The 144179-nt window shown below is 45.5% G+C and overlaps 1 protein-coding gene across 2 annotated transcripts; it reads left to right on the forward strand.

The window, feature by feature from the left end:
- Positions 1–6428: 6428 nt before the first annotated feature.
- On the forward strand, positions 6429–120682 carry KDM1B (lysine demethylase 1B). Of its 2 annotated transcripts, XM_069730845.1 has the most exons (20): positions 6429–7120; positions 7210–7334; positions 17490–17579; positions 17669–17780; positions 25972–26088; positions 33683–33721; positions 40084–40279; positions 40363–40541; positions 41384–41560; positions 41650–41724; positions 62673–62810; positions 71807–71978; positions 94965–95092; positions 96701–96832; positions 98306–98380; positions 108368–108484; positions 115111–115236; positions 116226–116348; positions 118414–118566; positions 119770–120682. In XM_069730845.1, exons 1-20 carry the CDS (start codon positions 7013–7015, stop codon positions 119851–119853), a joined length of 2466 nt encoding a protein of 821 aa, XP_069586946.1. In that variant the 5' UTR covers positions 6429–7012; the 3' UTR covers positions 119854–120682. The 2 variants fall into 2 exon arrangements, with proteins under 2 accessions (XP_069586946.1, XP_069586947.1); XM_069730846.1 differs by lacking the exon at positions 25972–26088 and having other exon boundaries at positions 6944–7120.
- Positions 120683–144179: the final 23497 nt, after the last annotated feature.

The following is a 144179-nucleotide window of genomic DNA, read 5'->3' on the forward strand; positions in this document are numbered from 1 at the left end:
GCGACGCCGGCTCTCAGCCAGTATGATGTCTGCAGCGACGCCGGCTGCCAGTCAGTATGATGTGTGCAGTGACGCCGGCTGTCAGTATGATGTCTGCAGTGATGCCGGCTGTCAGTATGATGTGTGCAGCGACACCGGCTGTCAGTATGATGTGTGCAGTGACGCCGGCTGTCAGTCAGTATGATGTGTGCAGTGATGCCGGCTGTCAGTCAGTATGATGTCTGCAGCGACGCCGGCTGCCAGTCAGTATGATGTGTGCAGTGACGCCGGCTGTCAATCAGTATGATGTGTGCAGTGATGCCGGCTGTCAGCCAGTATGATGTCTGCAGCGACGCCGGCTGCCAGTCAGTATGATGTGTGCAGTGACGCCGGCTGTCAGTATGATGTCTGCAGTAATGCCGGCTGTCAGTATGATGTGTGCAGCGACACCGGCTGTCAGTATGATGTGTGCAGTGACGCCGGCTGTCAGTCAGTATGATGTGTGCAGTGACGCCGGCTGTCAGTCAGTATGATGTGTGCAGTGATGCCGGCTGTCAGTCAGTATGATGTCTGCAGCGACGCCGGCTGTCAGTCAGTATAATGTGTGCAGCGATGCCGGCTGTCAGTCAGCATGATGTGCGCAGTGACGCCGGCTGTCAGTCAGTATGATGTGTGCAGCGACGCCGGCTGTCAGTCAGTATGATGTGTGCAGTGACACCGGCTGTCAGTCAGTATGTGTGCAGCGACGCCGGCTGTCAGTCAGTATGATGTGTGCAGCGACGCCGGCTGTCAGTCAGTATGATGTGTGCAGTGACGCCGGCTGTCAGTCAGTATGTGTGCAGCGACGCCGGCTGTCAGTCAGTATGATGTCTGCAGTTACGCCGGCTGTCAGTCAGTATGATGTGTGCAGTGATGCCGGCTGTCAGTCAGTATGATGTGTGCAGCGACACCGGCTGTCAGTATGATGTGTGCAGCGACACCGGCTGTCAGTCACTATGATGTGTGCAGCGACACCGGCTGTCAGTCAGTATGATGTGTGCAGCGACGCCGGCTGTCAGCCAGTATGATGTGTGCAGTGACGCCGGCTGCCAGTCAGTATGATGTGTGCAGTGACGCCGGCTGTCAGTCAGTATGATGTCTGCAGTGATGCCGGCTGTCAGTATGATGTGTGCAGCGACACCGGCTGTCAGTATGATGTGTGCAGTGACGCCGGCTGTCAGTCAGTATGATGTGTGCAGTGATGCCGGCTGTCAGTCAGTATGATGTGTGCAGCGACGCCGGCTCTCAGCCAGTATGATGTCTGCAGCGACGCCGGCTGCCAGTCAGTATGATGTGTGCAGTGACGCCGGCTGTCAGTATGATGTCTGCAGTGATGCCGGCTGTCAGTATGATGTGTGCAGCGACACCGGCTGTCAGTATGATGTGTGCAGTGACGCCGGCTGTCAGTCAGTATGATGTGTGCAGTGATGCCGGCTGTCAGTCAGTATGATGTCTGCAGCGACGCCGGCTGCCAGTCAGTATGATGTGTGCAGTGACGCCGGCTGTCAATCAGTATGATGTGTGCAGTGATGCCGGCTGTCAGCCAGTATGATGTCTGCAGCGACGCCGGCTGCCAGTCAGTATGATGTGTGCAGTGACGCCGGCTGTCAGTATGATGTCTGCAGTAATGCCGGCTGTCAGTATGATGTGTGCAGCGACACCGGCTGTCAGTATGATGTGTGCAGTGACGCCGGCTGTCAGTCAGTATGATGTGTGCAGTGACGCCGGCTGTCAGTCAGTATGTGTGCAGCGACGCCGGCTGTCAGTCAGTATGATGTCTGCAGTTACGCCGGCTGTCAGTCAGTATGATGTGTGCAGTGATGCCGGCTGTCAGTCAGTATGATGTGTGCAGCGACACCGGCTGTCAGTATGATGTGTGCAGCGACACCGGCTGTCAGTCACTATGATGTGTGCAGCGACACCGGCTGTCAGTCAGTATGATGTGTGCAGCGACGCCGGCTGTCAGCCAGTATGATGTGTGCAGTGACGCCGGCTGCCAGTCAGTATGATGTGTGCAGTGACGCCGGCTGTCAGTCAGTATGATGTCTGCAGTGATGCCGGCTGTCAGTATGATGTGTGCAGCGACACCGGCTGTCAGTATGATGTGTGCAGTGACGCCGGCTGTCAGTCAGTATGATGTGTGCAGTGATGCCGGCTGTCAGTCAGTATGATGTGTGCAGCGACGCCGGCTCTCAGCCAGTATGATGTCTGCAGCGACGCCGGCTGCCAGTCAGTATGATGTGTGCAGTGACGCCGGCTGTCAGTATGATGTCTGCAGTGATGCCGGCTGTCAGTATGATGTGTGCAGCGACACCGGCTGTCAGTATGATGTGTGCAGTGACGCCGGCTGTCAGTCAGTATGATGTGTGCAGTGATGCCGGCTGTCAGTCAGTATGATGTCTGCAGCGACGCCGGCTGCCAGTCAGTATGATGTGTGCAGTGACGCCGGCTGTCAATCAGTATGATGTGTGCAGTGATGCCGGCTGTCAGCCAGTATGATGTCTGCAGCGACGCCGGCTGCCAGTCAGTATGATGTGTGCAGTGACGCCGGCTGTCAGTATGATGTCTGCAGTAATGCCGGCTGTCAGTATGATGTGTGCAGCGACACCGGCTGTCAGTATGATGTGTGCAGTGACGCCGGCTGTCAGTCAGTATGATGTGTGCAGTGACGCCGGCTGTCAGTCAGTATGATGTGTGCAGTGATGCCGGCTGTCAGTCAGTATGATGTCTGCAGCGACGCCGGCTGCCAGTCAGTATGATGTGTGCAGTGACGCCGGCTGCCAGTCAGGATGATGTGTGCAGCGACGCCGGCTCTCAGTCAGTATGATGTGTGCAGCGACGCCGGCTGCCAGTCAGTATGATGTGTGCAGTGACGCCGGCTGCCAGTCAGTATGATGTGTGCAGCGACGCCGGCTCTCAGTCAGTATGATGTGTGCAGCGACACCGGCTGTCAGTATGATGTGTGCAGTGACGCCGGCTGTCAGTCAGTATGATGTGTGCAGTGACGCCGGCTGTCAGTCAGTATGATGTGTGCAGTGATGCCGGCTGTCAGTCAGTATGATGTCTGCAGCGTCGCCGGCTGCCAGTCAGTATGATGTGTGCAGTGACGCCGGCTGCCAGTCAGTATGATGTGTGCAGTGACGCCGGCTGCCAGTCAGTATGATGTGTGCAGCGACGCCGGCTCTCAGTCAGTATGATGTGTGCAGTGACGCCGGCTGTCAGTCAGTATGTGTGCAGCGACGCCGGCTGTCAGTCAGTATGATGTGTGCAGTGACGCCGGCTGTCAGTCAGCATGATGTGTGCAGCGACGTCGGCTGTCAGTCAGTATGATGTGTGCAGCGACGCCGGCTGTCAGTCAGTATGATGTGTGCAGTGACACCGGCTGTCAGTCAGTATGTTGTGTGCAGTGCCGCCGGCTGTCAGTCAGTACGATGTGTGCAGCGATGCCGGCTGTCAGTCAGCATGATGTGTGCAGTGACGCCGGCTGTCAGTCAGTATGTGTGCAGTGACGCCCGCTGTCAGTCAGTATGATGTGTGCAGCGACGCCGGCTGTCAGTCAGTATGATGTGTGCAGTGCCGCCGGCTTTTAGTCAGTATGATGTGTGCAGCGACGCCGGCTGTCAGTCAGTATGATGTGTGCAGTGACGCCGGCTGTCAGTCAGTATGATGTGTGCAGCGACGCCGGCTGTCAGTCAGTATGATGTGCGCAGTGACGCCGGCTGTCAGTCAGTATGATGTGTGCAGGGATGCAGGCTGTCAGTCAGTATGATGTGTGCAGCGACGCCAGCTGTCAGTCAGTATGATGTGTGCAGCGGCGCCGGCTGTCGGTCAGTATGATGTGTGCAGCGACGCCGGCTGTCAGTCAGTATTATGTGTGCAGTGACGGCGGCTGTCAGTCAGTATGATGTGTGCAGCGATGCCGGCTGTCAGTCGGTATGATGTCTGCAGTGACGCCGGCTGTCAGTCAGTATGATGTGTGCAGTGACGCCGGCTGTCAGTCAGTATGATGTGTTCAGCGACGCCGGCTGTCAGTCAGTATGATGTGTGCAGCGATGCAGGCTGTCAGTCAGTATGATGTGTGCAGCGACGCCAGCTGTCAGTCAGTATGATGTGTGCAGCGGCGCCGGCTGTCAGTCAGTATGATGTGTGCAGTGATGCCGGCTGTCAGTATGATGTGTGCAGCGATGCCGGCTGTCAGTCAGCATGATGTGCGCAGTGACGCCGGCTGTCAGTCAGTATGATGTGTGCAGCGACGCCGGCTGTCAGTCAGTATGATGTGTGCAGTGACACCGGCTGTCAGTCAGTATGTGTGCAGCGACGCCGGCTGTCAGTCAGTATGATGTGTGCAGCGACGCCGGCTGTCAGTCAGTATGATGTGTGCAGTGACGCCGGCTGTCAGTCAGTATGTGTGCAGCGACGCCGGCTGTCAGTCAGTATGATGTCTGCAGTTACGCCGGCTGTCAGTCAGTATGATGTGTGCAGTGATGCCGGCTGTCAGTCAGTATGATGTGTGCAGCGACACCGGCTGTCAGTATGATGTGTGCAGCGACACCGGCTGTCAGTCACTATGATGTGTGCAGCGACACCGGCTGTCAGTCAGTATGATGTGTGCAGCGACGCCGGCTGTCAGCCAGTATGATGTGTGCAGTGACGCCGGCTGCCAGTCAGTATGATGTGTGCAGTGACGCCGGCTGTCAGTCAGTATGATGTCTGCAGTGATGCCGGCTGTCAGTATGATGTGTGCAGCGACACCGGCTGTCAGTATGATGTGTGCAGTGACGCCGGCTGTCAGTCAGTATGATGTGTGCAGTGATGCCGGCTGTCAGTCAGTATGATGTGTGCAGCGACGCCGGCTCTCAGCCAGTATGATGTCTGCAGCGACGCCGGCTGCCAGTCAGTATGATGTGTGCAGTGACGCCGGCTGTCAGTATGATGTCTGCAGTGATGCCGGCTGTCAGTATGATGTGTGCAGCGACACCGGCTGTCAGTATGATGTGTGCAGTGACGCCGGCTGTCAGTCAGTATGATGTGTGCAGTGATGCCGGCTGTCAGTCAGTATGATGTCTGCAGCGACGCCGGCTGCCAGTCAGTATGATGTGTGCAGTGACGCCGGCTGTCAGTCAGTATGATGTGTGCAGTGATGCCGGCTGTCAGCCAGTATGATGTCTGCAGCGACGCCGGCTGCCAGTCAGTATGATGTGTGCAGTGACGCCGGCTGTCAGTATGATGTCTGCAGTAATGCCGGCTGTCAGTATGATGTGTGCAGCGACGCCGGCTGCCAGTCAGTATGATGTGTGCAGTGACGCCGGCTGTCAGTATGATGTCTGCAGTAATGCCGGCTGTCAGTATGATGTGTGCAGCGACACCGGCTGTCAGTATGATGTGTGCAGTGACGCCGGCTGTCAGTCAGTATGATGTGTGCAGTGACGCCGGCTGTCAGTCAGTATGATGTGTGCAGTGATGCCGGCTGCCAGTCAGTATGATGTGTGCAGCGACGCCGGCTCTCAGTCAGTATGATGTGTGCAGCGACACCGGCTGTCAGTATGATGTGTGCAGTGACGCCGGCTGTCAGTCAGTATGATGTGTGCAGTGACGCCGGCTGTTAGTCAGTATGATGTGTGCAGTGATGCCGGCTGTCAGTCAGTATGATGTCTGCAGCGTCGCCGGCTGCCAGTCAGTATGATGTGTGCAGTGACGCCGGCTGCCAGTCAGTATGATGTGTGCAGTGACGCTGGCTGCCAGTCAGTATGATGTGTGCAGCGACGCCGGCTCTCAGTCAGTATGATGTGTGCAGCGACACCGGCTGTCAGTATGATGTGTGCAGTGACGCCGGCTGTCAGTCAGTATGATGTGTGCAGTGACGCCGGCTGTTAGTCAGTATGATGTGTGCAGTGATGCCGGCTGTCAGTCAGTATGATGTCTGCAGCGTCGCCGGCTGCCAGTCAGTATGATGTGTGCAGTGACGTCGGCTGCCAGTCAGTATGATGTGTGCAGTGACGCTGGCTGCCAGTCAGTATGATGTGTGCAGTGACGCTGGCTGCCAGTCAGTATGATGTGTGCAGCGACGCCGGCTCTCAGTCAGTATGATGTGTGCAGCGACGCCGGCTGTTGCAGTATGATGTCTGCAGCGACGCCGGCTGCCAGTCAGTATGATGTGTGCAGTGACGCCGGCTGTCAGTATGATGTGTGCAGCGACACCGGCTGTCAGTATGATGTGTGCAGTGACGCCCTGTCAGCAGGTCAGTGTGGGAGAGAAGATGCTGGTCTGGTGAGGAGAGGTGAGATGAAGCAGGGGATGGAAGGCAGAGACCGCTAAGATCGTCACATGACAGGCAGACAGTGTCAGTTCTTGGCCTTAGACTCACATTACAAGTCCTGGATGAGCCCTGGAAGGACGCATGCGCCATCTCACACTTTCAGCTAGTATTCTTAGAGGAAGTGCTATAATGTCCGGCAGCTCAGAGGTTAGCACTGTATTACTGAATGGGGCTCCCTCCCTGCTGTGCTACTACTGAGGGCGGCTGGACAATGCGCTCTGGAACAGAACACTTGAGCCTCTCTGGAGAGCACCACGAGGGCCCGTCTGCTCGGCGGCAGGAACCGGCGCTATCACCTCACACTGGAGCCTCCTCAGTACAGGAGGGGACGCGGCCACAGGCCGAGCACCACGCAGCGTCCAACTGCAGACGTGCCACGTCATGACGTCAACCTGGCCCAGAGACGGCCGGGGAGGCTGCTGCTCGCAGTGTCTGGTGTTTGCTTTCGCCGCTCTAGAATTAGGCAAAATCTTGCAGAAAGGGTTAAGTAGCATCCCTGTGATTAGTGTTGTGTCACGTGTGCAGTAGTGACAGTCATGACATCCAGCCAATCACAGTACTGAGCGGAAGTCCCGACGTGTGAGCCGTTGCCTGCCCTGCACACACGTGACTTGCCTGCATACACGTGACCCGCTGCCTGCTCTGCACACACGTGACCCGCTGTGTTATCCCCAGCTATGTCTACTGCTAAGGGCAAAGGAAAGAAGAAGAGCGGCGGCGGCGGCGTGCAGTCGGAGCCCTCGCCCTCACCGGACGGCCTGCCTGTGCGCTCTTCAGGACGGCAGGTGACCGCTCTGCGCTCCTTGTCGCGCCTTTGTGATAAAGCCGCTTGTGCCTTTGTTCTATAAGCTGTTTTTCCTTCTGGTTCTGTCAGGCGAGGAGAAAGGCGAGTGAGGCCATAGAGGATGAGGAGGATTACCTGGAGAAGAAGTACAGGAAGTGTGAGAAGGCCGGCTGTACGGCTACGTGCCCAGTGTGCTTTGCCAGCGCTGCGGAGAGGTAGGCATTACTGTCTGTAGGTCGCCGGCTGTTGTAACCTGACATGGCAGGAGATCATCTCCAGAATGGGGGCAACATCCAGGAGGGATCTCCAGTACCAATGCCCTTAACCCTCCGTCAGGGGCAACTGATCTGACAGGCGCAGCTCACTTAGTTTCATTTCTCTATTTTCAGTGGTTTGTCTGGGAAACACCATACTTTTCTGGTTATTAAACATTTTTTCCCCCTGATTATGTGTATTCTCATTTATTACATTCCTATTAAGGTAACTGATCACTTTTAGAGCATTGAAATTAAAAAAAAGTTAAATATAGCTAATTTTCTAGCCTGTTATGAAACATATTGCCCCTGACGGAGGGTTAATGTGCCCAGACATCAGCGGGTTACAGAAAAGCTGCAGATGGCAGCCAGAGACCGCAGTGTCAGGATCCGCCGGGCACCGTCCTACACCAGTGGGGTCACGCTGGGGCCGGATTCACACATTCAGGACTTCACGCAGAGTCTCAATGAAACCTGCAGCATAGCGGAGTCAGTGCGGCGGACACGGAGCAGCGGGAGTCACACTGCCAGAATAGGAGGTCTGAGCATGTGCCGAAGGAGGATCTGCGGTGACCTGGGACGAGCCTGACGGTCCATGGTGTAGGGGTCTCCTCGCTCCCTACTGAACCGCCCTCACATTCTAGCACAGGTTCTGTCACAGTCACCACATGGCAGCCATATTGGTGTGCTGCACTGAGTGCCACCATAGCAAAGTGAGTGTTAGTTCCTAATTAGCATACCTCCCAACTTTTGAGGAAGGGAAAGAGGGACAAAGTTAGCGGCGCACTGCGCGCGCCGTGGCAAATTTTAGCCACACCTCTGACAACACCCATTTCACAACTAGTCACGCCCCAACCACACCCATTTTGCACTTCTGATCACAGTGTTTCATAAACAATAATTATAAACAAAAAAATATAGCCACACAGTGCTCCATACTGTATAATGGCCCCACATGATGCTCCATACTGTATAATGGCCCCACATGATGCTCCATACTGTATAATGGTCCCACATGTTGCTCCACACTGTATAATGGCCCCAAATGATGCTGCGTACAGTGTACTGGCCCCACGTGATGCTCCATACTGTATAATCGCCCCACGTGATGCTCCATACAGTATAATGGACCTTACGTAGTAGAGAAGAAGAAAATATGCAGCACTCACCCCAAATTTGCTGTGAAGATTGTGGTCTTTATTGGAGAAAAAATATAAATTACATCCGTCAGGATCCGTCGAAGCACCTGTGTGTGCGAAACGGCCATCGCCCGAGCTCCTATACCGTTCCCTCGTACATACCTGATGTCCTGACGGATGTAATTTATATTTTTTCTCCAATAAAGACCACAATCTTCACAGCCAATTTGGGGTGAGTGCCGCATATTTTCTTCTTCTCTACTACGTATGGATTGCTTGTTGGATATTTGTGCAGAGCACCGGTTCCCTCGGTGATTGTGGCGCCTGAATACACAGCTGTCCGTCCATAAGTCCAGTGTTTTGGATGCGCTCCACCCTAGTGCCGTTCTACTTCATATTTGTATAGTATAATGGACCTACATGATGCTGCATACTGTATAATGGCGACAAATGATGCTGCGTACAGTGTACTGGCCTCACGTGATGCTCCATACAGTATAATAGGCCCACATGATGCTGCATACTGTATAATGGCCACACATGATTCTCCATACTGTATAATGGCCCCAAATGATGCTGTGTACAGTGTACTGGCTCCAAGTGATGCTCCATACTGTATAATGGCCACACATGACGCTCCATACTGTATAATGGCCCCAAATGATGCTGCGTACAGTGTACTGGCCCCACGTGATGCTCCATACAGTATAATGGGCTCACATGATGCTCCATACTGTATAATGGTCACACATGATGCTCCATACTGTATAATGGCCCCAAATGATGCTGCGTATACAGTGTACTGGACCCACGTGATGCTACATACAGTATAATGGGCCCACATGATGCTCCATACTGTATAATGGCCACACATGATGCTCCATACTGTATAATGGCTCCACATGATGCTCCATACTGTATATTGGCCACACAGTGCTCCATACTGTATATTGACCACACAGTGCTCCATACTGTATAATGGCCACACAGTGCTCCATGCTGTATAATGGCCACACATGATGTTCCATACTGTATAATGGCCACATGATGCTCCATACTGTATCATGGCTACACATGATGCTCCATACTGTATAATGGCCACATTATGCTCCGTACTCTATAATAGCCCCACATGATGCTCCGTACTGTATAATGGCCACACATGATGCTGCGTACTGTATAATGGCCACACATGATGCGCCATACTGTTTAATGGCCACATGATGCTCCTTACTGTATAATGACCACACATGATGCTCCTTACTGTATAATGGCCACACATGATGCGCCATACTGTATAATGGCCACACATGATGCTCCTTACTGTATAATGGCCACACATGATGCTGCATACTGTATAATGGCCACACATGATGCGCCATACTGTATAATGGCCACATGATGCTCCTTACTGTATAATGGCCACACATGATGCTCCTTACTGTATAATGGCCACACATGATGCTCCTTACTGTATAATGGCTCCACATGATGCTCCATACTGTATAATGGCCACACAGTGCCCCATACTGTATTAATGGCCACATTATGCTCCATACTGTATAATGGCCCCACATGATGCTGCGTACATTATACTTGCCCCACGTGATGGTCCATACAGTATAATGGCCCCACACAATGCTGGGTGCAGTATAATGGCCACACATGGTTACCCCACCCCCATCATTGCCTTCTCCATCACTACACACACACACCTTTCACCGCGCACCCTCGCAGCAGCCGGCAGCTTCCACTCCCACGGCGCTAAATGGTGTCATCCAGCTGCGCCGCTGACTGCACACGTCGCTGCAGCTGTGATACGCCATTGATAAAGACCTCTCCGTGTCTCCTGTGCCAGTCAGTGTCAGAGCGAGGAGCAATATCTCCGACACAGCCAGCGTCCGCTTCGTAAACCTCGTACAGATATGACTCCGCTCCATACACCTTACACATGCGGCTCCGCTCCGTACACCTCGTACACACGCGGCTCCGCTCTGTACACCTCATACACACGCGGCTCCTCCCCGTACACCTCTTACACACACGGCTCTGCTCCGTACACCTCTTACACACACGGCTCCGCTCCGTACACCTCGTACACACACGGCTCCGCTCCGTACACCTCATACACACACGGCTCCTCTCCATACATCTCGTACACACACGGCTCCACTCCGTACACCTTGCACATGCTGCTCCGCTCCGTACACCTTGTACACACACGGCTCCGCTCCGTACACCTTGTACACACACGGCTCCACTCCGTACACCTCATACACACACGGCTCCTCTCCATACATCTCGTACACACACGGCTCCACTCCGTACACCTCGTACACACACGGCTCCTCTCCATACACCTTGCACATGCTGCTCCGCTCCGTACACCTTGTACACACACGGCTCCACTCCGTACACCTCATACACGGCTCCTCTCCATACATCTCGTACATACACGACACCACTCCGTACACCTCGTACATACACGGCTCCTCTCCATACACATTTAACACGCTGCTCCGCTCCATATACCTTGTACACACATGGCTCTGCTCCGCACACCTCGTACACACGTGGCTCCACTCTGTACACCTCGTACACACACGACTCCACTCCCTACACCTTTCACACTCTGCTCCGATCCGCACACGTCTTACACACATAGCTCCGCTCCGTACACATCTTACACACACCACTCCACTCCGTACACCTTTCACATGCTGCTCCAATCCGTAGACCTCGTACACACACGGCTGCGCTCCGTACACCTCATGCCCACGGCTCCGTACACCTCTTACACACATGGCTCCGCTCCGTACACACCTTACACACACGACTCCGCTCCATACACCTTTCACACGCTGCTCCGCTCCGTACACCTCATAGACATGCGGTTGTGCTCCGTACACCTCGTACACACGGCTCCGTCCACCTCTTACACACACGACTCCGCTCCATACACCTTTCACATGCAGCTCCGATCCATACACCTCGTACACACATGGCTCTGCTACATCCACACTGTAAACGCCTCCTGACCTCACACTTACCCTCGTCCGGCGCCATGACAACCAGCAGAGTCCTGTACACGGAGGTCCTCCCGATCATGTGACCCGCCCTGACTCCTCCCATCCTGTGACCTCATCACAGGTCCTGTGTGCACAGAGCAGCCAATATGTTGTGTGCTGCTCTGCGGGTGCAGGGACTCAGGGAGCTGACCGGGTGATATTACACACCTCCCAACCAGTGCGGGACAACTAATGTCCCGCCCGGGATCGCAGGGCTGACTGTCAAAATTGGGACAGTCCCGCTGGATCCGGGACGGTTGGGAGGTATGAATTAGTAATATAGGAAGTTCCTCATAATAGCATTATTTTTATTCCTTTGCGAGCCCCTGTAGGCAGCGTGCAGCAGTGTGCCCACCGTGAGTTTTTGATGCTGTGCATTTTTGCTGTGTGAAAGAGCGCAGCATCGTACCGTCCCTGCAAATTGGATGGGATATCTAGAAATTTCCTGCCCACTGAGCCTCTTTTCTACTCAGAGTAAGCTGACCTGTGCTGCCTGTTCCCAGTCCGCAACCTGTCAATTTATCTTGTGGGTACGTTGAGTTTTATGTGCGGATTTTCCCCATAGAATTGGATTTACCTCAGGTAAAAACGCACTTTCATTTTTAGTCTGCAACAGAAATGCATGTAGTACAGTCATGTGCATATCAGTAAAGTAATGGTCAAATACCAGGAAATATCAAAAGCAAAGCTGCTTTAGTTAACCCGTTGGTGATTGAGCCCATTTTAACCTCACTGACCAGTCCAATTTTTACAATTCTGACCAGTGTCCCTTTATGTGGTAATAACTCTGGAACACTTTGACATATCCCACTGATTCTGAGACTGTTTTCTCGTGACATTTTGTACTTCATGTGGGAACCCCGATATTTCCTGTGACAGATGACGTACCTTAGTGGGGGCTGGTTTGGTGCTGGATAAACTAGGGTTTTTATTGGTAATATTTTGGGGTACATAACTTTTTTTTTTTATCGCTTCTAGTATAAGGCTCGGATCACAGTCTTGTGTTCTATGCTGAGCCCTTATGTCAAGGTTTCCTGTAAATCCAAGAAAAATGCAATTCAGACTAACCCCCAAAGAAGTCAGTCACCATAATGAGGCATATGGAGACATGTTGGCGTTCCGGTGGTATCCATCCTTTTAGGCATTTACAGATATTTGGTCACCCACACTTGTGTGTTAAAAAAATAAACGCCTAAAATGATTGGACACCACCAGAACCACTCCAAAGTAACTCCATCTGCCTCAGAATTAGAGATGAGTGAATTTGTTCGGATTCCTTCTTATTCGGCAAGCTGTAGCGCTTGCTGAATAAGCTGCAGAGGGGAACCCGGCTTCCTGGATCGCACCTGCATATCAGCTGATCGGCGCCTCAGCTGCATGTGTCGCGGCTGTGTGACAGTCACAACACATGCATGGAGAGCCTGTTTGTTGGGTTCTCCATGCATGTATCGTGACTGTCACACAGCCGCAACACATGGGTCCGAGGTGCTGATCAGCTGGCGTGATCCAGGAAGCCGGGTTCCCTCTGCAGCTTATTCGGCAAGCGCTATAGCTTGCCGAATAAGAGGGAACCTGAGAAATTAGCTCATCTCAGAAGTGAGTAGTTCCATCTGGGCTTTGTTTGAATCGTGGTTTTGGGGATTTATACAGAAACCCTGATGTAAGTGCTCAGTGGAGAGCACAGGATATATGTGATCAAAGCCTTGTTCTATGTTTTTTTGTGGGGGGGAGTGGGGGGTTGGAATGAACATTTACACACACGTGGTCAAAATTGTTGGTACCCCTTGTTTAATAACAGAAAACCCCACAATGGTCACAGAAATAACTTGAATCTTACAAAAGTAATAATAAATAAATAAAAATCTATGAAAATGAACAAATGAAAGTCAGACGTTGCTTTTCAACCATGCTTCCACAGAATTAAAAAAGGAAATAAATAAAACTCATGAAATAGGCCTGGACAGAAATTATGATACCCTTAACTTAGCAGCACGGTGGCTCAGTGGATAGCACTGCAGCCTTGCAGCGCTGGGGTCCTGGGTTCGAATCCCACCCAGGACAACATCTGCAAAGACCACAGTCCAGAAATATTGCAATCGCACAGCCGTTATACGTCAGACCCTCTATGGGGTATAAGCACACCGTATAAGCCTTTAGTCTCAATAGAAAAAAAGTTATCGCTATGTAAGCTCCACCTGGGTGCTGCTCCACAGAGAAAAACAGTTTGCATAAATGTATCCAAAACAAGAAAAAGTAACAGCGCACTCACCGGTGTTGAGCAAAAAGCGATTTATTCATATGAAGTCATGCGGTGCAGGGAGGGTAGTGAAACACATACGGATGACAGCTGTTTCGTGCTGCAAGCACTTCAACAGATCCAGTCAGTCTGGATCTGTTGAAGTGCTTGCAGCACGAAACAGCTGTCATCCGTATGTGTTTCACTACCCTCCCTGCACCGCATGACTTCATGTGAATAAATCGCTTTTTGCTCAACACCGGTGAGTGCGCTGTTACTTTTTCTGGTTTTGGAAACATCTGCAAAGAGTTTGTATGTTCTCTCCGTGTTTGCGTGGGTTTCCTCCGGGCACTCCGGTTTCCTCCCACATTCCAAAGACATACTGATAGGGAATCTAGATTGTGAGCCCCATCGGGGACAGTGATGATAATGTGTGCAAAACTGTAAAGCGCTGCGGAATATGTTAGCGCTATATAAAAATAAAGATTATTATTATTATATATAGTTGCACAACCTTTTGAGGCAATCAAACAATTTCTGTAACGATCATTGAAACTTCAACACCTCTCGACAGGTATTTTGGCCCACTCCTCAAGAGCAAACTGCTCCAGTTGTCTCGTGTTTGAAGGTTGCCTTTTCCAGGCGGCATGTTTCAGCTCTTTCCAAAGATGCGCAACAGGATTTAGGTCAAAGCTTATAGAAGGCCACTTCAGAATAGTCCAATGTTTTCCAATGTTTTCCTCGTAGCCATTCTTGAGTGTTTTTAGCTGTGTGTTTTGGGTCATTATACTGTTGCAAGACAAATGACCAGTGACTGAGACCAAGCTTTCTGACACTGGGCAGCTCATTTCTCTCTAGAATCCCCTGATTGTCTTGAGATTTCATTGTACCCTGCACAGATTCTAGACGCCCTGTGCCAGATGCAGCATGGCAGCCTCAGAACATAACAGAGCCTCCTCCATGTTTCACAGTAGGGACAGTGTTCTTTTCTTGATATGCTTCATTTTTCCATTTGTGAACATAGAGCTGATGTACCTTGCCTAAAAGTTCAATTTGTGTCTCATCTGTCCATAGTTAAATAAATAGGGCAGCACACTGCAGCGCCAAAACATGCAAACTTGAAAAAACGAAATTTGAACTGCATTACTGCACTAGAAATATGAAAAATGAGAGCTTTTAGCGCACAAAAATGGCCAATTTTATGTGTACCTCGTAGCCACGTTAAGGCATCTCTCTTATACGAGGTCCTACGTTTGACCTACGTTTGCATGTTTTGGCGCTGCAGTGTGCTGCCCTATTTATTTAACTATATACGAGTTGGCGACTCTGGGTTCAGCACCTGTTCACACTCAGTCAATGTTTGGATGTGCAGGTCAGGTTTTTGAAATGTATTCTCTAGCCTTCTGATCGTGCACTCCCCGCCTCCTAGCTTCAGGTGTTTTAATTATAGTAGGTCCAATACCCCTCCACATAGAGAGAGAATTTGAGTCCAAGAAGAGGTTTTTACATGTACCCATTCAGATGGAGACGTTTATTCTCAGTGAGGTAGGACCTCGTATAAGAGAGATGCCTTAACGTGGCTACGAGGTACACATAAAATTGGCCATTTTTGTGCGCTAAAAGCTCTCATTTTTCATATTTCTAGTGCAGTAATGCAGTTCAAATTTCGTTTTTTCAAGTTTGCATGTTTTGGCGCTGCAGTGTGCTGCCCTATTTATTTAACTATATACGAGTTGGCGACTCTGGGTTCAGCACCTGTTCACACTCAGTCAATGTTTGGATGTGCAGGTCAGGTTTTTGAAATGTCATCTGTCCATAGGACACTCTTCCAGAAGCTTTGTGGCTTGTCAACATGTAGTTTGGCAAATTCCAGTCTGGCTTTTTTTTTTACAATTCTCTCTTTTTTTTTTTTTTTTCCTCAACAATGGTCATCTCCCATGAAGTCCACTTTGGCTCATACAACGACGTATGGTGCGATCTGACACTGACGTCCCTTGAGCTTGAAGTTCACCCTTAATCTGTTTAGAAGTTATTCTGGGCTCTTTTGTGACCATTTGTATTATCCGTCTCTTTGGTTTGTCATCAATTTTCCTCCTGCGGCCACGTCCAGGGAGGTTGGCTGCAGTCCCATGGCTCTTAAATTTCTGAATAATACGTGCAACTGTAACATAGTAACATAGTTAGTAAGGCCAAAAAAAGACATTTGTCCATTCAGTTCAGCCTATATTCCATCATAATAAATCCCCAGATCTACGTCCTTCTACAGAACCTAATAATTGTATGATACAATATTGTTCTGCTCCAGGAAGACATCCAGGCCTCTCTTGAACCCCTCGACTGAGTTCGTCATCACCACCTCCTCAGTCAAGCAATTCCAGATTCTCACTGCCCTAACAGTAAAGAATCCTCTTCTATGTTGGTGGAAAAACCTTCTCTCCTCCAGACGCAAAGAATGCCCCCTTGTGCCCGTCACCTTCCTTGGTATAAACAGATCCTCAGCGTAGTCACAGGAACATCAAGCTGCTTGGAGATGGTCTTATAACTTTTACCTTTTGACCACGTGTGTAGACCACAGTTCAAGAACAGTTCTAATTTTTATTTTGGAGCGGTTCACCATGCATTGTAAGTGATGACTAGACAATATATATATATATATATATATATATATATATATATATATATATATATATATATATATATATATATATATAATTTTTTTTTTTTTTGCTGCTATTACACAGTATAAAAAAAGTCTTTATTGTTATAAATAATTAATTTCGTCACCATCTTCAGATATGGGGTTTTGACCTTTTTTTCTCGTTACACCATTTAGCGATTTGGGTTAATTTTTTTTTTTTATATTGATCTGGCGATTCTGAACGCAGAAATACAAAATGTGTATGTTTGGTTTTTTATTTTTATTTTTTTGTATTTTATTTTGAATGGGGCGAAAGGTGGGTGATTTGACCTTTAATTTTTAAAAAAAAATATTTTTCAAATCCTTTTTTTTTTTTACATGCTTCAATAGTCTCCATGGGAGACTAGAAGCTGCCATAATATCAGCTCTGCTACATACAGGCAATGATTACATCGCCTGTATGTAGCAGAATTGATCACTTGCTATGAGCGCAGACCACCTGGCGGCACTCAGAAATACAGCAGTGACAACCATAGAGGTCTGCTGGAGACCTCTGGTTGTCATTTCAACCCATCGGTGACGCGCGATCACGTGACTGGGTCACTGATGGGTGGGATTTCCGTCGCGCTTGCAGGAAGCGTGAGTTAAATGCCGCTGTCAGTTTGACAGCGGCATTTAGCGGGTTAACATCCGCAGGTGGATCGCGATTCCACCCGCGGCTGTTAGAGGCACAGGTCAGCTGTTCAAAACAGTTGACGTGTGCCGTGAAAGATGTGGGCTCAGGGCCGAAGCCCACATCAAATGGAGGGATTCCAACATCGGTGTACTGTTACGCCCGATGTCGGAAAGGGGTTAAGAGCTGATCTTAGAAAAGACAAAATTGTTTGCTATAAAGTGTTGAGTGCTGAAGTAATGGTTACTAGAAAAATTTTGAGTTTGAATTATATCTACGTGATTGTTATATTGTGTAAGGATGTAAGGAACCATATATTAGTGACCTAATCAGACGTGATCGTGACTTTTATTCGTTTTCAGATGTGCAAAGAATGGTTACACATCCAGATGGTATCATCTTTCTTGTGGGGAACATTTCTGCAATGAATGCTTTGATCACTACTATAGAAGGTAGGTAATAATAAAATAATAGCAATAGGCCACTGTAATTTTGCTAAATTTTGTTATATATATATATATATATATTTTTTTTTTTTAAGTCACAAAGATGGTTATGACAAATTTTCTACTTGGAAACGTACATGGACAAGTAATGGAAAAAGTGAACCAAGCCCTAAGGCATTCATGGCTGACCAGCAGCTTCCCTACTGGGTGAGAGACTTGATTTAACTTGTGTATCTAAAATTTGGATGTTATGAAAAGGGTTGTTCCACAATTAAACATACTGTATTTGTCGAGGTTTTAGAGGAGGAAAATAGAAAAAATTGAAACAAAAAATGTGGTCATTACATCATTACACACTGCTGCTGACACTACTATGGGGTAATATCCCCCTCATCCTGGTATACATGATACGTGGGGATGTGTGTGTATATATATATATATATATATATATATATATATATATATATATATATATACTAGATGGCAGCCCGATTCTAAAGAATCGGGAGTCTAGAATCCATATATACTTTATTTATTCAAATGTAAGAATAATACAATTAATAAATAATAGTAAGAAAGAACAAAAATAATAGGCAGTATATGGAGAAAACACCAAACAAAAGTTCAAAATTGGTGTGAAAATGTCACTGAACCACTTCACAACTAAATATATATAGTTTTGGTAAATGGTATTATCATTTTTTTGACGAAATTCGGCAGGAGCTTGAAGAGCAACGTCACTGGGCCCGCCTCCACGCAGTAGAAACTTGCTGTGAGGTAAAAATTCAAAAATCACACCAAAATGGCGGGCGGAGTGTGTCACAGTACGGCACGTTTCTGATTGGTCGCTCGCAGCAGGCGGCAACCAATCAGACACTGGACACTGTTGACGTCACTTATCTCCGGACATTATCTCCGGACAGGAAGTTGGCACAAATTGCAGGAAGTAGTATTCTAGGCAATTATATATATATATATATATATATAACAGAGTACAAGTTTGAATAATGAATTTGAATAATAGGAGAGGATGAGGCAGGAGTGTCTGGAGCTCAATATCCATGCCATCGGGGGGAATTTGGACCTTTTTGCATTTTGGTCTTCAAAAATAGAAGAATGGCCTAATCTTGCCTGTGACGCCTTGGAGGTTTTGTTATGTCTGGCAGCCAGGTTCTCTCAGAACATGTTGTCAGCGCTGCTGGTGGTGTCCTGACAGATAAGTGTATCCAGCTGTCCCATAAAAGTGTAGACCGCTTATCTTTCATCTAGATGAACCAGTCATGGATCTAAAATGACTTTTGCATCCCAGTCGCAGACTGGGCCGACTAGGCAATGGTGTCGTTTTTAGTGTGCTGCATTGATCTCGCATTATTGCAGTCTGCGACACCTTTTATTGTGGCTTCTGTGCCTGCTGTTGCTACTGATGTTGCAAACAATTTTTTGAAATGTGGAGACTCAAACTTGGGTCTTCATCTGGTGGGTTACCTGTAGTGGAAGGGGTGTCAGAGGCCCATTATACTATTTCTACTCTGCGGAAATTAATGCCACTTAAGTAGTGTGTGACAATCATGTTTTGAAATGTTTGAACTCCTGGGTCTACTTCACGTATAATCCGTGTTACTATCCTTCAGTTTTTCTAACAGTGGTGTACTAAGCTGCGGTTTGTGCCACCTAAGTGTGGCTGAGCTAACATCCAGTTTGAGCTGTTGCATGAGGGATCAGGCTCCCAGCAAAGAAGGCTTACACCGGTCCCTCACCCACCTCATTTTAAACCCTTCCCGCCGCGGCCCTTTTTTTTTTTTTTTTTTTCGTTCGTTTTTTGCTCCCCTCCTTCCCAGAGCCATAACTTTTTTATTTTTCCATCAATATGGCCATGTGAGGGCTTATTTTTTGCGGGACGAGTTGTACTTTTGAATGACACCATTGGTTTTACCATGTATTGTACCAGAAAACAGGAAAAAAAATCCAAGTGCGGTGAAATTGCAAAAAAAAAAGTGCAATCCATTCTGGCCAAGAAGGCCATGGTTCTCCCTTCTAAGGCGGATGTCATTAACATACCCATGGTTTCTGCCAGAAGTTTCCTGACCTGTTAACCCAAGGACCAGTGACCCACTCTCAGGTGAAGGGCTTCCATCTGGCAGCCTGGAATTTGAGAGGGCGTTACTGAGTCGCCAAGGATTCTCAGCAGGGTTAGTCTCCACCGTACTGAACAGCAGAAAGCCTATAACATCTAGAATCTAAGGTAGGCTAGGGTAAAAGTTTCTTGACTTCCTTAATCCCTTCATGACCTTGGTATTTCTCCTTCGCCTCATTGGGGGACACAGACCGTGGGGTGTATGCTGCTGCCAATAGGAGGCTGACACTAAGTGATACAAAAAAAGTTAGCTCCTCCCCTGCAGTATACACCCTCCTGCTGGCTCTCAGCTAACCAGTTCTTGCTTAGTGTCTGTAGAAGGCTCTGAATATGGATTGGATATTGCCTGAGCTTGCCAGAGCTTCAGAGACTAAACTCCCTCGAGAGCATTTGCCATTCAATTCGGATAAGCGATTCACTGGACAGAAGCATCTACGTGGGATGCCATGCCTTGCCTTTTTTTTAAGGGCGACAGGTCCTTTAAAGGGCACCGATCTCCCCACACCATCAACAGACGAGCACACGGAGTGTCGTCTCCATGTTTCCTCTTCTGCATCCAGGCCTAACGCCAGACAACCTGTCCTGTCCACCCGGAGACCTGAACTCTGTGGACATATAGAGGCACCCTTTTTGGCGTACGAGCTCCCCCCTCTGCATCACCACTATTTAGCGGATGATGCAAGAAGGCGGACAATTCCTCTCCACTTCCCTGTTAAGAGGTTGATGGATCGAGGGTTCCTAATTTTTATCTCTGCACCGTGAAAAGAGGAGATGGCAAGAGACTATGACCTGCTGGATGCAGCCGCACATTCTGCCATGGGGCAGATTAACCGGGTAGAATCTCCTGTGGTATACCTACCAGTATCCCTACCCGATGGGTCATCAATTAAAAATACCACGGACTGTCAGATAGCAAATCTGGTTCGTTCCGTCTTGCGGCTTCAGGTCCAGCGCTCTATCCTCCCTAGCGGCCGCATGGATTGCTAGAGCAATGGTCTCCTGGCTGGAGACCTTAACTACCTTGATTCACACCAGCAGCAACTGGTTAATCAAATCCTTTGAGCGGGAGACTGACAAAGGATTGTATAAGGATTGTCCAGCACAGTCTAGATCTAAGGGATCTTGGCTCCAAACAGGGGAACGAAAAGTAAGATCGACCCTGGACCTCAAACTTCTAACAACCTTTGACATGGTCCTCCTTCTTTGGATGGAGTTTCTCCGCTCAGCCATTATTTCAACAGAAAAAGGTGCAGTTTCCGGCATCCATCGACATTCGGGTTGCTTGCCCTCTGCAAAAATTCCTTCGCCTTTCCATTCGTCAACAGCATTTTCAAGTCACAACCTTGTCCTTCGGCCTTGCTTCCGCACCCAGAGTGTTCGCTCGGGTCATGGCGGATGTCATGTTTCTCTTGCACTCTAGAGGCGTGCTCGTCCTGCCCTGTTTGGTCTGTCTAGCTGCCCTTCCAGGACTACGCTGAGTCGTCTATATCTCTTGCGATACCTTCTCTCCTGGGCTGGCAGCTACACTTAGACAAGTTCCCCTCATTTCCAGCCCAGCAGATATCCTTTTTGAGGATGATCCTGCACACTTCTAGAAGGATGGTAATTCTTCCTCGAGACAAGGTCATGGCCCTTCAACAGGGAGCTCGCGCAAGGAGAGTTCTGAGGACTTGATTACTCACCCCCTCATTTCATTTGATTTGCTAAGAGAGTTCTGAGGAAAAATGGTGACGACAATGGAAGCGGTTTCCTTCGCTCCACTCGTTTTCAGCAAGTCAAACAGACTTTCAGACAATAGTCTCTGAGCTCCTTCTTCATCCAGGGCCTTTCTCCCGGTTCAATGGTTATTAGTAACTACCAATGCCAGTCTTCTTCTCCCCATCATTGTTCTGGAGATCCGAACGGTAGTCTTACAGCAGGTCCACTGCCTTCTGGCGGGTCACCCTATCCGAATTCAATTGGATAATGCCACGGCGGTGCCTTACGTCAGTCATCTAGCAGGTACCCACGGTCAGGCGCCATGACCGAGGTACCTCACTTTCTCTGATGGGCCGAAGTCTATTATTCGGTGATCTCGGCAGTATATATCCCAGAAGTAGAACTCTGAACGGCAAACAAATTCAGCCGTCAGGGTTCCGCCTCAAGTCAGTGGGAACTTCACCCCGAAGTCTTCCATCAGATCTGTCCTTACTGGAGCTCTCCAGTTGTAGGTGGGATGACATCCAGACTGAAGGCCAATGTACTCGAGTTCGTGGTTCGGCCTCGAGATCCAAGAGCCATCGCTCTCCATGCTCTGGTTCTGCCGTGGTACCAGTTTCCATAACTCCCCTTCCACTGCTTCCGAAAGCCTTTCGGAAGCAGAAAGGGGCCCCAGTGATCCTCAGAGATCCGCACTGACCACGTCCGTTTTTTGTTTGCGGAGCTAGTATCTTCTCGCCTTATCGCAGCACAACTGCAAGTAGGGACTTTCTCACAGGGAGTTTTCACACGTAGTTCTTCCCTATCGCATACCGTTAGATCATTGGGACCTTATTATTCCTAGGAGTCTTAGGGTACCGTCACACTATACGATTTACCTACGATCACGACCAGCGATATGACCTGGCCGTGATCGTAGGTAAATCGTAGTGTGGTCGCTGGGGAGCTGTCACACAGCCAGCTCTCCAGCGACCAACGATGCCGAGGTCCCCGGGTAACCAGGGTAAACATCGGGTAACTAAGCGCAGGACCGCGCTTAGTTACCCGATGTTTACCCTGGTTACAAGCGTTAAACTAAAAAAAAAAAAAACAGCACATACTTACATTCTGGTGTCCGTCAGGTCCCTTGCCGTCTCTGCTTCCTGCACTCACTGACTGCCGGCCGTAAAGTGAAAGCACAGCCGCTGTGCTCTGCTTTCACTTTACAGCCGGCAGTCACAGTGCGAGAAGCAGAGACGGCAAGGGACCTGACGGACACCAGAATGTAAGTATGTGCTGTTTTTTTTTTTTTTAGTTTAACGCTTGTAACCAGGGTAAACATCGGGTAACTAAGCGCGGTCCTGCGCTTAGTTACCCGATGTTTACCCTGGTTACAAGCGAACGCATCGCTGGATCGCATCGCTAGATCGGTGTCACACACACCGATCTAGCGATGACAGCGGGAGATCCAGCGATGAAAGAAAGTTCCATACGATCTGCTACGACGTACGATTCTCAGCAGGATCCCTGATCGCTGCTGCGTGTCAGACACAGCGATATCGTAACGATATCGCTGGAACGTCACGAATCGTACCGTCGTAGCGATCGAAATGTTATAGTGTGACGGTACCCTTACAGTAGGCTCCTTTTTCATCTGGGCAGACTTTACTATCAGGGAAAGTCCCCCCGTTCTCCTCTGCGATATTCTCACTCTGACGAGTCTTCGGAGCTAGCTTCTTTGCTCTTTCAGACTTTTTTCCCTTATTACCTTCGAGGCAAGGTTGTCCTCAGGCCATCTCCATCCCTTGTTACCAAGGTGGTACTGTATTACCACTGTTATGAGGGCATAGTTCTTCCCTCATCTCTTTTGGCTCCAGTCCACAAAATGGAATAAGATCCCCCATATTCTGGACGAAGTGAGTGCTCTGAGTAGGTACGTCTTGAGGACGGCGTCCTGAAGGTTGGACGTTTTATTTGGGCTTCCTGACGGTAGAAGAAGGCTTCCTGACATTTTCAGGAAGGGTTTAGCCGTTTCATCGACCATGATAACATGGTGAATTCTTTTCACCATCCAGGAGTCCTTCCGTGCTAGATGTCAGCCTATCTCCCTGTCTATCAAGGGTTCTAGGCACCAGGCGTCGGCAAGGCACGCCTGCAAGCTTGCGGATTCGTCCAGTCCGCATGCATTCTTGAAGCACTATAATTCCCACACTTCCACAGATGTGAGTCTGGGCAGGCGGACTCTGCAGGCCGCGGTGGCGCACTTGTAAGTAGCGGTTACACAGGGCCTGATCTATTGTTGTCCCCACCCAGGGACTGCTTTGGGACGTCCCACGGTCTGTGTCCCCCAATGAGGCGAAGGAGAAATAGGGATTTTTGTGTACTCACCGTAAAATCCTTTTCTCCGAGCCATTCATTGGGGGACACAGCTCCCACCCTGTTATTAGCTTATGCTTGTTTTTTATAATATGACATGCTATACGCTCATATATTGTTATTGATCTCCTACTGCTTTTGCACCGAACTGGTTAGCTGAGAGCCAGCAGGAGGGTGTATACTGCAGGGGAGGAGCTAACTTTTTTTGTATCACTTAGTGTCAGCCTCCTATTGGCAGCAGCATACACCCCACGGTCTGTGTCCCCCAATGAATGGTTCGGAGAAAAGGATTTTACGGTGAGTACACAAAAATCCCTATTTTCCGTTTTTCCGTGTTCGTTTTTCGCTCCCCTCCTTCCCAGAGCCATAACTTTTTTTTTTTTTTTTTTTCTTCCATCAATATGGCCATGTGATGGCTTATTTTTTGCGGGATGAGTTGTACTTTTGAACGACTTCATTGGTTTTACCATGTCGTGTAGTAGAAAACGGGGAAAAAATTCCAAGTGCGGTGAAATTGCAAAAAAAGTGCAATCCCACACTTGTTTATTGTTTTGGCTTTTTTGCTAGCTTCACTAAATGCTAAAACTGACCTACCACTATGATTCTCCAGGTCATTACAAGTTCATAGACACCAAATATGTCTAGGTTATTTTTTATCTGAGTGTTAAAAAAAAATAAGCAAAACTTTGCTAAAAAAAAAATAAAAAAATGCGCCATTTTCCGATGCCTGTAGCGTCTCCATTTTTTGTGATCTGGGGTCGGGTGAGGGCTTATTTTTTACGCGACGAGCTGACGTTTTTAATTATACCACTTTTGTGCAGATAACATTGTTTTGATCGCCCGTTATTGCATTTTAATGCAATGTCGCGGCAACCAAAAACTGTAATTCTGGCGTTTCTAATTTTTTTCTCTCTATGCCGTTTAGCGATCAGGTTAATGCTGTTTTTATTGATCGGCCGATTCTGAACACGGGATACCAAATGTGTAGGTTTTATTTTTTTTATTTTTATTTTTTTAATTTTATTTTGGATGCGGCGAAAGGGGGGTGATTTAAACTTTTAGATATTTTTTATTTTTTTCATATTTTTAAAAACATTTTTTTTTAACTTGTGCCATGCTTCAATAGCCTCCATGGGAGGCTAGAAGCTGGCATAGCCTGATCGGCTCAGCTACATAGCAGCGATCATCAGATCGCTGCTATGTAGCTGAAATGCAGGCTTGCTATGAGCGCCGACCACAGGGGGGCGCTCACAGCAGGCCGGCATCAGTAACCATAAAGGACCTCTATGGTTGCCATCCTAATGCATCGCCGACCCCCGATCATGTGACGGGGGTCGGCGATGCGCTCATTTCCTGCCACGCGGCCGGAAGCGCCGGTTAAATGCCGCTATCAGCATTTGACAGCGGCATTTAACAGGTTAATAGCATCGGGTGAATCGCGATTTCACCCGCCGCTATTGCGTGCACATGTCTGCTGTATAAAACAGCTGACATGTCGCGACTTTGATGTGGGCTCACGGCCGGATCCCACATCAAAGCAGGGGACCTGACATGCCCCGTACTAGTACGGGGCATGTCGGGAAGGGGTTAATTGAAAATTCAATTCAAAGATGTAAATGCTGGCCCAGACCCTGATACCTCATGCATGACTGACTGCAGTTGTGCTATTATAAAAGGTTCTACTGTGGGTAAATTGATGCTACGTTTCCTTGTCTGCCCGTAATTTTTGGAATCGTTTGGACTCCAAGTTGGGTATCCTTCATGTCTGTTGCCTGAATTTGGCAGGGCTCTCAGAGCACCAGGCCTACACCTGTCACTCATCCAAATGTTCAATCCAAATGATCAATGTTTCAGCTAGAAATGCCGGTCCAAGCCCTGTCCCATGCATTTATTCTGCACAATTATACTATTTGTACTCCGGGTCAATTGATGACACTTTTCCTGTTGTCTGCTCCTAATTTGAGCTGTTTGGGAAGGTTTTTGGCCCCCTCTTAAGGGGGTTTGGTTTTGCGTCCCATTGAATTCAGTGGGGTTCGGGTATGTTAGACGAACCGTTAAACAAATGGGACGTTAACCAAACCGGACCTTGAAAGGTTTGCTCATCTCTATTGGTTACAGTGCTGGATAGTGTTTGATTTGTTATTAGTTTACAGGAAATACATTTAGCTTTTACTGTATTTTTTGTTATACGCTTTCGCAAATATTTTTTAGGTACAGTGCACAAAACCTGAATGTGGAAAGTGGCGTCAGTTGACAAAGGAGATACAATTAACTATGCAAATGGCAAAGACTTACAGATGTGGTATGAAGCTGAATAATGTTCTCAAGGTAACGTTTGATGATACTGGCGATCATTTATGAAAATTAGTGGAGGAATTACTCATAATAGCCAAAAGACCACAAGTTATCAGTGCAGTTTTGAGAAACTGGCATCTTATTGGTTGTTCTGAGTATTCGTGTTGCCTTTTGCTACATGATTTCTCTTCACTTTTGAAATGTATTTTTTGGTTCTAACAGCAATTTGAAATTTACATTTTTATCGATGCAGTTCAGATATATTTTTATATATGGGGAGCAGCGCTTAATAGCGGACATTCCCTGTACTTCCCACTTCTTTGGCAAACACTGCTTCTGATTGGAGGTAAAATTACTGATCAAACAGCCCCGGTTACCACGCTGTCAAATGACAGCTGTGATCGGAGTTATAAAGTTTACCTCCATTCCCTGGTCGCAGGCTGATGTGACTACTGCTTCCATCAGACTACCCCTGCTGCCGCTAATAACAATCAGAGCTGATGAATACTCCCATCAGCCGCTGTCTGGGCACCAAATGAATAATTTAAAAAAATAACGGCATTGGGTTCCCCTGTGTTCTTGATAACCTGTCAGGCAAACCTAACAGTTGGGGGCCTCAACCCTCAGCTGTCAGTGTTAGCAAGGGTGATTATTAAGAATAGAGGGGTCCCCACTCTGTTTTTGTAATTTAAATAATTAATTTAAAAAAAAACATTGTGTGGGTCCCCTCCATTTTTGACAACCAGCCTTGCTAAAGCAGACAGCTGGGGACTGGTATTCTCAGGCAGATAATGGATATTGACCCCCTTTGCCCGGCTCTTCCAACTTGCCAGTGGTTTTTAGCCTGGACGGTCGCATCTTGGCATCATCCAGGTTGAAAACTATTTATTCCCAGACATGGATTATGGTGGGGGAAAGAACAACGGATTGGTGAGAGATATTGTTCTTTTTTTTTGTTTTTGTTTTCTTACAGGAGACGAGTGATTCAATGGAATGGGCATTAGGTGAGTATAACTGTGTTAGTTATTTTTAAATTAAAAAAGGAAAACTGTGTTTTCCCTTCCCCCATGATTGCACACCTGAGAGAGGGGATCCGCCCAGTCAGGACAGGAAACACTACTGAAAATAAAAGGGCGGTACCTCTGTCGCTTCAGTTGGGTTTCCTGTCATGACAGGGACCCTTGTGCTGAACACGGCGGAGAAGTTTCCACTTAGCCATTACCCGTCCCGGCGTGGAAGAACAGGCAGCGCCTGTGCGTCAGTCCTCGGGTACTGGAAGCGCCATCCGCGGGTCCTCCGGGGCTTTGCATCCGAGTGGGCGTCTGTGCAGCACGGCCCGTGCTCTCATGGTCTGGCTACAGCAGATAGAAGATCAGCTAACGGATAAAGTTTCTAGAAAAGATATCCTTGTAAACATATCCTTAGTGCAAGGAGCAGCGGCTTTTTTGGCAGATTCCTTGCGGATTCTGCAAGATTAACAGCTAGAGCAGCGGGTTTGTCCAATGTGGCAAGGAGAGCCCTATGGTTTAAAGGTTGTCCGGGGGATTTGCTGTCTAAACATAAACTGTGCTCCATCCCATGCGACGGTCAATTCCTCTTTGTCTAAAAGCTAGAAGAGATCTTGGAACATGCAGGAGATAAAAAGAAAGCCTTTCCAAGTTTCTCTAGAGATCCCAAAAAACCTTTCTTTGAGAGGAGAAGATTTAACAGAGATCGTCCCCCAGGAGATAGGAGAAATTGGGACTTTAAAGATAAAAGGGGATCGGGCTACATGTTCAAAGGGCCCCCTACATCAGCTAAAAAATCCCCCCCTAATGACATTACATTAGAGGTTGGAGGAAGGCTCTCCCTCTTTTTTCCGGCCTGGATAAACATCTCCCCCAGCACCTGGGTTTCAAATATTATCAAGGACGGTCTAAAGATAAAATTCATCCGTCCACCCAGGCAGAATTTTGTAATTACTCCCCGGAGGAAGTCCCAGCAGGAGCAATCTACTCTGGAGACAGAAGTCTTCGGACTTGTTCACAAAAATGTCTTGCAAGAAGTCCCGGCTCGGGAGGTAGGAAGGGGGTTTTACTCCCCCATCCTGGAGAACCATAGTCAATCTAAGAAAGCTCAATCAATCAGTAGAGAACTACTCCTTCAAGATGGAGTCCATCAACACGTCCACAAAACTTCTTCTGTTCCCACACTGCTTCATGGCAGTAATAGACTTAAAAGATGCATATTATCATATCCCAATACATCAGGATTATCGGAAATACTTGAGAGTACCGCTCTACATACAAAACCAAGTAAAACATTACCAATATACAGCCTTTCCATTTGGCCTGTCTACAGCTCCCAGGGTCTTCACCAAGGTGATGGTAGAGGTAATGTCATACCTCCGATCCTGGGATGTGGTGATTGTCCTATACCTGGACGACTTCCTTGTGGTAGGGAGGACAGAGACCCATTGCTCCCATCAAGTAACAGTTGTAACATCAACTCTAATAGAGCTGGGTTGGATAATAAATATCCCCAAATCAAGATTAGTACCAGTAAAAGTGCAGTCCTTCCTAGGATTAATACTGGACTCCGAGCGTCAGCTCTGCCTCCTTCCGGAGAACAAAGTTGCCAAAATAATGAACTTGACCAGTACAGCAATACATCAGCCAGCGATGACCCTAAGAAAAGCAATATCCCTACTAGGCTCATTGACGTCATGCATTCCGGCTATAGGATGGGCACAATTTCACCTGAGACAACTGCAGTGGGAAGTTCTGTCAGCTCAGAAACTGATAAGAGGGCATTTGGAAGGAAAGCTATGTCTTTCTCAGGGCGTAAGAGATTCCCTAGTTTGGTGGACTGTGAAGGAACATCTCACAATGGGGGTCCAGTGGCAGAAACCGGTCGAAGACATCATCACGACTGACACAAGCGGTATAGGTTGGGGGCTCATCTGAGGTCTCATTCAGTACAAGGAACCTGGTCTTTGCAAGAAAGGATTCATGGCTCAAACGAAAAAGAACTATGGGCAGTGGAAAAGGCCTTCAAACCTTTTCTCCCCTTGCTCCAGGGCCACAATACTCGAATCATGACGGACAATCGAGCAGTGGTAGCTTATATCAATCGCCAATGGGGGACGAGATCCCGGGGCCTCATGGAGGTATCAAATCTATATTTTCAGTTGGCAGAACAACACCTGTCGTCCCTCTCAGCACCACACATAAGGGGTGTAGAAAACACACAGGCAGACTTACTGAGTCGCAGAGGTCTGAGACAGGGGGAATGGTCCTTAAACCCCAAGGTGTTCCAACAAATAATACAAGCCTGGGGTACACCAGAAATAGACTTATTTGCCACCTCACACAACAAAAAAGTCAAAAAATTCTGCTCCCTTAACCCAAGAGTCCTTTTGCAGTAGATGCCCTGCTAATACCATGGAGGTTCTCTCTGGCCTACGCATTCCCCCCGATATTGATGATTCCAACAGTAGTCCGGAAGATCAGAGAAGACCCGAGCAAAAATAATACTCATAGCTCCATTCTGGCCAAGAAGGCCATGGTTCTCCCTTCTAAGGCAGATGTCATTAAAATACCCATGGTTTCTGCCAGAAGTTTCCTGACCTGTTTACCCAAGGACCAGTGACCCACTATCAGGTGAAGGGCTTCCATCTGGCAGCCTGGAATTTGAGAGGGCGTTACTGAGTCGCCAAGGATTCTCAGCAGGGTTAGTCTCCACCCTACTGAACAGCAGAAAGCCTATAACATCTAGAATCTACGGTAGGCTATGGTAAAAGTTTCTTGACTTCCTGGGTGAACCGTTGGGGGATGTAGCTCCAGTGGGACCCATCCTAGAGTTTCTGCAGACAGGGTTGCAGCACTCTTAATCCCTTCATGACCTTGGTATTTTCCGTTTTTCCGTGTTCGTTTTTCGCTCCCCTCCTTCCCAGAGCCATGACTTTTTTTTTTTTTTTTCCATCAATATGGCCATGTGAGGGCTTATTTTTTGCGGGATGAGTTGTACTTTTGAACGACTTCATTGGTTTTACCATGTCGTGTAGTAGAAAACGGGAAAAAAATTCCAAGTGCGGTGAAATTGCAAAAAAAGTGCAATCCCACACTTGTTTATTGTTTTGGCTTTTTTGCTAGGTTCACTAAATGATAAAACTGACCTACCACTATGATTCTCCAGGTCATTACGAGTTCATAGACACCAAACATGACTAGGTTACGTTTTATCTAAGTGGTGAAACAAAATTCCAAACTTTGCTAAAAAAAAAATCAATAAACAATCGCGCCATTTTCCGATACCCGTAGCGTCTCCATTTTTCGTGATCTGGGGTTGGTTGAGGGCTTATTTTTTGCTTTCCAAGCTGACGTTTTTATTGATACCACTTTTGTGTAGATATGTTCTTTTGATTGCCCGTTATTGCATTTTAATGCAATGTCGCGGCGACCAAAAAAACGTAATTCTGGAGGTTCAAATTTTTTTTTCGCTACGCCGCTTAGCAATCAGGTTAATGCTTTTTTTATTGATAGATAGGGCGATTCTGAACGCGGCGATACCAAATATGTGTAGGTTTGTTGTTTTTTTTTGTTTTGTTTTTTTTTTATTTTGAATGGGGCGAAAGGTGGGTGATATAAATATATATATATACATATATATACTGTATATGTATATATATATATATACTGTGTATATATATATATATATATACTGTATATATGTATGTGTCATCAGATCTCTGCTATGCAGCAGAAATGCAGGTGTGCTATGAGCGCCGACCACAGGGAGGCGCTCACAACTAGCGGGGATCAGTAACCATAGAGGTGTCAAGGACCTCTATGGTTACAATGCAGAAGCATCGCTGACCCCAATCATGTGACACGGCCGGAAGCTGTAGTTAAATGCCGCTGTCTGCATTTGACAGCGGCATTTAACTAGTTAATAGCGGCGGGTGAATAGCGATTTCACTCGCCGCTATTACATGCACATGTCAGCTGTTCAAAACAGCTGACATGTCCCGGTTTTGATGCGGGCTCACCGCCGGAGCCCGCATCAAAGCGGGGCTTCTGACCTCTGACGTACTATCTCGTCCAAGGTCAGAAAGGGTTAAAGTTCAGCCTTGGGGGCCCTATACAACTGCAACCTAGCATCAAATAGGTGAGTTTCACGATTCAGAAAATCCTGTGGCAAGTCTAGGCCGGTTATTATCTCAAAAATCCCTCCTTGGGATCTAAATTTAGTCTTAGAAGCCTTAACCAAAGACCCTTTTGAGCCTTTGCGGGAGTTGTCACGTAAATTACTCACCCTGAAAACAATTCTACTGGTAGCCTTAACATCAGCCCGTAGGGTAGGTGATTTACAGGTCCTGTCAATATGCCCTCCTTATACTCAGGTTCTTGAGGACAGAGTAATTCTAGGATCAGACCCGGCGTATCTCCCCAAGGTGGTCCTAAAATTCCATAGGAGTCAGGAGACTACTTTACCATCGTTTTGTAATAATCCTAGAAATCCTGGGGAACAAAAGTTCCATATGTTAGATGTAAAAAGATCTATGTTACAATACATGACCGTGACTAGTCAGTGGAGGAAAGACCAAACCCTATTTGTAGCCTTTCAGGGTAGTAAAAAAGGGTGCAGGGTAGCTAAAAGTACCATTGCTAGATGGATCAGGCAGGCCATTAGTTTATCCTACTCTGCGGGTGGCACTCCGGTTCCTGAAGGCATCAAGGCTCACTCCACCAGAGCCATGGCTACCCCCTGGGCAGAAAAGGCTGAGGTATTGATTGATCAAATTTGCAAGGCCGCTACCTTGTCCTCACCCTTAACTTTTTTCAAACACTACCGGCTAGACCTTTCCTCCTCTGCTGACTTAACCTTTGGTAGAAGTGTACTTCAAGCAGTGGGCCCTCCCTAAGGTTTCATTCTACAAAAGTCTCTCAGGTGTGCCGTCATGGGGGAAGGGAAAACACCAAGGTTACTTACCGGTAGCTGTTTTTTCCGGAACCCATGACTGCACCTGTATATTCCCCCCTTTATCACGCCTTCGGTGTGCACTATAGTTTGGGTGTTTTCAGTTCATATGATGTGGTGATGGATTTGCCATGTGTACTAACCAGGGGTGCCTGTCATGCTCTGAAAACCAACTAATGTGACAGAGAGGTACCTCCCTTTTATTTTCAGTAGGGTTTCCTGTCCTGAATGGGCAGATCCCCTCTCTCAGGTGTGCCATCATGGATTCCGGAAAAACCGGCTACTGTTAAGTAACCTTGGTGTTTTGTTTTTATTTCAAATGAAAGACTTTATTCTGGCTGTGTCATTATTTACAGAACAACTATAGGATTAGTAATGGTTAGGTTTCTTATAGACGCTTCTCCATTACTAATCCATGGGCTTGATGTCATCAGACAATAGGTGACATCAAACCTACAAATATGAACCCCGCTTGGCACCGCTACAGTGGGAAGAGCCGGGCAAAGCGTCAGAATTGGCGCATCTAATAGATGTGTCTTTTCTAGGCGGCTGCGGGCTTTTATTTTTAGGCTTGAGGTGTCAATATCTATGTCCCCTTAGCAGCCTGAGAATACCAGCCCCCAGCTATCTGCTTTAGGAAGGCTGGTTGTCAAAAATGGGGGGGACCCCACAATATGTTGTGTTTTTTTTTTTTATTATTATTATTTATTTAAATAATTACAAAAACAGTATGGCGGCACCTCTATTCTTGATAACTAGCCTTGCTAATGCTGACAGCTGAGGGTTGCTACATCAGTGGGGGGGGGCGCTATACCCTTATTTCCGATCACCATTTCAAAACGGCGAAGAGGGAATAAGGCCCCTTATTGACCACTCTTTTAATGCATGTCAGCTGTTAAGGGCTTAAAGTATCACGATCAGAGCTACAATAGCTCAAATCACGGCAGTTACAGGTGGCAGCTGTATAACCGTCTGCAACCACCAATTATGGAGTGGGCTCAGGGCATAGATTCTGCTCCATACATGCACATCTGACATCTGCTGTACATTTATTGCATGTGTCGGTAAAGGAGTTGAAGACTAATTGCTGCCATAGATTTGCAATGTATACCTTTGCCAAATTTGGTGTGCGTGTGCCATATACCCAAAATTCTTTAGCTCTAGTTTTCTATGAAGTGCGTTTTTTGTAATGTTATTGTGACAAATTTAGATAAGTGCATTTGTGTTGCATGTTAATATGTTTTAGAGCTTGCTCACACTTGCGTATAAATCGGACGAGTGCATTCCAATAAAAAATTTGATTGCATTCAGACCAGTGTTATTCAATGAGGCAGTGCAGATCTGTATTCGGCATGCTGCGATTTCACTCCAAAATTAGACAGTGCCAGAAAAAAATCACATGCCGTACAGACAATCGGTATGGCATCCAATTTTTCTTTTTAGTTACATTACAGTTCTGTATCATGGAAAATTGTAAATGGTCCTGTAAAAGATTAATGGCTTCTGAGTTAAAAAAAAAAAATGGATTGTATACAGAGGACAAGTGAGAAAATAATCATCCCAATCTCCTGGATGAGAATGGGACAGAATTATAATGATTTATTCTCAAGTATGAACCTACCCTTATTTCTAAACTAATGTTTTATCGCTGTTTTGTATTGCTTAGGCTGAAGGCTCAGATCATTGTTCTATGCCAGAAGACCTGGTAAGTGTGATGTATGGAAATGAGGGTAAGAAGCTCGCTGTAATTAGAGATGTAATTACATGTGAATATATTGGGAGAATGAATATGAAAAACATAGCAATCGCGTTTGCAAAAGGATATGGCATGGCTCTATAACGGCTGAAAGAGTTGCTAAAGTCATTCACATACATGGTTTTTAATCCCTCTAATGCCACGTTCACACGTTAAGTATTTGGTCAGTATTTTACGTCTGCATTTGTAGCCAAAACCAGGAGTGGGTGATAAATACAGAAGTTGTGACATGTTTTTGTTCTACTTTTTGTCTGATTGACCCAATCTTGGTTTTTGCTTACTAATACTGAGGTAAAATATTGAACTTGAGAACATGGCCCCAAGGTTCTATAAACTTGAAATGCAGAAATTAAATTTTCTCCATCTACAGAGATGCCAAGCGTGCAGAGAGATGGCTGTATAACTCGTGCAGGGATTGCATTGCAGTGCACGGACTGGCCGACACCTCGGCTGACCTGAGCGTGATGTATTTCTATGCCGCTCTCACGCTCAGGTCAGGAGATTTGACTGTCATTCCGATGATTGCGATGCAATCCTCACTAGTAATATGGCCGTCTGTCTGCGTTCTAAGACAGAGTAGCAGAGGTGGTGTCGGGGCTTTGTTTCTCTGTGTTTGCTTTTTTTTTTCTCTGACAAACTGCTTACAAGCATAGTATAGAGATGGGTTTTCAGTTCAGTACAGTAATATGATTGTACTGTAAGTAAGGCTAAGGGTACCGTCACACTATACGATTTACCTACGATCACGACCAGCGATATGACCTGGCCGTGATCATAGGTAAATCGTAGTGTGGTCGCTGGGGAGCTGTCACACAGACAGCTCTCCAGCGACCAACGATGCCGAGGTCCCTGGGTAACCAGGGTAAACATCGGGTAACTAAGCGCAGGACCGCGCTTAGTTACCCGATGTTTACCCTGGTTACAAGCGTTAAACTAAAAAAAAACAAACAGCACATACTTACATTCTGGTGTCCGTCAGGTCCCTTGCAGTCTGCTTCCCGCACTCAGTGACTGCCGGCCGTAAAGTGAAAGTGAAAGCACAGCCGCTGTGCTCTGCTTTCACTTTACGGCCGGCAGTCACAGTGCGGGAAGCAGAGACGGCAAGGGACCTGACGGACACCAGAATGTAAGTATGTGCTGTTTGTTTTTTTTTAGTTTAACGCTTGTAACCAGGGTAAACATCGGGTAACTAAGCGCGGTCCTGCGCTTAGTTACCCGATGTTTACCCTGGTTACAAGCGAACGCATCGCTGGATCGCATCGCTAGATCGCTAGATCGGTGTCACACACACCGATCTAGCGATGACAGCGGGAGATCCAGCGATGAAAGAAAGTTCCATACGATCTGCTACGACGTACGATTCTCAGCAGGATCCCTGATCGCTGCTGCGTGTCAGACACAGCGATATCGTAACGATATCACTGGAACGTCGCGAATCGTACCGTCGTAGCGATCGAAATGTTATAGTGTGACGGTACCCTAAGGAAGTACCAGCTCATACAATGCTGGAAGATTTCATATACTGTGCACTCCCAGAATTCCAGTGTATGGCCTCGAATTGCTCACCAGGTTGGGCGTATTTTGTGGAGAAAAATGAAAGCTATGCGTGGCAAAATTACTATGTAACTATTTATGAATATTTAAACAAAATGACAGACTGAGTCTTATAACACCGTTAGTTTTTCTACATGGGATATATGGTAGTGGAAATTCATTTGGTGATTGAAAACTTATTTGAAGAAATCACAGTAAGGGCTCATACCCATTACCATGAAAATAAATGTTCTGATTTCGGACCTGAAAAGTTGGGCAAGTGTCATGTGATTTTTTTTTTTTTCATGCAAGTAAAATCCGATTTTAACACCTGGCATCAGATTTATATGCCAATGTGATCTGATTGCAATGCGATTTTTTTTTTTTTTTTTTTTTTTTAACATGGGCTTTTACATAGAGAATTGCTGTGTGTAATTTACAGTTTTCCAAGGAAATATTCTTCAAGAGGGGAAAAAAAAGGCATGGGATCCCCCATGTCCTTTGAAAAGTTGGCAATTCATCTGCCGCATACAGTAAAATCACAACATGACCCAACAGAAAAGCTAGAATACATAGAATAGACAGATATAAAGATGTCAGTCACATATATAATTAGTACAGTGCTTGTTTAACTTACTGTACATCGGCTCTCAGCTGCCCCAGAAATGGCGCATCCATAAGACGCGCCAAATCTGGCATGTAGCCTCGCTCTTCCCTCTTGGTGTGGTGCCATGTGGGGTGATAGTTGGGGGGGATGATGTCACCTTTGTATTGTCAGATGACATCAAGCCCAGAGATTATTAATGGGGAGATGTTTATATGACGTCCGTCCCCATTATTAACCTCATAGTAATATTGTATTAAAAAAAAAACACCCCCAGAATAAAGTCCTTTAATTGAAAGAATAACAGACTCATTAATGAATCTATATTAAGCTATATTCACGTCATTGCCCAGTCCACTGAAGCCAATGTCCACTGTAACAGAATTAAAATAATAAACAACCATATTCCTCACCTGTCCACAGAGGAGAAGATAATCCATTTGTTCTGTAATATGCAACTATACAGCCTGCCATCCAGCAGAGACAAAGCACTGTGCATGCTTTCTCTGCTCAATATCGCTGTGAGCTCCTGTCACGTCACTGACTTCACTGTGAGCATGAGAATATTCTCAAGTTCGTGGTGCAGTCAGAAAAGTCCTGGGAGTTCCTAGCCAATGAACTCCGTTAAACTCACTGAGGTCAGCGTGAGCTCCCTTAGAACTTTCCCACAGAGATACGATATGATGTTTTGATTACCTCTTATTGCATTTTATTGCAATGTTGTAGCGGACAAAAAAAGTAATTCTGGTGGTTTTTATTTTTTTCATTTTCTCGTTAGACTGTTTATCGATTTGGATTACCTTATTTGCTCATGTATAAGTCGACTTGAGTATAAGCCGAGGCACCTAATCTTGCCTCAAAAACTGGGAAAACTTATTGACTTGAGTATAAGCCGGGTATGCATGGCTCCAAGTCCCCATCCTTGTATGCATGGCTCCCCATCCTTGTATGCATGGCTTCCCGTCCTTGTATGCATGGCTCCTTATCCCCATCCTTGTATGCATGGCTCCTTATCCCCATTCTTGTCTGCATGGCTCCTTATCCCCTATCCTTGCCTGCATGGCTCCCCTTTCCTTGTATGCATGGCTCCTTATCCCCTATCTTTGTATGCATGGCTCCTTATCCCCTATCCTTGTATGCATGGCTCCTTATCCCCTATCCTTGTATGCATGGCTCCTTATCCCCTATCCTTGTATTCATGGTTCCTTATCCCCTATCCTTATATGCATGGTTCCTTATCCCCTATCCTTGTATACGTGGCTCCTTATCCCCTATCCTTGTATACGTGGCTCCTTATCCCCATCCTTGTATGCGTGGCTCCTTATCCCCTGTCCTTGTATGCGTGGCTCCTTATCCCCTGTCCTTGTATGCGTGGCTCCTTATCCCCTATCCTTGTATACGTGGCTCCTTATCCCCTATCCTTGTATGCATGGCTCCTTATCCCCTATCCTTGTATACATGGCTCCTTATCCCCTATCCTTGTATACATGGCTCCTTATCCCCTATCCTTGTATACGTGGCTCCTTATCCCCTATCCTTGTATACGTGGCTCCTTATTCCCATCCTTGTATACGTGGCTCCTTATCCCCTGTCCTTGTATGCGTGGCTCCTTATCCCCTATCCTTGTATACGTGGCTCCTTATCCCCTATCCTTGTATGCATGGCTCCTTATCCCCTATCCTTGTATGCATGGCTCCTTATCCCCTATCCTTGTATGCATGGCTCCTTATCCCCTATCCTTGTATACATGGCTCCTTATCTCCTATCGTTATATACGTGGCTCCTTATCCCCTATCCTTGTATGCATGGCTCCTATGAAAAAAACATCCTCCTTACTTTCCCTGCGATTCCTCGCTGCATCTCGTTCCGATGCCAGCAGCTCTTCTGGCCGAGCGATCACGTGTCCCCGCTCATTAAAGAATGAGTATTCACTCCACGCCTATAGCGGTGGAGAGGGGTGAAAATGCATTACCTCATTGAGCAGGCACCCTTGCTAGCCTGGCTGCTGCTGGAAGCCGGCGGCTGCTGCTGTAACTGTGCGCGCTGTAAGAGCAATGAATATTCATTGCCAGTGCAGTGAATATTCATTTCTCTTTAGCAGCAGGCATAGGCTTTAGCCGCATTTTTGCCTTGTTTTTGCCTAAAAATACTATTTATAGTGCCACCTGGACCGTATTTAGAGTTTCTGCTGCCCTAGGCACTTTTAGTGGTGCCTCCCCAATTGGTGAGTATGACACTATCGGCAGTGACTTTGCCATAAATCGCCGATGTGAAAGTAGCCTTTTGCAGCAGATCGAGCAGTCTCCAGGTCTCCATTCTCTTTGTGCACACCCTCAGTCATTGCCTCACTCCCTGTGCACAGACCTCCCTCCACCGGACCCGGTAATCACCGCTTGCAGTGGCATACCGGCAGAAGTGTATGTAGGGTTTCTCGCACCAGGTGCAAGAATTCATGTTGGTGCCCCTCCCTCGCCAAGGACATATGCGATTTGCACACTTAGGCATGTACCCACAAGCTCCTCTCCCTAATGCTCTCAATGTTCAGTGAAAAACAGAAGCGGGAAGAGAAGCTCATCATCACAGGACCATGAGTATGAAAATCGCATATGAGCGAAGTGTCCATGTGACGACTACTGGAACCTGCAGAGCTGAATCCTGACATTGCAGGCTTCTGAATTCTCACAACTAATGCACTGCACACTACTAGGATTCTCCCTTGCCTGTGGACAGTCATGTCAGCACAACTATGTGATTTGTATACTTCTGACCACATTCTAACTAGACGAGCCCGGCCTCGCTCAGTTAATTTTCATTGACGGAGGCCACATATGTCTAGTCAGCATGTGACCACATGTATGTAAATCACCAGCATGAGAGAATCCTGACAGCGTGCAGAGCACTATGAGAATTCAGAAGTCTGCAGTCACAAAGAATGACTGCAGACTCATCACAAACCTGGACATCCCCTTCAATGCTCCTAATATAAATAAAAACATGAGTTAGTTAGTATCACAAATAACATTTACATCCAGGTACCTTATAGATGATGTCATCTCTGGAGCCGTTCTCCTTTTCTTCATCTTGTCCAGATCCCATGATGAGTTTTCTCATCCACAGCCGTCTCTGCAGACTTCCATCTTCTTCTTTTGCAGAAAATCTCCACATGATGCCCTTAAAGATACAAGTGTCATTATAATGCTCCTCAATAAAAAATTGCCCCTCACTATATTGCCTGCACAAAATATGACACCCACACTGTCCCTCTTGTGGTACATACTCTTCACACTGACCTCTTAAACTGTGTCCCCCCTATAGGGCCCAGTATTTATACTCCATCCTCCCCCCCTGTGTGCATGGCTCCCCTATCCTCCCCCCTGCGTGCATGGCTCCTCCATCCTCCTTCCCTGCGTGCATGGCTCCTCCATCCTCCCCCCCTGCGTGCATGGCTCCTCCATCCTCCCCCCTGCGTGCATGGCTCCTCCATCCTCCCCCCTGCGTGCATGGCTCCTCCATCCTCCTCGCCTGCGTGCATGGCTCCTCTATCCTCCAACCCTGCGTGCATGGCTCCTCCATCCTCCTCCCCTGTCAAACTCACCTCTCACGGTGCAGCGCAGAACTTCCCGGCATCTGTGCAGCGTCTTCCTTCCTGTATGAGCGGTCACGTGGTACCGCTTATTAAGGTGATGAATATGCACATATTCATCACCTTAATGAGCGGTACCACGTGACCGCTGAAGACAGGACGCGCTGCCGGTGCTGAGACGGAGTTGCAGCCACCGCTGGAGGAAGGTGAGTATGACGTCTTAAGCGGGGGGGAGGAGGGAGGGAGGAGGAGGGCGGGCACTTGACCCCGGACTTTTATAAAAAAAAAAAAGAAAAAACATTGCTCAAGTGCGCCCCCCCCCCCCCCGCATTCTGCCGCCCTAGGCACGTGCCCTCAAGTGCCTAGTGGCAAATACGGCCCTGAGTGCCACCAAAGTGAATTTGATTTCTGTTAATTCTTTCAGTGTTTTTTTGCAACGTTTTTCTAAAAAAAACACATAAAAACTGCTTTAAAATTTGGGTATTTTTTGTAGCGTTTTTCCTGACTAGAAATCCTTTTATAGTACAGAAATGTCTGCTGCAAATACGTAATATGTGCACATGGCCTTATTGTGTTTCTGTTCATCGTCAGAGGGTTTCTGAGGTTTCGACTCAACCATGGTACGCAATGCTTATTCTGCCTCCGCTCCTGAAGGACAGTCCTTCTGCTCCATTGCTGGCAGCTTATTACCCAGACTGTGTAGGCATGAGCCCATCATGTACCAGGACAAACCGTCTTCATGGGGACAGCAAGCTAGAGCAAAGCAAAGGCACATCTTCGAATACTGGTAAGCTTCCTATGCATCTTGGTAGAAGCTTGTAGAACTAGAGGTTTTGTAAAATGTGTTCATTTTGTTTTTCTTTGCTGTAGGGATCAATCCATATTTCCAGCCGTTTTACCAACCCAATGAATGTGGCAAAGCTCTGTGCGTCAGACCAGATGTAATGGAACTCGATGAGCTCTATGAATTTCCTGAGTTCTCTAGAGACCCCACAATGTATTTGGCGATGAGAAATCTTATTTTGGGTTTGTGGCACATAAATTGTAAGGTAGGTTTATAATAAAATAGCCTTTGGATTACATCATGCTTAACCTCTTAAGGGTGGTGCAATTTTTCATTTTTATTTTTTTTTGTGTGTGCCTCTTTCCTCCAAGAGCCATAACTTTGTTTTTTTCCATCAGCACCGGTGTAAAAGGCCTCGTTTTTCTGTGCAGGACAAGTTGTAGTTTTATCATTATAATGTACTGAAAACTGTAAAAAAATAAATAAAATTCAGGTGATGTAAAACGGTGGGGGAAAACCCCTCAATTCTAAAACATTTTTTCTTTTTTATAATGGGGTAGGATAGATTGATTTTTTTTCTCCTTTTTGTCATTGTGCAATAAATATAGTGGAAGAAGAGCGACACATCCAAGGAATACCATAAAGGAATTGTATTTATTTTTTTTTTGCATTACAAAAATGGATAAAAAAAAACTTTGCAATGCAAAAAGTCCACATGATGGCCATGAAAAACTGACGTGTTTTCGGCGTAACAATAATGCCCTTACTTACAGTCTACATCAAAACCGAGGTAGAGAATCCTTGTGAGGACCTAATAGACATTATTTCAAGCTGCATGAATACAATAGATTGAGTAAAGCATGTTTTTACAATTAACAGTAATTGTATTTTGCCGTATATTCATGCAGATATAGGCCACAGTTGAACAAGAAGATCACTACTGATGAAGGGCTAAAATACCCGAAGACTAATCTGTGTATTTATATATAAAAGTAAATGGGGGGGGGGAAGGTGTTTTGTTTGATATTTTAGAACATTGCTTTTGCCACAATCTAGGTTTAATATAATGAATAGTAAATGATACAAAATTGTTTCTTTGTTTCCTAGGAGGTGCTGACACTCCAGACTTGTGCTCATCATATAATGGTGAGGGGATTAGTTCGCATCCGCTGTGTACAGGAGATGGAAAGGATTCTCTATTTTATAACGAGGAAAGGACTGGTTAATACTGGAGTTCTGTCTGTTTCGCCTGGTCAATATCTTCTTCCGAAGGAATATCACAGTGTAAGTGAAGTACCCTACTTTGATTTTTGGCTTTGTGCTCCTGTGCTGCCCACAGTGGTAACTCCTACACTCTTTTTTTTCTATGATAGAAATCTGTGATTATTGTTGGGGCAGGAGCGGCAGGATTAGCTGCCGCGCGACAGCTGCACAATTTTGGCCTTCAGGTAAGGGACTTATTCGGCTAACATTGTATGTAATTACTTTTTTTTTTTTTTTTTTTTGTAAATCAAGGTTTCTTTAGTTGTGGAAAAAAAATATAGTTCAGTTAAAAGGTCATTCAGTGTTTTTATTAATGGTAAAATGGTACTAAATATAATAAATGCACAGATTACTGTATTATTCAGACTATAAGATGCACCCCAGTTTTTGACATCATAGCAAAAATACATTTCATATAAATTAAAGCTTTCCTGATGATATAAATAAGCTGAGGGGTAGGTTTCTTAGGGGTCAATAAAGTGCTGTAGGACGCTCTGTAGAGAGCTAATAATTAGATTAAGTTTTCCGGTCTGTTAATACATTTCTGATAAGTTGAGAGAAGTGGATGAGAATTTAGTTGACATGTGAGCGCAAGTATGTAAATTGCACCCTTGTGGTCTGATGGCCATCCAATAACTCTGGGAATACAGGGAAATCATGACAGGGTGAACATTGCGCACTGTTATGAATGATATATGCAGCCATTTAGATCAATTGTGGAAATCTCAGAGAATGCATTAACCCCTTCATGAAATTTGATGGAAGTTTACGTTCTGGTCAGGAAGGGGTTTGCGCAGAATTAAACTTGCATCATGGCAAGCTGTGCATGTGCGATCACCGCCGGGAGCTCAGCTTAAGTGAGAGTCGAATGCTGGCAGTCACAGCCAGGATTGGTGCCTCCAAATATCAATCGCAGCATTTGGGAGGCTAGGAAAAGGAGGGTCCCTCTACGCCCCGATCATCGCCTCAACATTTTCACTGACCATCATTGTGATGGCAACCCAAGGTCATCATGACTACTTTCTGGTCTAACAGCTACGGTGGCCTGTTTAAAACATGCCAGAAACATAAAGCATTACAAAATTGCTAAGCATTACAAAAGTCAGCACACCAATCTGTATTAATAAAAAAAAAAAATTATTGAGACATATATGCATTATTAAAATCAATTAAAAAACACATTTAGCCACTACGCTGACTGCCACAAGAATATCCAAATTATTAAATAGATACTATAACAACATTATACCAAGTCTCTGGAAACAATAAAAAATTGTATGTAGGAATATATTATTATTATTATTATTTATTGTTGTAGCGCCATTTATTCCATGGCGCTTTACATGTAAGGAGGGGTATACATAATAAAAACAAGTACAATAATCTTAAAAAATACAAGTCATAACTAGTACAGGAGGAAAGAGGACCCTGCCCGCGAAGGCTGACAATCTACAAGGGATGGGTGAGGATACAGTAGGCGAGGGTTGAGCTGGTTGTGCAGCAGCTTGGTTGATTGGTAGTTACTGCAGGTTGTAGGCTTGTCGGAAGAGGTGGGTCTTCAGGCTCTTTTTGAAGGTTTCGATGGTAGGTGAGAGTCTGATTTGTTGTGGTAGAGGGTTCCAGAGTTGGGGTGATATGCGAGAGAAATCTTGAATACGATTGTGGGAAGAGGGGAGTAGAGAAGGAGGTCTTGTGAGGATCGGAGGTTGCGTGTAGGTAAGTACCGGGAGACGAGGTCACAGATGTATGGAGGAGACAGGTTGTGCATGGCTTTGTACGTCATGGTTAGGGTTTTGTAGTGGAGTCTCTGGGCAATGGGGAGCCAGTGAAGGGATTGACAGAGGGGAGAAGCTGCGGAATAGCGAGGGGACAGGTGGATTAGTCGGGCAGCAGAGTTTAGAATAGATTGGAGGGGTGCGAGAGTGTTCGAGGGGAGGCCACAGAGCAGGAGGTTGCAGTAGTCAAGGCGAGAGATGATGAGGGCATGGACTAGGGTTTTTGTAGATTCTTGGTTGAGGAATGAACGGATTCGTGAAATATTTTTGAGTTGAAGTCGGCAGGAAGTGGAAAGGGCTTGGATATGTGGTTTGAAGGAGAGATCAGCGTCAAGGATTACCTCGATGACCTTTTATCAGGCCCCCAGGCAGATTTTCAGGGACTGCATTCTTGGGCAGTGAGCTGTATTTTGATTGCCACAGGCTCATACATTTCTTCTTGCTCTGTTAGCACACACAGGCAGTGAAATGTTCACTGTTGAACAATGAAGGGCATGCAATGAAAAATTACGTCCTGAAACCAGTGCCAGAGTCAGAATGTACTTTGTTGGCGGAGTTTGTACTGCCCCTGAAGGATGGTATAGATATCCACATGGTCCTTCGCAAAAAACGATTCCCCACCCCTGCGCTAAAGTTACATTTTTGTGGGAAAAAAGTTAAATGTCCATTTTTTTTTCTTCCACATTACATTAATTCTTGTGAAGCACCTGAAGGGTTAATATACTTCTTGAATGTGGCTTTGAGCACCTAGAGGGGTGCACTTTTTAGAATGGTGTCCCTTTTGGGTGCTTTATGGGCCCCTCAAGTTCACTTCAAATGTGATGTGTTCTCTAAAAAAAAATGGTTTTGTAAATTTTATGGAAATTTGCTGATCAACTTTTAACCCTTATAACTTTTTAACAAAAAAACATGTTTCAAAAGTTGTGCTGATGTAAAGTAGACATGTTGGAAATGTTGTTTATTAACTTTGTTGTGTAACATGACTCTCTGGTTTAAGGGCATAAAGATTAAAAATTGTGAAATTTTCAAAAGTTTTGCCAAATTTCCAATATTTTCAGAAATAAACACAAGTTATATTGAACAAATTTTACCACTATCATGAATACAATATGTAACGAAAAAACATCTCCGAATCAGTGGTATATGTTGAAACGTTGCAGAGTTATAACCTCATAAAGTGACAGTGATTAGAATTGTAAAAATTGTCCCGGTCATGAAGGCAAAATCAGGCTGCCGTGCGAAAGGGTTAAACAGTACAGCAGCGGCAAAATTACAATTTCTCCTTTGCCACATTGGAGGACACAGAACCATGGGTGTTATGCTGCTGTCGCTAGGAGGCTGACACTAAGTTGAGACAAAAAAGTTAGCTCCTCCCCTGCAGTATACACCCTCATGCTGGCTTCCAGAGATCCAGTTCAAGCTTAGTGTCTATAGGAGGCACACGGTTTGCTATTCAGGCCAGAATTTCTCTTATTTTTTTGATTTTTTACTATTTAATTTTTTTTACCCAGATGAAGGGGCGACGGAACCTTTCAAGGCTCCGATCTCCCTGAACCAACAACAGGCGAGCACAGAGAGTGTCGCCTCTCCCTATCCTCTCCTGCGACGTGGGATGCCACTGCCTGGGCTGTTTTTAAGGGCGACAGGCCCCCTTCAAGGGCACCGATCTCCCCTCCTCCCTTAACAGACGAGCACATGGAGTGTCACCTCCACGTATCCTCTTCTGCAGCCAGGCCTATTGCCGGACATTTTGCCCTGCCCACCAGGTTATACCCTCGGATGCTCAGAGACACCCTCCATCGTGGCGTCCGTGCAGCCACCACTGCATCACCACTGACAAAAGCGGATGATGGAAGGAGGCGGACGGTTCCTCTCCACCTTCCCTTTAAGGGGATGGTGGATGGAGGCTCTGCCAACCCTGCACCGTCCTAACTACCCCGGGCACAGCTCTGAACTGCTGCATCTGCAATCCCCTTCATATTGGGGTAAGTGCCACCCGGGAGGGGCCGTTTTCTGGCAGTCATAGTAGGGCTCCATATTGGCAGGAACTCCACAGGGCTCCGCGGCATCTTTCCCGGCGGTCCGCAGGTGCGCGCTGGCCGAAGCCATAAATTTAGTCCCCGGCTTCGGTCTAGTGCGGTCCGCATCACTCTTGCGGCTCCGCCTTCAGACCTGGCACTTCTCTCTCCTTGCGAGACTACCTCCCAGATCTCGGCAGCGATATTCCCCCACTGCACAGCAGCTCCGGCCGCCTTCTGCACGTGTCAGCACTCCTGGATGCCGGTCCTCCCCTACTCAGCGCCACCTCATCAGATTGCGGGACCCAGGACCTGGGTAAGGAGACTACACTAGGTGCTTCCCTGCAGCTTTACCCCACATCGCTTCCACTAGCAGTGTTTTTACTTATATTGGGGTACATCATGTCGCAGTCAAGGGCTAAAAACACTACAAAGGTATAGTACAGACCAAAAGTTTGGACACACCTTCTCATTTAAAGATTTTTCTGTATTTTCATGACTATGAAAATTGTAAATTCACACTGAATGCATCAAAACTATGAATTAACACATGTGGAATTATATACTTAATAAAAAAGTGTGAAGCAACTGAAATTATGTCTTTTATTCTAGGTTCTTCAAAGTAGCCACCTTTTGCTTTGATGACTACTTTGCACACTTTTGCCATTCTCTTGATGAGCTTCAAGACGTAGTCACCGGAAATGGTCTTCCAACAATCTTGAAGGAGTTCCCAGAGATGCTTAGCACTTGTTGGCCCTTTTGCCTTCACTCTGCGGTCCAGCTCACCCCTAACCATCTCGATTGGGTTCAGGTCTGGTGACTGTGGAGGCCAGGTCATCTGGCGTAGCACCCCTCCACTGTCCTTCTTGGTCAAATAGCCCTCACACAGCCTGGAGGTGTTTGGGGTGATGGTCCAACTAAACGCAAACCGGATGGAATAGCATGCCGCTGCAAGATGCTGTGGTAGCCTTGCTGGTTCAGTATGCCTTCATTTTTTGAATAAATCCCCAACAGTGTCACCAGAAAACTACCCCCACATCATCACATGTCCTCCTCCATGCTTCCCTGTGGGAAACAGGCAGGTAGAGTCCATCCGTTCACCTTTTCTGCGTCGCACAACTACTCAGTGGTTGGAACTAAAGATCTCATATTTAGACTCATCAGACCAAACCACAGATTTCCACTGGTCTAATTTTCATTCCTTGTGTCTTTAACCCAAACAAGTCTCTTCTGCTTGTTGCCTGTCCTTAGCAGTGGTTTCCTAGTAGCTATTTTACCATGAAGGCAGGCTGCACAAAGTCTCCTCTGAACAGTTGTTGTAGCGATGTGTCTGCTGCTAGAACTCTGTGTGGCATTGACCTGGTCTCTAATCTAAGCTGCTGTTAACCTGTGATTTCTGAGGCTGGCGACTCAGATAAACTTATCCTCAGAAGCAGAGGTGACTCTTGGTCTTCCTTTCCTGGGGCGGTCCTCATGTGAGACAGTTTCTTTGTAGCGCTTGATGGTTTTTGCCACTGCACTTGGGGACACTTTCAAAATTTTCCCAATTTTTCGGACTGACCGACCATCATTTTTTAAATTAATGATGGCCACTCATTTTTCTTTACTTGGCTGCTTTTTTCTTGCCATAATACAAATTCTAACAGTCTATTCAGTAGGACTATCAGCTGTGTATCCACCAGACTTCTGCTCAACACAACTGATGGTTCCAACCCCATTTATGAGGCAAGAAATGCCACTTATTAAACCTGACAGGGCACACCTGTGAAGTGAAAACCATTACCGATTACTACCTCTTGAAGCTCATCAAGAGAATGCCAAGAGTATACAAAGCAGTAATCAAAGTAAAAGGTGGCTACTTTGAAGAACCTAGAATATAAGACATAATTTCAGTTGTTTCACACTTTTTTGTTAAGTATATAATTCCACATGTGTTAATTCATAGTTTTGATCCCTTCAGTGTGAATTTACAATTTTCATAGTCATGAAAATACAGAAAAATCTTTAAATGAGAAGTTGTGTCCAAACTTTTGGTGTGTACTGTACATACCACCTTTTTCACTGCGTGTACCACCTGCCAGGCTCCTCTCGGCCTCAAAGCTCCCCTCTGCTCAGCCTGTGATGCCCAATTTGCTCAGGAGCCCTCCGCCGCTACCGACCCCAGTGTATCTAGCCCCCCCCCCCCCCCCCCCAGTGGGTCTCGTCACTGTCGCAATCCATGGCTTCGTTGGCCAAAGCGATTGAATCCCTTCATGACCCCTCTGGGGATCGGGGCACTCTTCTACCTGTGTTAAGAGACCCCTCCCTTACAGGGGAATCATCGGCCAGCAGGGGCCACTCTTACCTGAAGGAGGTACGGACATCCAAAAAACGGATCCGCACTACCTCTCCTGAGCATTCATGCCATTCAGCCTCTGGTAGTTCCACTTCTCGCTCACCCTCTCCAGGGGCTCACAGGGAACATGACTCCGAATATTAGTCTGATGCATCCTTGGACCCGGATTCTCCGGAGTTTCAATCGACTGTGGACTCCCTCATTGAAGCCGTCAATCACGCACTAAAGGTTGACGATGACCCTAATTCGGCTCCGGATCATGCGGTATCTTTTAAAAGAACCAAGCGATCCCATAGGGTGTTCGCCTCTCACCCGGTTTTTTTAGATGTAGTCCGGCGACACAGGGAGCGACCGGATAAGCGCTTTACGGGAAATAAGGCCCTGGAAACGAAGTATCCCTTTTCCGCAGATCTTGTCAAAGATTGGACAGAACCTCCTCTAGTGGAGCCTCCGGTGTCGCGTTTGGCTACCAAAATGCTTTTATCCGTACCTGATGGGGCTTTGATTAAAAATCCCACAGAACGTCAAATAGATTCCCTGGCTCGCTCAGGTTCCTCTCTATCCCCTTCCTTCACTGCGGCATGGGTCGCAAAAGCAATGGTTTTCTGGGCAGATGCCCTTGCAAAATCCATTCAGCACCTCGCTCTTCCGTCTGAGGCGGCGGATCTTGCCAAACAAATTGCTATGGCTGGAGACTGTGATGTATGTGTCTTTTGATGCAGCAAACTGTGCTGCAATTGCTGCCTCAAATGTCGTCACCATTAGGAGAGCACTATGGCTTAGAGAATGGCGCACAGATTCCTCTTCTAAAAAGTCTTTGATTTTCTCTGCCTTTTCAGAGCGGATGTCTGTTTGGAGAAAAATTAGACCAGCTTATTTCTGATGCTACAGGAGGGAAAAGCAAATTCCTCCCACAACACAGGCCTAAGACTGTTTTTCAGCATCAGCAACATTTTTGCTTTCGACCCTTTCGCAGTAGCCCATTCTGGTCAACCTCCACAGCCTCGTCCAGATCAGAACGATCTCCACCTACAGAGAGAGACCCTCGGCCCTCATACAGGCCGAATCGGTCCTGACGAGGTAAGCCTAGGCAACCCAGAACCAGGGGATCCAGGCCCTCCAGATTTCCTTCACAATGACTCGGGGAGTTTTTCTGGTCGACACCACCAAAGTAGGCGGACGCCTGCTTCTCTTTTAACATGTCTGGCTTTCCGTCATCCACAACGAATGGGTCAGAGACCTGGTGTCTTCTGGTTACAAAATAGAATTCTCCGCCTCCCCACCGGCACGGTTTTTCCCCTCTCGTCTCCCAAGTTCAGGAGCTCAGTCTTGCGCACTTCACCGCACCATCGAATCTCTCCGCCGAAAAGGGGTCATTGTTCCGGTTCCAGAACCCGAGAGATTCAGAGGTTTTTATTCAAACCTCTTCGTCGTTCCAAAAAAGGACGGGATGATGCGCCCTATTTTGGATCTAAAGCTCCTAATCAAGTATGTAAAAGTCCGGCACTTCAGGATGGAATCCCTCCGGTCGGTCATCTCCTCAGTGGAGATGGGAGAGTTTCTAGCATCAATAGACATCAAAGATGCTTATCTCCATATCCCAGTCTTCCCGCCACATCAAAGGTTCCTGCGTTTTGCCATCCAGGAGGACCATTTTAAATTCACGGCCTTACCCTTCGGACTTGCCACCGCACCCAGGGTATTCACAAAGGTCATGGCGACGGTCATGGCCATTCCCGAGGAGTGGTCGTGTTGCCATACTTAGATGACCTCCTGATCAAAGATCCGTCCTATCATGCCTGCGAGCATGCGTCCTCATTACCTTGGATACGCTTTCACGCCTGGGCTGGCTGATAAACTTGGACAAGTCCTCCCCTGTTCCAGCCCAACGGATCTCCTTCCTAGGCATGATCCTGGACACGTCCAAGGGGCTGGTCCTGCTTCCTCGGTCCAAGACCAAGTGCTCCAGCAGGGAACCCGGAAGCTTTGTCGTCCCTTTCCTCATTCCATTCAGTTTGCCATGAGGATCCTGTGGAAAATGGTGGCCGCAATGGAAGCGGTTCCCTTCACCCAACTGCATCTCGGCCCGTTACAACATGGTTCTGCTAGACAATTGGGACAGGAGTCCCTTATCCCTCGATCGGCCATGTTCTCTGTCCCCGCAGATCAGGCAAGCGCTCAAATGGTGGACTTTGGAATCTTCTCTCAGCCAGGGGAGGTCTTTTCTCCCAATTCCTCGGTTGGGGAGCAGTATTTCGCCACCGCACTGCCCAGGGGCGTTGGACGATTCGGTAGTCGAGACTTCCGATAAACATCTTAGAGATTCGAGTGATCAGGTTTGCCCTGAGACGTTTCCATTTCCTCCTTTTGGGTCACCCTATTCGCATTCATTCAGACAACATCACAGCGGTGGCGTACATAAACCATCAGGGGGTTACCCGCAGCAGGGCGGCGATGTGGGAGGTCTCCCACATTCTCTGTTTGGCCGAGAACAACCGCTCCACCATTTCTGCAGTGCACATTCCAGGCGTCAAGAACTGGGCAGCGGATTTTCTCAGCCGTCAGGGTCTCGCCCGGTGGGAACTCCATCCGGAGATCTTTCAGCAGATTTGCCTTCACTGGGGACTCCGGACGTGGATCTGATGGAGTCCAGACTGAACGCAAAAGTTCCCAATTTCATAGCACGTTCTCGGGATCCCCAGGCCATCGCAGTGGACGCACTGATATCCCCATGGCATTGGTTCCACTTCCCGTACGTGTTTCCTCCGCTTCCCTTACTACCGAAGGTTATCCGGAAAATCAAGATGGAGGGGGTTCCTTTGATCCTAGTCGCCCCAGATTGGCCACGTCGCGCGTGGTACGCGGAGCTCGTTCAACTCGTCTCTGACATTCCCTGGCGGCTACCAGATCGCCCAGATCTGCTTCGCCAAGGGCCGATCTACCCCCAGAGTTCAGGGGCCCTACGATTAACTGCTTGGCTGTTGAAACCTGGATCCTAACTCAAGCTGGTTTCTCCCATCAAGTCATTGCCACCATGATAAGCGATCGCAAGACGTCTTCCGCTCCCATTTATCACCACTCTTGGAAAGCCTTGTTATGGTGCAGGCTCCTTGGACGTCCTCCTCTTATTTTTTTCAATTCCCTCCATTCTGGATTTTCTCCAATCCGGCTTGGATTACGGTCTGGCGCTCGGTTCCCTCAAGGGTCAGATCTCGGCATTATCCGTGTTGTTCCAATGTAAGATTGTTGCTAACTTGCAAGTCAGGACTTTTGTTCAGGGGGTATCACACGTAGTACCCCCCTATAAAATGCCGTTAGAGACCTGGAATCTCAATTTGGTCCTGAGTGTTCTTCAGGAGTCCCCTTTTGAACCTCTGCAAGATGTCTCGCTGTCTGTTTTCTCCTGGAAGGTCACCTTCCTTGTGGCAGTAACCTCTATCAGGTGAGTCTGAGTTGGCCGCCCTGTCCTGCCGAGTGCCCTGCCTTTCCTTCCACCAGGACAAAGTGGTCCTACGTCCATCTCCATCTTTTCTTCCCAAGGTGGTTTCATCCTCCCACCTTAATGAAAATATCATTCTTCCCTCCTGCCCACAGCCAAGTCATAGGGTTGAAAAGGCCCTTCACACCTTGGACGTGGTAAGGGCTCTCAGGAGGTACATTTCTAGGACTGCCCCCTTACGCAAATCGGACTCCCTCTTTGTGCTCCCTGAGGGTCACAGAAAGGGTTTAGCTGCTTGTAAAGCCACGATAGCCAGATGGATCCGATCTGCTATTCAAGAATCTTATCAGGTCAGGGGCAGACATATCCCGGCTGGGATTAGGGCACACTCAACTTGGTCGGTGGGTGCTTCCTGGGACATTCGGCACCAGGCGTCAGCAGAGCAGGATTGCAAGGCCGCAACGTGGTCCAGCCTGCGTACTTTCTCGAAGCACTGCAATGTCCACACTCAATCTTCTGCAGATGCATCCCTTGGCAGATGCATCTGCAAGCGGCTGTTGTGCACTTATAGTCATTTGGTACACTGAGTTATTTGGTTATATTGTTCCCCACCCAGGGACTGCTTTGGGACGTCCCATGATTCTGTGTCCCCCAATGTGGCGAAGGAGAAATAGGGATTTTTGTGTACCCACCGTAAAATCCTTTTCTTCGAGCCACTCATTGGGGGACACAGCACCCACCTGTTAGCCTTATAGCTCGTTTTTCTTTTTTATGGTTTTTGGCCTACTCTGACATGTTATACTCTAAAATTATGTTATATGTTTGTTAATGATCTCCTACTGCTTTTACACTGAACTGGGTCTCTGGAAGCCAGCATGAGGGTGTATACTGCAGGAGAGGAGCTAACTTTTTTGTCTCAACTTAGTGTCAGACTCCTAGCGACAGCACCATAACACCCATGGTTCTGTGTCCCCCAATGAGTGGCTCGGAGAAAAGGATTTTATGGTGAGTACACAAAAATCCCTATCTCTGTAGTTTACTTAGTAAAAAGCCTGCTGACAGGTTCGCTTTAAGGACATAAACATTTATAGTTTGAAAAGTGCAAAATTTGCAAAAACAGGATTTTTGGTTGCTTACCGTAAAATCTGTTTCTCGGAGCCTTCATTGGGGGACACAGGAACCATGGGTGTATGCTGCTGCCACTAGGAGGCTGACACTATGCAAATAAAAAAAAGTTAGCTCCTCCTCTGCAGTGTACACCCTACCGACAGGAAGTAGGCTATTCAGTTAGTGAGAAAGCAGTAGGAGAAGCAACATGTAAAATAAATAATAATAATATAATTAAAATAATCTTTATTTATAGCGCGCCAACAAATTTCGCAGCGCTTTACAGTTTAACAGTTTCAAACACTCAAAGAGTGTTCAAAGAACTCAAACGTAAACCGTATAACACAATAAACAGAGCTGTTCAACTTGGGAGGGTGCTGTGTCCCCCAATGAAGGCTCAGAGAAACAGATTTTACGGTAAGCAACCAAAAATCCTGTTTTCTCTATCGCCTTTCATTGGGGGACACAGGAACCATGGGACGTCCCAAAGCAGTCCCTGGGGTGGGAAAAAACAGCCTTCCATCAGGTCAAAAGACTCAACACTGCCGCCTGCAGGATCCTTCTGCCTTGGCTGGCATCCGCCAAAGTGTAGGTATGGACCTTGTAAAATTTGGCGAACATGTAGATGGAAGACCAGGTTGCAGCTTTGCAGAGCCGTAGGGCGGAAGCCCTGTGGTGCACCACCCAGGAGGCACAGACTGCCCAGGTCGGGTGAGACTTTATCCCCGGAGGGGCACTCTGTACTTGACCCGGTAAGCCTCCAGAATTGCCATCCTGATCCAGCGAGCAATAGTCGCCATAGAAGCCGATTAGCCTCTGCGCGTGCCATCAGGAATGACGAAAAAAGAATCCGTCTTCCGGAAAGTGGACATTCTATCCAGGTAGATCCTCCCTGCCCTGACGAGGTCCAGCTTGGTCAACGATCGCTCCAGAGGATGAGTCGGAGCTGGGCAAAGGGAAAGTAGAACGATGCCCTCGTTGAGGTGGAAGGTGGAAACCACCCTAGTAAGGAAGGAAGGCGGAGACCTGAGGACCACCTGATGACCAAGGAAGGAGGTCGGCGAGAGAGGGCCGCCAACTCGGAAACGCGGCGGATGATGGCCACAAGAAAGGCCACCTTCCAAAATAGAAGAGACAGGGGAACCTCCGTGAGAGGCTCAAAGGGAAAACCCTCAGAACGTCCAGTACCAGATTTATATCCCATGAATCCACAGGGCCCTGAACGGAGGGACAGCATGGGCCACTCCTTGAAGGGAGGTCTTAACCTGTGGCCGAGAAGATACAGTCTTCTGAAAAAGGATGGAGAGCGCAGAAAACTGGCCCTTCAGAGAACTAAACGCAAGGCCCGAGTCCAGACCTGCCCGAAGGAAAACCAAACTGGAAGGCAAGGAAAGGGACCTATGTGAAATGCAGTTGGACTCGCACCAACGGAAATAAGCCTTCCAGGTACTAAAATAAATCCTGGAAGACAAAGGCTTCCTAGCCTGGATCATGGTGAGAATCACCCGGTTCGAAAGGCCGGACGTTCTTAGAACTGCGGTATGAACAGCCACGCCGTTAAACTGAGCGACCGAGAATTCGGGTGGCAAATCGTACCCTGAGACAGCAGGTCGGGCCTGTCTGGAAGGCGCCAAGAAGCGTCCGCGAGAAGATTGACGGTCTCCGCAAGCCAAGCTCTCCTGGGCCAGTCCGGGGCAACCAGAAAACCGGCACCCCTTCCGCTTTGAACTTTACCAACAGCTTGGGAAGTAAGGGCAGGAGTGGGAATAGATAGGGCAGCACGGACTGCAACCAAGGCCTGGCCAGAGCGCCGACGCCACCTGCGAGGGGGTCGCGATACCTGGAGATGAACCGAGGAACATTCCTGTACCTGTCCCCCATCGAAGACAAATCTGATGGAAAATCTACGGATGCCAGGGCCATTCCCCTGCCGCGAGACCCTCGTGGCTGAGGAAGCCGGCGGCACAATTGTCCACGCCGGGAATATGCATCGCGGATATCACCGGAACCATTGCCTCTGCCCAGAGGAGGATCTTGGATACCTCGGCCAAGGAGCTCCGAGTCCCCCCTAGAAGGTTGACATATGCCACTGCCGTGGCATTGTCCGCTGGATTCGGATAGGAAGACCACTGAGAATCCTTTCCCAGTGACGAAGGGAGGGAGGATGGCCCGAAACTCGAGGACGTTGATCGGTAGAGAAGACTCCTACGCCAACCAATGACTCTGAACAGTCAGGTGGAGAAACACCGCGCCCCAGCCGAGCAGGCTGGCATCCATCATCACCACCCGCCAGAGAATTGGAAGGAAAGACCTGCCCTGGGGGATGAGAGGTAATGTCAGCCACCAGATGAGGGACCGCTTGACCTGGTAAGAGAGTAGGATCGGACAATCCAGAGAGAAGACAGACCTGTCCCAGTGTGACGGAATGGCCTGCTGAAGAGGTAGAGAGTGAAATTGGGCGAAGGGAATCGCTACCAATGTTGCCACCATGCTCCCCAGAACCTTCATGGCCGATCGAAAGGAGAGAAGCCGAGGACCTGGAGCAAGCGTACGTCCCGACGAAGGATGGATCTCTTATCTTCGGGGGGGAGGAAGACTTTGGTCTGACAAGTGTCGAAGAGCATGCCCAGAAAGACGAGGTGCTGGTAGGGAACAAGACAGGATTTCTTCCTGTTGACAAGCCACCTGAAATGGGCTAGAGTGTAGCGGACAATGGACGGGCTCTCATGAACCTGAGAAAAGGAAGGAGTCTTGATGAGGATGTCGTCGAGTTACGGAAAAGTACCATTCCCTTGACTCTCAAGATGGCTATCAGCGCCGCCGCGATCTATGTGAAAACCCTGGGAGCGGTTGCGAGACCGTAAAGCAGGGCGACCAATTGGGAATGCTCCTGATGTACTGCAAAGTGCAGGAATCTGTGATGTCCTGGGGATATAGGGACATGAAATTAGGCGTCCAGAACGTCTATGGAGTACAGAAGCTCCTATGCCGAAATGGAAGTGATTACTGAACGAAGGGATTCCATTCCGAAGTTCGCAGATGGACCCTTTTCTTTAGTAACTTAAGAACCGGTTCGAGTAGAAGCCTGTGAATCCTTCTCTTTCTGGAACGGGAACGATTACCTCCGCACTGAGGAGAGAGGCGATGGCTGCAAAGAAACCCGGAAACAAGGTCGGGTCTTTGGAGGGCGAGATTCAAAGAAACGATCCCCGGGCTGAGAAGCGAAATCAATTTTGTATCCTGAGAATATCGCTTCCCTGACCCATGCATCCTCCATCGCCATAAGCCAAACGTCTTTGAAGAGAGGAAGGCAACCTCCTAGTTCGGGAGATGCGCCGGGATTCCAGGGAAAATCATGCCGAGGTACATCTTCCAGGTGTAGACCTGGTGGATCTTCCTTGGGAATAGCTGGAGAGCCAGGAAGAAGTGGACCTAAAGGAAAACTTCTTCCTATCCTGGCGCGCTTGCGACCTCTGCTGTGGAGGAAGAGGTCTGGGACCAAAAGACGTGATCCCTGAAAGGGCAAGGTGGTAAGTGCCTTCATAGAAGACAGGTCAGCTTGCCAGGCCTTAAGCCAAACTGTCAGGTAGATGGCCACGACATTGCTGAATGTCTGAGCTGCACGAGACGCGGCATCCAGGGAAGCAGAGACCAAATACTCGATCGCATGAGAAATCCGGTTGGCAAGCCCCGCTAGCTGATCTGGTTAGGCCCAGTCAGAGTGCCTTGACGGAGTTGCTTTGCTCATTTGGCCACAGACTTTGAAACCCATGAGGAGGCAAAGGCCGGGCAAAGAGTGGACGCAGCCGCTTTGAAGGCTGACCTCGCCAAGGATTCTAAATGTCTACCATTAGATTCCTTCGAACGTGCTGCACCAGGAAAGGGGGGCCGGACTGTGTAGTCTGGAGACTGGCGGGCCCACGGAGGAGAAGCTGTCCAGTTAGCGGTGCTCTGGGGAAAAGGATATAACACGCCGAGGCGCTGTCCTCTTTGAAAGCATCTGGCTGGATTCTCTCTTTCTCTGGCCACCAGCTCCTCAAACTCAGAAACTTTGGAAGGTGGTTTGGACCGTCTAAACGAAACCGCCTGATCTGCGGGTTCCGTAGCGGAGTCTTTGATGCTACAGGCTTGGTTAACTGCAGCAATGAGGTTCTGAACCATATCCCTGCTAGCGATTTGGTTAGAATCCAGCTTCAACACATCTTCCGAAGGTGCATCCGAGAACGCTTCGCGTTCCTGTCTAGATCCTTTGCGGCCAATCTTAGTAGACTCTGACAGAGCCTCCTGTGATCCGCTAGCCACAGCAGATGATGTGATGGGCAACCTATCCGGCACAGACACTAGGGTCTGAGACACTTGGGTGACATCGCAGGGATTGGGACAGAGAGGAGATGCACGCTGGGATAGGGGACTCACTCTCTCGGACAGCAAGGGTGTCCAGGGCGGTAGGCACCGCGGAGCCGTCGCAGTCCTGACAGCGGGAGGGAAATCTGCAAATGTAGGGCGAACATACAATGTGATGGACCAAAATAGCAGAAGAAGCAGGAGGACGGGAGAGTTCTGCCTTAGAATTAGACATAGTGCCCGAGGGTTAGGGGACGGAGGCAGAGGGAAGTGTCAGTCTGCTGTGTAGGGATACTCACAGCAGACGTCCTGTAGCTTCCAGGCTGTAGAGGAGCAGGTCCTGCAGACAGATGCACCGCTGGATGCGACGATCCCTGGCGACGCCTGAGGGACCATAAGACGGGCTGGATGCTGCACCAGGAAAGAGAGGGCAAAAGGTCCGCTATTAAAAAACGGAAGAGGAGGTGGGGCGCAAGTCTGGGGCAGAAAGATGGCGCCGGCTGTAGAGCGGTGGCTGGGAAGAAGTGGGCGGAGACAAGCGCACACACCAGAGAAACCAATATGGCGCCAGTTACGGGCACTGCTATGGGGGGCGGAGCTAGATGCCCTGCAGGAAGAAGATACGGGCGGGAGAAAGCCCGCCCGAAGGAGAGCAAATGGGGGGGCGGAGTTACTGTGCCAGAGTAGGCCCGAGAAGCCGGGGCCTAAATTAGAAACCGGCGGCCGTCGCGCCGGAGTAGGCCCGAAGCCGGGGCCTAGATTAGAAAACCGGCGGCAGTCGCGCCGGCGTAGGCCTCCTAGGTTAGACGCCGGCGACTGCCAGATTGAGGGGAGAAGGAGGCGAATAAGCCATGGCGGTAGCGAACAACTCACCTGTACCACTGAAGAAGGTAGCCCCTCAAATAGCGACGGAGCCCGCGTTGAGACTGGAGGTAAAGGGGGGGGGGGGGGGGTTGGGGGGAGTTAAGAAAGCCTGAGCAGGGCAAAAGAGCTGCTGAAAAACCTGGCATTTCCCCTAGGAAAAGGGCCCCCCACCTCCCTAAAAGAAATCCCTAACTTAAAGGTCCTGAAGGAGATAGATCCTTCTAAATACTCACCCTCTTCATCTGTATATCTTCTTCCGGAAAAAAACCTGAGGAAAAGGAAATATACCTCATTATTCCGGATGCAGAAAAAAGACGTCCTGAACTTGCTGGTGGACGTCCTCGTCTCCTCCAACCGACAGGCTATGGTGGGCGAGTGGGTGGGGGACGGAGGCAGGACCGGACTTCTGAGCACGCTTGTGTGCCAGGATCATGGCTCTGCTGAGGGCTCTATGAGGATACGGGGTGGCAGTACACGCCGTACTCATAGTCCATAATGTGGGATTACAGGTGTGACTGTTCACCCTGTATCCCTCCAGAAAACCTGAAAGAAAAACGACGCACATTGAGGTAGATAAGGGTCTAATGAAAGACCCATGTCCACCTCCTACTGACACTAAGCTAAACTGAATATCCTACTTCCTGTCGGTAGGGTGTACACTGCAGAGGAGGAGCTAACTTTTTTTTATTTGCATAGTGTCAGCCTCCTAGTGGCAGCAGCATACACCCATGGTTCCTGTGTCCCCCAATGAAAGGCGATAGAGAAACAATTTTTTTGTTGTTGTAAAATTTTCAATATTTTCATAAACGCATATTATATCAACCAAACTTAACCACGAAGGCCACCTTCTGTCTGTATGTCCATTTTTAATTCTTTGTTTTAGATAATTTTTTTTTCCTGAATACATGTATATCACCAAATAAAATAATTAGATGGACATTATAGATGCAATCATGCTACAGTGCAGGCGCGGTCACCGGTGCCTGCTGAATGTGAATTTTTTATTTTTTTCCAAAATATATTATATTCAGTATGTAAAATATGGGGCAAGTCACTGAGGGATCAGTGACCTCACCTGAAAACTGAAAATAAAGATTAACAGCCACAAGACGGATTTCAGCAACCGAGGTATCATTGTTAACAGTATAACGGCACCAACCTGACAGTGTCTGTAGGTTACTGAGCACAATCCTGCTGACAAGTTCCCTTTTAATGATGAATTGGATACCTATAAGTAAGGTCTTGTTAAGACAATCATATTTTTGGTTCGAGTGTGATCAGACAAAACATCGGATCGCACTCTGACCAATGTTGTTCTGTACGACCATGTACTGTGCACGTCCGATTATTTTTTTTTTCTCCCCATCCAGGCAGTCTGTCTGAGGAAAAAAAATGCATCATGCATGATTTGCATCAAGAGATTTGGATCGCATTCGGCCATATAAGTCAATGAATCTGTGGAAAAAAATCATGCCACACTCAGATGATATCTCAGGGGTGGGCAATTAATTTTGCCATGGGGCCGCATGAGAAATTTGGATGGTTTTAGAGGGCCGGACTAATATAATTAACTAATTTTTACCCAATACTGTAGTATACATATGCTATATTTTCATGAACAAACAGTATGTTAAACAATGCAGAGATTGTCCAGGCCCCATAATGTCCAGATTTCATTAGTGCCCCCATAATGTCCAGGTTTCATTTGTGCCCCCATAATGTCCAGATTTCATTCATTAGTGCCCCCATAATGTCCAGATTTCATTAGTGCCCCCATAATGTCCAGATTTCATTAGTGCAGATAATAACCCAGTGCACAAGTATAGAGGAGCAGATAATAACCCAGAGCACAAGTACAGAGGAGCAGATAACCCAGAGCACAAGTACAGAGGAGCAGATAATAACCCAGTGCACAAGTACTGAGGAGCAGATAATAACCCAGTGCACAAGTACTGAGGAGCAGATAATAACCCAGAGCACAAGTACTGAGGAGCAGATAATAACCCAGAGCACAAGTACAGAGGAGCAGATAATAACCCAGTGCACAAGTACTGAGGAGCAGATAATAACCCAGTGCACAAGTACTGAGGAGCAGATAATAACCCAGAGCACAAGTACTGAGGAGCAGATAATAACCCAGAGCACAAGTACAGAGGAGCAGATAATAACCCAGTGCACAAGTACTGAGGAGCAGATAATAACCCAGAGCACAAGTACAGAGGAGCAGATAATAACCCAGAGCACAAGTACTGAGGAGCAGATAATAACCCAGTGCACAAGTACTGAGGAGCAGATAATAACCCAGTGCACAAGTACAGAGGTGCAGATAATAACCCAGTGCACAAGTACTGAGGAGCAGATAATAACCCAGAGCACAAGTACTGAGCAGATAATAACCCAGTGCACAAGTACAGAGGAGCAGATAATAACCCAGAGCACAAGTACTGAGGAGCAGATAATAACCCAGAGCACAAGTACTGAGGAGCAGATAATAACCCAGAGCACAAGTACTGAGGAGCAGATAACCCAGAGCACAAGTACAGAGGAGCAGATAACCCAGAGCACAAGTACAGAGGAGCAGATAACTCAGAGCACAAGTACAGAGGAGCAGATAACCCAGAGCACAAGTACTGAGGAGCAGATAATAACCCAGAGCACAAGTACTGAGGAGCAGATAACCCAGAGCACAAGTACAGAGGAGCAGATAACCCAGAGCACAAGTACAGAGGAGCAGATAACTCAGAGCACAAGTACTGAGGAGCAGATAATAACCCAGAGCACAAGTACTGAGGAGCAGATAATAACCCAGAGCACAAGTACTGAGGAGCAGATAACCCAGAGCACAAGTACAGAGGAGCAGATAACTCAGAGCACAAGTACTGAGGAGCAGATAACCCAGAGCCCAAGTACAGCGGAGCAGATGACCCAGTGCGCAAGTACTGAGGAGCAGATAACCCAGAGCCCTTACCACCGACCACCGGCACCGTCCGACTCCACAAGTGACCTCAGTACAGCGCTGCAGTGCCACACAGAACACCGGCGTCCGGCGCAACGGAGCAGAGCAGCAGCATGTGTCACGCTGAGGGACGTCACCTGCTGCTGGCGCTTCCCTGATGCGGAAGTGCCAGCGGCGGTCAGCGCCTCTCAGCGGACAGGAGTTTGAATGCAGGGCGCACAGGCGCAGGCGTGGCTGAAGGGAAGGGGAGCCGAGCGGTGCCTGGGGCGGCGGGCGGCAAGGGAAGGGGAGCCGAGCGGTGCCTGGGGCGGCGGGCCGTTTACAACCGTCAGGCGGGCCGGATGCGGCCCGCGGGCCGCATCTTGCCCAGGTCTGTGATATCTGAAGATGGACAAAAAATGTTTCCCCCATCTTCTCCCCAGCTAAAAAAATCGGATCACACTATGAAGGTACTCTGATAAAGCTTTAATCAGAGTCTAATCAGCGTGTGATTAGTGTAAAGGGAGAACATACAGTCGTATGACCCTAGTGTTTCATTTACAAATCTATAGCATTTTATACGTCAATCTTAAACAGAAGCCCCTGAAGTAAGATGCAATTTTTTTTCATGAGTTTAGAGTGACTTGCCAGATTTGCAAAGAGGATGAGAAACTTTTTGTCCAATTTTTATTAATCTTAGTATCTATTTATATAATTGCCTTGTAATGTTTTAATTTCCTGTTCTGTCCAAATGTCACCGTATCCCAGAATTCCAAGTGGAGGAAGTTCACCGACTGCCATATTGGGACACCCAAGTGATGGTGTCTCAATATGGAAACTGCTGCTGGTACAAACCTATTGCGCAGTACCACTAGCGAAACACCATCGCGAACACACCGCCACCGGGATCAGCCGAATGATTCACTGACTGCCACCATCTTTGTACAGGAGGAGTGCATGTGCAGTTTTAATGTCACCGCCACTATCTCTCTGCACCAAGATGGCGGCGGTCTCATTTACTGCGCCTGCGCGAATTACGCGCAGGGGCAGTGAATCATTCAGCTGATCCCGGCGGCCGATGCACGACGTGTCTACAGGCAGAGGAAGCCGGTTACATTAAAGGGGTTTCCCACGAATGAAAGTTCATTTTAAAAATTGACCGTGTCTGAACGTGTACAGAGCATCCCACATCTCCTGGGCAGGGGAGGAAGCAAAAGACAATGCTAACATTACAGCAGGGGATTCATTTTGTGAGGTAAAATATTTCACTGACTTTTTAAAAAAATACTTTACCTCACAAAATGTATCCTCTGCGATCTGCTGCTGTAATGTCAGTATTTTCTTTTGCTTCCTCCCCTGCCCAGGAGCTGTGGTATGTTCGATACACGGTCAGTCACGGACAGTTTTTAAAATTAACTTTTGTTCTTGGGAAAACCCTTTTAAAAAGCAAATATCAATTCCAACATGGCTCCTCCTAAAAAGTACGCCAATGACAATGAAAGAAAAGCAGCAAAGGCACAACGCCGAAGACAACAAAGGGCAAAGGAGACTCTTGAAGAGCAACAGCATCGCTGGGACAAACAATGCATATAAGTGTAGGCGTCAAGCACATGAGTCCCCTGATGAAAAAGTAATTAGATTATCACAGGATGCCATTAGGCAACCACAGTGCCGCATGCCTGCCCCCATGGTGACATTACCGCCCTTCCGATGCGGTAGCATCGGGCCTCCATCTAGTTTTACACAAAAGGGTACTAAAACTAAATAAAGTAAATGGCATAAAATGCCAAAATAACCTCTACTTTAGATAAATCTTGCCCAGCTCTGTTGGTCCGTGTCATCTTTGTTTACCTTGCTGTAATAATTGTGCTTGTATTCCCATGTGACTTCTACTTCCAATCACTGGCTTTAGGCCACAGTCACACCTTGAGTATTTGGTGAGTTTTTTACCTCAGTGTTTGTAAGCCAAATTTGAGAGTGGGTGAAAAATACAAAAGTGGAGACGTGTTTCTATTATACTTTTCCTCTATTCCACTCCTCATTTTGTCTCACAAACATGGAGGTAAAAAACTCACCAAATACTCAACATGTACATTTGGCCTTAGAGGCCCGTGACTGCTAATGCAAGTGATTGGGAGGTGGAGACAATCAGAAAGTCAGCAGATTTGTCAGGTGAGTACAAGTTGTTTTAAGCTATTTAGTCAATTTTTCTTCCATCCTTGGAAAAGCCCTTTAGGATACCATCTGCTTATACAGTACGCTTGTAGCTTTAAGTGCATTATTGGAATAATTGTATATTTCTACTTTACATTTTAGGTGATGATACTTGAAGCAAGAGACCGAATTGGTGGTAGAGTTTGGGATGACAAATCATTTAAGGGCATCACCGTTGGAAAAGGAGCCCAGATTGTGAATGGATGCATCAACAACCCCATTGCAATAATGTGCGAGCAAGTGGGTTTCTGTGGTGAATGTCTTTGATCCTTAATTGTTAGCATGAAGGAAAGAAATAAATACAATAATCTAATATAAAATTTAGTTTTTCAGAGATATAAAATTTAGTTTTTCAGAGGATGAATCAGACTCCACATCACTTACTCTATATAACTAGCACAGGTTTAGGTAGAACCCCCCTCTTGGATATTGAGTGAGTAGGATTACATTGAGTTTACACTTTTAGTTTGCATGGACATTTAAAGAGGGTATCCAGGACTTTTTTGCTGATAGTCTATCCTTTTGGCCCGACATCTAGAAACCCAACTGATTAGCTGTCTCACTGCGAACAGATATACGCAGTGCATAGAGCCAAAACTCCTCTTTGTTTACTATGTAGTGGCCGTTTGTGGGCAGGTAGGTTATGATGATTAGATTACCAAAAACAAACATGGGTGTCTGCCAATTACTAAATATGAATAGTATGCATTTGCAAACTAGTACTATATAAGAAGCCCAAAAATATGAAACTAGAATTGGAGAAAAAGGTATAAAAATTTATTAACAATCATATAAATCTACTATATAATTGTCTAAGGGTCACTTCCGTCTTTGTCTGTCCTTCTGTCTGTCACGGATATTCATTGGTCGCGGCCTCTGTCTGTCATGGAATCCAAGTCACTGATTGGTCTCGCCAGCTGCCTGTCATGGCTGCCGCGACCAATCAGCGACGGCCACAGTCCGATTAGTCCCTCCCTACCCCCCTGCAGTCAGCGCCCGCTCCATACTCCTTGCAGTCATCGCTCACCCAGGGTTAATGCTAGCGGTAACGGACCGCGTTATGCCGCGGGTAACTCACTCCGTTACCGCCGCTATTAACCCTGTGAGACCAAGTTTTTACTAATGATGCTGCCTATGCAGTGTCAATAGTAAAAACATCTAATGCTAAAAATAATTAAAACAAATAAAAAATCATTATATACTCACCTTTCGCGGCGCTCCGGTGACCGCTCCATGCAAGCGGCAGGTTCCGCTGCCATGGATGGTATGGGAGAAGGACCTGCCATGATGTCATGGTCATGTGACCGCAACGTCATCACAGGGCCTGCGCAAGAAGGACCTGCCATGACGTCACGGTCATGTGACCGAACTACAATGGGCCCTTGGAAGGTGAGTATATGTTTATTTTTTATTTTTTAACCTGTGCCATGATGTCATGGTCATGTGACCGCGACGTCATCACAGGCCCTACACGCCTGCGTGAGAAGGACCTGCCATGACGTCACGGTCATGTGACCGCGACGTCCTCACAGGGCCTGCGCAAGAAGGACCTGCCATGACGTCACGGTCATGTGACCGAACTACAATGGGCCCTTGGAAGGTGAGTATATGTTTATTTTTTATTTTTTAACCTGTGACATACATGGCTGGGCAATATACTACGTAGCTGGGCAATATACTACGTAGCTGGGCAATATACTACGTGACTGGCCAATATACTACGTGACTGGCCAGTATACTACGTGGCTGGGCAATGTACTACGTGGCTCTGTGCTGTATACTACGTGCCTGGGCAATATACTATGTGCCTGGGCAATATACTACGTGCCTGGGCAATATACTACGTGACTGGGCAATATACTACGTGACTGGGCAATATACTACGTGGGTTGTGCAATATACTACGTGGCTGGGCAATATACTATGTGGCTGGGCAATATACTATGTGGGCTGCGCAATATACTACGTGGACATGCATATTCTAGAATACCCGATGCGTTAGACTCGGGCCACCATCTAGTACAATAATAACCAATTGACAATTGGTGAGAGGAATGACAAAAAATTTAATAACAAGGGGTGAGAGTGGAAAAACAATAGGCCGCCTTATAAAGACTCGTATCACTCCCTACATAATACGCTCAGTAAAGAGGTTACAAACTAATATTATATAAGGTAGAGAGAGATCATAGACCCAAAGAGAAAATAAGTAGAAAAAGGTTGCACAGATGTCGGGTGCAAAATACCGGTTAACCCTCACTAGAAGGAGGTATCAGCATAATAGACAAGGACAAAAATAAATGATATGGGAACATACTAAAAATGATAATGATTACAAATAGTGCTGTAACTGAAAAGAGGTCAGGACGTCACATAGAAGACCATATGAAGTAATAAAAAAATCAGGAAAATCATGCTGTGGTTCTAATAATCTAGAAACCATCAAATATGCAGGAAGATAGATAGAGATGCAGAGGTAGCACTATGTATTATAGATTAAATACCTTGGGACATGGTGTAAAAGCCTGGTGCGTAGAAGGAGGCGAAAAGAGCACCTCAACGCTCGTTTCACCTCTATGGCTTCGTCAGCAGAAGATCGAGCTTTATGATTATTAGCACCATGGCAATATTTTTCCTGATTTAGTTTTTTCACTACTGCACATAGTTTCCCATGTGATGTCCTGGTGTTCCCACCATCATGGACAACCTCTAGAACACCCATAAATGATACTGGGCTTTACCTGCTTATCAGTAGAGACATATTTTCAGTTACAGCACTATTTGTGATCATTTTTACTATTTTCTGTTCCCAATATCCTTTATTTTTGTTCTTGTCTATTATGCTGATACCTCCTAGTGAGGGTTGACAGGTCTTTTGGACCTGATATCTGTGCAACCTTTTTCTACTTGTTTTCTTTTTGGGTCTATGATCTTTTATACCTTATATCATATTGGTTTGTAACATATTTACATGTCATATTATTATTGACCTCTAACTGTAATTGATGTTAATTGTAGCTGTGGACTAACTTGCCTAAGCGTTTTTTTATGTGTACTTGTTTACAAATGCATAATATTCATCTTTTGTCATTTTCAGACAAAGACATTTTTGGTAGTACCGTATATTCTATCGCTAGAATTCTCTATAGGTTAATAGGTTTTGATGTTTGTGTGTCTAACCTCTGACATACAGTCATGGCCAAAAGTATTGACACCCCTCAATTCTGTCAGATAATACTCATTTTCTTCCTGAAAATGATTGCAAACACAAATTATTTGGTATTATTATCTTCATTTAATTTGTCTTAAATGAAAAAACACAAAAAGAATTGTCCTAAAGCCAAATTGGATATAATTCCACACCAAACATAAAAAAGGGGGTGGACAAAAGTATTGGCACTGTTAGAAAATCATGTGATGCTTCTCTAATTTGTATAATTAACAGCACCTGTAACTTACCTGTGGCACCTAACAGGTGTTGGCAATAACTAAATCACACTTGCAGCCAGTTGACATGGATTAAAAAAACGAAAAGATGATCCAGCTTCCAAATAAAATATAAAAGTTTAATCCAACATATTAAAATAAGGAGACAACTCCTGGGACGGCATCATACACATAGTAAGGCGAGCGACGCGTTTCGACCAAGCGGTCTTCATCACAGCTAGGTTTTTTCTGGTACATTTGAAGGAAATGTTGCTACATCTGAAAGCCACTACTGATTTGGGCACTTCATTCTCTGAGGAGTGGAACGAAATATTAAGCACCTGTTCACTTAATCTCATGCGTTTAATTGTGAAATATGAGGATAAAAAACTTAATGACATACAAAAAGAAATTGATGTATCTAAAGCAAATCTGCAGAGTATGGACATCATTCTAGAAAATGACATCTCGTACAAGAAAATTCAGGAAGACGTCACAATATTAGAGGATGAAATTATACAACGAAAAAAACGCAAATTTCAACGAGATTTGGACGACTATGCAACCAATAAAGTGTTCAACTGGAATGAAGGCATAGACTCCTCTAAAACACCCAGATCCATTCTGCGGTTTTCCAATCGCCGCAAAAAACAGAACAAGCGTTTTGTAAGCTTTAGCTCAAGAGAGGGGGATTCTGACGATAATGGCTGCAGCACATCGGATGCCTCCCTCAATGAGCTCACAGATACCAGTCCCATTAGACATGTGAATAAGCCAAAAAACGCAAAAGGCGCGGTGGGAGGAAGCACAGAAAGTCTTTATGGTGTGCAGACCCGCCGCAGGAAGGGTGCAATGAGATGAATAATAATGTTACAAATTTATCATCTAGATCTTTTACACAAGACCAATTGGAAGTATTGTCTTTTGGTTTAAATTTTGCGCCGGATCAAGACTTTAATCTTTTTGCAACAATCTTGGACATCAACAAATTCATTCGGAATCTTACAATTAAAAAACATTTTTTTTCAGCTGAACAACAAGAATATTTGTCTGAGGAAAATTATGGGACAACAAATGTTTTTCATTCTTTGGATTTTCATGAACAAATGTCCCTTTTGATTCTGCAGGATTTACAGGATCAGGATACTGAATCCAATAAATTGGTCAATCAATCTCTAGATTTGGTAACAAAGAATCCCTTTTTTTATCCTTTGCAGTCTCGGGCTGAATGTATGAATAAATTTCAAGAAATAGTGGAACGAGATCTTAAAACCCTGCAGAATCAAAGGGTTTCAGTCAAACACAATTTATCTATAAACCAGAAACGAGCTATTCAGGAGATAAAAGATATGAATGACGTAGTTATAAAAACTAGTGATAAAGGAGGCATAATTGTCATCATGAATTCCTCTGACTACAAAAATGAAATTTTAAAATCTTTAGCGGACACTAATATTTACAAAAAATTGACTTCTGATCCTACCCCCTCATTTAAATCTGAAATTGACAAAATTATTGAAGAGGGAATATCTTTGGGGGTTCTGACCATTAAACAGGCTGATTTTTTACGAGTTTCTCATCCAGTGATGCCCATTTTATATGGGCTTCCTAAAATTCATAAACAAGCTGCTTTTCCACCTATGAGACCCATAGTCTCTAGCGTAGGATCTCTAAATGAATTTCTTGGCCAGTGGCTTGATTCTTTACTACAGCCATTGGTATCCAGGACCCCAGGATATATTAAGGATACCAAAGATATACTGGGTATCATAACAAAAAAGAAATGGAAATTGGAATATACTTGGCTAAGTTGCGATGTCGTTTCTTTATATACTTGTATCCCTCACAATGTTGCAATACAAGCATTACAATTCCATCTGAACAAGTATAGTTCATATTCAAGTGATCTGATTAATTTTATTTTACAGGTAACTTATTTTCTTTTGACGCATAATTTCTTTTCTTTTGATTCTGAATATTTTTTGCAATGCACAGGTGTGGCCATGGGGGCTAAATTTTCACCTTCCCTAGCAAATCTGGTCATGTCTTATTGGGAGTATTCACACCTCTTTGCAGTTTCCAATCCGTTTTCTGCATGTATTCATTGGTATGGCAGATACATTGATGATACGCTGTTTATTTGGCGTGGCGATGTATCTGCCATACAGGACTTTGTAAACTATATTAACGACAACAATTTTAATTTAAAATTCACATATGTTCAGGCTGTGTCCAAGATTTCCTTTTTAGATCTGGAGTTGACAGGTGTCCCTAATGAATTTATTTCCACACGAACTTTTGTAAAACCAATGGCAGGTAATGGTTTACTTCACGCTAAAAGTAGTCATCCCAGGCACACAGTTAAGGTAATTCCTGTAGGTGAATTCACGAGATTGAAGCGAAACTGTAACAATAATAATGATTTATTTAAAGATCTAATCCAATCACGAAACAAATTTTTAAAACGTGGATATCCGCATTGGATGCTAGACAGAGCAGCACATATAGTAAATCAGAAAGAGCAATCAAGTCTTATCCCCTCAGAGATAGACAGTGGTACAAGCGATAATAATAAAAATAAAAAAAAGAAAATTATAAATAGAACTAATATAGGCAATAAACCATATGTGTGTCTACAATTTAGTCCACAGTTTAATAAAATCAAAACTATTATTAATAAAGCTTTGCCCATTTTACTTGAAGATCCCACTCTTGCTCAGATTCTGTCTAAGGGATGCAATATAGTAGCCAGAAAAGCGCCTACCTTAGGCAACATAATATCTCCTAATCACTTTTCTTCTGAACATTCAACTAATACTTGGTTGCATTGTATAGGTTGTTACAAATGTAATGTAACTAATTGCACTACGTGCAGACATCTTACCACCGTTAAGTTTTTTGGTACCGGAGGAAATAAAAATCAATACAAAATTCAAACATTTATAAACTGTAATACACGATTTGTAGTCTACAAAATTGAATGTACGGTTTGTGACAAATCATATATCGGGTGTACTACTCGGAAATTAAAAAAACGCATATCGGAACACTTGTATGACATCAAATGCACTACAAATAATAGTCGCACCATTTCCTCGGTGGCGAGGCATTTTATTGATTTTCATTCCCGCAATACAGCTTCTTTAAAAGTAATAGGTATTGAGAAAATTAAAAAACCTCCGCGTGGTGGGGATATTCACAGAGTGTTACTTACCAGAGAAGCGTTCTGGATCTTTAATCTAGGTACAAGGTTTCCAGGTGGTTTGAACAAACGAAATGAACTAATGTTTCATTACTAGCAATGTCCCTCCCTTTGTATTTTTTCATTTTCTTTATGTCTTTATTCTTATTCATTGTGCATTGTTTATTGTTCATTATCTATTGTATATATCCTTCTGCACATTATTGTTTTGAATTTATTGGGTACATTTGTGAATTTTTTTTTTTTTTTTACCTATGTATCACATGACATTTTTCTAGCATTTGATTGGTGCTATATTGTATATATACCGGATATGTCATTTAGCAGATCAGCTGTGATGAAGACCGCTTGGTCGAAACGCGTCGCTCGCCTTACTATGTGTATGATGCCGTCCCAGGAGTTGTCTCCTTATTTTAATATGTTGGATTAAACTTTTATATTTTATTTGGAAGCTGGATCATCTTTTCGTTTTTTGGATATTCTTCACGTCACGTCAGGACGGAGATCCGTGCTTCCTGTATTTCCTCGGTGTGCTGGCTCCCTGCATTTGTCGACATGGATTAAAGTTGACTCAACCTCTGTCCTGTGTTCTTGTGTGTACCACATTGAGCATGGAGAAAAGAAAGAAGACCACAGAACTGTCTGAGAACTTGAGAAACCAAATTGTGAGGAAGCATGAGCAATCTCAAGGCTACAAGTCTATCTCCAAAGACCTGAATGTTCCTGTGTCTACCGTGCGCAGTGTCATCAAGAAGTGTAAAGCCCATGGCACTGTGGCTAACCTCCCTAGATGTGGACGGAAAAGAAAAATTGACAAGAGATTTCAATGCAAGATTGTGTGGATGTTGGATAAAGAACCTCGACTAACATCCAAACAAGTTCAAGCTGCCCTGCAGTCCGAGGGTACAACATTGTCAACCCGTACTATCCGTTGGCATCTGAATGAAAAGGGACTGTATGGTAGGAGACCCAGGAAGACCCCACTTCTTACCCCGAGACATAAAAAAGCCAGGCTGGAGTTTGCCAAAACTTACCTGAAAAAGCCTAAAACGTTTTGGAAGAATGTTCTCTGGTCAGATGAGACAAAAGTAGAGCTTTTTGGGCAAAGACATCAACATAGAGTTTACAGGAGAAAAAAAGAGGCATTCAAAGAAAAGAACACGGTCCCTACAGTCAAACATGGCAGAGGTTCGCTGATGTTTTGGGATTGCTTTGCTGCCTCTGGCACTGGACTGCTTGACCGTGTGCATGGTATTATGAAGTCTGAAGACTACCAACAAATTTTGCAGCATAATGTAAGGCCCAGTGTGAGAAAGCTGGGTCTCCCTTAGAGGTCATGGCTCTTCCAGCAGGACAATGACCCAAAGCACACTTTAAAAAGCACTAGAAAATGGTTTGAGAGAAAGCACTGGAGACTTCAAAAGTGGCCAGCAATGAGTCCAGACCTGAATCCCATAGAACACCTGTGGAGAGATCTAAAAATGGCAGTTTGGAGAAGGCACCCTTCAAATATCAGGGACCTGGAGCAGTTTGCCGAAGAAGAATGGTCTAAAATTCCAGCAGAGCATTGTAAGAAACTCATTGATGGTTACCGGAAGCGGTTGGTTGCAGTTATTTTGGCTAAAGTTTGTGCAACCAAGTATTAGGCTGAGGGTGCCAATACTTTTGTCTGCTCCATTTTTGGAGTTTTTTGTGAAATGATCAATGTTTTGCTTTTTGCTTCATTTTCTTTTGTGTTTTTTCATTTAAGACAAATTAAATGAAGATGATAATACCAAATAATTTGTGTTTGCAATCATTTTCAGGAAGAAAATGAGTATTATCTGACAGAATTGCAGGGGTGTCAATACTTTCGGCCATAACTGTACCTGCCAACCTGCCCAGTGATGGAGCCACAGGTGCCCAAGCCGAAAACATGACATGTCAGTGTTCTGCTATTTCCTTGTTAAAGGGCTTTTCCAGTTTTAGAAGAACTGTCCCTATGTATAATTTGCTTAAAAAAAACAGCAACTAAAAAACCCTTGTGTTTTACTCATTCTTACCGGGACCAGCACTGAGATTCCGCTGCTGCTCCTGGTGTGTCTGTTATTGTCTGCAGCACTGATGTGAAGTCAACAGCGTGGTGCTGCGAATTGGGGAGCTCATCAGCTCGACTCCAGAGTAGATGGCATAAGAGGCTTAGTGCCACTAAGCTCCCTGATTGACTGCAGCACTCTTGATATGACAGCAAACACTGGGAGTAGTGACAGAGACTCAGCTCTGGACCAGGGGATCCCGAGTAAGAACAAAAAGTTTATTTTAAAAGAAACTGCTCATGGAAATAAGTATTATGTGAACACAATGTCTTTTTCAGGTGGGTCCGCTACAAAACCTGCCTTAAGTGTTTAAAAATGGTAAAAAGAATGAATGTACACACTACAATATCAAAACGACTTGTTGTGCATAGTCTCAATGTTTTTCAGTTTCTTCTAACTGCTTCAGTCTTTATTTATAGCAAAGAATAAAAGAGAAAATTTGATGTTGATTTAACCATTAGATGTATGCTATCTTTTTGCTGTTGGTTCTTTTTCTCATCCCGTTCTCTATCTTTATATTTGTATAATAACAGACTGGGACTAAAATGCGGAAACTGCGAGAAAAGTGTGATTTAATTCAGGAAGGAGGAAGGTTAACTGATTCAGCTATCGACAAACGCATGGATTTTCATTTTAATGCCATCCTGGATGTTGTTTCAGAATGGAGGAAAGATAAAAGTCAGCATCAAGATGTCCCACTTGGAGGTATTACATACATACATACATACATACATACATACATTCACAGAGCATGTTTGTTTGTTTTTTACGTTACAAAACAAAAAGATAAATCAATTAACTGTCTACATATACAAAGCAGATGTCATATTATTACAGTCTGGAAGAAAATGTACAATGAGGAAAATACGTATTTGATAAAACTTGCAAAATCAGCAGTGTCCCACCTATAAAGAATGGAGAGGTCTGTCATTTTTATCACAAGTACACTTCAATTGTGAGAGAATCTAAAAAAAAATCCAGAAAATTACATTGTGTGATTTTTACATAATTAATTAATTTGTGTTTTATTGCATAAAATAAGTGTTTTATACAATAGAAAAACTGAACTTAGAATTTGGTACAGAAACCGTTGTTTGCAATTCCAGAGGTCCGTTGTTTCCTGCAGTTCTTGACCAAGTTTGCACACTCATCAGCAGGGTTTTTGGCCCACTCCTCCATGCAGATTATCTCCAGATCTTTCAGGTTTTGGGTTTGTTGCTGGGCAACATTGAGTTTCAGCTTCCTCCCAAAGATTTTCTATTGGGTTCAGGCCTGAATATTGGCTAGGCCACTCCAGGACCTTGAAATGCTTTTACGGAGCCACTTCTTAGTTGCCCTGGCTTTGTGTTTCGGGTCATTGTCATGCTGGAAGACCCAGCCATGACACATCTTCAATACTCTTACTGAGGGAAGGAGGTTGTTGGCCAAAATCTTGCAATACATGACCCCATCCATCCTCCCTTCAATACAATGCAGTCATCCTGTCCCCTTTGCAGAAAAACACATGCTTCACAGTTGGGACGGTGTTCTTGGGGTTGCACTCATCATCTTTCTGCCTCCAAACACAGCGAGTGGAGTTGATCCCAAAAAGTTATATTTTGGTCTCCTCTGACCACATGACCATCTCTCATGCCTCCTCAGGATCATTCATATGGTCTTTGGCAAGCTTCAATCGGGCCTGGACATGTGCTGGTGTGATCAGGTGACCTTGCGTGCCCTGCAGGATTTTAATTCGTGACAGAGTTTTGTGTTACTAATGGTAATGTTTGAGAGTGTGCTCCCAGCTCTCTTCAGGTCATGGACTAGGTCCTCCTGTGTAGTTCTGAGCTGATTCCTGACCTTTCTCAGAATGATCCTTACCCCACGAGGCGAGATCTTGCATGGAGCCCCAGACTGAGGATTATTGACAGTCATTGTGTGTTTCTTCCATTTTCTAATAATTGTGCCAACAGTTGATACCTTCTCACAAAGCTGCTTGCCTATTGTCCTTATTCCCATAGTCCTATTGAGCAACGGCTGGGTCACTTCAATGATACATCAAAAGCATATTCTAATATGTTATGGTGCCATAAAAGAAAGGAAGTGAATAAAAGTACAATTAAAAATGTATATTTATAAATAAAATAGTATATTCATACAAAAGACAAGAAAGGGACCTCCAAATACAGGGGGAGGTTACCCAGCAATAATCCAACCACATATATAGTTGTAAATAATCAGACTACAATATAGCTATGAATAGTCATTTAAATATATAGATAACGTGCACAGTGAAAGTGTATATACCCGCAGGAAGAGAGGATTAGAATACAAGTTGTCACGAATTTCTATACTCCCTAAAAGGAAGGCAGCTGAGTGTATGCCCAGCAATGCAAAGCGTCTTGCTATATAATACTGGGAAGTGATCCAAGCACTAAACAATCTATATACCGCCTTAAAAACAGAGGGAGGGAGAAGGACGTGATACAATAAATCCCAGGGCATGGGGGAGCAGCACCAGCATTCCATATACAGTGCACAGACCCATGACACAGCTTCACAGCAGATTTCATTGTATCACGTCCTTCTCACTCCCGCTTTGTTTGTGGTTGGATTAGTGCTGGGTAACCTCCCCCTGTATTTGGTTGTCCCTTTCTTGTCTTTTGTATGAATATACTATTTTAATTATTTATAATAAATATAGATTTCTCCTTCGCCTCATTGGGGGACACAGACCGTGGGTGACACAGACCGTGCTGCCACTAGAAGGCTGACGCTAAAGGTACCTTCACACTGAGCAACTTTAGAACGAGAACGACAGCGATCCGTGACGTTGCAGCGTCCTGGATAGCGATCTCGTTGTGTTTGACACGCAGCAGGGATCAGGATCCCGCTGTGACATCGCTGGTCGTAGCTAGAAGTCCGGAACTTTATTTGGTCGTCAGGTCAGCGTGATTCGTCATGTTTGACAGCAAAAGCAACGATGCCTGCAATGTTTTTTCATGGAGCTAACAACCAGCGAGAACGATAAGTATGTCACTGGATCGCTCCTGCATCGTTCTGCTGTTGCCGTGTTTGACGTCTCCTAGCGACCTAAACAGCGACGCTGCAGCGATCGGCATCGTTGTCTATATCGCTGCAGCTTCGCTTAGTGTAACGGTACCTTAAGGCTGGGTTCACACTGCGCTAGTGTGACCCATTTAACGGACTATATTACACCGCGGCATAACGCGGTGTAACGTAGTCCGTTAACGCCGCCATTACTTTCAATGCTAGCGATTACTTTCACAACTAGCGATGTGCCGTCATTGAGTGACGGACCCGAGACGCAGGCTGCAGCGTTTCCGGGTCCGTCACTGCTAGCGCAGATGGAGCTAGCAGATGCTCCATCTGTGCTAGCGCTGTGCAAACGTCGGCACTTGCGTTATTACAGTCCATTTAATGGATGTGTTGAACGGACTGCACTAACGCAGTGTGAACTTAGCCTAAGTGATACAAAAGAAAGTTAGCTCCTCCCCTGCAGTATATATCCTCCTGCTTGCTCTCAGCTAACCAGTTCTTGCTTAGTGTCCATAGGAGAACAACAGAGTGCGCGCGCTTTCCTCGGCACTGAAACCCAGTCATCCACGGCGGCTCCATGCCGGGATGTGCACCGATGGTGAGTGGATCCAGTCAGCGGTGGGCCTCTGCAGTGGAATATTCACATGCTGACAGGCAGCCTCAGCCATGGCTTCCCTGTGGCCCACCTCCCTGAGGTAACACATTGGCCGGCTGCAAAAATTTAGCCCCCGGTTTCGGTCGATGTGTAGGCTGCATCCCGGAAGCCGCGTCCGCACTATGGCGTGCTAAGGCGGCTCCGCCCACCTTTTCTGACGCTTCCCACCTAGAACGGGAACGCTTGCTTCTCTCGACCAACCACCAATGTTCCTCTATTCTACCCCTGGTGTTGCTTCCCCCGGCTGCAGAAATGTAGGCCCCGGCTTTGGCCTATTCATGGAGGTCACAGGGGCGATGGTTTTACATTGATGGGGCACATGCAACCGGGTAAGAAAGTACTGCTATCCCCCCCTGCATCTTCCCCTGTGCTTAAAGGCACATGACCAGTATTTCCTGGTCTTAAAGGTGACAAGGATATCGGAAGGAGATATAAAAGAGGAGACAAGGGGCACAGAGTCTAAGTGTAGGTGTATATTCACAGCAAGAAATATAGTTGCACTCACCCTTTGGATGTCTTGTATGTACATTCAATTGATCCGTATGATGGATCCACGCCTTATAATATTCCGGTATGCAGCACTATTGCAGGAACTATGCCAGCCTTGATCCAAGGATTGCATGTGAATACAATGGTTACAGTACCGTCACACATAACGATATCGTTAACGATATCGTTGCTTTTTGTGACGTAGCAACGATATCGTTAAGGAAATCGTTGTGTGACAGCGACCAACGATCAGGCCCCTGCTGGGAGATCGTTGGTCGCTGGGGAATGTCCAGCACTTTATTTTGTCGCTGGACCTCCCGCAGACATCGCTGAATCGGCGTGTGTTACGCCGATCCAGCGATGTCTTCACTGGTAACCAGGATAAATATCGGGTTACTAAGCGCAGGGCCGCGCTTAGTAACCCGATGTTTACCCTGGTTACCGTTGTAAATGTAAAAAAACCAAACACTACATGCTTACCTTCCGTGTCTGTCCCCGGCGCTCTGCTTCCCTGCACTGGCTGTGAGCGCCGGCCAGCCGGAAAGCACAGCGGTGACGTCACTGCTCTGCTTTCCGGCTGGCCGGCGCTGACAGTGCAGAGGAAAGCAGAGCGCCGGAGGACAGACACGGAAGGTAAGTATGTAGTGTTTGTTTTTTTTACGTTTACGCTGGTAACCAGGGTAAACATCGGGTTACTAAGCGCGGCCCTGCGCTTAGTAACCCGATGTTTACCCTGGTTACCCGGGGACTTCGGGATCGTTGGTCGCTGGAGAGCTGTCTGTGTGACAGCTCTCCAGCGACCAAACAGCGACGCTGCAGCGATCGACATCGTTGTCGGTATCGCTGCAGCGTCGCTTAGTGTGACGGTACCCTTAGAGAAAAAAAAATCCTTTCTTGGCGCTTCCTGAAGACAAGGATAGTTTGAAGGTTGAGATAATTTTCTCAGTACCAAATTTATTAGGACACTTTAATAAGAACAAAACAACGCGTTTCAGCCCACAACTGCCTTCATCAGGTATAATATGTGCTTTTAAAAATGTTTTAAAAGAAAGTTATCTTTATAGACTGGTGACTCCTAACACATAGCAGGGGTGTGCCTGAATTAATTAGGATTAACACTCCACCCTAAGTGAGTCAGTGTGATCTTAAACCAATCCTGGTGTATCAAATGTTATAATGGTATAATAAAAAAAAAAAAATTATATATATGTAAATAAATATACAAGACATATTATAAATTGTAAAGTTACACAGTAAATCCTTTCGAAAAGTATTTAAAAAACAATTAAATTACATATCGTCTTAGCAAAATTTAAAATTTAAAAGTTAGGAAAGGAGAAAATAATAAAAAATAATAAAAAAAATTATACTTTTTATTTTTTATTATTTTCTCCTTTCTTAACTTTTAAATTTTAAATTTTGCTAAGACGATATGTAATTTAATTGTTTTTTAACAATTGTGGGCTGAAACGCGTTGTTTTGTTCTTATTAAAGTGTCCTAATAAATTTGGTACTGAGCAAATTATCTCAACCTTCAAACTATCTTTGTCTTCCGGAAGGATTTTTTTTTCTCTAACCACTGGTCTTAAAGGTGCATGACCAGTATTCCCTGGTCTTAAAGGCGCATGACCAGTATTCCTTGGTCTTAAAGGAGCATGACCAATATTCCCTGGTCTTAAAGGCGCATAACCAGTATTCCCTGGTCTTAAAGGCACATGACCAGCATTTCCTGGTCTTAAAGGCATACGGCCAGTATTACCTGGTCTTAAAAGCACAGAACCAGTATCCCCTGGTCTTAAAGGCTCATGACCAATATTCCCTGTCTTAACCCCTTCCCGACCTGTGACACAGCGTATGCGTCATGAAAGTCGGTGCCAATCCGACCTGTGACGCATATGCTGTGTCACAGAAAGATCGCGTCCCTGCAGATCGGGTGAAAGGGTTAACTCCCATTTCACCCGATCTGCAGGGACAGGGGGAGTGGTAGTTTAGCCCAGGGGGGGTGGCTTCACCCCCTCGTGGCTACGATCGCTCTGATTGGCTGTTGAAAGTGAAACTGCCAATCAGAGCGATTTGTAATATTTCACCTAAAAAAATGGTGAAATATTACAATCCAGCCATGGCCGATGCTGCAATATCATCGGCCATGGCTGGAAATACTAATGTGCCCCCACCCCACCCCACCGATTGCCCCCCCAGACCCCCGATCTGTGGCCCGCTCCCCTCCGTCCTGTGCTCCGCTCCCCCGTCCTCCTGTCCGCTCCCCCCGTGCTCCAATCACACCCCCCCGTGCTCCAATCAAACCCCCCCGCACTCCGATCCCCCCCCCCCGTGCTCCGATCCACCCCCCCTGCACACCGATCCACCCCCCCTGCACACCGATCCACCCCCCCTGCACACCGATCCACCCGCCCGCACACCGATCACTCTCCCCCATGCTCCGATCCCTCCCCCCCCCGTGCTCCGACGCCCCCCCGTGCCCTGATCTCCCCCCCCCTGTGCCCTGATCTCCCCCCCTTATACTTACCGATCCTGGCGGGGTCCGTCCGTCTTCTTCCCCGGGCGCCGCCATGTTCCAAAATGGCGGGCGCATGCGCAGTGCGCCCGCCGAATCTGCCGGCCGGCAGATTCGTTCCAATGTGAATTTTGATCACTGTGATATAATCTATCACAGTGGTCAAAATAAAAAAACAGTAAATGACCCCCCCATTTGTCCCCCATAGATAGGGACAATAATAAAATAAAGAATTTTTTTTTTTTTTCACTAAGGTTGGAGTTAGAACTAGGGTTAGGGTTAGGGTTAGGGGTAGGGTTAGGGGTAGGGGTAGGGTTAGGGGTAGGGGTAGGGTTAGGGGTAGGGTTAGGGTTAGGGTTTCGGTATGTGCACACGTATTCTGGTCCTCTGCGGATTTTTCCGCAGCGGATTTGATAAATCCGCAGTGCTAAACCGCTGCGGATTTATGGCAGATTTACCGCGGTTTTTCTGCGCATTTCACTGCGGTTTTACAACTGCGATTTTCTATTGGAGCAGTTGTAAAACCGCTGTGGAATCCGCAGAAAGAAGTGACATGCTGCGGAATGTAAACCGCTGCGTTTCCGTGCAGTTTTTCCGCAGCATGTGTACAGCGATTTTTGTTTCCCATAGGTTTACATTGAAATGTAAACTCATGGGAAACTGCTGCGGATCCGCAGCGTTTTCCGAAGCGTGTGCACATACCTTTAGAATTAGGCTATGTGCACACGGTGAGGATTTGGCTGCGGATCCGCAGCGGATTGGCCGCTGCGGATCCGCAGCAGTGTTCCATCAGGTTTACAGTACCATGTAAACCTATGGAAAACCAAATCCGCTGTGCCCATGGTGCGGAAAATACCGCACGGAAACGCTGCGTTGTATTTTCCGCAGCATGTCAATTCTTTGTGCGGATTCCGCAGCGTTTTACACCTATTCCTCAATAGGAATCCGCAGGTGAAATCCGTAGTAAATCCGCAGGTAAAACGCAGTGCCTTTTACCCGCGGATTTTTCAAAAATGGTGCGGAAAAATCTCACACGAATCCGCAACGTGGGTACATAGCCTTAGGGTTAGGGTTGGGTTGGAATTAGGGTTGTGGTTAGGGTTAGGGGTGTGTTGGGGTTAGGGTTGTGGTTAGGGGTGTGTTGCGGTTAGGGTTGTGGTTAGGGTTACGGCTACAGTTGGGATAAGGGTTAGGGGTGTGTTGGCGTTAGAATTGAGGGGTTTCCACTGTTTAGGCACATCAGGAGGTCTCCAAACGCAACATGGCGCCACCATTGATTCCAGCCAATCTTTTATTCAAAAAGTCAAATGGTGCTGCTTCCCTTCCGAGCCCCGACGTGTGCCCAAACAGTGGTTTACCCCCACATATGGGGTATCAGTGTACTCAGGACAAACTGGGCAACAATTACTGGGGTCCAATTTCTCCTGTTACCCTTGAGAAAATAAAAAATTGCTTGCTAAAACATCATTTTTGAGGAAAGAAAAATGATTTTTTATTTTCACGGCTCTGCGTTGTAAACGTCTGTGAAGCACTTGGGGGTTCAAAGTGCTCACCACATATCTAGATAAGTTCCTTGGGGGGTCTAGTTTCCAAAATGGGGTCACTTGTGGGGGGTTTCTACTGTTTAGGCACACCAGGGGCTCTGCAAACGCAACGTGACGCCCGCAGACCATTCCATCAAAGTCTGCATTTCAAAACGTCACTACTTGACTTCCGAGCCCCGACATGTGCCCAAACAGTGGTTTACCCCCACATATGGGGTATCAGCGTACTCAGGACAAACTGGGCAACAATTACTGGGGTCCAATTTCTCCTGTTACCCTTGAGAAAATAATAAATTGCTTGCTAAAACATCATTTTTGAGGAAAGAAAAATGATTTTTTATTTTCACGGCTCTGCGTTGTAAACGTCTGTGAAGCACTTGGGGGTTCAAAGTGCTCACCACATATCTAGATAAGTTCCTTGGGGGGTCTAGTTTCCAAAATGGGGTCACTTGTGGGGGGTTTCTACTGTTTAGGCACACCAGGGGCTCTGCAAACGCAACGTGACGCCCGCAGACCATTCCATCAAAGTCTGCATTTCAAAAGTCACTACTTCCCTTCTGAGCCCCGACGTGTGCCCAAACAGTGGTTTACCCCCACATATGGGGTATCAGCGTACTCAGGAGAAACTGGACAACAACTTTTGGGGTCCAATTTCTCCTGTAACCCTTGGGAAAATAAAAAATTCTGGGCTAAAAAATTATTTTTGAGGAAAGAAAACGTATTTATTATTTTCACTGCTCTGTGTTATAAACTTCTGTGAAGCACTTGGGGGTTCAAAGTGCTCACCACACATCTAGATAAGTTCCTTTCGGGGTCTAGTTTCTTAAATGGGGTCACTTGTGGGGGGTTTCTACTGTTTAGCCACATCAGGGGCTCTGCAAACGCAACGTAACGCCCGCAGAGCATTCCATCAAAGTCTGCATTTCAAAATGTCACTACTTGACTTCCGAGCCCCGACATGTGCCCAAACTGTGGTTTACCCCCACATATGGGGTATCAGCGTACTCAGGAGAAACTGTACAACAACTTTTGGGGTCAAATTTCTCCTGTTACCCTTGGGAAAATAATAAATTGCAGGCTAAAAAATCATTTTAGAGAAAATAAAATTTTTATTTTATTTTCATGGCTCTGCGTTATAAACTTCTGTGAAGCACTTGGAAGTTCAAAGTCCTCACCACACATCTAGATTAGTTCCTTTGGGGGTCTAGTTTCCAAAATGGGGTCATATGTGGGGGATCTCCAATGTTTAGGCACACAGGGGCTCTCCAAACGTGACATGGTGTCCGCTAATGATTGGAGCTAATTTTCCATTTAAAAAGCCAATTGGCGTGCCTTCCCTTCCGAGCCCTGCCGTGCGCCCAAACAGTGGTTTACCCCCACATATGGGGTATCAGCGTACTCAGGACAAACTGGACAACAACATTTGCGGTCCAATTTCTCCTATTACCCTTGGCAAAATAGGAAATTCCAGGCTAAAAATCATTTTTGAGGAAAGAAAAATTATTTTTTATTTTCATGGCTCTGCATTATAAACTTCTGTGAAGCACCTGGGGGTTTAAAGTGCTCAATATGCATCTAGATAAGTTCCTTGGGGGGTCTAGTTTCCAAAATGGGGTCACTTGTGGGGGAGCTCCAATGCATAGGCACACAGGGGCTCTCTAAACGCGACATGGTGTCCGCTAACAATTGGAGCTAATTTTCCATTCAAAAAGTCAAATGGCGCGCCTTCCCTTCCGAGCCCTGCCGTGTGCCCCAACAGTGGTTTACCCCCACATATGAGGTATCGGCGTACTCGGGAGAAATTGCCCAACAAATTTTAGGATTCATTTTATCCTATTGCCCATGTGAAAATGAAAAACTGAATTTTTTGTGAAAAAAAAGTACTTTTTCATTTTTACAGATCAATTTGTGAAGCACCTGAGGGTTTAAAGTGCTCAATATGCATCTAGATAAGTTCCTTGGGGGGTCTAGTTTCCAAAATGGGGTCATTTGTGGGGGAGCTCCAATGTTTAGGCACACGGGGGCTCTCCAAACACGACATGGTGTCCGCTAACGATGGAGATAATTTTTCATTCAAAAAGTCAAATGGCGCTCCTTCCCTTCCGAACCTTACCATGTGCCCAAACAGTGGTTTACCCCCACATGTGAGGTATCGGTGTACTCATGAGAAATTGCCCAACAAATTTTAGGATCCATTTTATCCTGTTGCCCATGTGAAAATGAAAAAAATTGAGGCTAAAAGAATTTTTTTGTGAAAAAAAAGTACTTTTTCATTTTTACGGATCAATTTGTGAAGCCCCCGGGGGTTCAAAGTTCTCACTATGCATCTAGATAAGTTCCTTGGGGCGTCTAGTTTCCAAAATGGGGTCACGTGTGGGGGAGCTCCAATTTTTAGGCACACGGGGGCTCTCCAAACGTGACATGGTGTCCGCTAAAGAGTGGAGCCAATTTTTCATTCAAAAAGTCAAATGGCGCTCCTTCCCTTCCAAGCCCTGCCGTGCGCCCAAACAGTGGTTTACCCCCACATATGAGGTATCAGCGTACTCAGGACAAATTGGACAACAACTTTCGTGGTTCAGTTTCTCCTTGTACCATTGGGAAAATAAAAAAAATGTTGCTAAAAGATAATTTTTGTGACTAAAAAGTTAAATGTTCATTTTTTCCTTCCATGTTGCTTCTGCTGCTGTGAAGCACCTGAAGGGTTAAAAAACTTCTTGAATGTGGTTTTGAGCACCTTGAGGGGTGCATTTTTTAGAATGGTGTCACTTTTGGGTATTTTCAGCCATATAGACCCCTCAAACTGACTTCAAATGTGAGGTGGTCCCTAAAAAAAATGGTTTTGTAAATTTCGTTGTAAAAATGAGAAATCGCTGGTCAAATTTTAACTCTTATAACTTCCTAGCAAAAAAAAATTTTGTTTCCAAAATTGTGCTGGTGTAAAGTAGACATGTGGGAAATGTTATTTATTAACTATTTTGTGTCACATAACTCTCTGGTTTAACAGAATAAAAATTCAAAATGTGAAAATTGCGAAATTTTCAAAATTTTCGCCAAATTTCCGTTTTTATCACAAATAAACGCAGAATTTATTGACCTAAATTTACCACTAACATGAAGCCCAATATGTCACGAAAAAACAATCTCAGAACCGCTAGGATCCGTTGAAGCGTTCCTGAGTTATTACCTCATAAAGGGACACTGGTCAGAATTGCAAAAAACGGCCAGGTCATTAAGGTCAAAATAGGCTGGGTCATGAAGGGGTTAAAGGCACCAAAACCAGTCACACTAAATGAGCTCAGGAGCCCTTCATCGCCAACCCCAGCTTATCCCAGAGTACCTAGTTCCCTGAGTGGGCTTCGTCACTGCCACAACCCATGGCTTCTCTGATCAAGAGATTGAATCCTTCCGTGAACCCTCTGTGGCTCAGAGTGCTCAAAGGACCGATATAGATGGTCCTTCTCCTTCATGCGAGACGTCGGCTAGCAGGGGCCACAAGTATTCTAGAAACGTACAGGCGTCTAGAAATGTACACGCGCCTAGAAAACGGAAGTTTCATTTCCTGATCCCTCACCAATGATTTGCTGAGAACAAGACTATGGATCAGATATTGCCTTGATTCTGGACTCACCAGAACTTCAGAAAAGGATGGATTCGCCTATTTATTTATATCATCAACCAATCTCTGTAGATTGACAAGGACTTCGGTTCTACTCTAGATCACATAGTGTCATTCATAAGGAGACTAAACTCCCAGCAGAGCATTTGCCATTCACCCGGATAGGGAGCGTCCGGATAAGCGATTCACTGGACAGAAGCCTTTGCAAGCGCGGTATCCTTTTCCAGCCAATATGCAAACACGTGGGGTATCCCCTCCACGTATACCCCCCAAGGACGTGGGATGCCATGCCTGATCTGAATCTTAGGGGCGATGGGTCCTTTTAAAGGGCACCGATCTCCCCACACCATCAATAGACAAGAACATGGAGTGTCGCCTCCATGTATCCTCTTCTGCAGCCAGGCCTAACGCCGGACAACCAGCCCTGTCCACCGGTGACCTGAACTCTGTGGATGTACAGAGGCACCATTTTGACGTCCAAACATCCCCCTCTGCATCACCACTATTTAGCAGATGATGCAGACCCAGGTATCAGGGCACCTGCATCTATGCACTACTGGTTCTACATCTCTGCCTCCTGAGGAACCGTATGACAGGGAAACGCGTCTGGGCGATTGGTTGGAAGCTAAGTCCCTTGCTGTCCTTGGAATCATTTATTTGTACTTGTCAAGACTGTATATTGCTAAAAGCAGCTATTGTAAGCCATGAGTATTTGAGCAACTAGCTTGCAGCTTAGTGTTTTTGGGCAAAATCCCCTTCTCATTTACTTATATTTGGTATTTGCAGTGCTATATATTGTTTAGAACTGTGGATGTCAGTTCTTTTGATGGACTATTTATTATCATTGACTATCCATCAAAATTTACTAATATTGCATGCTGCTAAAAGTTATCCAAGATTGGTTGCTATGTACAGTCTAGTAGTGTCTTGAACCAGGCTATTTTATTATTAGGTAATTCTACCTCCCCCTGCTACTATTGTCCCTATATTTTTGTCTGCAACCCTATTTAGTGCTGGCTGTAGTGGCTATTGGAGCCAGTACGTTACAGGTGTGTAGCCATATGTCAATATTATTGCTGAGTTGCAGTGCATATATTCTTTGATGTGGGATTTTGCATGGGGGTAGATATATTGTTTGTGCACTTTAGTTTTTTACCCTATGCTTTCTTTCATTTCTTTTATACGCTCATTGTTTTCCCACCTATAGTGCGTCAGGAACTTAACAGGGTGAGCTGGGGATAGCCGCCGCTGAGTGGGGGCCCCAAAATCGTTCTATCAGGGTGCCAACCTCCACTGCTAGGAAGGGATAGCAGGTAAGCGTAGGGTCATATGTTAGGTTAGGTGCACAATTAGATTCTTTTTTTGTTTTTGTGTTTCATTGGGATTAGGTATTTTTATGGTATTTATAATAAAATTATTTTTTAAGGGGACAACATGTTACACATTTTATAATTCCCCTATTTTATATCTGATTTTTTTGCGTTCATATTTATCACAGTGGTAAAAAAAAAAATAGTAAATGACCCCCCCCCCCCCACCTTATCACCCCCATAGGTAGGGACAATAATAAAATAAAGAAAATATATATTTTTTTTCCCCACTAGGGCTAGGGTTACAACTAGGGTTAGGGTTACAACTAGGGTTAGAATTAGGCTATGTGCAGATTTGGCTGCGGATCCGCAGCGGATTAGCCGCTGCGGATTCGTAGCAGTGTTCCATCAGGTTTACAGTACCATGTAAACCTATGGAAAACCAAATCCGCTGTGCCAATGGTGCGGAAAATACAGAGCGGAAACGCTGCGTTGTATTTTCCGCAGCATGTCAATTCTTTGTGCGGATTCCGCAGCGTTTTACACCTGTTCCTCAATAGGAATCCGCAGGTGAAATCCGCACAAAAAACACTGGAAATCTGCGGGAAATCCGCAGGTAAAACGCAGTGCGTTTTACCTGCGGATTTTTCAAAAATGGGGCAGAAAAATCTCACACGAATCCGCAACGTGGGCACATAGCGTTAGGGTTGGAAATAGGGTTAAGATTAGGCTTGTGGTTAGGGTTAGGGGTGTGTTGGGGTTAAAGTTGTGGTTCGGGTTGAGATTAGGGTTAGGGTTGAGATTAGGGTTACGGGTGTGTTGTGGTTAGGGGTGTGTGGGGGTTAGGGTTGTGATTAGGGTTATGGCTAGACTTGGGATTAGGGTTAGGGGTGTGTTGTGGTTAGTGTTGGAGTTAGAATTGAGGGGTGTCCACTGTTAAGGCACATCAGGGGTCTCCAGTCAAGTAAATAAGACAGCACACTGCAGCGCTGAAACATGCAAACATGAAACATGAAAATTGAACTGCATTACTGCACTAGAAATATGAAAAATGAGAGCGTTTAGCGCATAAAAATGGCCAATTTTATGTGTACCTGGTAGCCACTTTAGGGCATCTCTCTTATACCAGGTCCTACATTTTCCTTTCCTCGCTGAGAATAAACGTCTCCATCTGAATGGGTACCTGTGAAACCTCTTAGATTAAAATTCTCTCTCTCTGTGGAGGGGTTATGGACCTTTTGCGATTAAAACACATGTGGCTAGGAGGCGGAGTGCTCGGCCAGAAGGCTAAAGAATACATTTCAAAAAACTGACCGTCACATCCAAACATAGACTAAGTGTGAACAGGTGCTGAACCTAGAGTCACCAACTCGTATACAGTCAAGTAAATAAGGCAGCACACTGCAGCGCTCAAACATGAAACACGAAAATTGAACTGCATTACTGCACTAGAAATATGAAAAATGAGAGCGTTTAGCGCATAAAAAGTGGCCAATTTTATGTGTACCTGGTAGCCCCACATATCAGCGTACCCAGGACAAACTGGACAACAACTTTTGGGGTCCAATTTCTCCTGTTACTCTTATGAAAATAAAAAATTGCAGGCTAAAAAATAATTTTTGAGGAAAGAAAAATGATTTTTTATTTTCATGGCTCTGCGTTATAAACTTCTGTGAAGCACTTGGGGGTTTCAAGTGGTAACCGCACATCTAGATTAGTTTCATGGGAGGTCTAGTTTCCAAAACGGGGTCACATGTGGGGGAGCTCCAATGTTTAGGCACACAGGGGCTCTCCAAATGCGACATGGTGTCCGGTAACGATTGGAGCTAATTTTTCATTCAAAAGTCAAATGGCGCTCCTTCCCTTCCGAGCCCTGCCATGTGCACAAACAGTGGTTTGTGACCACATATGAGGTATCGGTGTACTCAGGAGAAATTGCCCAACACATTTTAGGATCTATTTTATAATGTTGCCCATGTGAAAATGAAAAAAATGAGGCTAAAAGAATTTTTTTGTGAAAAAAAAAAAAAAGTTCTTTTTCATTTTTACAGATCAATTTGTGAAGCACCTGGGGGTTGAAAGTGCTCACTATGCATCTAGATAAGCTCCTTGGGGGATCTAGTTTCCAAAATGGGGTCACTTGTGGGGGAGCTCCAATGTTTAGGCACACAGGGGCTCTCAAAACGCGACATGGTGTCCGCTAAAGATTGGAGCCAATTTTTCATTCAAAAAGTCAAATGGCGCTCTTTCCCTTCCGAGCCCTGTCGTGCGCCCAAACAGTGGTTTCCCCCACATATGGTCAGAATTGAAAAAAGCGGCCAGGTCATTAAGGTCAAAATAGGCTGGGTCATGAAGGGGTTAATAAACTCCTGGGTTGCTTTGGCTTTATGTTTTGTGTCATTGTCCATGTGTGGTATGAAACGACAACCAATCAGTTTGGCTGCATTTGTCTGGATCTGAGCACACAGTATGGCTCTGAATACCTCAGAATTCATTCGGCTGCTTCTGTCCTGTGTCACATTATCAATAAACACTAGTGACCCAGACCCAGTGCCACTGGCAGCCATGCATGCCCAAGCCATCACACTGCCTCCGCCGTCTTTTACAGATGATGTGGTATGCTTTGGATCATGTGCTGTACCACACCTTCGCCATACTTTTCTCTTTCCATCATTCTGGTAGAGGTTGATCTTGGTTTCATCTGTCCAAAGAATGTTCTTCCAGTACTGTGCTGGCTTTTTTAGATTTTTTTTTAGCAAAGTCCAGACTAGCCTTTTTATTCTTGATGCTTATGAGTGTCTTGCACCGTGCAGTGAACCCTCTGTATTTACTTTCACGCAGTCTACTCTTTATGGTAGATTTGGATATTGATACACCTACCTCCTGGAGAGTGTTGTTCACTTGGTTGGCTGTTGTGAAGTGGTTTCTCTTCACCATGGAGATTATTCTGCGATCATCCACCATTTTTGTCTTCCGTGGGCGCCCAGGTCTTTTTTCATTGATGAGTTCACCAGTGCTTTCTTTCTCAGGATGTACCAAACTGTAGATTTTGCAACTCCTAATATTGTAGCAATTTCTCGAATGGGTTTTTTCTGTTTTTCTTTTATCTGCTTAATTGAGAATGACATAACAAAGGGATTGCCCATACCTGTCCATAAAATAGCCTTGGAATCAATTATCCAATTACTTTTGGTCCCTTTAAAAACAGGTTGGCACATCTTAAGGAATTCGAATTCAATCGGACAATGCCACGACTGTGCCATACGTCAATCATCTAGCAGGTACCCACGGTCAGGTGTCATAGTCGAGGTACCTCACATTCTCTGATAGGCCGAGATCCATCATTCAGGTGATCTCGGCACTAGATATCCCAGGAGTAGAACTCGGGGTCCCGCCTCAAGTGAGTGGGAACTTCACCCGGAAGTCTTCCATCAGATATGCCTTCTCTGGAGCACTCCAGATGTAGGTCGAATGGCGTCCAGACTGAATGCCAATGTACTCTAGTTCATGGTTCGGCCTCAAGATCCAAAAGCCATCTCAGTGCATGCTCTGGTTCTTCCATGGTACTAGTTTTCATAACCCCTCTTCCACTACTTCCGAGAGCCTTTCAGAAGCCGGAAGGGCCCCAGTGATCCTGGGAGATCCGCACTGACCATGTCAGGTTTTTTTGTTTTTGTTTGTGGAACTAGTATTTTTCCATCTTATTGCAACAAAATTGCAAGTAGGGACTTCCTCGCAGGGAGTTTTCACATGTGGTTCTTCCCTATCGCATACCATTAGATCTTTGGGACCTTAACCCCTTTCTGCCATTAGACGTACTATTCCGTCCATGTGGGGTGGGCTTTACTTCCCACGGACGGAATAGTACGTCATAGGCGATCGGCCGCGCTCACGGGGGGAGCGCGGCCGGGTGTCAGCTGCTTATCGCAGCTGACATCCGGCACTATGTGCCAGGAGCGGTCACGGACCGCTCCCGACACATTAACCCCCGGCACACCGCGATCAAAGATGATCGCGATGTGCCGGCGGTATAAGGAAGCTTCCTCCCTGCGGGGCTTCCCTGAGCCCCCCGCAGCAACGCGATGTGATCGCGTTGCTGCGAGGGTCTTACCTCCCTCCCTGTTCCCTCCAGGCCCGGATCCAAGATGGCCGCGGATCCGGGTCCTGCAGGGAGGGAGGTGTCTTCACAGAAGCCTGCTCAGAGCAGGCACTGTGAAGGCTGCAGCGCTGCATGTCAGATCAGTGATCTGACAGAGTTCTGTGCACACTGTCAGATCACTGATCTGTGATGTCCCCACCTGGGACAATGTAAAAAAGTAAAAAAAAAAAATTCCAAATGTGTAAAAAAAAAAAAAAAAAAAAATATTCCAAAATAATGAAAAAAAAAAAAATATTATTCCCATAAATACATTTCTTTATCTAAATAAAAAAAAAAACAATAAAAGTACACATATTTAGTATCGCACATATTTAGTATCGCCGCGTCCGTAACGACCCGACCTATAAAACTGTCCCACTAGTTAACCCCTTCAGTAAACACCGTAAGGAAAAAAAAAAAAAAGAGACAAAAAACAATGCTTTATTATCATACCGCCGAACAAAAAGTGGAATAACACACGATCAAAAAGACAGATATAAATAACCATGGTACCACTGAAAGCGTCATCTTGTCCCGCAAAAAACGAGCCGCCATACAGCAACATCAGCAAAAAAATAAAAAAGTTATAGTCCTCAGAATAAAGCGATGCAAAAATAATATTTTTTCTATAAAATAGTTTTTATCGTATAAAAGCGCCAAAACATAAAAAAATGATATAAATGAGGTGTCACTGTAATCGTACTGACCCGAAGAATAAAACTGCTTTATCAATTTTACCAAACACGGAACGGTATAAACGCCTCCCCCAAAAGAAATTCATGAATAGCTGGTTTTTGGTCATTCTGCCTCACAAAAATCGGAATAAAAAGCGATCAAAAAATGTCACGTGCCCGAAAATGTTACCAATAAAAACGTCAACTCGTCCCGCAAAAAACAAGACCTCACATGATTCTGTGGACTCAAATATGGAAAAATTATAGCTCTCAAAATGTGGTAACGCAAAAAATATTTTTTGCAATAAAAAGCGTCTTTCAGTGTGTGACGGCTGCCAATCATAAAAATCCGCTAAAAAACCCGCTATCAAAGTAAATCAAACCCCCCTTCAACACCCCCTTAGTTAGGGAAAAATAAAAAAAATTAAAAAAATGTATTTATTTCCATTTTCCCATTAGGGTTAGGGCTAGGGTTAGGGCTAGGGTTAGGGTTGGGGCTAGGGTTAGGTCTAGGGTTAGGGCTAGGGTTAGGGCTAGGGTTGGGGCTAAAGTTAGGGTTAGGGTTGGGGCTAAAGTTACGGTTAGGGTTTAGATTACATTTACGCTTGGGAATAGGGTTGGGATTAGGGTTAGGGTTGTGTCAGGGTTAGAGGTGTGGTTAGGGTTAATGTTGGGATTAGGGTTAGGGGTGTGTTTGGATTAGGGTTTCAGTTATAATTGGGGGGTTTCCACTGTTTAGGCACATCAGGGGCTCTCCAAACGCGACATGGCGTCCGATCTCAATTCCAGCCAATTCTGCGTTGAAAAAGTAAAACAGTGCTCCTTCCCTTCCGAGCTCTCCCGTGTGTCCAAACAGGAGTTTACCCCAACATATGGGGTATCAGCGTACTCAGGACAAATTGGACAACAACTTTTGGGGTCCAATTTCTCCTGTTACCCTTGGGAAAATACAAAACTGGGGGCTAAAAAATAATTTTTGTGGGAAAAAAAAAGATTTTTTATTTTCACGGCTGCGTTATAAACTGTAGTGAAACACTTGGGGGCTCAAAGTTCTCACAACACATCCAGATAAGTTTGTGGGGGGGTCTAGTTTCCAAAATGGTGTCACTTGTCGGGGGTTTCTACTGTTTAGGTACATTAGGGGCTCTGCGAACGCAATGTGATGCCTGCAGACCATTCCATCTAAGTCTGTATTCCAAATGGCGCTCCTTCCCTTCCGAGCCCTCCCATGCGCCCAAACGGTGGTTCCCCCCCACATATGGGGTATCAGCGCAGTCAGGACAAATTGCACAACAACTTTTGGGGTCCAATTTCTCCTGTTACCCTTGGGAAAATACAAAACTGGGGACTAAAAAATAATTTTTGTGGGAAAAAATTTTTGTTTTATTTTTACGGCTCTGCATTATAAACTTCTGTGAAACACTTGGGGGCTCAAAGTTCTCACAACACATCTAGATAAGTTCCTTGGGGGGTCTAGTTTCCAATATGGGGTCACTTGTGGGGGGTTTCTACTGTTTAGGTACATTAGGGGCTCTGCGAACGCAATGTGATGCCTGCAGACCATTCCATCTAAGTCTGTATTCCAAATGGCGCTCCTTCCCTTCCGAGCCCTCCCATGCGCCCAAACGGTGGTTCCCCCCCACATATGGGGTATCAGCGCAGTCAGGACAAATTGCACAACAACTTTTGGGGACCAATTTCTCCTGTTACCCTTGGGAAAATACAAAACTGGGGACTAAAAAATAATTTTTGTGGGAAAAAATTTTTGTTTTATTTTTACGGCTCTGCATTATAAACTTCTGTGAAGCTCTTGGTGGGTTAAAGTGCTCACCACACATCTAGATAAGTTCCTTAGGGGGTCTACTTTCCAAAATGGTGTCACTTGTGGGGGGTTTCAATGTTTAGGCACATCAGTGGCTCTCCAAACGCAACATGGCGTCCCATCTCAATTCCTGTCAATTTTGCATTAAAAAGTCAAATGGCGCGCTCCTTCGCTTCCAAGATCTGTCATGCGCCCAAACAGTGGTTTTCCTCCACTTATGGGGTATTGGCGTACTCAGGACAAATTGTACAACAATGTTTGGGGTCCATTTTCTCCTGTAACTCTTGGTAAAATAAAACAAATTGGAGCTGAAGTAAATTTTTTGTGAAAAAAAGTTAAATGTTCATTTTTATTTAAACATTCCAAAAATTCCTGTGAAACACCTGAAGGGTTAATAAACTTCCTGAATGTGGTTTTGAGAACCTTGAGGGGTGCAGTTTTTAGAATGGTGTCACACTTGGATATTTTCTATCATATAGACCCCTCAAAATGACTTCAAATGAGATGTGGTCCCTAAAATAAAATGGTGTTGTAAAAATGAGAAATTGCTGGTCAACTTTTAACCCTTATAACTCCCTAACAAAAAAAAATTTTGGTTCCAAAATTGTGCTGATGTAAAGTAGACATGTGGGAAATGTTACTTAAGAATTTTGTGTGACATATCTCTGTGATTTAATTGCATAAAAATTCAAAGTTGGAAAATTGCGAAATTTTCAAAATTTTCGCCATATTTCCAGTTTTTTCACAAATAAACGCAGGCAATATCAAATAAATTTTACCACTATCATGAAGTACAATATGTCACGAGAAAACAATGTCAAAATCACCGGGATCCGTTGAAGCGTTCCAGAGTTATAACCTCATAAAGGGAAAGTGGTCAGAATTGTAAAAATTGGCCCGGTCCATAACATGCAAACCACCCTTGGGGGTAAAGGGGTTAATGGTCCTGGGAGTCTTACAGTAGACTCCTTTTGATCCGGACAGACTTTTCTATCAGGGAAGGTTGCCCTTATTTCTCTGCGATCTAGTCATCCTGGCGACTCTTCAAAGCTAGCCGCTCTGTTCTTTCAGATTTTTTTTTTCCCTTATTACCTTCAAGGCAAGGTTGTCCTCAGGCCATCCCTGTCCTTTGTTACCAAGGTGGTATTGTATTGCCACTGTTATGAGGGCATCGTTCTTCCCTCATCTCTTTCGGCACCAGTCCACAAAACAGAATGGGTTCCCCATATTCTGGACGAAGTGATTGCTCTGAGTAGGTACATCTCGAGGATGGCATCCTTCAGAAGGTTGGATGCTTTATTTGGGCTTCCTGACTGTAAGAAGCAGGCTTCCGGACGATTACAGGAAAGGTTTAGCTGTTTCATCGGCCATGTTAGCCTGGTGGATTCGTAACACCATCCAGGAGTCCTTCCGTGTTAGATATCAGCCTATCTCCCTGTGAATCGCGGTTTCTTGGGTTCTAGGCACCAGGCGTCGGCAAAGCACGCCTGCAAGCTTGCGTGTTCATCCAGTCCGCATGCATTCTTGAAGCACTATAATTCCCAGACTTCCACAGACGTGAGTGTGGGCAGGCGGACTCTGCAGGCCGCGGTGGTGCACTTGTAAGTAGTGGTTACACAGGGCCTGATTTGATTTTGTCCCCACCCAGGGACATCTTTGGAACGTCGCACGGTCTGTATCCCCAATGAGGCGAAGGAGAAATAGGGATTTTTGTGTACTCACCGTAAAATCCTTTTCTTCAAGCCATTCATTGGGGGACACAGCTCCCACCTTGTTATTAGCTTGTGCTTGTTTTACAATTTGACATACTATACTCTCATATATAATGTGACATGCTGTACGCTCATATGTTGTTATTGATCTCCTACTGCTTTTGCACCGAACTGGTTAGCTGAGAGCCAGCAGGAGGGTGTATACTACTGCAGGGGAGGAGCTAACTTTCTTTGTATCACTTAGTGGCAGCAGCATACACACACGGTCTGTGTCCCCCAATGAATGGCTTGGAGAAACGGATTTTACGGTGAGTACACAAAAATCTCTATTTTTTTTTAATTGCACTTTAATTCACTTCCTTTCTTTTATGGCACCATACCATATTAGAATATGCTTTTGTTGCCTATTGTCCTGTAGCCCATCCCAGCCTTGTGCAGGTCTTCAATTTTGTCCTTGGTGTCCTTAGACAGTGCTTTGGTCATGGCCATGGTGGAGAGGTTGGAATGTGATTGGTTGAGTGTGTGGACAGGTGCAATTAATACAGGTAATGAGTGCAGAGTAGGAGGGCTTCTTAAAGAAAAACGGAACAGGTCTGTGAGAGTCAGAATTATTACTGGTTGGAAGGTAATCAAATACTTTTTTCATGCAATAAAATGCAATTTAATTATTTAAAAATCATACAATGTGATTTTCTGGTTTTCATTTTTAGATTCTGTCTCTCACAGTAGAAGTGTACATATGATAAAAATTACAGACCTCTCCATTCTTGGTAGGTGGGAAAACTTGCAAAATTGTCAGTGGATGAAATACTTAATTTCCCCACTGTACATGGAGCAGAAAAATATAAAAGACTCTCCTGATAGATACGACATCAGGGCAGATCAGAGACCTGAACCATGAGCAAAATGCCAGAGGAATGCTGGTATCAGGGTTTCAATACTTCAGCCTGAGATGAGGAAAAGGAAAAACATAGAACAGAAAAGGAACATATCAAGCACAAAATGTTACTATTTCGATACATGAGGGTCAAGGGATAGGAGGGATAGAAGTCTTTCCACCTAAAGATCCAAGACCTTTTGAAATTTGGCTTGGCATCCCCTATGCTGAAAGATGATTTTCTCATATGAAATTTTAGTGTTAACCAACACCATCCATCTGCTAATAATGGGGGGATTGTCAGCCAACCAGTTGTTCTCCTAGCCAGGATAAGGTTTTCCTGAGAAAGATTCAAGTGTGATGCTGTCACTTTTCTTTGTCTAACAACTCAAATAACATCAGCTTAGGTTCACGCAATATTGGGATTAAGATAGAGAGGAAAGCAACCTAAAATCATGAATTCAAAAAGAGGATATTGTGGTGCAAGACCGTATTAAATGCCAAAATTTGGCTTTTAGATTATGGCAACGATGGCTCTGCGGAAGCCAACAGGAGTCAGATAGGTTTGATAGATAATATAAAGATGGGTCTGCTTTTTGTTAATTTCCGGTGATGCTACAATCTGTGAACACCTATTACATTCCAGTACTTCACCGACAATGAGGGGATAAGGTCTCTCCATTAGTGATGAGCGAATATACTCGTTACTTGAGATTTCTCGAGCACGCTCGGATGTCCTCCGAGTATTTTTTAGTGCTCGGAGATTTAGTTTTTCTAGCTGCAGCTGAATGATTTACATCTGTTAGCCAGCATAAGTACATGTGGGGGTTGCCTGGTTGCTAGGGAATCCCCACATGTACTTATGCTGGCTAACAGATGTAAATCATTCAGCTGCAGCTAGAAAAACTAAATCTCCGAGCACTAAAAAATACTCGGAGGACCCCCGAGCGTGCTCGAGAAATCTCGAATAACAAGTATATTCGCTCATCACTACTCTCCATCTCTCATCTACTGGCATTGGGTAAGAACCAACACAAGGAGGTGTATGGAGAACAGAGATCAGTCCTTTAGGGCCATGGGATCTAAGAATACCAATGAGGGGGCACTATGAGCTCTGAGCAAGTCTTTGGGTGGTATCCTGTATAATCCTCTTTGCACCTTAAATTGGCTGCATCCATTTTTTTTGCTGCTTTATATACATCTCTCGGTGAATTAATAAAATGTATCTGTAAGGCTCTGCTTTCACCATCACTGCTTCTGATATTAGTCTTGTAATAGCTGTATTTTTCTGTTTTCACAGATAAGATAAAGGAGATCTACAAGACCTTTCTTCAGGAATCTGGAATCCAGTTTAAAGAAGTAGAGGAAAAGGTTTTGCAGTTTCACCTCAGCAACTTAGAATATGCCTGTGGAACTAATCTACACAATGCAAGTAACCCCAGGGGGACATAAATATTGGGCTTCATAAAAAGGGTGTTTAGCTCGAATGCCATATTTTTCAATGTATTTATGGCAGAAATCTCAGCTTGTCTTACGTAGTGTAATGTTTGTAATAATGCATTCTTATTTTACATTTTACTGGAGTTCAATTGAGCATTGTGACTAATTCAATTTTCCCCGGCTCTCGAGGTCTGCCAATAGGAATACATCGTGACGGTCGGCTGGCCATACACGTTTGGTTTCTCTTTGGTGTACAGATATTTCTCTTTCGTATAAACATGTTTACCCCCTTCATGACCGGAGGTATTTTTGGTTTTGCGTTTTTGGTTTTTGCAACCCTTCTTCCCAGAGCCATAACTGTTTAATTTTTCCATCAATATGGTCATGTGAGGGCTTTTTTTTTTTTGTGGGACGAGTTGTATTTTTGAACAACACCATTGAGTTTTAAGATATGGTGTACAGGAAAACGGGAAAAAAATTCCAAGTGCGGTGAAATTGCAAAAAAAAATGCAATCCCACACTTGTTTTTGTTTGCTTTTTACTAGGTTCACTAAATGCTAAAACTGACCTGCCTTTATGATTCTCCAGGTCATTACAAGCTCATAGACACCAAACATGTCTAGGTTCTTTTTTATCTAAGTGGTGAAAAAAAAAATCCAAACTCTGCTTAAAAAAAAGTGCCTTTCCAATTTCCGTAAAGTCTCTATTTTTTGTGATCTCGGGTTGGGTGAAGGCTCATTTTATGCGTGCCGACCTGACGTTTTTAATGATACAATTTTGGTGCACATTTGATCTTCTGATCGCCCGTTATTGCATTTTAATGCAATGTCACGGTGAACAAAAAACATAATTCTGACGTTTTTACTTTTTTTCTCACTATGCCCTTTGGCAATCAGGTTAATCCTGTCTTTTATTGATAGATCGGGCGATTCTGAATGCGGCGATACCAAATATGTGTGTTTTATTTTATTTTATTTTGAATGGGGCGAAACGGGGGTGATTTGAACTTTTATATATTTTTATTTAATATCTTTAAAAACATTTATTTTTTCACTTTCGGCATGCTTCAATAGTCTCCATGGGGGACTATAAGCTGCCATAACCTGATTGGCTCTTTACATACAGGTGATGATCAGATCTCCTGTATGTAGCAGAATACCTCACTTGCTATGAGCGCCGACAACAGCTCATATTAGTCCGGCACTGACAACCATAGAGGTCTTTAGGAGCCCTCTGATTGTCATGCCAACCCATCGGTGACCCGCAATCACGTGACAGGGGTCACCGATGGGCAGATTACCAGCGCAATTGAAGTGCATGTTAAATGCGGTTGTCAGCGTGTGACAGGGGCATTTAACGGGTTAATAGCCACGGGTGGATTGCGATTGGCTTTTCCAGGCACATGTCAGGTTCAAAACAGCTGACATGTGCCTGGAAAGATGTGGGCTCCATGTCGGAGCCCACATCAAAGGGAAGGTGTCTGACATCGGCGTACTATTACGCCCGATGTTGGAAAGGGGTTAAGTTGGGTGGGAGGAGGAGTAAGGCTCTATTCCCATATGATCATGGCTTTCTGTTCTTGTTTGCTGTCGATAGGTATCTGCTCGGTCTTGGGATCACAATGAATTCTTTGCTCAGTTTGCTGGAGATCACACAATGTTGACTTCCGGTTATTCAACAATCACTGACAAAATGGCAGAAGGGCTAAATATTCACTTCAAGTCACCTGTAAGTGTGAAGTTATGATTCTTGGTGCAAAACTGTTTACGGTTATGTTGCTTGCCTATGGTTGACAACTGAAAAGAATAAGTGAATAGGAGATACATTTCTGTACCCAACAGTGGACAATAAGCCATGCACAACACTGTTTTGTTTTGCTTTATATATTGCTTATACATGGCCATTGCCTGAACAGATATCCACTGATGGTGAGGGTTCTGCATATGGGACAATCACCGGTTTTGTACTGATGATCCTTCTTATGAATAGGTCACCGATAGTTTAGTCCTAAAGTTGAGCAAAAATATTCAGTCTGCTTTGGTCTTGCAACCATTCCTGTCCTCCGTGGCAGGCCAATCCAGGACAAGTACTCAGACCTGCAATGTTGCGACATCACGTGAGGCCTAGTCACTAGTCCTCACGCAGCAAATTGACATGCATTGCACCACAAGGTCATGACGTTACTGAGTCTAGTAAGTTCAAGAGGATCCAGAATGCCTGGTGTAGAAGTAAAGATTGTTCCGTTTACCACGGAGGACTCGACTGAATGCTGAATGAGGTCAGCTAGAATATTTTTATCTCAACACTATGTATTTCTGAAAGCTGCTTGTGAACATCATCTTTACAGGGAAATGGCTAGGAAGGTCAAGTGTTGCTTCTACAAAGAATCCAATGTTGATATATTCAAACTCAACGTGCCAATTATAAAATTGGGGATAATAAATCGAACCGGTCACCAGGTTTAGCCGCTATAAGATACAGCCACCACCTTTCAATGCTTATATACAGCATTCTATAATGCTGTAGTAGATAAGCCTTTGATCTGACCTGAAATATAAGAAAAATAAGTGTTTTATTATATTCGCCTGCGGGGCGGTCCGATGGGTGTCGCTGGTCTTGGTCCGGCATGTCCCATCTTCTTGCGATGCTGTCTTCTTGCGATGCTGTCTTCTTGCATGCTTCATGGCTCTCGGCATCGCGCTCCTGCATAGGCGTACTTATCTGCGTTGTTGAGGGCAGAGCAAAGTACTTCAGTGCGCAGACACAGGGCCTATCTTACCTTTTCCGGCGCCTGCGCACTGCAGTACTTTGCTGTGCCCTCAACATGGCAGATATGTAAGCCTGCGCAGGAGCGCGATGCTGGGAACCATGAAGCAAGCAGGAGGGCGGCGATCATAAGAAGATGGGAGGCGCCTGACCCGGACCTGTGACACTCATTGGACCGGACCGCCCCGCAGGTGAGTATAATAAAACTTTTATTTTTCTTATCTTTCAGATCGGATCGGGAGCTTATATACGGCATTATAGAATGCTGTAGATAAGCCATGAAAGGCGGTGGCCGTATCTTAGAGCGGCTAAACCTGGTGACTGGTTCGATTTAAGTAAAACAAAAATTGGTCTGTGAGCTGATGATTCCATAGATTTGGACATATACTTGCTGATAATCTGCTGAATATCGTGCTTATGCTTTCTCTGATACAGGTAAAAAGCATCAATTACAGAGGACAAGAAATCTCTTTAACAACGGCAGATGGAAAATTATACACTGCACAAAAGGTATATTTTGCTTCCAAGCATTTCTCATTGGTGGTCTAAAGAAGATCCCTATATAATTACAGGTCTGGGACATCTTTTCTTGGAACAATGCGTTGTTCTGTTTATGCTCTTATTCCTTCTAGAAATATATTAATGAATTGACAACTGGGTTTTGCTGGTTGGGGGAGGGGGTGTCCTTACATTGTTAATTCAGTGCTGGCAGTGCAAGAATCTGTAGGGACTCACACTTACTTTCCATAGCATTGTTCTGTTGTCAATTTACCATACACTTATATTGGGAAATCCCAGATTGGAATGACACCTTGCAGAGTTTTAAGGAAAAATATGCCACATTTTTATGGCCACAGAAGTATTTACTACATAGGTGATGTCAGGGCAACTGATCAGTGCTTTCTTTTTTTGAACTCGCTATATTAAGGAATTGTCTTAGCATTTTCCTAATATGTACATTGAAATTGCTTCCTTTATCATGACAATCAGATCCACTTCTCTTCAAATAGTATCAATAGGGCTATGTGCACACGATGCGGATTTGCTGCTGATCCACGCAGAAACGCGCAGAAACGCTGCAGACCCGCACTGTGATGTACAGTACATTGTTAATCAATGGGATAAAAAAAAAAAAAGCTGTGCAGAAGATGCGGAAATATCAGTGCGGAATTGCTGCGGATTTCAAAGAAGTGCATGTCACTTCTTTTGTGCGTATCTGCAGTGTTTCTGCAGCCCTCCATGTTAAAAAACCGCAGAAAATCCGCACAAAATCGGCATCAATTCCGCATAAAAAATGCGCAAAATCCGCATAAAAACCACGGCAAATCCGCGGCTGCGGATTCTGCCAGGAGATGCGGATTTTGTGCAGAAAATTCTGCACCTCTTTTCCTACGTGTGCACATAGCCTTAAAAGTGGGAACCATTTATAGCAGTCTTCATTTCTAAAAAAAAAACAGGAGCAGAGAGCCTATATAAATATTAACATCTGGACAACAATTCCTCCTATTCCATTCCAAGGAATACAACCTATTGCTGCAGGAAAACTGATGATGGGGTCATGGCATTTAGAATTATGTTTTTTATGTATCCTATATTCTTAACTCCATTGGAGCATCTGCCATACCTTTAATGGAAGCTATACAGTTTGTTGAGAGTACTGTAATTGTACCAAATTGGGGTGTGCTACGTGTTTCCTGGATGAAATTTGGACGCTTTTCATCGAATTTCATCCATGTGCCATCTGCCTGTCCGTTTCTTACGTTCATGTGATATTAGTGTGTGATCTGTTTTCATATATCTACATTAAAACATTTACATTATCAAATAATCTCCCATGTTCACAATAGAAAAGTATCCATAAAAATTGGATTGGATGCAAAACGGATGTTCTGTGTGGGATCCAGTTGTTTTTGTTTTTTACTCAACCATACACTTGAATATGTTAGTCTCATCCTTTTATAAGAAAGAAAGTAGTATATGGAGAAGGTTTTTTTCCTCACAGACAGCCGGGCCAAGAGAAAAACGAACCACAAATAAAGTAGCACTCTGTAGCACTATAGCATGCAAACACGACATATATGAAATATGATTTGCATTACTGCTCTAGAAAATCGGAATCATTGAGAATACTTAGTACATAAATTGGCTAATTCATGTGTACCCGATAGCCACGATAAGGCGATTCTCGTTGCTGGGAACCTACCTAATGTGAATCCTCTCTTGGGCTGAAGCCTACAATTATATGGGAAGGTATGATCATGCTGTAATTAAAAAAATGCCCGAGGGGTGGAGTGCTCAGTCAGAGAGCCTATGTATAAGAAAAAAGCAGCCCTATTGGGTAACATGGGTCAGTGTGCTGTCCGTGTACTATCCGATCAAAAATCGGACCACACACGTCCGATTTAGACTGTATGTTCATCAGCATTATTTATTATGCTCATTAAAGTCCCTAATGACCTACTAACAGCTAAATCTAATGGTCACTACTCCATGCTAATTCTCTTGGATCTCTCTGCAGCATTCGACACTGTGGATCATCAGCTCCTCCTCACTATGCTCCGCTCCATCGGCCTCAAGGACACCGTTCTCTCCTGGTTCTCCTCCTATCTCTCTGACCGATCCTTCACTGTATGTTTTGCTGGTTCCTCCTCCTCTCACCTTCCCCTTACTGTTGGGGTTCCTCAAGGATCAGTCCTAGGCCCCCTACTCTTCTCGTTGTATACTGCCCCTATTGGACAAACAATCAGTAGATTTGGTTTCCAGTACCATCTCTATGCTGACGACACCCAATTATACACTTCTACTCCCGATATCACACCGACCTTTTTAGAAAACACCAGTGATTGTCTTACCGCTGTCTCTAACATCATGTCCTCCCTCTATCTGAAACTAAACCTGTCAAAAACTGAACTCCTCGTGTTCTCTCCCTCTACTAACCTACCTTTGCCTGACATTGCCATCTCCGTGTGCGGTTCCACCATTACTCCAAAGCAACATGCCCGCTGCCTTGGGGTCATCCTTGATTCTGACCTTTCATTCACCCCCTACATCCGATCACTGGCTCGCTCTTCTTACCTGCATCTCAAAAACATTTCTAGAATTCGCCCTTTTCTTACTTTCGACTCTGCAAAAACTCTGACTGTTTCACTTATTCATTCTCGTCTGGACTATTGTAACTCTCTACTAATCGGTCTCCCTCTTGCAAAACTCTCCCCGCTCCAATCTGTCCTGAATGCTGCAGCCAGGATCATATTCCTCACCAACCGTTACACCGATGCCTCTACCCTGTGCCAGTCATTACACTGGCTACCCATCCACTCCAGAATCCAGTACAAAACTACTACCCTCATCCACAAAGCACTCCATGGCTCAGCACCACCCTACATCTCCTCCCTGGTATCAGTCTACCACCCTACCCGTGCCCTCCGCTCCGCTAATGACCTCAGGTTAGCATCCTCAATAATCAAAACCTCCCACTCCCGTCTCCAAGACTTTACACGTGCTGCGCCGATTCTTTGGAATGCACTACCTAGGTTAATACGATTAATCCCCAATCCCCACAGTTTTAAGCGTGCCCTAAAAACTCATTTGTTCAGACTGGCCTACCGCCTCAATGCATTAACCTAACGATCCCTGTGTGGCCTATTTATAATAAAATAAAAAAAAAAAAAAAAAAAAAAAGGTTCCTCGCATCATGTTCTCATACACTTTATGCAGTATTAGCCCTCTGTGTCTGTACTGCTACATACTTAGGCAGGTAACTGGTTCATGCAGCTTTACATGAACACCTGAGCCTTACACTATAGCTGGTCCGAATAACTAAAGCAATTGTTACCATCCACCTCTCGTGTCTCCCCTTTTCCCCATAGTTTGTAAGCTTGCGAGCAGGGCCCTCACTCCTCCTGGTATCTGTTTTGAACTGTATTTCTATTATGCTGTAATGTCTATTGTCTGTACAAGTCCCCTCTATAATTTGTAAAGCGCTGCGGAATATGTTGGCGCTATATAAATAAAATTATTATTATTATTATTATGCTTATTTAAATAACATCATCATATTCCACAGCGCAATACAGACAATGTCATCGCTGTCACCATTGCGGCTCACAAATTCCCTATCAGTATGTCTTTAGTGTCGTAGGAAAACTGAGAACCCAGAGAAAACCCACGCAAACAAGAACATATAAACTCCTTGCAGATGTTGTCCTTGGTGGGATTTGAACCCAGGACTCAAGCAATGCAAAGAAACAGTGCTAACCACTGAGTCACCATGCTGCCATGAGCCTTTATGCTGATGGGCATAGCGCATTGTAGTACAGAAGAAGCGGAAGAGGTATACTGCAGTACAGAAGTAATGCAGTATGTTATTTAACAAGTGATCGCATGGTTAAGATCTCTAGTCATAGGACTAAAAAAATGTAAACCAAGCACACTTGGTATTGCAGCATCATAATGACATGTACTATAAAACGAATACATTAATAATCCTATGTGATGAGCAAACAGTCAATAAAAAGATTACAAACGTAATCTTTACAAACATCTAAAAATCACTAAAATTGACAAATCTCCGGGCCCGGATGGGATACACCCTCGAGTACTGCAGGAATTAAGTACAGTCATTGATAGACCATTATTTTTAATCTTTAAAGACTCCATAATAACAGGGTCTGTGCCACAGGACTGGCGTATAGCAAATGTGGTGCCAATATTCAAAAAGGGAACAAAAACTGAACTCGGAAACTATAGGCCAGTAAGCTTAACCTCTACTGTGGGTAAAATCCTGGAGGGCATTCTAAGGGACGCTATACTGGAGTATCTGAAGAGGAATAACCTCATGACCCAGTATCAGCACGGGTTTACTAGGGACCGTTCATGTCAGACTAATTTGATCAGTTTCTATGAAGAGGTAAGTCCCGGATTGGACCAAGGGAACCCAGTGGATGCAGTGTATATGGACTTTTCAAAAGCTTTTGATACGGTGCCACACAAAAGGTTGATGCATAAAATGAGAATAATGGGGATAGAGGAAAATATGTGCAAGTGGGTTGAGAGCTGGCTCAGGGATAGGAAACAAAGGGTGGTTATTAATGGAGCACACTCGGACTGGGTAGCGGTTAGCAGTGGGGTACCACAGGGGTCAGTATTGGGCCCTCTTCTTTTTAACATATTTATTAATGACCTTGTGGGGGGCATTCAGACTAGAATTTCAATATTTGCAGATGACACTAAACTCTGCAGGGTAATCAATACAGAGGAGGACAATTTTATATTACAGGATGATTTATGTAAACTAGAAGCTTGGGCTGATAAATGGCAAATGAGCTTTAATGGGGATAAATGTAAGGTCATGCACTTGGGTAGAAGTAATAAGATGTATAATTATGTGCTTAATTCTAAAACTCTGGGCAAAACCGTCAATGAAAAAGACCTGGGTGTATGGGTGGATGACAAACTCATATTCAGGGGCCAGTGTCAGGCAGCTGCTACAAAGGCAAATAAAATAATGGGATGCATTAAAAGAGGCATAGATGCTCATGAGGAGAATATAATTTTACCTCTATACAAGGCACTAGTTCGACCACACTTAGAATACTGTGCACAGTTCTGGTCTCCGGTGTATAAGAAAGACATAGCTGAACTGGAGCGGGTGCAGAGAAGAGCGACCAAGGTTATTAGAGGACTGGGGGGTCTGCAATACCAAGATAGGTTATTACACTTGGGGCTATTTAGTTTGGAAAAACGAAGACTAAGGGGTGATCTTATTTTAATGTATAAATATATGAGGGGACAGTACAAAGACCTTTCTGATGATCTTTTTAATCATAGACCTGAAACAGGGACAAGGGGGCATCCTCTGCGGTTGGAGGAAAAAAGGTTTAAGCATAATAACAGACGCGGATTCTTTACTGTAAGAGCAGTGAGACTATGGAACTCTCTGCCGTATGATGTTGTAATGAGTGATTCATTACTTAAATTTAAGAGGGGACTGGATACCTTTCTGGAAAAGTATAATGTTACAGGGTATATACACTAGATTCCTTGATAGGGCGTTGATCCAGGGAACTAGTCTGATTGCCGTATGTGGAGTCGGGAAGGAATTTTTTTCCCCAATGTGGAGCTTACTCTTTGCCACATGGGGTTTTTTTTGCCTTCCTCTGGATCAACATGTTAGGGCATGTTAGGTTAGGCTATGGGTTGAACTAGATGGACATATAGTCTTCCTTCAACCTTAATAACTATGTAACTATGCCAGAGGTGTTTTTTACTCAACCTGCATTTTAAACATGGGAAAAAAAGGTCAAAAGTCACGTACTCCAAAATGATGCATAGACTAATCAGATGAAATCACGTCACCCAAGAAAACTGCTTTAACAATGAGAATATTAAAAATTCTATGGGTATTGGATATGTGCTGCATAAGTGTCCTTATTGTACCAAAGGAAAAAAATATATGAATTTGTCATTAATGTTTTTATTTCGACCAGCAGAATACAGTTGCCATGCCATTTGTAGAGCACTTGGTCTATACAAATAAAATTTCAAAATCAAATGCAGAATTGTCACTTCAAGATGAAGTCAATAAGGACTACAATAAAGGTCCTGTTTCCAGACTGCTACATGCAGCGTCGGACTGGATTACCTTGGGCCCACCAGAGAAAATCATTCTTGGGGCCCACTATGTAGCTACATAGAAATAGATACAAGACCACCAATTGTGCGGTAAAAAGCGCTAATATCCGGGTATAATATAAGGTAGTTCACGTCTTAATTATGTAGCAAGGGTTGGGGTAGCCCCCTCACAGAATATAATTTAGCCCCCTCACAGAATATAATTTAGCCCCCTGATAAAATATAACGCAGTCCCCTCTCATAGAATATAATGCAGCACCCCACAAAATATAATGCAACCTTCTCAGGTATAACGCAGTCCCCACCATAGAATATAATGTAGCACCCTCATAGGGTATAATGCAGCCCCCCTCATATAGTATAATGCAGCCATCACAGAATATAATGCAGCCCCCACATAGAGTATACTGTAGCCCCCTCACATAGTATGATGTAGCCCGCCATAATATAATGTAGTCCCCTGAAAATATTGCAGTCCCCCGACACTATGTAATGTAGCCCCCTCATAAAGTATAATGCAGCCCCTCTCCACCCCCATCATTGTCCTCATCACCACCTTCATCATTGTCTTCTCTCACACCACCCCTATCATTCTCCTTCATCACTGCCCATTCCACCACCTGCATCATTGCCTCCTCCCCACCACCATCATTGCCCATTGCCTCCTACCACCACCATCACTGCCCATTTCATCACCTCCATCATTGCCTCCCACCACCACCATTGCCCTTCACCTCCATCATTGCCTCCCCCCACCTCCATCATTGCCTCCCCACCATCATTGCCCATCACTTCCATCATTGCCTCCCCTCACCCTCATTACCCATCACCTCCATCATTCCCTCCCTCACCATGATTGCCCATCACCTCCATCATTGTCTCCCCACCATCATTGCCCATCACTTCCATCATTGCCTCCCCTCACCTCTATCATTGCCTCCCCACCACCATCATTGCCCATCACCTCCATCATTGTCTCCTTCCCCACCATCATTGCCCATCACTTCCATCATTGTCTCCCCCAACCACCATCATTGTCTCCCCCCACCAATATCATTGTCCTTCACCACACACACACACACACACACACACACACACACACACACACACACCTCACCGCAGAAGCAGCTCATCACACAAACACGCAGGCACACAGCACAGCTCACCTCCCCGCAGCAGCCTGAGACAGCAGCACGCTGGATGATGTCACCCAGCTGGGCTGTCTCAGAAAGAAAGCAGGACGCCGGGAGGTGAGCTGCTCTGTGAGTCTGTGTGCCTGCGTGTGTGTGTGTGTGTGTGCGGTGCTGTGTGTGTGTGTGTGTGTGTGTGGTGCGGCTTTATATGCGGGCAGTGTTAGCTGCACACTGCGGCTAACGCTGCCCGCTATTAAAGAGAAATGGTTTTCACGGGAAGTGTGAATATTCATTTTGCTTTAGCAGCGGGGACAGGATCCTGTCTCCAGCTGCTGCTACTGGCACAGGGCGGGCCCCCTTGACTCAGGGGCCCTGTAGCCACTGGCAAGGGGCCCCCGGAGCAGTGGGGGCCCTAGGCAGCTGCTGGCCAGTATGCCAGCAGGTGTCAGTGCCTGGGCCCACCGGAGAATACTCCGGTTCTCCGGTGGGACAGTCCGAGCCTGGCTACATGGCAGTGTTCTATCTAAACTGCATACTACCATATACCTATACATGCAGATCACCAAACTTTTCTAAGCGTGGCCCTACCCATACAAGGGAAATTTAAGCCATTTCCAGTTCAGGGCCTTACCTTTTCGTCTCGCTCTATGGTTCCAAGGGTATTTACCAAGATTGTGGCAGAGATGACAACTCATCTTGTAGAACAAGAGACACTGATCATTCCATATCAGCAGGGAGTTCCATGGGCATGTTCAATCAGCGACTTCATAACTATGGGTGCAAGCACAACTGACTGGGGGACACATCTAAGATATTGTGTAGTCTAGCGCATGTGGGTAAACCAGGAGTGAAAGAGTTCATCCAACATAAGGGAATTGATAGCTGTGAAAAAAGGCATTTGAAAAACTTTTATTGTTCAGGGGCATCATATTCACATACTGCTGGACAATTGATTGACAGCGTATATAAACCATCAAGGGGGAACAAGATATAGCTCCTTGATGGAAACAACTGGGGATGTTTTTCAGATAGCGGAACGACACCTCTCTTCCCTGATAACAAGGGGAGGGACGACGACAAGGCAGAATTCCTGAGTCGGAATCAGTTAAGACAGGAATTGGTCCCTAAACCTAGCAGTGTTCCAGCAGATTATAGGTCTGTAAGGGGTACCAGACATTTGTTCGCCAACAAGGGGAACAGGAAGGTGGACAGGTACTGGTCTCTGAACCCAAGGGAAGAGCCTTATGTGGAATCTCACCTTTTTAAAGGTCGTAATACTAGTGGCGTTAACATCAGCTCGTAGTGTCAAGGTGAAAATATATTTTCTTTATACACTTTTGTACTTTTATATTTTTATGCTGTGAAACAAGTTTTTTCCCTTTGCTTGCTAATGCAAATGTAACTGTATTTAACATGGCTGCCAGTATTCACCTTTGCCCTAGTTCTGCTTCTGATGAGAAGCAAGTTTCACATTCCAGAAGCTAAAGTATCATTTCTATTGAAGTCGAAACTTAAAGTGACGTGGAGAAAGGAGGATCCATCAGATGACGTCAGGACCAACCAGAAAGACTGAATACTAGACATATTGCTTAAACCCCGCCTAACCCCGCCCTCTGCACACCTTCCCCCAATAGACCATATAATGTTGTGTATAGGAAATAAAGAGTTCAGTTGCTGTGACGTTCCTACTACTTGTAGACACACGAGCATGCACTGAGTTTGAACCAGCCTTTGTCTGACTCATTCTTATCCGGTACCAATGCTCACATAATCTAATTTGGAATGACTGGTGAAGGAAGGATATTGTCGTGACGACCCCGACAGTAGGATCAGTGATATTCAGGCTTTGTCGATTAATCCCCTATACATTATATATTTTAGAAGACAGTATAAATTTGAGCCCTGATCCTGCCTACCTACCAAAGGTGGTTAGGAGATTCCATTGGAGTTAAGAAATTATACTTCCCTCCTTTTGTAATAGCCCTGGAAACCGAAGACAGGAGCTGTTCCATACACTGGGTGTTAGAATGGCCCTAATTGAAAGCAACTAAAGGGTGGCGGAAACCCCAATGTTGTTTGTGTAATTTTCATGGGTGACGGGTGAATAATTAAAGTTACTGACCAGTATTGTCTTTTTCCAGAGCCCATGACAGCACCTTATGTCTCTCCCCCTCCCCCCCGATCACCAGTTGTGGGTGCACTATCAAGTTAAGTAATTAGATTGAGTGTGTAGGTAATTAGTTGAGGTCATCTCATGCTCTGTAACCCAGCTGATGCTGGGGAGAGGTGGGTCTACTGTCCCGGACGGGCGGATCCTCTTTCAGGTGGTGCTGTCATGGGCTCTGGAAGATCCTATTACCGGTGAGTAACTTAGGTGTTTTTTTTTCTTTTCTATTTTACCTTCACCCTACAATAATTACTTGTCAGTATGTTTTTCAATGTATCATGTGAACCCTGAATAGCAACAATGTATTAAATGTGCCATTAATCTCTCACAGCCCCTGCTAAGGCCATTCAGTTGAAAAAATAAGCTTTTTTAGAAGTGGAAAAAAAGAAAATAGCCTCAAGCTCAAATAACAGGTGTTCTCAAATACAACACAAATTATTAGTTGTTTTTTAGTTTGTCTGTTTTTACACTGATAGTTGTTGGTCTCAATTTTAGCCAAAAGTGCATCTACATTATACTAAAATTAACATTTTATTTTTTTTTCCAAATGACACATTTCTGCAGGTTCTGGTCACAGTTCCCCTTGCACTACTTCAGAAAAATGTCATTCACTTTAATCCTCCTCTACCAGAAAAAAAGGTTAAAGCCATAAATTGCCTTGGAGCTGGAATTATTGAGAAGGTAGGTTGGTTTTTATTAAAGGGAACCTGTCACCCCCAAAATGGAAGTTGAGCTAAGCCCAGCGGCATCAGTGGCTTATCTACAGCATTTTATAATGCTGTAGATAAGCCCACGATGTATCCTGAAAGATGAGAAAAAGAGGTTATATTATACTCACCCATGGGCGTTCCCGCTGCGGTCCGGTCCGGGGCCTCCCATCTTCATAGGATGACGTCCTCTTGTCTTCACACTGTGTGGCTCCGGTGCAGGCGTACTTTGTCTGCCCTGCCCATCTTCTTATGATCACGTAATCTTCTTGTCTTGACGCCGCAGCTTAGGCGCAAGCTTACTTTGTCTGCCCTGTTGTGGGCAGAGCAAAGTACTGCAGTGCGCAGTCGCCGGGCCTCTCTGACTTTTCCCAGGTCCTGCGCACTGCAGTACTACTTTGCTCTGCCCTCAACAGGGCAGACAAAGTAAGCTTGCGCCTAAGCTGCGGCGTCAAGACAAGAAGATTACGTGATCATAAGAAGATGGGAGGCCCCAGACCACAACGCCCATCGGATCGGAGCACAAACTTTGTTACTTGGATAACATCCAGCAGCTAAGTTTGAAAAGGAGGATAGTTGGGGCTTCTATCACCTCCACTCTTCCTGTGATCAAAGTGCTTTTAGTTTTGGCCTTCACCTGGAAAACAAGACAAGTATACCTTGTTCCTCTCCATAGACTTGATCAGGGGTGCCAGAAAAGTCTCTCATCCTCATTAGCACCCCTATTCAGTGTGGTCACAAGAAACCCATAAGATGCTACATGTTTGTAAATGGATGGATTGCTCTTGATGACTGTTTTTTTTTTATATCTGCTGTATTCATTGGAAGCTAGTTACCATGAATATATTTTATTGCATGCCAAATGCAAATGTGAAATGGCCGAGCCTGTCTGTAAACCAGCTTTCTTTATCGCTTCATTGGGGGACACAGATAACCATGGGTGTATGCTGACACTATGCAAAAAAAAGAAACTAGCTCCTCCTCCATAGTATACACCCACCGACAGGCACGAAGTACCTCAGTTTGTGCTTAGTGTCTGTAGGAAGCGGACCTGGATTGTCAGATCCGCTGCTAACCTTTGTTGCCTTACAGGTTTTATTGTTTTTAGTAACATTCTCTTTTTGTCTTTCAGATACAGCATTTCAGGGAAACGGGGTGTAATCTCTCACCCTGCCTTCCCAGGAGAGGCGGCTGAGCGAGCAGTGTGGTGTCGGCCACATCACAACTCTCTGACCGCCGGCAGGACATTATCCCCTCACAGGTGCTCCAGGGCCTAACTGGTGGCGGTCCTAGCCAAAAATGTCCCCCTCACCCCTCTCCTCGGAGAGGGCTGAGAGGAAGACGGTGGTCCCCTGCGGTGACCTTCCCCCTGCGCTATAAGGGTTGATGCCATCTTCTGGATGAAGGATTCCTGATCCAGCGACCCTTTCTATCATGGGCCCCTGGACGATCCTCATATCATGTGGAGCCGGATTTCAAGGAAGGTAATGGATCATCGTACCTTAACTCCGCAGCGCCTGGGGGTTTGTTCCCTTATAGACTCCTCCTGCTCCCCGCAGCAGTATTCTAACATTTTTTTCCTCGTTAACGCCCCCCTCATTAAGCATGCGTATTTATCGCACGCTTTTCTCCCTCTCAAGGGGGCTCCTCTCCCTGCCCGGTGCACTCCTCTGGTGGCACAGCCAATAGGAAGTACTCCTGACTAGGATCTTCGTTAATGCCGTTTCCGGCCCTGTCAGTACGGGTGCCGAGAATTTGCATAATTACATGTCCTCCGTTAATTTAACCCCCGGCTTTGGGCCCCTACTACATGATACCGTCAGACGTGGCCAACTTTCATACCAGACCTGGACCTTGGTTAATGCCATATTCCGGTCCTGTCATTGCTGGTGCTGAGGTTTCGCATAATTACATGTCCTCTGTTAATGTAGCCCCCGGCTTTGGGGCCTTCTCCCAGACTCTGTGTAGCCACACCCAATTACTGGGTCCCCAGCCAATAAGCGGTCGCCCTCCGCTTAGCCACACCCCCTAACTGGACTCTCGGCTAACTAGGGCATGCCGTATGCTGAGGCCCTATCTCCTGGCCTATGACAGAGTGTGTCTTTTTCTCTATCCCTCTCCTGAGACGCCCCCCGCAGGGGGGACATAGTGTGTCTCGGTCTGCAAGGTGTGGAAAGATTCAAAACCGTATGAAGATTCGTGCAGTCACCAAAGGGCACAACAGGCGTCCACACTGGATCTGGAGGACACTGCAGTCTGAACAGAACAGCGCCGTCTCTGTTATCAGGTATGACCAGCCCAGGCTGGTTAATTTCTCTCTTCATAAGGGCTTAGCTCTCTCTAGCCTTAGCCCTAGTCTATCACTTATGCCCAATCTCAGGGAGGCCCATTACTGTCCCTATAATCCGTGATGCCTGTGCCATCTGTAAAACAGAAGTGGCATTCAGAGAAACTCTCTAACGCCTGGGACGAGAGCACTCCCCCCCCCCCACCCCCCCCCCTTCCCCCCTCCCCCCCTCCGGAGTGGACTGTTGCCATGTCACAGTCGGTCTCAGATCTGACTAAAGTCCTGCAGTCCCCGGTCCAATTCCTGTAACGACATCTACATTTGTCTTCTGCCACCAATGCTCCGAACACCTCTCACGGTGATTCGCATGCACCTGACCGTGACCTTCACAGGGACAAATTGGGTATAAAGTAAAGGAACCTGCGGACCCCTCTACCTTCTCCTGGAGGCACTCCTCATCCCATGCCCCTCCTCGGAGGCAGCTTTCGGGTCGGATATCGATTCCCAGTCTCAGTCTGAGTTCGGTACGGACCAGACCTGGAAGATGCAAGATATGCTCAATAGCCTCATCTTGGCAGATTTCTAAAATTCTGAACCTAAGGGAGGACGAGGCACCTGCTCAGGAGCACTCCGTTGCTTTCAAATGGGTAAAATGTCCTTCCTGGAGTTTTCCCTAATCACAGGGAAGTTGTCATGATTATGTCTAAACACTGGGAACACCCTGAAAAGCGCTTCCTGGGTAGGAAGACGCTACGCAATAAATGGGCAGAATCTCTAATGTGGATCCGCCGGCTTCTTGCCTGTCCTCCAAGACAGCCTTATCTTTACTGATCAGAGCATCGTTACAGATTCTTCAGACAGACAGATTGAATCCTTGGCTAAGTCAGCCAGATTTGGCAGATTAGAACTCCATGCCGGCATATGTCTCATGATTGCTCCTCTTTTGATGCGGCTGGTTCATCCGCCACGGCTACCAGCAACATCATTGCTATACGTCGCACTCTCTGGCTTCACTGGCTTTGCTTTCCAAGGCTGTAGACCTTTGGATCTGAACTGGGTCAAATATTTTCGGATGCCACCGGCGGGAAAAGCACCTCGCGTTCCCGGTCCAAGTTTAAATGTCCTTTTAATAGGAAACGGTTGCTTCATTCTTGAGAGAGATAGCCGCCTCGGCTGCCAGCAACATCGTTGCTATATGCCGCATTCTCTGGCCTCACTGGCTTTGCCTTCCAAAGTTCTAGTCCTTTTGGATCCAGGCTGGATCAAACAATTTCGGATGCCGCCGACGGGAAAAGCACCTTGTTTTCCCGGTCCATGTCTAAATGTCCTTTTAATAGGAAAGGTTGCTTCAATTTCGAGAGAGATAGCGACTTTCGGCTACAAAATCGACCTTCCTTCTTCTCCAGGATAAAGTTTCCTTCTGTTTTCGCCCGCCAAGACATACATCGCAGGCTCCAGGAGTTCTTTAGGCTGTCCTTTACCTACCATGCACAGGAGTGATTGTACCCGTTCCCAGGAACGTACGGTTTTCAGGATTCTACTCTATTCCTTTAGACGGACCGCTCCCTCCCTTTTTGGACCTCGAGCGGTTTACTTGAGACGTTCGGTTCTGTCTTTTCAGCTATGGTCTTCGATCCAGGAGGGTCTTTATCAGTTCTCAGCCCTTCCTTTCGACCTAGCCTTTGCTCACAGACTATTCACGTCATGGCAGCGGTCAGGGATATCCTTCTCTCCAGGGTTTTTTTCTCATATTTCCCTACTTGAACGATCTTCTGTTCAAGGAGCCGTCCCGCCGAGACTGCAACCAGAGTCTTCAGTTTACTCTAGATATCCTGGTCCATCTCAGCTAGATTATAAACAGAGAGAAGTTCTCCCTCGCCTTTGCTCAGAGCCTGGGTATACTAGGTATAACGTTCGACACGACCCAAGCCCATGTCTTCTTTCCAAAGGAGAAGGTTTTCATTACTGTGCCAAAGGTTACATACTCTAAAGCGACCAGCTTCTCTCTGATACGGTCCTGCATACGAGTTCTAGGCAAAACGGATTGACGTCACGGAAGCCGTTCCTTTTGCCCAGTTCCATGCCCGTCCTCTTCAGTTGGCCCTCTGGTCGTCTTCCCGGATGATCCCGTGCTTCTACCTCTTAAGGGGAGGGTGAGGTGGTCCCTCACCTGGTCACGCTGTCAGCATCAGTCCTGTAAAGGATGTTTTTCCTTCCTCTCTGGTGGCAGGTCTTTGCCACCGACGCCAGTCTCCTCATTTGGGGAGCCGTTTTTTCTTCGTCACACAGCGCAGGGCCACTGGTATGTCAATCTCCTGGAGATCAGGGCAATTTTCTTTGCTCTTTACCACTGGCATGCTTCCTTTCCGAGCCAGCCGGTCTCCACACAGTCCATGGCTGAGGCTTACATAAATCGTCAACGCGGAACTCGCAGCAAACAGGTTGTTAGAGGTAACAAGAATTCGGCGATGGGCAGAAAGTCATGTTTCTGCCATATTAGCCGTGCACTTTCCGACAGTAGAAAATCTGACAACCGATTTTCTGAGCCACCACGGTCCCACTTGGGTGGGTGCTTGCTCAGCTCCCTGTCTTCATCCAAATATGCTGAAATGGGGCTCTCCGGACGTCGGCCTCGGCGTCTCGGATAAACCACCTTGGTTCGTAGCCAGGTCCTGGGACCAGCTGCCCACCTATTTAGACTCACTAGTAATATCATGGTCACAATTCCAACTGCCTTATACTTTTCCGTCTCTCCACTTGTCTCGAGAGTCGTGAAAAGGATAAAGGAAGAAGTGGTCCCTATATTCCTGATAGCTGCGGACTGGCCAAGAAGGGCCCGGTGAACATGTTCATGGACGTCCCCTGGAAGCTTCCAGGCTGTCCAGATTCTCTCTCTCTCTCTCTCTGTTTAACAGCATGGCCGTTGAGGCCATAGTCCTAGAGAGGCTGGATTTTTCCCATCTGATCATTCAGGCCATTATTGGGGCCAAGAAACCCAGCATCCTGGTGTATCTACTACAAATACTGAAAAGCCTTCTTCTAGTGGAGTATGGACTGGGGTTGGTCCCCATGTCCTTTTCTCTTTCATTCTCGGTTTTCTTCAAGGTGTGGCCCAACTGGCGACTCCTTATTATTTTCCAATAGATCCATGGGTTTTTATCCTCGTCTTTTACACGCTGCAGCGCGCCACTGTTGAGTGGTCAAGACATTGCATTTTTTTCTCTTATCTGGGACAGTTGTCTTCTTAGTTAAATTTCGTCTTATCAGGAGAGTTTCCGAGGTAGCGGCATTGTCCCAACGTTCCCCCTCCCCTGATTCTATATCAGGACAAGGTAGTTCTCAGGCCTGTTCCTCTCTTTCTAACAGAGGTGGCCTTTTCATTTCTCATTAATGAAGACTTTGTCTTTCCTTCTGTTTCTCTCCGGTCCATCCCCTGGAGACATCCCTCTACAAGCTGGATCCCGTCACAGCTCTTCGAGTCTGCTTTTCAAGGGCTGCTCCCTTTTGCCAATCTGATGCCCTGTTCGTCATCTCTGAAAGTTACCTTAATGGGCTCCTAGCTTCAAATTTCACTATTGACGTGAGGTATTCCGCGTTCAGGACAACAGCCTCTTCCGGCGGTGCAGGATCTTCCAGGGGTGAAGGCTCACTCCGCTCTGCGGTGGGGGCCTTCTAGGTTTTACGTTACCAGGTTTTTGCTTCTAGTTTGTAAGACTGCAACCTGGTCATCTTTACCCTCTTTTGCGAGTTTTTTTGCGGGGTTCATACCCATGCCTCGTCTGATGCAGGCCTGGGAGGGAAGGTGCTGCAGGCGGCGGTTTTCCACCGACTGACCTGAGCTCATTTATTCCTTGGATCTTCCTGTTTCCCACCGTAGGGACTGCTTTGGGACGTCCCATGGTTACCTGTGTCCCCCAGTGAAGCGATAAAGAAAGAGGGATTTTTTGTACTCACCGTAAAATCTCTTTCTTGGAGCCTTCATTGGGGGACACAGCACCCTCCCTAACTGTTTATACCATTATTTGGGTACATATGTTGCACCATTATTTGGTCTATGTGCCTTCTTTGTTGGACTGGTACATATGTTGAGCTTTTGGTTGCTTCTCCTACTGCTTTAACGCTAACTGAGGTACTTCCTGCCTGTCGGTGGGTGTATACTACGGAGGAGGAGCTACTTTCCTTTTTTTGCATAGCGTCAGCAGAATACACCCATGGTTACCTGTGTCCCCCAATGAAGGCTCCAAGAAAGAGATTTTATGGCGAGTACCCAAAATCCCTCTTTTTTTTTTTTTTTTTTTTTCCTTTATTTTCAGATCGGCTTGCAGTTTCCTCACAGGTTTTGGGATAGTAAGATTCATGAAGCTGATTTCTTTGGTCACATTCCCCCAGACTCTAGTAAACGTGGTCTGTTTGGCGTGTTTTACGACATGGATCCCCAGGTATCTGCAATCTTTGTTACTTGAGTCTACATGATTTGTGAATCCAGCCATAGGCTAATAAACAGGTTTTCCTTCTAAATGAAAGAGTAGTTCATGGTACAGATGAGTGCTCTCTGGCTGTGCGAATTTCCCTGCCTTTCAGCATACCAGGCTCGGTTTATAATTTGCCAGGCTGGTGCGTTATCACCTGTACACTGGAAAAACCAGGAGTTCATGAAATTCGTGCTGCTTTTGATTACGGCCATACAACATGGACATCGACCATGGACAGAAGTTTCACCAAGTGATTTTTTTTTTGTTTTCAGAAATCCCGTGTCCCCATGCACAGTTTTGGTTTTTTTTCTTTATTTAAAAATTAAAAAACAAAAAACAAAAACTGCTTTACTCTGCTGGTCCAGCATTGAGTTGCTGCCTCTCCGGCCTGTGTTTTTTATTCTCTGCAGCGCTGATATCCCTATGTGCAGCTCTGAGTGGCTTGTGTTTACTCGGAGCCGCTGAGTTTTTTATTGGCTGGAATACTGACGACGCCATGTCAGCGCAGCATACAATACCAAACATCTGGCGCATGTGTATAGACTTTGTGCTGGACCCCATAAGAGTGAGTAAATCACTTTTTTTATTATTTAAAACAAATGGCACCTGGAGACACGGATTTTTATGAAAACTAAAAAAAAAACTATAACTTTTTTATGAGTTTATCGTGTCTGGTGTCGTTTTCGGGTTTTAACTTCATCTAATGTCACAAACTGAAAATACCTTTACTGTGAATGCTTGTATGTATTATTTGAATGAGCCATATGGTGGCCTTAATAGCAGTATATAGGGGAATAATTTGAATGCAGATCCTTCTTTATAGACCTGCAGCAGAGAATATGGCACCATATATAAATACTCAGATGATGGAATTGAGTAATTTAATGGTGAAACATAAAATTAAATATAGTGTTGTCTTTTTCCAAATTATATTCTTACTTGATTTTATGCTGTAGGGTAAGCATGCTGTCCTGATGTCTGTCATTACTGGAGATGCTGTGAACATCATTAAAGGCATGGATGACAAGCAGGTGGTGAAGCAATGTATGGTGGTTCTCAAGGAGCTGTTTAAGGAACAGGTGACCATAGTAATACTCATTGAGAAGTATACACTTGTAGATTGAAATGTCGCTTACACACAAAGCCTGTGAATAATGTCACCTTTACAGGAATCTATGAACAATGCTCATAAATTGGTGCAGTACAATTTTAATAAAGGCAGCAGCCAAAATCTGCTTTCTTGGCAGTAAAAACAATTAATTTTTAAAATCCTGGTTTTTCAGCATTTGTGACACATTTTTTTGCAGCATTTTTTGAGTGCACATTACATGTGTGCTTTGTACATGTTAAATAAAGTTGGTTTTATTCACCAAACCGCTGCGAAAAATGCTGTTGCGTTTTTTGCAGCAGTTTTTCCACTTTCTCTTTGCTTTCTATGAGTGAATAAAGTTGCCAAAACCCTGAAAGAAGTGACGAGCTGCAGATTTTTAAAAAGAGCAAAAGTTTTCCAATTGAGTCATGGAAAAAACAAGCGTGTGCATAGAATTTCTGAAATGTCATAACTTTTGCCGGTACTGTAAAAAGCAGCTTTTAATTTGCATTAGAAAAATGCAACAACATGTGAACATAGCCTGAGGTATGGGCGAGCCTAATCCTCACTTTTGCAAGGTTATCTTTCCCAACTTTCACTATCAAACATGCTTGTGTCCAGAATAAGGAGAAGGCAAACCGTTTCCTCACATCTTTGGTGACCGCTCATCTCAGATCGGAACAAAAGGATCAGGTATTGTAATTTAGCCTGTTCAAACCCTCAGCTCTGTCCCTTTCTTCCTCCCTAAAGCCTCCTTGCCATGTCAGTGTTTGCTGTAGGTGTGGCGTCCTTGATTTTGCACCAATTGGCACACATACCCATTATAACCAATGCTGCTTTGAACATGTCCGTGTTTTTACAAGCACCATTTATCACACCGAGACGTCTGTTTTTTACCAGCAGAACAGATGACCAGGTCCAATACTAGTCTATGGGTCCGTGAAAAACACGTGGAGCACACAGAAGACTGCTTTGTGCTGTCCATGTTTAACATTGTAAAGTATAGGAGAAGCTTTATAACTTTTATTTCTTTCTTTATCCATACCGGAAAAAGACGGATTGTAAAAACAGACACACTGATGACACCGTTTTATATCACAGACGTGTTTTGTATGGACTTGTGAAGGAGACCTAATGTAGAATTGTGAGGCCCTCTACCTGCCAAATGAAATGATCTCATTATACAACTTACTACCGTGATTAGACATCTGGGATTTTTTTTGCAAATTCATGGCAAAACACCCTTTGTGCTTGATTTTGCAGTAATGACAGGATTTAAGCACCATTTGATTGTACCCTGCACATTTACCCTTCCAAGTGATATGTTGGATGCAGGAAAAATGCCCAAGTGTAATAGCTAGACGATTGGGTCAGAGCATATCCAAAATGATTGGTCCCAGGATTCAATGGTTACTACCAACCAAGAGTGGTAAAAGGACAACAGATGAATTAGCAACAGGATTATGGCTGCCGACGGCTCATTGATATGCAGCTTGACTAAAAAAAGATAGTGAACTTGGCACTGAGTTTTATCATTTTAAACCATTGTCACTAGAGTTGGTGAGAATCCATTCCAATATCTTATTCCATGGGATGTGACAGCGAACGATGGCTGCTGGACATGAGAGGGAGTAAGGCCTCTTACCTGGCGGCATCCATGATACCACTTTTGATTAGTCTCCCTGGCATACGTAACATCACACCAAACTGGCTAATCAAAAGAAAAGTCATGGATGCCACCGGGTAAATGGCTGTACTTCCGTCCAGCAGCCACAGTCCACTATTGTGGTCATGGGTATGGGACATGTGAATAAATGTGCACCAACTCTAATTACCATCAACTATTACATATGTGAATACATTTACCTATTTGTGGCTATTGGTTCCCAACATTGTGGCATATCCGAGAAGATAAAGCCCTAAATGAAAACCGTGTAAGATCGGAGAATAGCCTGCACCTCTGAGCACTTTGTGGTTTTTATAGACTTTCTCTCTTGAATAGAGACTTTATTCAAATTGGAAAATTAATTGTACAAACTTCTTTACTGATGCAGGATGTACCATCCCCAGTGAAATACTTTGTAACTCGGTGGTCTAAAGACCCTTGGGCACAGATGGCATACAGTTTTGTGAAGACAGGTGGCAGTGGTGAAGCCTATGACATACTAGCTGAAGATATTCAAGGAAAAATATTTTTTGCAGGCGAGGTGAGAAACCTAACAAATATTAAAAATGAATGCTTCTGATTATTCTTTGAAATTGTTAGCCTTTGTAAGTTTCTGTCAAGAACTTGCAACCTGGAAAGACCACTTCACATAAAACCGCTCTGAATGGTTTTAAGCTTTTGCAACAAAAAATAACCAGTGAAAATGTTTGTCTTTGAGAATATTTAAGTTTTTATAAACTTCCATGCTTGCAGGTATACACCATTTGTTGTCTAAACCACACCACTCTTCAGTCAGTGTTCTGAAGCTCTTAGACACACAGAAGAGTGGTGTGTGTTTGACAACTGCTGCTTCAAGCCTGCTAGCATGCAGCAGCAATTGTATCCTGTATACAAATCTCCAAAGCAAGGAATAAGAAAAGTGTATGTGAAATATTCCATCTTTTCCTGTAGTATGTTGACTTCATGTGACCGCATCTTCCACTGGATGTAGACTTTGTGATCCCACTGTCAGCCTTGACACTGCAATAGTTGGAGCTGACAGATTTAAAGTGATAGCTACGGGCTCCAAAAGCCTACAGTGCCGTTCTAAAATGGTACCTCTTAAGGCAAAGTTTTCTATTGAAACAAAAAAATGAAGGTTGTCCTATTAAGGCATATTTGAGGGATCCTCCTAGTTTTAGACTGCCCTCTGGGAGCTCGAACCGTAAGGCTGGGTTCACATTGCGTTAGTGGCAGTCCGCTAACGAGATCCGCTACATAGCGCCACTAACGCAATGTAACGGATCCGTTAGCGCACCCATTTTTGCATTGCGTTAGCGATGTCCCGTTATTTTCTGATGGACCTCGAACGCTGCTTGCAGCATTTTTGGGTCCGTTCTCGCTAGCGCAGATCGGGCATCTGCGCTAGCGGGATCGCTAAACGCAATCCATTTTTGTACATTGCGTTAGTGAATTCCGTTTAGCGCATACGCTAACGCAATGTGAACCTAGCCTAAGCCGCTCTCTGTAAATTGCTTCCATGAAATACTGAAATGAAGTGGCCTCTCCCCTGCAATACCATCTGATTTGCAAGGATTATAGAGGTCAGCTTAAAAAGATCATCTTCCTGGGAATACCATTTAAAACAAAAGTTAATAAAGGCAACAAGAAAAAAATTGTATATAAAAAAAATAAATTTGGCATAATGTATATTTTTAATTGTCTCCATATTTTCAAAAATCTGGTGTGTTTTGTCATTTTACAGGCCACAAATCGACATTTTCCACAGACTGTCACAGGAGCCTATTTAAGTGGCGTGCGAGAAGCAAGCAAAATTGCAGCTTTTTAGATCAAACGTCACTTTTTTCTTTATCCATTTTTATATGGCTTTCAAGGAAAAAATGTTTGATCTATCTATATTTTAGAGCAATTGTATTATACGTGGCCGTAAGGCTCTTTGATAACACTACATTTTTTCAGTACATTTGACAGATGTACAAACATACTGGTCAAAACTCTGCCAAAAGGACACATTTTCTGTACCTATGGCTAGAAGAACTATAAGCACGCTAGACCAACTGCAAGATGAACATAGCCCTAATCCTACAATGGCTGAATATTGGACATTTTGGATTGTATGTTAATTGTTTTGAATAACTGTTCTAAGGCTTCTCTTAGTGGCACACTTAAACAAAAACTCAAAGGTTACGCCTAAGATGTTATGTTTTTGTTCTTTTGTTGTATGTTTTAAGGGGTAGCACACTAGCTGAAAGATTTAACTGGCCTTTTAGGTACTATGGTAGCCTGTATAAGAGAATATAACTTGGAAGTAAAATACTGCTCTATCTTTTATACACCCCTAAGCAGGTAATGAACATATCCTATGAAGACCAAATTATGAAACGAAGGCCTTATAAGTGCAAGCCGCCAGATGTTGCATACCCTTTCAATGTCTTATAATTTATTATTGTAGTATCCATATAATTTAAGATGACCACTTCCATAAGTGTAAATTATGTTTTTTGGTGACAGAAATGTATATTTTGTAAATACAACTTTTTCATTTTTTTTCACATTTATACATTTTTTGTATTGTTATAAAAACAGTTTGTGGGTCCTAAATTCATATTTCTGTAGATCATATGCAACAAAATAAAAGCAACATGTTACCATTTTAAGAGTTAGTCTAGTTTATTAGAAGTCAACATGAAATAACCCCTTAACGACCTGAGGTATTTTCATTTTTTGCTCCCCTTCTTCCCAGAGCCATAACTTTCTTATTTTTCGATCAAAATGGCCACGCGAGGGCTTGTTTTTTGTTGTACTTTTGAACGACACCATTGGTTTTAACATATCGTGTACTGGAAAACTAGAAAAAAATTCCAGTTGCTGTGAAATTGCAAAAAAAGTGCAATTTCTCCTTCGCCTCATTGGGGGACACAGACCATGGGTGTTATGCTGCTGCCACCAGGAGGCTGACACTAAGTTGACACAAAAAAGCTAGCTCCTCCTCTGCAATATACACCCTCGTGCTGGCTCCAGGAGAACCAGTTCTTGCTTAGTGTCCGTAGGAGGCACACAGGTCTGCTATTCAGACCGAAAGCTCTTTATTATTTTATTTTTATCTTTTTAACCAATTTTTACATTTTTTCAAGTGGAATGAAAGGGCGACAGATCCTTTCAAGGTTCCGATCTTCCCGAAACATCAACAGTCAAGCACGGGGAGTGTCGCCTCCCCGTATCATCTCCTGCGATGTGGGATGCCAAACCTGGGCTAATTTTATTGCGGGCTACACTTCACTTCAAGGGCACCGATCTCCCAGCACCCTTAACGGACGAGCACATGGAGTGTCGCCTCCATGTATCCTCTTCCACAGCCAGGCCTAATGCTGGGCATTCGGCCCTGTCCCATCCTAGGGGATTTAACCCCTTGAATGTCCAGTGGCCCCTTTTTGGCGTCCGAGTAGCCCCCACTGCACCACCACTGTTAAAGCAGATGGTACAAGGAGGCAGACGGTCCTTCTCCACCTCCCTATTAAAGGGATGGTGGATTGAGGGTTACCCCTTTATCCCTGCACCGTCCAAGACCAGCAGCAGCGTCAGGAGGACCTGCTAAGTTTGCTGGCTTACCTGCCACCCGGCAGCTTCTCTGGGTAAGTGTCGGGGCTGGAGGGCTCCATTCAGGCGGTCTGAGGCGGCGCTGGAAAAGGGCGCCCATCCTGGCAGCGGGGACGCGCATACGGCCCCTTCCTGCCGGAAATTGTCCCCGGCTTTGGCCCTTTACTAGGCCACAACCCCAATCCCCGCCCACGCGATGACACGCTGCGGAGGCTCCGCCGACCTTTTGTGGTGCTTCTTGCACAGAACAAGAAACGTCTCTGATATTCTCGGCAGCCATCTCCCCCCAACGACCGCCTCAGGACACACAGACTGCCATCAGGATCCTGGCAGTAGGTGTTCACAGTGCAGGGGATATGCAGCTGGAGAGCCACGCAGGAGGAGCTACGGGACTCAGATCTGGGTAAGGGAGCGCTGCTATATACATCCTCCTCCCTGCTCTGCTGTAACCCTTTTCAGGAGTAACTCTTTTCAGCAGTCCCTATTATCATAGGGCCTCATAGAAGGGTACATCATGTCCCAGCCTAAGGCATCTAAATAGTCTAACAATATTATGGCAATCTTTTTTACTTCATGCTCTTCCTGTCCTGCCAGTCTGCGTTTCCTAAGGCTCAGCATTCGTCACTCTGCAATTCCTGTGACCTCAACCGTGCTCAGGAGCTCTCCGCCGTCACAGAGTCCAGTGTACCTAGCCTGTTATGAACAGGTTATTCAGAACCACAATGGACCTTGAAGTTCAGAGCACACAAGGTGACCTGACATTTACCAAAAAACAGAGGACGAGCTCTGAGACGTGGAAACTCTGCTGACCGCAATCCCTAATCCTAACACACCACACTAGAGGTAGCCGTGGATTGCGCCTAACGCTCCCTATGCAACTCGGCACAGCCTGAGAAACTAACTAGCCCTGAAGATAGAAAAATAAGCCTACCTTGCCTCAGAGAAATTCCCCAAAGGAAAAGGCAGCCCCCCACATATAATGACTGTGAGTTAAGATGAAATACAAACACAGAGATGAAATAGATTTAGCAAAGTGAGGCCCGACTTACTGAATAGACCGAGGATAGGAAAGATAGCTTTGCGGTCAACACAAAAACCTACAAACAACCACGCAGAGGGGCAAAAAGACCCTCCGCACCGACTAACGGTACGGAGGTGCTCCCTCTGCGTCTCAGAGCTTCCAGCAAGCAAAAAAAAAACAATATAGCAAGCTGGAAAGAAAATATAGCAAAACAAAAATAACACAAGCAGAACTTAGCTTATGCAGGATAGAGAGGCCACAGGAACGATCCAGGAGGAAGCAAGACCAATACTAGAACATTGACTGGAGGCCAGGATCAAAGCACCAGGTGGAGTTAAATAGAGCACCACCTAACGACTTAACCTCATCACCTGAGGAAGGAAACTCAGAAGCCGCAGTACCACTCTCATCCACCAAAGGAAGCTTATAGACAGAACCAGCCGCAGTACCACTCACGACCACAGGAGGGAGCTTGGCCACAGAATTCACAACACTAGCCCCCCTAAGTGGACTTCGTCACTGTCTCAATCCATGGCTTCTCTGGCCAAAGTGATTGAATCCCTCTGTAATCCTTTGGGGGCACCAGAGCGTTCGCAGGACTTATGTAGACGGATCCTCCCCAAGGCAGGAGCAGTCGGTGAACAGCGGCCGAAAGCACTCTAGAAGCCTACAGGCGCCTAGAAAACTGATCCTTAGCACGTTTCCTGAGTAGACACGTGTTTTGTCGCCTAAAAGCTCCATTTCTAGCTCTCCCTCTGCAGAGGTCAGTAGCGAACGCGAATCTGAGTGTGAATCTGATGGTTCCTTAGATCCGGATTCGCCATATTTTCAGAAAACTGTGTATTCGCTGATTGAGGCTGTCAACCAGACTTTAAAGGTTGAGGAAGATTCCGGCACTGCTCTGGATCAAACCGTGTCCTTTATAAGGACTAAACGCTCTCATAGGGCATTTGCTAGTCACCCTGAGTTTCGGGCCATAGTTAATCGACCGGATAAACGCTTCACAGGACCTCTTGAAGCAAAGTATCCTTTCTCAGCTGATCTGAAGAACGATTGGGCTGAATCTCCGGTAGTAGATCCCCCAGTATCCCGCCTAGCATCCAAAACTATTCTGTCTGTGCCAGATGGTTCATCCATCAAAACTCCCACGGACCGTCAGAAACAAAATTTGGCTCGCTCTGTCTTTGAGGCCTCAGGTTCCGCTCTCTATCCTTCGCCGCAGCATGGGTAGCTAAGTCTATAGTCCTCTGGTCGGAGACCTTAGCTAATTCACTTCGGAGCAGTAATCTTCCTCCAGAGACGGTGCACCTTGCCAGACAAATTTCTTGGGCAGGTGATTGCCTGGTACATGCATCTTTGGATGCGGCCGGCTGTGCTGCTCTGTCAGCAGCCAACACCATCACTATCAGAAGAGCATTATGGCTCAGAGAGTGGAAAGCGGACTCTGCATCAAGGAAGTCTTACTTCCCTTCTTTATCAGAGTGTCCGCTTATTTGGAGAGAAGCTGAATCAGCTTATTTCTGATGCTATGGGAGGAAAGAGCATATTTCTTCCCGAACAGAGACTTAGGTGTCCCTTTCAGAGACTGCAGCAATCCGTTTCCGTTCCTTTAGCTCCAATCCAGGCTGGTCCACTACCACTACTTCTTCCGGCTCAGGGAGTTCTCCACGCAGAGAGGAGGAGCTCAGATCTCGTACAGACCTAACCAGCATTGGATATCTTGACCCAAACAGTCAAGACCTAAAGGACCTAGGTCTCAGAGATTTTCCACCCCCTGACTACTAGTGCTATCCGGTCAACACCAGCAGGGTAGGCGGCCGCCTACTTCTGTTTCGTCATGTCTGGCTTTCGGTCGTCTCCAGAGACCTGGTGTCGTCCGGATAAAAGATCGATTTTGCTACGTGGCCCCATCTTGTTTCTTTCCCTCCGTTTCTCCTTTCTCAGAGGCAAGGGCAAAGGCTTTTTCCTGGGCCATAAACGCATTGTGTCTCGATTGCGTCATTGTCTGCGTCCCAGAAAGCAAAAGATTTCAGGATTTCTATTCAAACCTTTTCGTCGTCCTAAAGAAGGATGGAAATGTAAGACCCATACTTAACCTCAAACTTCTAAACAGGTTTGTCAAGGTCTGTAATTTCCGCATGGAGTCTCTGCGCTCAGTTATCACTTTTCTGGAAGAAAGGGAATTCTTGGCCTCAATCGACATCTGAGACACTTACTTGCATAGTCCGATTTTTTTTTTTTTCCCCCTCACCAGAATTTCCTGCGCTTAACCATTCGCGACCAGCATTTCCAATTCACGGCCCTGCCCTTCGGCCTCACTACAGCCCCCCGAGTGTTCACAAAGGTCATGGCAGCTGTCATGTCAGTCTTGCATTCTCGGGGCATGATTGCTCTGCCCTATCTGGACGACCTGTTGACCAAAGGACCATCTTTACACGACTGCTCAGAGTTCGTCCGCATCACTTGCGATACCCTTTCTCATCTGGGCTGGCTGATAAACTTAAGCAAATCCTCCCCTGTCCCAGCCCAGCAGATATCCTTCCTAGGAATGACCCTGGACTCATCTCGGTGGTTGGTAATTCTCCCTCCATACAAAGTCCTAGCCCTTCAACAAGTCCCCTCATTCCATCCAGTTTGCCATGAGGGTACTGGTAAAGATGGTGGCCACAATGAAAGCGGTCCCTTTTGCGCAATTGCACCTTTGTCCCCTGCAGCATGCTTTCCTGATGGCTTGGGACAGTAACCTATTCTCCCTCGACCACAGGTGACAGTTATCCCTGAAGGTCAGGCAGGCTCTCAGATGGTGGACATTGAACTTTTCCCTCAACCAGGGAAAGTCTTTTCTCCCTGTTCAGTGGCTTGTGGTGACTACCGATGCCAGTCTTTCGGGCTGGGGAGCAGTCTTTCGTCACCATACTGCTCAGGGATGCTGGTCAATTCGAGAATCATAACTACTGATCAACGTTCTGGAGATCCGTGCTATTCGGCTGGACTTCATCAGTTCCATCATCTTCTAGCGGGTCACCTTATCCGTATTCAATCGGACAATGCCACGGCGGTGGCATACATCAATCAAGGGGGGCAATGTCTGAGGTAACTCGCATCCTCTGATGGGCAGAGAACAACACTTGGTAATCTCAGCGGTGCACATTCCAGGCGTGGAAAACTGGACGACGGACTTCCTCAGCCGTCAGGGGCTCGCCTCGGGGGAGTGGGAGCTTCATCCGGAAGTCTTCAAGCAGATCTATCTTCACTGGGGGATCCCAGATGTGGATCTGATGGCGAATGCCGAAGTTCCCCAGTTTATAGCGCAGTCTCGCGATCCAAGATCAATCATAGTGGATGCTCTGGTTCTTTCGTGGCACCAATTCTGTCTTCTGTACATTTTTCTCCTGCTACCGTTACTCCCGAGAGTAATCAGGAAGATCAAGGTGGAAGGAGTCCCAGTGATCCTGGTCGCTCCCAACTGGCCACACCGCGCGTGGTTTGTAAAGTTGGTACGCCTCGTCACTGACATACCCTGGCGGCTACCGGATCGGCCAGATCTGCTTTCCCAGGGCCTGATTTACCACCAGTGGAAATCAAGGGAAAAGAAAGCAGTCACTAGGGAGCGCTGTGAGGGTCACAGTTAAAATTGAAAGCAAAAGGTCCACCGCAGCTCCATCCGTTAACCTTCTAGGAGGAATAGTAATAACGGTCCTAGGAGCGTTATTACTATTATTTACTGATTTACCACCAGAACTCAGGGGCCCTGTGTTTAACAGCGTGGCCGTTGAATCCTGGGTTTTGACCCAAGCTGGGTTTTCTCAACAGGTCGCTTCCACTATGGTTAGTGCCCGTAAACCCACAACGGTACTCATTTATCACCGTACCTGGAAGACATTTTTTGCTTGGTGCAAGGATCGTGGTCTTACCCCTTTCGTCTTCTCAGTTCCCACCATTTTAGAGTTCCTACAGGCTGGTTTGAACTCCGGTCTGGCACTCGGCTCTCTCAAGGGCCAAATCTTCGCTCTATCGGACTTATTTCAAAGACTGATCCTGTCAAAACTTCAGGTTAAGACCTTTCTTCAAGGGTTGTCACATGTAGCAACCTCCCTATCGCATACCCTTAGAGCCTTGGGACCTCAACTTTGTACTCAGTGCCCTACAAGAACCCCCTTTAAACCGCTTCAGGACATTTTGTTGGTTTTTCTGTCCTGGAAGGTTGCCTTCCTTGTTGCGATCACATCAATCAGATGAGTTTTGGAACTAGCCGCCCTGTCCTGCCGGGTGCCTTTCCTTAATTTCCATCAGGACAAGGTTGTCCTCAGGCCGTCCCCATCCTTTTTGCCAAAGGTCATCGCGTCCTTTTATCTTAACGATGACATTGTTCTCCCTTCTTTTTGTCCGGCTCCTATTCACAGGGTAGAAAGATTTCTCCACATTCTGGACCTAGTCAGAGCTTTGAGAAGGTACGTAGCGAGGACGGCGTCCTTCAGAAGGACAGGTGCTCTGTTCATTCTTCCGGTAGGTCAGAGGAAGGGTTTTGTCGCTTCAAAGGCCACGATAGCCAGGTGGATTCGTTCCACTATCCAGGAGTCATACCGAGTCAGAAGTAAGCCCATCCCGGCAGGGATCAGAGCACACTCCACTCAGACGGTGGGGGCTTCTTGGGCCATTCGGCATTAGGCGACGGTGGAGCAGGTCTGTAAAGCTGTAACTTGGTCCAGTTTACATACCTTCACAAAGCACTGTAATATTCACTGTTAGGCTTCAGCGGATACGAGTCTGGGCAAAAGAGTTCTGCAGGCAGCGGTGGCGCACACCTAGGCAGTGGTGGCGCACATCTAGGCAGTGGTTACATGAAGCCTAATCTTTTGTGTTGTTTTCCCACCCAGGGACTACTTTTGGACATCCCATGGTCTGTGTCCCCCAACGAGGTGAAGGAGAAATAGGAATTTTTGTGTACTCACCGTAAAATTCTTTTCTCCGAGCCACTCATTGGGGGACACAGCACCCACCCTGTTAGCCTAATGGCTTATATGGCTTTTGCCTGTTCATTAAGTTGTCATGTTGTACTCTTCTATGTTAATGTGTTTTTTTTTTCTCTACTGCTTTTGCACCGAACTGGTTCTCCTGGAGCCAGCACGAGGGTGTATACTGCAGAGGAGGAGCTAATTTTTTTGTGTTAACTTAGTGTCAGCCTCCTGGTGGCAGCAGCATAACACCCATGGTCTGTGTCCCCCAATGAGTGGATTGGAGAAAAGAATTTTGTGGCGAGTACACAAAAATCCCTGGTTTACAATTGTTTTTTTTTTGTTTTTACCATGTTCAGTAAATGCTAAACGTGACCTACGATTTTGATTCTCCAGGTCATTACGAGTTCATAGACACCAAACATGCAGTGCTGGAGCCCACATCAAAGGGAGGGATTCCGACGTGGGCGTACAAATACGCCCAACGTCGGAAAGGAGTTAAAGGGGTTTTCCCATGAACAAAGGTAGATTTTGATCAATAGATCTTGGAATAATAAGTTCCACAATTGGTTGTGTTTAAATAAAATGTTCCTGTGCTGAGATAATCGTATAAATGTGCCCCTGCTGTGTACTGTGTAATGGCTGTATCTGACCGTACAATTACATGGTCTGATCATACCACGTCTCGTGGGCAGTGGAGGAAGCAAAAGAGTATACAGACATTACAGTATAGGATCGCAAATCATTCTTTTTGTGAGGTAAAACATTTTCCTGCCTGTTTTTAAACAATGTTTTACTTCAAAGAAAGAATTAGCTGTGAACCCATGCCGGATAGTCTGTATACTCTTTTGCCTCCTCTCTTGCCCAGGAGCTGTGGTATGATCAGACAATGTTCCTGCACTGTCAGACTCGGCCATTACACAGTACATTGCAAGGGCACATTTATAAGATTGTCTCAGCACAGGAACATTGCTCCTTGCAACCTGGAAAATGACTGCTGTAGGAAGAATGGAAATAGGAGCGCAGCAAAGGCCAGACAGATGTTGGTGGTAGGGGACTGTATAATTAAGTGGACAGACAGGGTCATCTGCAGCCGAGACCTTGAATGCCGAACAGTGTTTTGTCTGCTGGGTCCTTGGGTTCGGCATATTGTGGATCGGATAGATTGCTGGGTGGGGCTGGGAAAAACCCAGCGGTCATGATGCACATAGGTACCAACAGCAAAGTTAGAGGGAGGTGAAAGGTCCTTTAAAATTATTACATGGAACTAGGAGAGAAGCTTAGGGCCGGAACCTCCAAAGTGGTGTTTTCAGAAATATTGCCAGTGCAACCAGCTTCACTAGAAAGACAGCAGGAGCTAATTAGGGAGATAAATAAGTGGCTTAGTAATTGTTGCAGGAAGGGTTTCGGTTCCTGGAGAACTTCTCTGTCAGCTACAGGCTCTGTGTTAGGGAGGGACTGCACATCAATGGGGAAGTTGCAGCTGTGGTCAGACGGTTGGAGGAGCTTTATGGCTATGTGCACACGTTCAGGTTTTTTCGCGTAAAAACGCTATAAAAGCTCATTAAAAACGCATACATTATGCATCCTATCATTTAGAATACATTCTGCATGTTTTGTGCACATGATGCATTTTTTTCCGCGAAAAAAAACTAATCGCGGTAAAAAAAAGCAGCATGTTCATTAATTTTGCGGATTTTCTGCGTTTATCCCGCTATTCTATGCATTTGGGAAAAAACGCACCAAAAACGAAAAAAAAAACGCATGCGGATTTCTGGCAGAAATGTCCGGTTTTTGTCAGGAAAATTTCTGCAAGAAATCCTGATGTGTGCACATACCCTTAAACTAGGATCTTGGGGGAGGGTAGTTGTGGTAAAAAGAGAATAGATAAAGTAGACAGTGAGACAGTAGGGATTAATTATTTAGGGTGCTGGGATATGCAAAAAAAGTAGGGAGATGAGTAGGAGTATTGTTCTAATGGTATTAAATGTCTGCTGGCAAATGCAAGAAGTCTTGCAAATAAAATGAATGAATTATAGTCCTATGATAAACCAAGAGCATATTGCCCCATAAATGTTCATGACATCAACAATTTAGGATAAAACATATACATTTTATTCACATAAATACAAAAACAAAAAGTAAACAATCCAATAGTACCAGTGATGAGGAAAAGGTAGATGACTGAAAGGCACCAACTACATGAAGACACACACATTACATATTTAAGGGTGCTAACACAAGCAGCATACAAAATCAATTTTGTAGTAAAAATAGGGCAGGAAGAAAACAGTACAAAACCCTAAACAGGGTACGGGGAGGGAATGTGGTAGTCTTTAGGCCGAGTGGCCAATGGCCCATAGACATTGCTCTGCCATATCAATAATATAACGCTGGGAGCGTCACTCTGTCCGAAGCCTTTATAGACTGCGCAAGCGCTGGCGCAGTCTGGACCCCACAGAGTGATGCAGCCCAGGAGATCGCGGTATACGTAAGCACTGAACGCACACCGCGATCTCCAACGGAGAAGCAGGGACGTGCCAGGAGGGTGAGTATGCTATATTCACCTGTCCCGTTCCAGCGCTGCGTGCCACTCCATCTTCCGGGTCCTCTGCCTGTGACATTCAGTTCAGAGGGTGCGATGACGCGCTTTATGCGCGCCGCCCTCCGACTGAACAGTCACAGCCAGAGGACCCGGAAGAAGTGGCACGCAGCGCTGGAACGGGCCAGGTGACTATAGCAAGTGTCGGAGGCCTGACCTAGCGGCGACTCCGGCACCTGACCCCCACAGCGCGCCGGTGTCCCCGCCTGCTCAGGCCCCCTAGCACTCGGCGCCCAGCGACGATAGGTGAGTATGTTATTTTTTTTTTTATATATCGCAGCAGCATACGGGCCATATAATACTAATGGAGCATCTTATGGGGGCCATCAACATTTATGGAGCAGTATACGGGGCATATACTATGGAGCATCTTATGGGGGCCATCAACCATAATGGGGCAGCATATGAGGCATATACTATGGAGCATCTTATGGGGGCCATCAACCATAATGGTGCAGCATACGGGGCATATACTATGGAGCATCTTATGGAGGCCATCAACCATAATGGAGCAGCATATGAGGCATGTACTATGGAGCATCTTATGGGGGCCATCAACCATAATGGAGCAGCATACGGGGCATATACCATGGAGCATCTTATGGGGGCCATCAACCATAATGGAGCAGCATACGGGGCATATACTATGGAGCATCTTATGGGGGCCATCAACCATAATGGTGCAGCATACGGGGCATATACTATGGAGCATCTTATGGGGGCCATCAACCATAATGGAGCAGCATACGAGGCATATACTATGGAGCACCTTATGGGGGCCATCAACCATAATGGAGCAGCATATGAGGCATATACTATGGAGCATCTTATGGGGGCCATCAACCTTTATGGAGTAGCGTATGGGGCATATGGATGGGAGCAGCAAATTACAGAATGGTGGCTCAGGATGGGAGCAGCACATGACAGGATGGGAGCGCAGGATGGGAGCAGGACATGACAGGATGGGGGCGCAGGATGGGAGCAGCAAATGACAGGATGGCGCAAGATGGTAGCAGCACATGACAAGATTAGGGCGCAGGATGGAAGCAACACATACCAGGATGGAGACCATATACCAATATAAATGCTCGCCACCCGGGCATAGAACGGGTTCAATAGCTAGTCCCTTATAACCGAGGAAGCTCAGAATGCAAAACGCGCGTTGGGGCTATCTATCTGACATCTCCAGCAGGAGATTACACACATGGGTAAGCATAACATAGGATATGGCATCTAATTAGACTTGCACTTTATGCTGCAATATGGCTGGATTTAGAAGGGATATGGCAGAGCAATGTTTATGGGCCATTGGCCACTCAGCCTAAGACTAATACGAAATTGATTTTGTATGCTGCTTGTGTTAGCACCCTTAAATATGTAATGTGTGTGTCTTCATGTAGTTGGTGCCTTTCAGTCATCTACCTTTTCCTCATCACTGGTACTATTGGATTGTTTACTTTTTGTTTTTGTATTTATGTGAATAAAATGTATACGTTTTATCCTAAATTGTTGATGTCATGAACATTTATGGGGCAATATGCTCTTGGTTTATCATAGGACTATATGTTTGTGGGAGTTTTGCCCCCTTTTCCCATTGCTGGAGTGCAATGGGCACTCTTTGTAGAAGGGATTGCTATAACAACAACTGTATCTGCAAGGTCGGTTTTTGTAATAAATAAAATGAATGAATTGTGAGACTCTGTCGACCATAGAATACAATGTGGTGGGCATCACAGAAACCTGGCTGGAGGAAAGCCATGACTTTGCGACAAACGTAGTGGGTGCAGTACATTTAGGAAGGACAGGAAAGACAGAAAAGGTGAAGGGGTGTGCATTTTAATTAAATGCAACTTAAAACTATTGCTCAATGACTATATTTGGAGGAGCTGCGACAATGTAGTGTCAGTATGGGTAAATGTACATGGGGTTGGCAATGATGGAAAGCTGCTAATTGGAATTTGATACCACCTTCCTAATATAGCTGATCAGGTAGAGGAGGAAATGCTGCAACAAATTAACCCCTTCCCGACCTGTGACACAGCGTATGCGTCATGAAAGTCGGTGCCAATCCGACCTGTGACGCATATGCTGTGTCACAGAAAGATCGCGTCCCTGCAGATCGGGTGAAAGGGTTAAATCCAATTTCACCCGATCTGCAGGGACAGGGGGATTGGTAGTTTAGCCCGGGGGGGGGGTTTCTTCCCGCCCCCGTGGCTACGATCGCTCTGATTGGCTGTTGAAAGTGAAACTGCCAATCAGAGCGATTTGTAATATTTCACCTAAAAAACTGGTGAAATATTACAATCCAGCCATGGCCGATGCTGCAATATCATCGGCCATGGCTGGAAACACTAATGTGCCCCCACCCCACCGATCGCCCCCCCCCAGCCCTCCGATCTGTGGTCCGCTCCCCTCCGTCCTGTGCGCCGCTCCCCCGTCCTCCTGTCCGCTCCCCCCGTGCTCCAATCACACCCCCCGTGCTCCAATCAAACCCCCCCCGCACTCCGATCCCCCCCCGCACAGCGATTTCCCCCCCCGTGCTCCGATCCACCCCCCCGCACAGCGATCCCCCACCCCGTGCTCCAATCCACCCCCCCGTGTTCCGATCCACCCCCCCCCCCATGCTCCGATCCACCCACCCGTGCCCTGATCCCCCCCCCCCCCCCCCTTATACTTACCTAGCCTCCCGGGGTCCGTCCGTCTTCTTTCCTGGGCGCCGCCATCTTCCAAAATGGCGGGCGCATTTGCAGTGCGCCCACCGAATCTGCCGGCCGGCAGATTAGTTCCAGAGTGAATTTTGATCACTGAGATAGGTTATATCCCCCCCCCTTTGTCACCCCCATAGGTAGGGACAATAAAAAAAATAAAGAATTTTTATTTTATTTTTTCCACTAAGGTTGGGGTAAGAACTAGGGTTAGGGCTAGGGGTAGGGTTTGGGATGTGCACACGTATTCTGGTCCTCTGCGGATTTTTCCGCAGAGGATTTGATAAATCCGCAGTGCTAAACCGCTGTGGATTTACCGCGGTTTTTCTGTGCATTTCACTGCGGTTTTACAACTGCGATTTTCTATTGGAGCAGTTGTAAAACCGCTGCGGAATCCGCAGAATGAAGTGACATGCTGCGGAATGTAAACCGCTGCGTTTTCGTGCAGTTTTTCTGCAGCGTGTGTACAGCGATTTTTGTTTCCCATAGGTTTACATTGAACTGTAAACTCATGGGAAACTGCTGCGGATCCGCAGCGTTTTCCGCAGCGTGTGCACATACCTTTAGAATTAGGCTATGTGTACACGGTGCGGATTTGGCTGCGGATCCGCAGCAGTGTTCCATCAGGTTTACAGTACCATGTAAACATATGGAAAACCAAATCAGCTGTGCCCATGGTGCGGAAAATACCGCGCGGGAACGCTGCGTTGTATTTTCCGCAGCATGTCAATTCTTTGTGCGGATTCCGCAGCGTTTTACACCTGTTCCTCAATAGTAATCCACAGGTGAAATCCACACAAAAAACACTGGCAATCCGCGGTAAATCCGCAGGTAAAACGCAGTGCCTTTTACCCGCGGATTTTTCAAAAATGGTGCTGAAAAATCTCATAAGGATCCGCAACGTTGGCACATAACCTTAGGGTTAGGGTTGGGTTGGAATTAGGGTTGTGGTTAGGGGTGTGTTGGAGTTAGGGTTGTGATTAGGGTTACGGCTACAGTTGGGATAAGGGTTAGGGGTGTGTTGGAGTTAGAATTGAGGGGTTTCCACTGTTTAGGCACATCAGGGGGTCTCCAAACGCAACATGGCGCCACCATTGATTCCAGCCAATCTTGTATTCAAAAAGTCAAATGGTGCTCCCTCACTTCCGAGCCCCGACGTGTGCCCAAACAGTGGTTTACCCCCACATATGGGGTACCAGCATACTCAGGACAAACTGCGCAACAATTACTGGGGTCCAATTTCTCCTGTTACCCTTGAGAAAATAAAAAATTGCTTGCTAAAACATTATTTTTGAGGAAAGAAAAATGATTTTTTATTTTCACGGCTCTGCGTTGTAAACGTCTGTGAAGCACTTGGGGGTTCAAAGTGCTCACCACATATCTAGATAAGTTCCTTGGGGGGTCTAGTTTCCAAAATGGGGTCACTTGTGGGGGGTTTAAACTGTTTAGGCACACCAGGGGCTCTGCAAACGCAACGTGACGTCCGCAGACCATTCCATCAAAGTCTGCATTTCAAAAGTCATTACTTCCCTTCTGAGCCCCGACGTGTGCCCAAACAGTGGTTTACCTCCACACATGGGGTATCAGCGTACTCAGGAGAAACTGGACAACAACTTTTGGGGTCCAATTTCTCCTGTAACCCTTGGGAAAATAAAAAATTCTGGGCTAAAAAAATTTTTTTGAGGAAAGAAAACGTATTTATTATTTTCACGGCTCTGCGTTATAAACTTCTGTAAAGCACTTGGGGGTTGAAAGTGCTCACCACATATCTAGATAAGTTCCTTTGGGGGTCTAGTTTCCAAAATGGGGTCACTTGTGGGGGGTTTCTACTGTTTAGCCACATCAGGGGCTCTGCAAACGCAACGTGACGCCCGCAGAGCATTCCATCAAAGTCTGCATTTCAAAACGTCACTACTTCACTTCCGAGCCACAGCATGTGCCTAAACAGTGGTTTACCCCCACATATGGGGTATCAGCGTACTCAGGAGAAACTGGACAACAACTTTTGTGGTCAAATTTCTCCTGTTACCCTTGGGAAAATAAAAAATTCCGGGATAAAAAATCATTTTTGAGAAAAGAAATTTTTATTTTCATGGCTCTGCGTTATAAACTTCTGTGAAGCACTTGAGGGTTCAAAGTGCTCACCACACATCTAGATTAGTTCCTTTGGGGGTCTAGTTTCCAAAATGGGGTCATTTGTGGGGGATCTCCAATGTTTAGGCACACAGGGGCTCTCCAAACGCGACATGGTGTCCGCTAATGATTGGAGCTAATTTTCCATTTAAAAAGCCAAATGGCGTGCCTTCCCTTCTGAGCCCTGCCGTGCGCCCAAACAGTGGTTTACCCCCACATATGGGGTATCTGCGTACTCAGGACAAACTGGACAACAACATTTCTGGTCCAATTTCTCCTATTACCATTGGCAAAATAGGAAATTCCAGGCTAAAAAATCATTTTTGAGAAAATAATTATTTTTTATTTTCATGGCTCTGCATTATAAACTTCTGTGAAGCACCTGGGGGTTTAAAGTGCTCAATATGCATCTAGATAAGTTCCTTGGGGGGTCTAGTTTCCAAAATGGGGTCACTTGTGGGGGAGCTCCAATGCTTAGGCACACAGGGGCTCTCCAAACGCGACATGGTGTCCGCTAACAATTGGAGCTAATTTTCCATTCAAAAAGTCAAAAGGCGCGCCTTCCCTTCCGAGCCCTGCCGTGTGCCCAAACAGTAGCTTACCCCCACATATGAGGTATCGGCGTACTCAGGAGAAATTGCTCAACAAATTTTAGGATCAATTTTATCCTATTGCCCATGTGAAAATGAAAAAATTGAGGCAAAAAGAAATTTTTTGTGAAAAAAAAGTACTTTTTCATATTTACGGATCAATTTGTGAAGCACCTGAGGGTTTAAAGTGCTCACTAGGCATCTAGATAAGTTCCTTGGGGGGTCCAGTTTCCAAAATGGGGTCACTTGTGGGGGAGCTCCAATGTTTAGGCACACAGGGTCTCTCCAAACGTGACATGGTGTCCGCTAAAGAGTGCAGCCAATTTTTCATTCAAAAAGTCAAATGGCGCTCCTTCCCTTCCAAGCCCTGCCGTGCGCCCAAACAGTGGTTTACCCCCACATATGAGGTATCAGCGTACGCAGGACAAATTGGACAACAACTTTCGTTGTTCAGTTTCTCCTTTTACCATTGGGAAAATAAAAAATTGTTGCTGAAAAATCATTTTTGTGACTAAAAAGTTAAATGTTCATTTTTTCCTTCCATGTTGCTTCTGCTGCTGTGAAGCACCTGAAGGGTTAATAAACTTCTTGAATGTGGTTTTGTGCACCTTGAGGGGTGCAGTTTTTAGAATGGTGTCACTTTTGAGTATTTTCAGCCATATAGACCCCTCAAACTGACTTCAAATGTGAGGTGGTCCCTAAAAAAAAATGGTTTTGTAAATTTCGTTGTAAAAATGAGAAATCGCTGGTCAAATTTTAACACTTATAACTTCCTAGCAAAAAAAAATTTTGTTTCCAAAATTGTGCTGATGTAAAGTAGACGTGTGGGAAATGTTATTTATTAACTATTTTGTGTCACATAACTCTCTGGTTTAACAGAATAAAAATTCAAAATGTACAAATTGTGAAATTTTCAAAATTTTCGCCAAATTTCCGTTTTTATCACAAATAAACACAGAATTTATTGACCTAAATTTACCACTAACATGAAGCCCAATATGTCACGAAAAAACAATCTCAGAACCGCTAGGATCCATTGAAGCGTTCCTGAGTTATTACCTCATAAAGGGACACTGGTCAGAATTGCAAAAAACGGCAAGGTCTTTAAGGTCAAAATAGGCTGGGTCATGAAGGGGTTAAAAAGGCAGCAAATTATAATAGGGTCCTTATTATGGGAGATTTTAACTATCCGGACATTCAATGGGACATAGCATATTCTGGATGTGCTAAAAGCTGCAAGTTATTATCCGCAATTCAAGACAGTTGCCTCTCTCAGTTGGTAGATGAACCAACCAGGGGCGGTAATCTGCTGGATCAGGTTCTGTCAAATAATTAGAATTTGGGATGCAGTGACCATAATATGGTAAGTTTCAATGTAATTTTCAATCAAACTCTCAAAAGGGGAAATGCAAAAACCTGGAACTTTAGGAAAGCTGATTTCAACAAATTAAGGGAAGAGCTTAATCGTGTAGACTGGGTCCATGTCATGGTAACTAGGGATCCTGAACATAAATGGAGCATGTTTAAGGAAATACTGCTAGAATCCTGTAAAAAACGTACTGTATTTTTCTCTATAGGACGCATCTGATTATAAGACGCACCCCTAAATTTGGTAAAGAAAAAGAGGAAAAAAATATTTTTTTTATGTTAAATGGGGGTCTTTCTTATAATGCCAGTGTCCGTCTTACAAATTATATATATATATATATATATATATATATATATATATATATATATATATGTCCCTCATCCTGGTATCTATATAACCCCCATCCTGGCACATGCTCCCTCCTGTGCTGGCACATGCCCCCCCCTTGTGCTGGCACATTGCTTCCCCTGTGCTGCTGGCACACTGCCTCCCATCCTGGATTTGGGCCACTTCGGTCACTATATGCCCCCCTGCTGGCATGCACATGCCCCCCTGGTCACTGTGTCCCCTTTCTGGCACGCACATGACCCCCCGGTCACTATATGCCACCCTGATGACACACATGAACCGCCCGTCACAACATGCCCCCCCGGTCACTATATGCCCCCCTGCTGGCACACATATGATAAAATAACAAACACTTAACTTGCCTTCTGATCGTGGCTCCATGCTCCCAGCTCCTCGGTTGCGCTTCTTGTTTCTTGGGCATCGGATTATGTGACCTGGGCACACAGTGATGACATCACTGTGCTGTGCCGATCATATGATCGGATGTCGGCACAGACAGAGGAAGAGCCACGGAGCCATCATCAGAAGATGAGTTAAGTTTTTCTTATTTTATCATGTGCCTGCCAGCAGGGGGCATATAGTGACCGGGGGGCATGTGCAAGCCAGAAGGGGACATATATAGAGTGACGGGGGCATATCCATGATGGGAGGGGAGGGGAGAGTGAAGGCACATACAATATGCGCTGCACCCTGTCAACCAACTCGGCACGGCTTCAGCACCAAGGTGATGGACAGCGGGTGCAGTGAATATTATATGAGGCTAATGAGCGGGAACACGTGACCTCCCGCTCTCTCTGCAGCCCGCAGCCAGCCCCCTGACGCCACTCCAGAGTCAACCCCCCCCTCCTCTACAGCACAGCACACAGATTCGGATTATAAGACGCACCCCTCACTTTCCCCAGAAATTTGGGGGAACAAAAGTGCGTCTTATAATCCGAAATATACCCTTTGGTAATAAAATGGCAAGGAATAAAAAGAAACCATTATGGATAAATAAGACAGTACAAAGTTTAATAAGACAAAAGCAAAGGGTATTCAAAATCTTAAAGGCCGCAAATACCCCCTTAGCCTCCAACCCATCCACGAGGTTGTTGGGTGTCGTCAGCAAAGGCTGACACTTCATTATGTAGGATATTAAAATCTGAGCTTGACATTACAATATTGCAAAACGATATGGATAATATGTCTGAATGGGCAAACACTTGGCAAATGAGGTTTAATATTGATAAATGTAGAGTAATGCACCTAGGACTTAATAATCCTCTTGCTGCATATACATTAAAAGGGAATATACTTGGGACTACACAACAGGAGAATGACTTGAGTATTCTGGTTACAAATAAGCTGTGCTGGAGTACTCAATGACAAGCAGCAATGTCAAGATTTTAGGGTGTATAAAAAGAACTAAAATCCTGCTATCCCAATGTGTTGTTACACCTTTATAAATCACTTGTTAGGCCACATCTCGATCCAGTTTTGGGCTCAGTTCAAAGGCGGGCAACTAGATTATTACAAGGAATGGCAGGCCTCTCATATGACTAGAGATTGGAAAAATTGGGTGTCGTGTTTCTGGTGTCAGATTACCTGGGTGGCGCCCTAGCGATCTCTGCTCCCAGATTGCTTCCGATTGTGAAGATGCTGGGGCCACATACCTTGCTGATCTCCTGAATCAGCCCTATATCTGTCCCTCTCCCACACCCAGGGAAGTGTGGAGGAATAGTGTATGTATATACACAAACAAGGAAGGATGTACAGGGATAAATGAATATACCAATCATACAAATATGCACTCACAGATAAGAGGGGAACATTGGGTAGAAAAGGTAGGGGAACTAAATAGGACAGGACGAGGGATTGCACACAGCCGAAACACCTAGCAACCGTGAAAGGTTAACACTCCAAAACGCCTCTACCATCAACAGACTCCTCCACTCCTCACCAGGCAGTACAAGACTTTACACTGGCAAGGAAGCTTAAGAAACTGTAAGCAAATACCATACGAAGGACCAGGGGGTACTCACAACAGGTGGAAGAAAAGGTGATTCTGCCTTCCCCCCCCCCCCCCCCCAAAAAAAAAAAAAGAAATTCTTGAATAGCTGGTTTTTGATCATTCTGCCTCACAAAAATCGGAATAAAAAGCGATCAAAAAATGTCATGTGCCCAAGAATGGTTCCAATAAAAACGTCAACTCGTCCCACAAAAAAAACAAGACCTCACATGACTCTGTGGACCAAAGTATGGAAAAATTATAGCTCTAAAAATGTGGAGACGCAAAAACTTTTTTTCAATAAAAAGCGTCTTTTAGTGCGTGACAGCTGCCAATCATAAAAATCCGCTAAAATACCTGCTATAAATAGTAAATCAAACCCCCCTTCATCACCCCCTTAGTTAGGGAAAAATAATAAAATTAAAAAAATGTTTTTATTTCCATTTTCCCGTTGGGTTGGGGCTAGGGTTAGGGTTGGGGCTAGGGTTAGTGCTAGGGTTAGGGCTACAGTGAGGGTTTGGATTACATTTACGGTTGGGAATAGGGTTAGGGGTGGGTTAGGGGTGTGGTTAGGGTTACCGTTGGGATTAGGGTTAGGGGTGTGTTTGGATTAGGGTTTCAGTTAGAATTGGGGGGTTTCCACTGTTTTGGCATATCAGGGGCTCTCCAAACGCGACATGGCATCCGATCTCAATTCCAGCCAATTCTGCGTTGAAAAAGTAAAACAGTGCTCCTTCCCTTCCGAGCTCTCCAAACAGGGGTTTACCCCAACATATGGGGTATTGGCGTACTCAGGACACATTATACAACAACTTTTGGGGTCCAATTTCTCCTGTTACCCTTGGGAAAATACGAATCTGGGGGCTCAAAAATTTTTGTGGAAAAAAAAAAAGATTTTTTATTTTCACGGCTCTGCGTTATAAACTGTAGTGAAACACTTGGGGGGTTCAAAGTTCTGACAAGACATCTAGATAAGTTCCTTGGGGGGTCTAGTTTCCAATATGGGGTCACTTAAGGGGGGTTTCTACTCTTTAGTTACATCAGGGGCTCTGCAAATGCAACGTGATGCCTGCAGACCAATCCATCTAAGTCTGCATTCCAAATGGCGCTCCTTCCCTTCCGAGCTCTGCCATGCGCCCAAACGGTGGTTCCCCCACACATATTGGGTATCAGCGTACTCAGGACAAATTGGACAACAACTTTTGGGGTTCAATTTCAACTGTTACCCTTGGAAAAATACAAAACTGCGGGCTTAAAAATAATTTTTGTGGAAAAAAAAGATTTTTTATTTTCACGGCTCTGCTTTATAAACTGTAGTGAAACACTTGGGGGTTCAAAGTTCTTACAACACATCTAGATAAGTTCCTTAGGGGGTCTACTTTCCAAAATGGTGTCACTTGTGGGGGGTTTCAGTGTTTAGGCACATCAGGGGCTCTCCAAACGCAACATGGCGTCCCATCTCAATTCCAGTCAATTTTGCATTCAAAAGTCAAATGGCGCTCCTTCGCTTACGAGCTCTGCCATGCGCCTCAACAGTTGTTTACCCCCACATATGGGGTATCGGCGTACTCAGGACAAATTGTACAACAACTTTTGGGTTCCATTTTCTCCTGTTACCCTTGGTAAAATAAAACAAATTGGAGCTGAAGTAAATTTTTTGTGAAAAAAAGTTAAATGTTCATTTTTATTTAAACATTCCAAAAATTCCTGTGAAACACCTGAAGGGTTAATAAACTTCTTGAATGTGGTTTTGAACACCTTGAGGGGTGCAGTTTTTAGAATAGTGTCACACTTGATTATTTTCTATCATATAGACCCCTCAAAATGACTTAAAATGAGATGTGGTCCCTAAAAAAAAATGGTGTAAAAATGAGAAATTGCTGGTCAACTTTTAACCCTTATAACTCCCTAACAAAACAAAAAAATGTTGGTTCCAAAATTGTGCTGATCTAAAGTAGACATGTGGGAAATGTCACTTATTAAGTATTTTGTGTGACATATCTCTGATTTAATTGTATAAAAATTGAAAGTTGAAAAATTGCGAAATATTCAAAATTTTCACCAAATTTCCGTTTTTTTTTTCATAAATAAACGCAGGTAATATCAAAGAAATGTTACCACTACCATGAAGTACAATATGTCACGAGAAAACAATGTCAGAATCAGATCCGTGGAAGCGTTCCAGAGTTATAAACTCATAAAGGGACAGTGGTCAGAATTGTAAAAATTGGCCTGGTCATTAACATGCAAACCACCCTTGGGACTTAAGGGGTTAATAAAGGGCTGGGTGATTTCCTCAGTACACATAACATTGCGGGTTATAGGTAATTTAGTGACAAAATGTTCAATTGGTGGGGAAAGGTTGAACTTGATGGACCTAGGTCTTTTTTCAACTTGTGTAACTATATAACTTAGGGGTGCTGTCATGAGTGTAAAAATCAAACATTCTTTTTACTGGTATTGGTTTTCTCAAACTCAAGAAAGCAATCCAGTTTATCACTTTTAAATTTTCATAAAAACAATTGCTTTTATCAGTGGCGGATATACAGTTTATCACAAAAGTGAGTACAACCCTCACATTTTTGTAAATATTTTATCATATTGTTTCATGGGACAACACTGAAGATACAACACTTTGACAAAATGTAAAGTAGTCAGTGTACAGCTTGTATAATAGTGTAAATTTTGTGCACTCTAAATAACTCAACACAAGGCCATTAATGTCTAAACTGCTGGCAATAAAAGTGAGTACACCCCTAAGTGATATGGCCAAATTGTGCCCAAAGTGTTAATATTTTGTGGGACCACTGTTATCAAGCAATGCCTTAATTCTCTTGGGCATAGCATTGACTAGAGCTTAACAGGTTGCCACTGGAATCCTCTTCTCCATAACGACATCACGGAGCTGATGGATGTTAGAGACCTTTAGGGCTTGGAGGCCTGCTTGGCTAGTCTAGCACCTTTTACCCTCAGTTTCTTTAGCAATACAGTAGTCATCTTTGAGGTGTTTGGGGTCATTATTTTGGAATTCTGCCCTGCGACCCAGTTTCTGAAGGGAGGGGATCATCCTCTGCTTCAGTATGTCACAGTACATGTTTGCATTCATGGTTCCCTCAGTGAACTGTAGCTCCCCACAGCCGCCAGCACTCATGCAGAACCTTCCCACTCCCACCACCATGCTTGACTATAGGCAAGACACACTTTTCTTTGTACTCCTCTACTGGTTGCTGTTACATTCGCTTGACACCATCTGAGCCAAATAAGTTTTTTCTTGTCTCATCAGACCACAGGGCATGGTTCCAGTAGTCTGCATGTTCGTAGTCTGCTTGTCTTCAATAGACAGAAAAGCAATATATAGCGCGAGTCAATTTGACAGACCGTAAAATGTCATTAGCTTCACTATGGATCAGGAGTATATAGAATAAAGTGTGAAGATGAAACTTTTGCTTGATATGTTCTAAAATGGCTATTAGCCCAATAAGAAAATAACTAGACACATGTAACAAACATGGTAAAAACGTGTTAATAAACAACAAAAATTATATCCCTGTTCGGAAATATTCACAGTGGTCAAACCAGGGCTAAACTCTTTGTCAACAGTATAGTCAGGTCCCTATTGGCCACTAGGCACCCGAGGGCAAGTGCCTAGGGCAGCAGGCTGTGGAAGAGGGCAGTGCGATCGCGAGAAGAAAAAAAAATTCTCCCTTCATACCTGTGCTACATCAAGTGCCAAAACCGGCAGGTTTTTTTTCCCAGAGGGGGGGGGGGGGGGGGGGTGCTCATGTTGGGAGTTCAAGATATAAGTGCCCGTGCAGCATGGGCAGAGAAGCGCTTGTCAGCTTCCTATTGGACTGAAGACCTAAATCCTTCTGGAGAAGAGCCTGATGATGTCATGCCCATGTGACTCATGTGGGAGGAGCTATCATAAAGATTGCGGGAAGCTGTTTCTTCCTTGCAGGAAACATCAGCAACTGGAGAACATTGGGCACTGGTGACAGGTAATCGGGGTACAGGATGTAAGCTGTATGTGGGGTACATGGGAGTGCAAGCTGTGTATGGGGTGAAGACTGTATGTGGGGTACATGGGGTGGAAGCGGTATGTGGGATATAAACTGGGGCAGACTAGGGTACATGGTGCAAGCTGTATGTGGGGAATACGGGGTGGAAACTGAGGTATAAGTTGGGGCAGACTATATATGGGGAACATTGGGGTGCTAGCTGTACGTGGGGTGTAGACTGGGGTACATGAAGTTGCAAGCTGTGTATGGAATGCAGACTGTATGTGGGGTATATGGGGAGCAAGCTGTATGTGGGGTATAAGCTGGGCCAGACTATATATGGGTTACATGGGGGTGCATGCTGTATGTGGGGTATAAGATGGTGCAAGCGGTGTGTCCGGTACATGGCGTGCAGGCTATATGTGGCATAGTTGGGGGTGCCATCTGTGAGGCGGTATACAAAAGGAGAAGCACTGAGGACACCATATGGAGGGAGCAGCGTGCAGATTGAGGGACAGTGAGGACACTAGGGATTAGGGATTCAAGCTTCAGGAGGCTAATTTGCATATTCCAGGTGCCTTCTGGGAGAAGCGAAGTCTCCCTAAGCTAGAAGATCGTTGGGTACAGCCGGGACCAGCTGCTTCGAAAGCATCACCAAACCAGGGATTCAAGCTTCAGGAGGCTAATTTGCATATTCCAGGTGCCTTCTGGGAGAAGCGAAGTCTCCCTAAGCTAGAAGATCGTTGGGTACAGCCGGGACCAGCTGCTTCGAAAGCATCACCAAACTTTTGCCTGTAGGACATTATTGCAAGAGAGCTTGGCTGAGTAGATTACACAAGAAGGAAAACA

Source organism: Ranitomeya imitator, chromosome 6 (assembly GCF_032444005.1).
Source record: "Ranitomeya imitator isolate aRanImi1 chromosome 6, aRanImi1.pri, whole genome shotgun sequence".
NCBI classification, from domain to species: domain Eukaryota; kingdom Metazoa; phylum Chordata; class Amphibia; order Anura; family Dendrobatidae; genus Ranitomeya; species Ranitomeya imitator.

Bases quoted from the DNA above. Each gene is read 5' to 3' on its own strand.
- KDM1B (XM_069730845.1), top strand. From the start codon at position 7,013: ATGTCTACTGCTAAGGGCAAAGGAAAGAAGAAGAGCGGCGGCGGCGGC. The intron at 7,335-17,489 runs GTAGGCATTACT...ATTCGTTTTCAG, and splicing joins TTTGCCAGCGCTGCGGAGAG to ATGTGCAAAGAATGGTTACA. The intron at 96,833-98,305 runs GTAAGTGTGAAG...TCTCTGATACAG, and splicing joins ATATTCACTTCAAGTCACCT to GTAAAAAGCATCAATTACAG.